The sequence below is a fragment of the Pongo abelii genome, chromosome 15 (genome assembly GCF_028885655.2).
Source record: "Pongo abelii isolate AG06213 chromosome 15, NHGRI_mPonAbe1-v2.0_pri, whole genome shotgun sequence".
NCBI lineage: Eukaryota > Metazoa > Chordata > Mammalia > Primates > Hominidae > Pongo > Pongo abelii.
In genome coordinates, this window is record NC_072000.2 from 101,182,818 (window position 1) to 101,326,996 (window position 144,179).

A 144,179-nucleotide genomic window follows, 5' to 3' on the forward strand; every position below is an offset into this window, starting at 1 on the left:
AACAAAACAACTAATGTGGTGTTGTTGCTTGGCTCCTGGAACTGTATTAAATTTTCATTAATGAATGAAGCCCATCTACTAATGAGGTTCTCCATATTTATGGCCATGTTCCTTCTCAAGGGACACTGCCCCCAGTGCTTCAGAATTGTGGCTATGAAGTGACACATGCTAGGGCAGAGGACATGCTAAGATTGTGCTGTGAAATAGGAAATGTGTCTGAGAAGTATGTGGGCACGTGCATGTGTGTGTGTGCATGTGTGCGTGTGTGCATGTGTGTGTGTGTGTGCATGCATACGCACTACTCCCAATCTTTTCACAAGACCGAGAAATTTTTAATTGTGTAAAATACACATAGCATAAAATTTCCCATCCTAACCATTTTTAAATTCCCACAGTTCAGTGGCATTAAGCATATTCCCACTGTTGTGAAACCATCAGTACCATCCATCTTCAGAATTCTTCATTTTCCAAATGGAGACTCTGTAGCTATCAAACAGTAACTTCTATTCACAGGATGGTTTCACCAGATGAACTTCAACTTGAATTTGTCCAGTATCATGTTTATCTCTTGCAGTGTAACAAACCACCCCAAAAGTTAGTGGCATAAAACAATAACCCCATTGTATTATATGCACAATTTTGTTGGTTAGGAATTGGGGCAAGGCATGCAAGATAGCTTGTCTCTGATTCACAATGGCTCCACCTCAGCTAGGATGACCTAAACAATAAGAGATGACTGGGGGACCTGCTGGAGCTGTGTTACTGGGGCCATGGTTCTGGCTGCTGGCTGAACTCTTTAATTTGTCTCCATGTTGTGTTTTCTAGGGCTGGATTACCCAAGATGGCATTTGCACTGACATGTCTGATGATTTGACTGGGACAGCTAGCACAGTGGGTCTCTTTGAATATGCACCTCTCCATGTGGCTAGCTTTGGCTACCCTTAGAGCAATGTGGTCTTTCCTAGGGGGATTGGACAGCTGACTCTCTCTAGGGCATGGGTGCCAAACTTTTGGCTTCCCTGGGCCACACTGGAAGAATTGTCTTGGGCCACACATGAAATACACTAACACTAATGACAGCTGATGAGCTAAAAAAAAAAAGGTCCATGACTAATTTTTGTGATATCCACCACTACAAAATGTCCTCGCATTCAAAGGGTTGGACACTACTGCTCTAGAGTGAGTATTCCAAGAAGCCTAGGTAGAAACTGCAAGGATTCTTATGACTAGGCTTGGAAGTCCCTTCTCCCATATTCTATTGGCCAAGCAAGCCACTAAGTCCAGCCCAGATGAAAGGGGAGGGGAAATAAACTTCATCTTTCAGTCAGGAGATGGACAAGGAATTTGCAGCCATCTTTAACCTTTTAAGCACATCCTGCCTATCAGCCATTATCAAATGTTCTGGGTGGTTTCTCCAAGCCCACCTCCATAGGGTTTTAGGACTGTTGGTAACCACAAATCTAACCATGTCACCTCACCTCCACACTAAAAAATATTTGACTATTCCATTGCCTTTGGAGGATACTTAAGGATACCCTTGGCATGCACGGCTCAGTACATTCTTCATGGCCTGGCCTCTACTTACCTTTCCACTCCTCTCCTCTTATCCCTGGCTCTCTATCCTGATTTAATTCCTTGTAATTCCAGAAATCCCCTCTGCCATCTTCCTTCTGGGCCTTTGCATGCGTTGCCTGTGCTGCATCCTGCCTTCCTTGACTCTTTCCTAGGGGCAGCAACTCATCCTTCAAACAAGACTTCTCCCCAAACCCTCCGCACTTCTACCACACACATTTATCTTATGAGCCTTTTCACTCTTGTTTGGTCATGTGTCTACCTTCGTTTTAGCCAGGAGCCATATTTTTGCAGGTGTTCTCTTTGCCTAGGAGAGTACATGGGAAGTGGAGTGCATTTTGTCAATGTGACTACATGCGCAGATCAATGAATGCTTTGAGAACAGTCAATGGTGTGGCCAAAGAATAGCTTGGCATTGGAATACCCAAATGGAAGCACTGAAGTGTCGGCAGGAATACCCAATGTAGGAAATAGTTTAAAAATTCCACTTGAGCTTCTGGAATCTTGGAGCCCGGCTCCCTCAAGTGTGCTCTGCCCTCCATCAGTGCTGTGAAATGGTGCTTGGGAAAAGGTGTTCCATGGTGAAATATGTTTGAGAAGTCTAAGATTAAACAAGATTATTTTCCCCCTCTGACCGTAGAAATTAAACACAATGAGGGGCATTGGAAATCTTGCAGAAAGTGCTGGACGCAGTATTTCCTATACTTATTTCACTTTGGAACTCTGATAGGGCCACTGGTCCACGGTGCACTCTCTGGGAAATCCTCTATTACTCCGGCTCTCATTGCCTCTCTGCCCACAGCCCCTTCATGGGATACTCCTGCCTACAGCCCTTGCTAACTTGGCAGTGGACCAAATTTCCCTGGTCCCCAGCTATTGGTAAAGGGTGAGTCAATGACTAGGAAGTGCTGATCATATTCCCTTTTCCATGGCAGGCAACTGAGCTGAAAGGTCATGTGGAATTGAGGTTGGAGGCAGCCATATTGGTCCATACGCAACATGAGTGACAATGACAGTTCTGTGACATATTAAAACGCCCCTTTATAATGAGGAAATGGAGGCTTAGAGAAGTGAATGAACTGCTCAGGGTAAAGCTAGAATGTCAGGGGTCTCCCTGCTCTAAGTGTGGGTTTTTTCCACCACATCACTGTTCTCTGTGGGACCTGAATCCCTCAGTTATGAAGGAAGGACACCAACCAGGAACAGGGAAACTGCATTCACCAAGCACCAATATGGATCAGGTTTCTTAGAAACTGTAACTGACTGATGCCTACAGGAACACTGGATACTGGTTTTATTGTTAATAATAATAATTTTTGAGACAGAATCTTGCTGTGTCACCCAGGCTGGAGTGCAACTTTGTTTCCCAAGCTCAAGCCATTCACATGCCTCAGCCTCCCAAGTAGCTGGGACCACAGGCATATGCCACCGCACCCAGCTGATTTTTTTATTTTCTTTTTAGTCGAGACGGGGTTTCGCCATATTGGCTTGCCTGGTCTAGAACTCCTGGCCTCAAGTGATCCACGCCCCCATCAAGCTCCCACAGTGCTGGAATTACAAGCATGAGCCACCACACCCGGCCTGGATACTAGTATTATTGAACCTAGTTTAAAATGAAGTGACCTAATGGAGGAAACACACTGAGATTAATGAGGGGAGTTAAACTCAGACTTCATGGCCTTTCTGGATGGCTCAAATGTCTTTGCTTGGAGTGATGTGCTTAAAGCATTTTGCTGCAGTCCATCCAGAATGCTTTGGTATCTGCATATGGGCACGCAGAAAGCACAGCCCTCTGAAATATGTCAGGAGACCCAACCCTGCCATGGGATTTGCTACTGCAACAGCTGCTTCCAAAAGCAGTCTTCAGGGGAAAAGGATCAATGGCAAAATTGGTAGATCTAGCAAGGCTTTTGCAATAAAAGCTTTTTATGCTTCTTGTTCAAAGCATTTAAGTGCCTTTTAGATCACAGATTGAACCATCGACATTATAAAGTAGAATCTTTTAATACCAAAATACACTTCCAGAGTAAAATTCCATTATGGGAAAAAGCATTTCACGGCACCAGACTAGGTAATAATTCTCTCATGTGTAATAGGAGATATGTGAAATGTTTGATGATAAACAGAGTTTCTCAGTATTGTAATAAGACAACTCACACTGCAATGTGAGTGTGTGTGTATGTGTGTGTTGTATACACATAACAAGCCACTTCTCATTTCTGGACACCAGTTTCTTTATCTGTAAATAGTGGGAATTGGACTTGACGGGCTTCAAGGTGCTTTCTGCTGTCAGATTTTATGGAAAAGCTACTTTTTCATTCTGGGTTTCCATTTTCTCATCCTTAAAATGAGGGTTTTTTGGTATCAATCAGGAAACTTTTAGTTGCAAGTGATAAAGTGGCTTAAGCAAAAAAAGAAAAAAGTAGGAATATAATTACTCTGGCTTATGTAACTAAAACTAGAGCTTGGGCAAGAGTGTTTGGAGCATGAGTGTTTGGAGCTCAGGCAAGGTTACATCTAGACGCTCCAGCAATGTCAGTGTTACCAGAACTCGGTTTACCATACTCAAGCTCCCCTTCACACTGACCTCCCTGGCTCACGTAGTGGGATTCTCACTGCTTGGCAATGCCAGCAGACAGAGAACTTCTTTCTCCCTGTATTTTCAACAAAAGCCTCTGGACTGAATCTCATTGGCTCAGATTGGATGGATATCTATTCCTGAACCAATCACTAGCTTCAGGGTACAAACTTCTCTGATTGGTTAGGCCTAAGTCACATGCTCACTACAGAGTCGAAGTGGTCAGCTCTTTTCAACTGCAAGGTAAAAGTTATAGATGATGGTTCCCCACTGGAATGGTGAAGTGCAGGTAATAGAGGAAGGGGGAAACAGTGTCAGGCAATGGAAACAACCAATGTCTATTTGGGGTTTGAACTAGCTCTAGTGGGCACTGAGGCTTTCCCAAGCTCTAGGAGCTTCGGAATAATACATATTTAGTGCTAGAGGCACTTTTGAGATGATTAAAGCCACGTTTTTGCTGAAAGTTGAGGAAACTGCCGCTCAGAGGGGAGAAGTGGCTACTCAAACTACTGAAGCTCAGGTCTCTAACACTCATTCCATGCAAAAACTCTCCTATCTGAACTGTTTGGTTATGCAGGCCTCCCGGAAAGGGCTGACCATGGGGAATCTGGCTGGGACTTTGCTGTTTAAACTTGATTCCATTGATAGCAATCCTTCAACACAGCCAGTTTAGGATCTTTCAATTGACTGATGACTTCCAAGTTTTCTGTTGCAGAATCAGGATTCCCAGGTCTGATTTCTGATTTGCTATGTACTCCTGCTCCAGTCACTTAACCTCTCTGGGCATCAGTTTCTCAATGTGTGAGTTTACCCTCATACCAAAGCTCCATCTTAGTGTCTCTCCCTACGTGTGTGCCCCTGAGGTTTCTCAGGTTCTAGAAGAAGATGATCTAATATAATCTTCCACAATCTGGGTTTCTAGCAAGGCTTGGGTAACCTCTCTCAGGAAGTGTCTGTATTTTAACAAATGAGTTTTGAGAATACAGTGGCTCTTTAATAGAAGTGTTTCAGGCAGTGTGGGACGGCCATATCCCTGGCTTTGGAGAAGACACCCCTGAATTCAAACTTTGGACCTCCATATATGTGACCCTGAGCAGCTGATTTAACCTCTTTCGGTATGTATTTCCTTCTCTGGAAAGTGGGGACCTTGCAGAGTACTTGTGAGAATAAAACGACACCCAGTACTGGGCTTGGGACAGAGCAGGCTCCATTTTGGAGAGATATGTAGCCGTGGAGACATGCCCAGTGACACCCGGGGGCAGGGGAAGTTGACTGTCAGGGCAGTCTCCACTCTTTTTTTTTTTGTTTGTTTGGTTATTTTCTACAAAAATTTAACCAAATAGTCATAATTATGACATAAAATATACCAAGACATATCAACATTTTAGGAATCATATAATTTTGGAACACCTGTTAATAATATGCATATATAAGATAACTCAAAGAAGATTAAATATCATTTCTTTACTACTACAGTTTTTGCTTCCTATTAATACTACACAAACATCTTTTTCAAAAGAGAAAACCAAATTTTACACGTTTGTGTATTCATACTAAACCTAATTTTAATAAAACCTTATAAACAAATTTATCCAATCTCAGTAAGCTGTGACCACACAAGATTTCCATAAATCTTTTATAACCTCTTATATTTTTCTATTCTTTTTGTATCTGTTTAGTTTTATCCATATCAGTTTTTTATTCCTTCAATTTAGTCTCCACTCTACCTCCGTTAAAGGGAATTACGGAGCAACATCCGCTGCAGTGGGTTGAATTGTGTCCCCCAAAACGGTACATCCACGTTCTAACTCTGGGTACCTGTGAACGTGATCTCATTTGGAAACAAAGTCTTTAATTTAAGGTTGTGGAGATGAGATCATCCTGGATTCAGAGCAGGCCCTAAATCCAGTGACTGGTTTAATTAAAAGAGGAATGAAAGAGAGATCTGAGACATATAGGGGAGAAGGCCATGTGCAGACAGGGGCGGGGATTGGAGAGATGCAGGCAGTAGCCAAGGAAAGCCAGAAGCCACCAGTAGCTGCAAGAGGCATGGAGGGATTCTCTCCTAGAGGCTTTGGAGGCAGCACAGCTCTGTAGGCACCTTGCTTTAGGACTTTGGCCTCCAGAACCGTGCACTTCTGTTATAGGTCTCCACGTTGGTGGTCATTTGTTGCAGCAGTCCCAGGAAATTAATACAGCTGCCAGCCTAATACACAATGAAACAGAAACTTTAATGGCCTGGCGTGGTGGCTCATGCCTGTAATCCCAGCACTTTGGGAGGCCAAGATGGGTGGATCACCTGAGGTCAGGAGTTCGAGACCAGCCTGGCCAACATGGTGAAACCTTGTCTCTACTAAAAATAAAAACAATCATCTGGGCATGATAATGCATGCCTGTAGTCCCAGCTACCTGGGAGGCTGAGGCAGGAAAATTGCTTGAACCTGAGAGGTGGCGGTTGCAGTGAGCCAAGATCGTGCCATTGCACTCCGGGCTGGGCAACAAAAGCCAAATGCCGTCTAAAAAAAAAAAAGAAACTTTACATGTTCAGTGGCACTGACTCAAACTGCTTTTCTGGCTACAAAAGAATTCTTGCCTCTGTCCTTCTCTCTCCCTCTTTTCCCTCCCTTCATTCATTCTCAGCATGTGCCCTATCTTTATGTTCAGTCTGATTACCCATAGAAATTTTCCCTAATGAGCTGATTAATCAAAATACCGAGCCATTCATACTATGCTTAGGAATTCCTGATCACGCTTAAAAATAGTAACAGATATGTACAAATAAACCCAGCTATAAACGAGAGTGATTATTGGTGATTTAATTCACTCCAGGATCACAAGGGGGTGAAATCATATGGCATGGATGCGTTTTCAATGATACATTTTTGCTACCAGGAGAGATATTAATACATTATACACGCTCAGGCATTGGTAAATCAGCCATACCAAATGATTCATTTATTCATTCAACAAATATTTTGTGGGTGTGCCAGGGGCTAGGTAAGCTCTCTGCCTAGGAATCTTCACCTAGTGCAGAAGACAAACCACCGAATACGCAATTGCATTTGGATATTGAATTTGGTGATGGGTGCTTTAAAGGAAAAACGCAGGGCACAGAGAGAGAGGCAGTGGAGGGCAGTGGCAAGGGCATGGGCTATAGGGTCTGTCATCCCAAATCACAACCAGAGGGAGGCTTGCTAAAAGAAAAGCAGTTTATTTGGGAACAGAGCACTGGAATGGGGAAATGCATGCTCTGGTAAACTACGTGCATACTCAGGAAGGTAAAGGAAGACAAAGGTTTTTAAAGAAGAAAAATGAGGACGATTACACAATTGTTTGGAAATAATTATCCTTGGCTACAAAGATCAATAACAAGGGTGATGCCAGTCTGAGGTTAGACAGGCAATTGCTGGGAAGATGTCCTTGCAGAAGGATTTTTTCTGCGATGGCCTTTGTGCAAGATTGTGGTTTTTGCAGTCTTTCGTGATAGCTTTTAGTCAAAGACATACAAGCATGAGGAACTTTTCTTTATGGCCTTCCCCAGCTGTCTTTGTTAGGATTTCCTTAACATCCCTGACTTCATTTTGATTCTGACAACTTCGACAAGCCCGACCAGGTGGGTTTGAATCCCAGCCCTAAACTCATTAACTATGTGCCTAAAACGACTACTTGACATCACTGCATCTCTGTTTCTTAGTTCCTTAGAACTTGGGCATAGCCTTTCATCTTCAGTCATGGTCTTTTTGCAGGGTTTCAACGGACAGCCTCAAATGTTTATTAAGCTCCTCTAACTTGGCAGGACTCAAACCCCAAACTTGGTCTCCCCCACAGTGGGCAGTTGCTGAAATCTGCACTGTTCTTTCAGCCTTCCAATTATTATTTCCCCCTTGGTCATGCATGTGCAATTCCCCAATCAGCCTGTGATTTCAGGGTGTATATATGGGGGTTTTAGGGCTGCCCCTCGTGGCTACCGCCATTCTGGGACGTCTGCCTTCCCTCAGTTTCCAATTGCTCTAGCAGTTCAGAACCACATCTTCTGACTCCTCAGGGTAATAAAACCGTGGTTTTCCTAATTTTTTTTTTTTTTTTTTGAGATGGAGCCTCGCCCTGTCGCCCAGGCTGGAGTGCAATGGCGTGATCTCAGCTCACTGCAACCTCTGCCTCCTGGTTCAAGCTATTCTCTTGCCTTGGCCTCCGGAGTAGCTGGGATTACAGGCTCGCACCACCATGCTCGGCTAATTTTTTGTATCTTTAGTAGAGATGGGGTTTCACCCTGTTGGCCAGGCTGGTCTCGAATTCCTGACCTCATGATCCGCCCTCCTCAGCCTCCCAAAGTGCTGGCATTACAGGCGTGAGCCACCGCACCCAGCCGGTTTTCTTCTTGAGTTCTAGCCACCCTATGGCATGCAGAGTGGGAAGTGTCCTCAGTAGAAAAGTCAAATAAACAAGGCGGTCCCCCAGTGTGGCTCCTTCTTTCAAGGGTCAAATCCCCTTTGGTTTCTGCCTGCTTTTGGCTGCTGTCCAGTGGGAAGTTAGTATGATGGAAGCTACTTCACCATCACCACTGACTCTGATTTTTTTTTTTTTTTTTTTTTTTTGGAGATGGAGTCTCGCTCTGTCGCCCAGGCTGGAGTGCAGTGGCACAATCTCGGCTCACTGCAAGCTCCGCCTCCCGGGTTCATGCCATTCTCCTGCCTCAGCCTCCTGAATAGCTGGGACTACAGGCGCCCGCCACCACGCCCAGCTAATTTTTTGTATTTTTAGTAGAGTTGGGGTTTCACCGTGTTAGCCAGGATGGTCTCAACCTCCTGACCTGGTGATCCACCCTCCTCGGCCTCCCAAAGTGCTGGGATTACAGGCATGAGCCACCGCACCCAGCCTGATTTTTTTTTTTTTTAACCTACACTCACTTCTTAGGGTAGCTCATCCATCCTCATGAATGATCCACTCCCATCTCCAGCAACTAGATGTTAATAATGCCCAAGTTTTCATCTCCACCCCCTGATATCCATGTAGATTTGAACATAAAGATCCAGACATAAGTTGGGTGCAGTGGCTGACACCTGTCTTCTCAGTTATTTGGGAGGCAGAGGCAGGACGATCACTTGAGCCTAGCAGTTCAAGACCAGCCTGGGCAATAGAACAAGATTCCATCTCTTTAAAAAAATTCTAACATAAAGATAGAGAAAAGGGCCTTGAAGACTTAGAAATTGGAGCCAAAGAAGAAATGTTAGCATAAGGAGTTTTCAAAGAGAAAAACAGAAATCAGGACAAAGCAGTGTTACAGAAGCCAAGAGAAGAAAGTACTTGAAGAGAATGGTCAATTGTAGTGAATGTTGAAAGAGCCCTGGTGAGATAAAAACTGAACAATGGTAATTGTAATTAGTACCATGTGGTCGTGGATGGCCTTAGCAAGAATGCTTTTGGTGGTGTGAAGGAGGTAGATGCTGCATTAGAGAGGGTTAACGTATGGCTGGAGATGAGGAAATGAAGACAGAGATCCATCCAAAGAAAGAGGCTGGAGCTAAGCAGGTGCAGTCCTTGGAGAATCAAGAGATGAGGGTAGCAATTTCTCAAATGCACTGAGCCTCTTTCATATTTCCATGCCTTTGCATATGCCCTTCTCCCTGCCAGGAATGCCCTTCCTGTCCCTATTTGCTTGAGTCACATCTACTCCTTTTTCAGAACCTCACTCAGGGGTCCAGCCTTACCCACCAGCCCCTTCCCTCCACTGGGTTGGCTATTTCTCCTCTTTGCTCATTCATTTCCTCCCTCTCACCACTGTCATAACTACTGGTGATTAAACAACATTCTTTCTTTCCCTCTGAGTTTGGAAATAAATGGAAGTATAGGCATAGAACCACACAGATGATATCAAAATGCTAGCCTTATTATAGGTAAAGCTTGATTGGAGAATATGGGTTGACCTGTGGCCAATTGAGCTTCCTTAGACTTTGGCTCCAGATCTAAATTTTGGGGCAACTCTGCCGAGGCCAGCCATTCACAGCCAAATGCAGAGTCCCTGCCCCACACCTGTGAGCCTCCAGAGAGCGATTTGTCCTTCCAGATCTAGTTAGGAAGGCAGGTCTTGGGCCTGACCCAGGCTTTCTTACACCTTGGAGGCAGGGGCAGGCAAGCAGATAAAGAGAGACAGTGAGAGAGTGGGTGGGTCAGGGGAACTCAGCCTCATGTTGGATGCTTTCTCCAAGTCTTACTAATCTGGCAAGTCACTTCTCTTACTCGGGAGGAGTGAGTGGGAGAGAGGCTACAATTTCTTTCCAAGAGTACATCTCCTGGGATGTGGAATCGAACTTTCCTCATGAAAACTGGACGGTGGGAGCAGAAATTCCACTTCATAATGCCACCACCCCCTTGTCCTATCACCATAAGTTTGTGTCCATCTGCCCCCTTAGAGTGTGGCCACTTGAGGACAGCAATCTTTTCTTGTTCATTCCTATCCTGAGAACCTAGCACAGTGCTTGGGACACACTAGGTGCTCAGTCTTTATTTGCTGAATGGTAAATGAATAAACATCAGATTAAACCAACGGAGGCGTCCAAAGGCCCTGCAGTATGTCCTGACTCCTCTTAAAGCCGCTTAATAGATTTGTAAAACACCTGAGGCTTATCTCTGTGTTAAGCTGAGACCAATGACAGTGACGGGAAAGAATGATCAAGTTCACAAATTATCCTTTGGTTTATATTTTAATTCCCAAAGATAAATGGTACTTCAGTTAGATCATGCTTTCTATCTCTTTTGCAGGTGTTAGCTTATGAAAATATTGGCTGAGCTCAGCTCCCTGGTGTGAAATGCAAGTCCTGGGAAATTGAAACATACTTGTGTGTGGTAGCCTAGTTTCTTTTATTAATGGCCACTAATGGTCAGCAATCAAGCCACACCTGTGAGAGACAAAAAACAATTGGCTTGTTTGCTTGAAGTGAGTATAATTTATGAACTTGCTGATTATTCATTCTCTCTCTTGAAGTATTAGCTAGAGACATTTGTGCAGAAAGAGAGAGAGAGGAAAATGCCCACTTATCTAATTTTAGTAGGCAGTATGGAGTTATCATGGCTTTGGAGTCAGATAGCCTCGGCTATAAAACCCCACTGTCACTAACTAGCCATAATTACAGCTAAAGATCCATTTCTCATCTGTTAGGTCGTGGTAATCATACCTGTCTTTCAGAGTTGACAGTGAAGGTTAAACAACTCAGCATTGTCCGCAGGCCTCCCATAATAGGAGTGTAACACAATTCCTTTCTTATTATTATTATTTTCTTATTCGGAATTCAATGTGGAATTTTTTTCTTTATTTATTATTTAATATTTTTTTCTTTTTAGGAATTCAGTGTTGGACATTGTTTCATTCCTGTGCCATTCTGCTATGTTCCTAGGTGTTCTATCAATCTATTTAACATTTAAAAGTAGTTGCATCAACATCTCTCTCTCTCTCTCTCTCTCTCTCTCTCGATTCATGCTTTGGCCTCTTAGAAGTTTCCCTCTAATCTGAGTGACAGAAGAAAAAAGGACTCCTGATGGGGCTCACACACAGGTGGCTGCAAGATGCTGGTGCAAGATAGAGATGGAGCACTGAGCCCAGAGCCACAGCCCAGACCTCAGGAGGGGCAGGGGGAGCCAGCCTCTAGAGTGTGGGGGTTGGCCCAGATCAGAGCTGCACAGCTCTGCAGCTCTAACATCATGTGTTAGTCCACTAGGGCAGTCATAACAAAATACCAGACAATGAGTGACTTGAACAAGAGAAGCTTATTTTCTCACAGTTTACTTCTGTTCTCACGGTCCAAGATCAAGGTGTTAGTAGAGTTGGTTTCTCCTGAGGCTTCTCACAGCGTGTGGATGGCCGTCTTCTCCTTGTGTCTTCAGAGTCTTCCCTCTGCATGTCTCTGGGTCTAAATTTCCTCTTTGTATAAGGACACCAGTGAGACTGGATGAAGGCCCACCCCAATGACCTCATTTTTAAGTGATCACGTCTTTATAGGCCCTGTCTCCAAATACAGTCACATTCTGACGTTTTAGGGGTTAGGACTTCAGCACAGGAATGAGAGGGGATGGAGTTTAGCCTGTAACACCACAGAACCAGTGCCTGAGGGAGAGAGTCCAGGACACAGGTGAGACCTGATGCTCTGAGACCCATCAAATGCATCCCATGTGAGATTCTATCTCCTCCACTGTCTGGGATTTGGTCTTGGGGAAAGCTACAGAGCGGGTCCTTCTCAAAGACACCTTGGCAATGACACTCTTTCTCCCTTCCTTCTTCTCTCTGTTCCTCATTCTAGGAAACATATCCACTGTTACACTGGAAAAAGGTCTTCTGAAACTTCTTCTATGCTCTGGCCTTTCCTCCAAGGCCTTGACATTTGATACTCCAAAGCATACATTTCTGAAACTCTGAAAATCTTCTCTGAAATACATTGCTTCTACCATGAGTTTCAAGATTGTATTTTAAAATTTGGAATCCAAGAATTGCCATCATCTTTGTTCCCTTTCTCGTGGCATTCTTTGAGGCATGGGGCTGGAAAGCCCTTGTTGACTGAACTAGGAGGAAACCACGAGGTCAGAGAAATTGGTCAGGGAGCAGGGCAGGGGACATGGTAATTCACATAAACAGAGTATAGCCTCTGAACTCTGTCTTCTCGAAAACCCTGGGTCACTAAGATTTCTGTGACACCTCAACTGCTGGGACAGCTACTAGTGTGCCAGTCACTTGACATTTATCTTGATAATCAGATTACAGATTTCTGAGGATCAGGGACATGTACCCATCTTTGCTGTGCAATCCCATATTCCCTTTGACATAGAGGAAGAACATAATCATTGACATCATACAGCTGCATTCAAATTCTGACTCTGCCACTTTTTAGCTATTTGCTTAGGCAACTTTGAGCAAGTTGCCTAAGTTCTCCAAGGCTTAATTTCCTCACCTGTCAAATGTGCTAATAATGATACCTACCTCTGGGAAGAGCTGCTGGAGGACCGAATGAGATACAAGATATAAAGTACTTAGGACCATGCTTGGCACATGTAACTGCCAAAAGATGTTAGTCATTATTATTTAAAATATTCGTAGATAGATTAATTGATAGGGTGTGGGTTTAGCTACAGCACAGTGGTGGCAATGGTGATGACATGGGGAAAAAAGGAAAAACGCATTTTCCATGCAGTAACTATACTTGGCAACAAGTCTTTCCAATTCTCTGTAATAAAAGGATTTTGTTTTGCTCAGATCCCCCTTTGAGTCTCATAATAATGCTTATATATAGTGCCTTTTGTCCCAGAATCTTGGAGCAGCCCTGAAATCAAAACACGACAAGAGTCGGATGGTTGCAAAAATAAAAGCAACAATTTGCTTTTGTTTTTGACACAACTCTCCTTCCTTTCCCAGTTTGCAAGTTGGCGACTGGATATGAACATGTATGTATATTTGACATGAGTCTATGTCTAGCCACGGACAATAAATGATAACAGCTGCTTGCAGCTTGGCTCTGGGACATGGAGTGATGTGAGAGGCAGACCTCATGATGTTCAGAAGGAGAGTAATAAGAGAAGGATGAGCAGAAGGAGTTGGGAGAGCCTTTACTGAGTGCCTACTAGGGCCAAGAATTGTATAGAGGCTATCTCATTTAATCCCAACAGCCACTGTCATTTATAGATGAGAAGGAGGCTCAGCAAGATTAATAATTTATACAAGGTCACATAGCAATTAAGTGGTAGAGGAAGGTTTCAGATTCAGGCCTCTCTCAATCACGAAACCCATGTCCTATTGCATTAACACATTGCTTCTCTCTTTCTCTAACAGTATTTGTCTTCACTTTCAAAGAGCGTAAAGTGAAAGAAAGGAGGAAGTCCACACCCTTGGGTTTGGGGGCATCGGATCCAGTGTGCAATGTGAGAAGTAAAATGAAGAGGAGAAATGATCTGGAGAGAGTTTCTGATGAAGCAAACACCAAGTATCCTAGAATTTCAGCAAATCTAAGACTCCATCAAGTGTTAGATGCCCCATTATTTTATGTATTATTAATAAAGAAAAAAACACTGCCAATTATAATTGGCATTGATTGAAAGATACATCCAGATTTCAGAGGTATTCAAGTAGGAAAAGCATGCATCTTAGAATTGATGATAGATTGCATTTATTGGTGTCTCTCTTCTCTTCTGTATTAGTCAATGTTTAACACGGGACACAGTTAACTGTGTCCTGTTAACCTGTTAACCTGCTAGATGTTTAAAGCACAAAGGGATTTAATATAGGGATTAAAAAGCACTAGCTCAAGCATTGCAGAACTGCCTTGTCAGGGGAGCCACCAGCTCTGCAACAATCTAAAGGGGAAGAATGAGGAGGCTGCCATTGGAGCTAGAGAGTTTAAGAACTCTGCAAGAGTGTTAGCCAACTGTACAGTTGGAGAGAACATAGCCCGTAAGACTTCCCTCACTTCTGAAATTAATTGCAAAATCTGAGGGGCTCCCTAAACCTTTTTCAATTTGGATAATTTGCTAGAAAGATTCCTAGAACTCATTAAAAGCTGTAATACTCATGGGTATGGTTTATTACAGGGAAAGGTTACAGGTTAAAATCAGCCAAGAGAAGAAGCAGAGGCTAGAGAGGGTTTCAAATTCACAGTTGCGTGGTCTTCTTTTCATGGAGTTAGGATGGTGTTTCTTCCCAGTATCACTTTGTGAAAATACACATGGAGTGCTGTGGACCAGGAAGGCACATCCAAGCCTTGGTGTCCAGAGTTTTTACTAGGGCTCTGTCCAAAGGTATGGTTGCCCATATGGCTGATCTCAGTCTCTGGTCCCTATGGACCACACTGATACAGTGTGACCCAAAGCACTCACCCTAAATTGCATTGCTGGTATTTCTGGCATGAGCAACCAGCATCCTAAGACCATCTGATATGACCAGCCCCCACCCTACATTATATTTAGACTATCTGATGACCCAAGGCCCCCAGGCAAACAAAGACACTTCTATCAAGCATGATATTCCAAGGGCTTCCAATTGCAGAGAATGAAGGCTAGACCTCTCTTTGGGCAAGTTCCATATCTTTACTACATAAACTCACAACTATATCAGGAAGCTGATACTGCTACCAACCCAACACATGAGTGTCTTCTGACAGTCATGACATTAGGGACAAGGCAGTGGAACACGGCTGTGGAAAAATCCCAAGACAACACCATGACCGTGTTGCCACCTCACCCTGCCCTCCAAATCTTCTTTGAGGACTTTAACTGGTGGAACTTTTTGCATCCAGAGCCCTAAGTACTAGGGTTTCTGGGAAGCGCAATTTTTAGTTTTGCAGTCTGTGCCATAGGAAGGTACAGAAGAAGGCAGTAGAAATGGATGCTGAGTGTCGACAGATCATATCGAGCACACCTCCCAACAGGAAGGCAGAAAGCAACCCACCTGCAGGCAGCTTACATCATCCTCAGCTCAGAGAATTTCACCAGGGCACTGGGAAATAATTCAGTCATTCTGGGAGGCCCACACATTAAATTTCCCTCTGTTATTAATCCCTCAGGATTTCAGGAAGATAAAATAGCCATGGCATTTTGAAAACCAGCTCAGAAGATATAAGCATATGAAATGGTGAGTGTTTGATGAACCGCACGGTAGAGTGGTTAAGCATTTGGTCTTCTGAGTCAGTCGAAACTTTGGCTTAAGGCCCAACTGCATCATTTACTAGCTGTGTGACCTTCAGCAAGTGACTTACCTTCTCTGAGCTCCAATATCCTTATCTCTATACTGGGGGTAAAGTTATCAACCTCCTAAAATATTGTGAAGATTTCTGGAAATGGTGTTTATAAAGTATTAGTGCAGTTCTTGGCAAATGCTTCAAACTCAATAAATGGAAGCTGCCATCGTCAGTGTCATCATCATCATCGTTACCATCATCACCACCACTGATGTCATTATCAGGAGGAAGAAAAGAAGAAGGAAACATTTTCTAGGCTTTTAAAACTTCTTTCATCCACTTCTGACCTCAGAATAATTACAATAATCTATTATTGTGTCATAATATCTAAAAGAAACTATCTCTATCATTGTGGGAGGAACCATATTAGCTCAGCAGAGTAACTGGGTTCATGCTGCCTTCTCTACCTCCTCAGGCTTCTCTGTGAGGCCTGGTAGAACAATTTACTCTTCTTCCTGCATTCTTACTGTGTGGAGTCTGTGTACCTCCAGTTAGCTCTTGCCTCATTACCCTTTCCTATGTCAGCAGCTGTGATTGATATCAGGCTGGATTCGAAGTGAGGCAGCTCTACTGGCCACTAGCAGTGTGACCTTGAGCAAATCAGTTCATTTCACTGGGGCTTTGTCTCTTTGTCTGGACGCTGGGGTCATATCACCCACCTCACAAGGTTACATGAGATGGTTTTCCCAGCATGTAATAGGTTCTCATAAACATCATAGTTACTAGAATTAGTGGACGTATCTGGTTTTCCCACTGTGTTGTAAATGTGTTAAGGACTATATTAGTCTGCTCTCACACTGCTAATAAAGTCATACCTGAGACTGGGTAATTTATAAAGGAAGGAGGTTTAATTGACTCACAGTTCAGAATGGCTGCGGAGGCCTCATGAAACTTACAGTCATGGCAGAAGGTGAAGCAAACACGTCCTTCTTCACAGAGCGGCATCAAGGAGAAGTAAGAGTGAGGTGGGGGGATAGCCCCTTATAAAACGATCAGATCTCAGGAGAACTCACTCCTACCCATGACACGTGGGGATTATGGGAACTATAATTCAAGATGAGATTTGGGTGGGGACGCAGCCAGTCCATATCAGACACTCTGCCTGACACATGGTAAATCCTCAAAAGTCCTTGCTGAAAGGGAAATAAGGGTTCTGGGCACTTGGGATGAGATAAAGCATCAAGCGCGAGTGGGGGAGTACAAACCAGGGTCAGGGTACTCAGAAGACCCTGATCACATTCTGCCCCTCACTCCTCTCTCCTTTCCTTTCTCCCAGGAAGTAATATTTTCTTGGGCTTTTCTTAGGCCACTTACACTGAGTAAGGACACCCTAGCGACTTTGTTCTGGATAGATCAAAGCCCTTCTCAAACATTACCTCATCTGCCTCCCATCAGCCTGGGGTGGCAGAGAGCTGGTTGGCCCAGAATGATTGTTCCCACTCTACAGATGAAAACAACAAGGACAAGGATGCATAAACTGACTCACGGGTTGAATCAGTGCCTCCTGGGCAGCCCGCCAGGACAGTGTTGCTTCCTAATGACTATGGCGTTTGTTTGAAGTTTATAGATTGAGTTTCTGCCACGGTGGAGCCAACATCAACCTCCTCACACTTACCCAAAGTGCCTGGATTATTTTTATTTCCATAGGCTCCCATAGATGAAAAAAAAAAAAAGGAACTCTGGAGTCTGACTACGCAGCAAGTCAATACAGATCCCATGTATCAATTTTTAGTTGGTTTGCCTTTACTGGGAAGCTGGAAAATTTTTATTCACTAGGTCACCCTGCTTCATCCATGATGACCCCTTAACCAGGAATCTCAGTACTAGGCTATGACAGCATTCTGTACAAGTCTCCACCACTGTGCTAAAATTATTTCTTTGTAAGAATTGTCCTCATGTATTGAGGCTGGGCATAAAGGGGCAGTAAAAACAACATTTGGAAGTAGATTCAGGGGACCAAGAATCACTGTCTAAATTCTTTGAGATTTTTTCCCCTCTAAGAATTGGGGACATAATATGTGTGAAAAATCACAGTGCCTGACAAATAGTGGGGCCTCCTTAAACATTAAACCAGAATCCCTGGAATTTGGCTCAATCCCTGGCTCACAGTAAGTGCTCTGTAAACATTTGTTTGGACTGTATAGATATTTTGAATATATGGCAGGATTATTTTATGAACCTTTCCTGCCTAGTTCAATTCTTAATTTCTTCTTCTTTTTTTTCTTTTTCTTTTTTTTTGAGATGGTGTCTCACTCTGTTGCCACGCTGGAGTGCAGTGGCATGATCTCGGCTCACTGCAACCTCCGCCTCCCAGGTTCAAGCAATTCTCCTGCTTCAGCCTCCTGAGTAGCTGGGATAACAGGTGCCTGCCACCACACCCATCTAATTTTTTGTATCTTTAGTAGAGATGGGATTTCACTATGTTGGCCAGGCTGGTCTCAAACTCCTGACCTCGTGATCTGTCAGCCTTGGCGTCCCAAAGTGCTGGGATTACAGGCGTGAGCCATCAATTCTTAATTTCTAAAGCCCACCAACAGCAAGTCCTCACTGGTCAATCTTATGTATGACCCTGATCTTGATACCAAGCTATCAACTCATAAAAACATGTCGAGGGTCTCCTAGCTTCGAGAGTTGTATCCCCATCTATAGCATTTCAGACGTGTTGTCTCTGTGACAGCAGCTTGGACTGGTGTCCTGCCATGCTCTGCACTGGGAAGACATCTCAGCATGTGTGGATGATGTTGTAGGTGCTGGCACCTGCCTTGGAACAGGGCTGCACATAAGGAGTGTTTAACAGTGAGCCATCAGACCAAGGGTGCCAGGGCCAAGAGCTCCAGAATAAATACATTCCATTCTCACCTTACACTGTTGCTGATTTAATTGTGCTTTAAGGTCAGCCAATTGTCAACCCAGTGTGGAAACAGGGACATTTCTTCACATGTCTATTGTGAGGTTAGGGGAACATGGTCACACTGTGACAGATAAGTCCTGTTCCAAGTTTTCTTAGCATATGTGTGTATGTGTGTGGGTGTGGGTGTGTGTGTCTTTCTCTCAGTGGATGCTGGCCACAGAGTCTTGCTGGGGGATTCCACACCCATGAGATGTGTGAATCTTGAGACTTTTTTGCTGACAAATTTTATCAAGTGCTCACCTTGCCCATGTTCTGTTAGGGTCTCAACAGGAAGCAGATGACATAATTCGAAATAGGATAATTTGAGGAAGGTTATTTGCAATGAGACTATTTACAATGGTGTTGGGGGTAGGAACCACGAGGGAGGAAGCAGTAACTTGTGGGTCAGCATCAGCCGTGATGTCATCACTTCCAGACCTGAGGCACAAAGGGAAGGGCTATTACCGCAAACTGGAGGGAGGGCCAGGGAGCAGTGACCTTCAGCTGAGGGACCTGCCAACTAGAGGTGACCTTGCCAGTCAGGATCCAGGGGCTTAACCTACTCTAACCAACCTTTCTTTTTCCTCCAATCTTCTGTGGGGTTCTCCACTGGGCACGCCCCAAAGCCAGGGGGCACAGGGAGCGCGAAGTAATTTGTAGAGGTCAGCCTCCTGGGGCAGAGGGCAGGCAGGAGAAGTATTTGGAGCAGATGAGGGTATCTGGAGGGGAAAATATAAGACATCAGGCACTATATTGCCCTGTCTAATGGACAGAGTGATTCCAGGTTTTGTAGGCACTGAAGCTCACATAATTTTGGGGGATTTACTTTAAGAAAAATCAGCTGGGTGTGGTGGCTCACGCCTGTAATTCTAGCACTTTGGGAGGCTGAGGCGGGGTGGATTGCTTGGGCTCAGGAGTTCAAGACCAGCCTGGGGAACATGGTCAAACTCTGTCTCTACAAAAAATACAAAAATTAGCCATGAGTGGTGGCCTGTGCCTGTAATCCCAGCTACTCGGGGGGTTGAGGGGGGAGGATTGCTTGAGCCCAGGAGGTCGTGGCTGCAGTGAACCGAGATCGCGCCAATGCATTGCAGCCTGGGTGACAAAGTGAGACTATATCTTTAAAAAAAAGAAAAAGAAAAAGAAAAGTAAAATCGACAAATAAACCCCCAAAGCTACGTAAACTCATTGAGGGACCTGCGCAAGTGAGGTCCTGAAGCTTACGCTTAATTGGCTTCATTGTTAATCTCCCTCTGCCTGTGACTTCAGTGATTTTGACCTAGAACAATGACCCAGTGCCCAATAAGCTCTCAGTCTCATGGGTGATGGAGACCTAGCTGATTATAATAACACAACGCCGCCGGGCGCCGTTGCTCACGCCTGTAAACCCAGCACTTTGGGAGGCCGAGGCGGGCGGATCACAAGGTCAGGAGATCGATACCATCCTGGCTAACACAGTGAAACCCTGTCTCTACTAAAAACAGAAAAAAATTAGCCGGGCGTGATGGCGAGCGCCTGTAGTCCCAGCTACTCGGGAGGCTGAGGCAGGAGAATGGTGTTAACCCAGGAGTCGGAGCTTGCAGTGAGGCGAGATCGTGCCACTGCACTCCAGCCTGGGCGACAGAGCGAGACTCCGTCTCAAAAAAATAAATAAATAAAAATAAATAATAAACACAACGCAAACTGTGGCATACGTTGATTACAGATGAAACACTATAGATGATTAGGTAGACATTGAGATATGCTTTGAAATAGGCTTCGAAAAACAGGTAGGATTTAGACACATATCAATGAGTGGGCAGAATAATACTATCTGCTATTTATTGAGCACCAACTAAGTTTAAAGTACTGCCTATAGATTATTTCATTTAATCCTAACAGAAACAGGAAACTTATTTTACACCCAACTCTCTGCCAATACACTTAATAAATCAAGCTACTACGAACAAGGCTGTAAACCATATTTCCTAGAAGACTAGGGAGCAAAAGGACGGGGATCTCCCTTTGCCGCTAAGAGACTCCAACTCCCAGGATGCCTTGGGAGCGCTGGACCACAGCTCCCGGCATTCCCCGGGAGGCGCGGGGCCAGCGTAGCCTCCGCCCGGCGCCCCGCGTTACCACTCGTCCCGCCCCTCCTCTTCGCCTCCGAGCCAATGGGAAGGCTCCATACTGCAGGGTGTGAAGGGGCCGGCGCCGCTGCCGAGTTGCGAGTCGGCGAAAGCGGCGGGAAGTTCGTACTGGGCAGAAGGCGACGGGTCTGCGGCTTAGGGTAGGGAGGCCGCAGGCGACACGGCTCGAGGACTCGCGCGCCGAGCCGGGGGCGCGGAGGCGGGCGGCCGGGGGCTGGGGCCGGCACTGGGCCTTCCGGGCGGCCTGTGGGTCCGCTGGGGTGCGGGAGTCGCCGTCAACCCCGGACGCCCCGCGGGACCGCGCTCCGCCGCGTGGCTTCCGCCTGCGCGGGCGTCCGCTCCTTCCTTGTCTCGTTCAGGCCCCGCAGGCGCCCCCGGGGATGCCTGGACTGGCCAGGCCGGCCCCCATCTGAGCTCCACGTTCTGGACTCGCGTGGTGTCGCGGCCGAGCTCGCAACCCCGCCTCGGGCCTTACCGGGATGTCGGGTCTGTCAGGCGGGGCTCCGGGTGAACAGCGCAGGCGAGGCCCCTGCCCCGCGGAGCTCACTCTCTAGAAGGGAAACAACACACGCAGCTGCGATATTTTGCGGATACGGAAATGCTTTCTTAGAAACGGGACAGGCAATTGCGGGCTAGAGGAATGGGGGCGAGGCTCTTTAGGTTAGGTGATCCGGGAGGGCATCTCGGAGGATGTGACCTTTGACTTGAAACCTGAGGGGGGAGGCTGACTCCTGAGGATAGCAGCCAGGCCTGGGGACCGCGAGGCCGCCCGTTATTTCCCTGTCACGTCTCGGGGAGGCCCCGTGGTCTTGTACTTGAGGGTCTGTCTGGTGCAAGGCAGTTAGAGCCACTTGTGTGTTTTGCAAGGGGCTTTCATACCCGTTTGACAGTTCCTCCTCAGTTCTGTCCTTACCTGGCAGGGTGGCATCCTTTACTATTGCAGCTCCATTCAGGGGCAACGCATAGTTTTTCCTGCCACCGAAATAGTATTGTGGTTCTCGTCTCAAAACTCTTAGGTGGCAGAATTAAATTCGACAGACAGCAGCAGAGTCAGACACTATAAGTTCCTGTTGAGGCCACCCATTTTTCTGATGTCCTGTCTTTCAAGTCACTCGTTTTTGTTTTCCTTTGTATAGACCCTTCCCTTCCCTTTCCTGTGTCCCTTTCTTGGAACAACTTGGAAATACAATTTGCTATTGGGAGGATGTTGGTTTTAGGGAACTGTTGAAGAACTTCATTAATTATTGTGTGTGTGTTTTTCTTTTCTTCTTCTTTTTTTTTTTTTTTTTTTTAACTGGAATTGCCCATCTGTTGAGACTGAAATTCAAAAGAGTAAAAAAAATGTAGGGCAGCATTTATTTTTAAGAGTTGACAATAAAGGCACCTTTCTTTATGACATGCTGAGCGTGATACTTTGGGGGAGAATTTAATCTAGAATTTTGAAGCATTTTCAGAAGGAAGCAAGGGTTCTTTATATAGTCATTTTATGTAGGTTACGTTTATGTTCTTCAAAATGGCATGTAGTGATTGGAATTAAATTTCTGGGTAGATAAGATTATGTTCATCTGTTACCTATAGAAGGGAATGTAACTTAAGTAGTCACTTAATAATAGCTTTCTCTGTTGATGCTACCACAGATGGTATTCTCTACATCTCAACATTGCTGATCAGATTCTGTGTTAATACAGTAACACAACTTGAATTTAATAACAATAAACTTGTGTTAGGCGTTACTGTCAATTTAGTTCTAGTATCCAGTACAAATACCAGTTTTATAGTGCAATGTCTTCTTGTTATGCTCAGTGCTGCAAAAATTATGAGAGGATATTTGTTAAACAAATGAGATAATGGAGTAATGTGTTAAGCATAGAGCCTGGCATATAGTAAGTTAGTAAGTGCCCAGGAAATGGTTATATGGAAAGCTTATGCTAAGTTTTATTCCAGTATGCAAGTATATATTTTAAAAATAACAGTAATGCATTCAAAATGTTGACAGACCCTAAAATTAAATTTCTTAAAGGAAATAGGCCAGCTTTTTTTTTAACTTTGAGAACTAATGTGAAATAATAATAAATATATAAGTGAAATGTCCCAGATGTCTAGAAATGAAAAAACAAGATTTTAATTTTGACAGCTACATTTTTTTTCTTAAAAGCATCCCTAATAAGATATAATGTACTATGATTAGGATTATGATTTGAAAAATAAAACTTTAAAAATATTTTTGATTTGAAAAATAAAACTTATTTGGAAATGAAGCGAAGCTTTAAGATTTACCTTATATCAAATGAAGGATGTCTTCTGAATTTATGCAAATGTGCAAATGCTTATATCTCCATAGATCAGGCAGTGAGCCTAATGGGAATTAAATGCTGCCTCTTTGTGCGTGTGAGTGAGGCTTTCATGAAAATTGCTCTTGATGGGTTCTGAGAATGGATTGGTAGCTGAATAGGACTGGAGAATATTTTTCAGACTGGTAGGATATTTTATATGCTTGCCAGGGTTATTTTTCGGAGTAAGGAGAAATGGACTCATTTAGTCAGCAGAGATCACGTGCCCCCTATTTGCAAGGAATTGTGCTAGGTGCAAAGTCTATTCTTGCTATTGTGGTGTTTTGCTGAAGCAAGTTTTCTTTGTTTTAAATTAATGTACGTCTTTTTTTTTTTTTTTTTTTTTAACTTTATCTAGCATCCAGCACAGAATAATCCAATAAATGTGTAGGGCACTTTTGAAAAACTGCACTATTAATGTTAAAATGTAGAAAATGTTTAATAAAGGTACAAGAGTAATTTAAAAGGGTGATAGAACCCTAATAAAACATTTAGGTAGGTTTTGTAACCAAGATGTATTTTTACTCTAGGATAAGCTTGGCTCTTTTGATCAAAATTCCTGTGAATATATTTCTACTTGCTATTATAAAGATGCAGAGGGCTGTGTCCTTTGAATTTTTTCCCTTTGGTGCTTGAGTGATATTTAAGCACCCAGCATTCTGAAGTTGCTATTTTGAAGTAATTTCATGCACTTTCCCAATTACTCCTGCTCCATCTCTCCCAATGTTGTCTTAAATCTTTGCACTCAAATTCAAGCACATCCTACTCCTCTTGTTCTGAGTGACATATGGGCAACACTTTAAAAAAGAAAAGCTCTCTAGAAAATCTAGAGAGGTACGAGCAATGGCCCTTCTCCCATATTAGGAGTTAGATTTTTAGTATTCATCAATAAATACTAATGAGAAGAAACTGCTCTACTTTTACCAACATTCTTCAGGAAATTTATTAAGAATTTTATTAGCCACAGTATCTTTGTCAGCTTGGAAACATATATGTTTGTGAATCACATTTATTTAGTCTTTAGGTAAGTATATGGATTTTGATGATTCTTTGCAGTTACTCCTATCTCTCTACGGGTCTCTTGCCCATAGGATGGGAACCAGTGCTGTAGGATTTGAAAATTAAGGTAGATACTGTTCACACTGGCAAATATTTAAGATGAATATTAAACGTGTATACTAAAATGTTTATTGGTAAGTCTTATCCATTAAGTGGGAAGATATACTAGATGAAGTAAATAATTAAATTGCAAGCACAAGCAAATTAAATTTGAGATTTGGGAATGTTCTGTCATATACTTTTAAAGCAAATATCATACTGATAATGGAAGGACACGTGTCTTGTGGAGCTCAGTATCAGGAACAATATAGTTGGTCCTGCAGGGGACTAAACATGAGAACTGAAAGTCATTAGGAACACGAGCAGCCTCATTCCACTGTTCCAGGGACCTTATAATTTCTTTCTGTGTATTTATTTTATTTTCTTTTTGAGGACCGTCTGTCTGGCTGTTCGTATGTCGGCAGATATGTCTGCTCTAGACTTAGATACTTGCTTTAAGAATCCAAAAGAGATTGCATTATCTAATTGTCATTTATATCTAAAATTAAACAAACCATGAAGTTAGACATAGCTAAGATAACCACAGCTTTATTTAAGGTTAATTGCTTTTCTTAGATTGTTTTTATCAAGTGACAGCTAAAGAAAAGTCATCATTTGATGACACTAAGTATTAATGCATTGTGATTGCGTTTCACAATATTAAGTGTTAGAAAGAACTGTTAGACCTTAAGTCTTTATAGAATGTGTCTGGAAGATATACGGAGAGAAACTTTTAATGTTTCTACTGTAGTCTTTAGAGTTGCTTTTTTCACATCTTACTGCAGTTTACTATGTAATTTGGCAACAGCTATCAACATAGAGATTATATGTAATTACAGTGTACCGTTGAACAACTCGGGTCGGGAGTGCTGACCCCCAATTTTGCAGTTGAAAATCCATGTGTAAGCTTTGACTCCTCAAAAGCTTAACCACTGTTGACCAGAAGCCCTACCAATAGCATAAAAAATTGATTAACACATATTTGTATGTTATATGTAGTATATGCTATATTCTTACAATACAATAAGCTAGAGAAAAGAAAATGTTATTAAGAAAACCCTAAGAAAGAGAAAATATATTTATTGTTCATGAAGCGGAAGTGGGCCATCTTAAAGGTCTTCATCCTCGTCTTGGTGTTGAGTAGGCTCAGGAGGAGGAACAAGAGGAGAGGTTGGTCTTGCTGTCTTGGAGTGGCAGAGGCAGAAGAAAATCTGTGTATAAGTGGACCTGCACAGTTCACACTCATGTTGTTCAAGGGTCAGCTGTATACATTTTTTTCTTAGAGGTAATCTGTTATTTGGGAATCAGGAAAAAAGTTTTAAAATTCATTTTTTAAAAATAAGTTCAGATTATAACATTTAAGAAGTTTAATCTTGTTTTTTCAGACTTGCAGAAAATACTTTAGAAATGCTGACTCTAAAATTTATCTTTCATATGTTGCTGGTAGGAATGTAAAATGATATAACCACTCTGGAAATTAGTTTGGCAATTTCTCGAAAAGTTAAACATACATTTGACACACAGTCCAGCAATTGCACTCCTGAGCCTTTATCCTAGAGAAATAAAAACGTTCACAAAAAAACCTGTACATGAATGCTCGTAGCAGCCTTGTTTATAATAGCTAAAAACCAGAAACAACTCAACATGTCCTTCAGTGGGTGAACGGTTAAATAAAATGTGATAGTCTTGCGGTAGAACACCATCATCAAAAAAAGAAACGAACTGTTGGTACATGCAGCAACTTGGTTGGAGTTTCAGGGCATTGTATTGAGTGAAAAAAGCCAGTCTCAGAGGTTGTATGATTCCATTTATATAGCATTCTCAAAAATGACAAAATTATAGAAATGCAGAACAGACCAGTTTTGCTGTGGTTAGGGCTGACTTTCTTTGAGATCATAGAACAGTTCAGTGTCTTGTTTATGGTGATGGTTACATGAATCTGTACACATGACACAGTGTCCTAGAATTAGACACACAAAAGAATGTAAAAACTGACATTCAATAAGTAGTTCAGTGATGAATATTGTATTAGTGTCACTTTCCTGCTTTTGATAATTGCACAGTGCTTGTCCATTTTATGGCTGTATCACATTTAACCATTTACCCATGGAAGGCCATGTGGGTTGTTTCTGGTTTTTGGTGATTGCAGGTAAAGCTGCTATGAACATTAATGTACAGGTTCTTTTGTGACTGTTTTAATTGTTGTAGAATAAATATCTAGAAGTTCAACTGTTGGGTCATATAGTGATGAAATCTTGAGCCCTCTTATTCTGTCCCAGGTGGAGTGTAAATCATCCCTTTGTCCAGCATATCCACACTGTATACACTACTCACCAGCTAGTTAGTCACTCTTGGTTATCAGATTGACTGTCTGGTATCTTGGTGCTTGTGTTTGAGAATCCCTTATTGTACTTAGTAATGACCCCAAGTACAAGACTAGTGATGCTGGCATTTTTTTTTTTTTTGAGGCAAGTCTCTATCTTGTCCCCCAGGCTGGAGTGCGATGGTGTGATCTCAGCTCACTACAACCTCTGCCTCCAGGGTCAAGCGATTCTCTTGCCTCAGCCTCCCTAGTAGCTGGGATCACAGGCGCCTGCTGCCACGCCCCGCAAATTTTTGCATTTTAAGTAGAGACAGGGTTTCACCATGTTGGCCAGGCTGGTCTCGAACTCCTGACTTCAGGTGATCCGCTTGCCTCGGCCTCCCAAAGTGCTGGGACTGCAGGAGTGAGCCACTGCGTCCGGCCGCTGACATATTGTTATAATTACTCTATCTTAGTATTGTTGTTAATCTCTTAACTGGCTCTAATTTATAAATTAAGCTTCATTGTAAGTATGTCTATCTAATGTATGTATAGGAAAAAACATATTTATGTAGGGTTCGATACTCTCCATACTCTCCACCATTTAAGGTATCCACTGAGGGCTTTGGAATGTATCCCTCACAGATGAAGGGGGTGCTGCTATATTTGAGAGATACAGTTTCTCCACATCCTCACTACCATTTGGTATTGGTGATATTTTTTGTGTGTACTGGTATCTTGTCATGGCTTTAATTTGCATCCTAATGGCTGATGATTTCATGTGCTTATTTGCCATTCATATTTTTTTTTGGTGATTTGTCTGTTCAAGTCTTTTACCCGTTTTGTGATTGGTTTGTTTTCTTACTGATTTTAGAGCATTCTTTATATGTTGTGTATACAAAATCCTTTGCCAAATATATGATTTGTAAATATATTCTCTCAGTCTCTGGCTTGTCTTTTCATTCTCTTACAGTGTCTTTAGCAGCAAAAAAGTTTTAAATTTTGTTAAAGTCCAACTTCTCAATATATGGATCGTGTTTTTAGTGCCTATCTTAGAACTCTCTGCCTAACTCTAGGTCAGGAGGATGTTCTCATTTTTTCTTCTAAGTGTTTTACCCTTATATGTCTTACATTTAGATCCGTGATCCTTTTTGGTTTCATTTTTGCACAGGATGTGAGCTTTAGATCTTGGTACATTTTTCTTTTCCTTTTGTCCATGGATGTCCAGTTGTTCCAAAACCATTTGTTGAAAAGTCTACCCTTTCTCCATTCAGTAAGTTTTAAAAATCAAAAATCAGTTGGCCATATACTGTAAATTAGGTATCGAAACAAAGACAGGAAGAAATGAATGAGCAACTAAGTATTAATAAATACAGGTTTATTGAAGGTATAACATGGCTGGAGTCTGGAAAAAGTGGGAAAACATTTTAGAAAATAACATGGGCAAAGATCTGTTCTGGAGAAAATAAGTAAGAACTGGCTGTTTTGGGGAGTCATGCAAGTGAAGGGAAGTAGAGAAGTAAAGGAAGGATCATTGGTTCATGAAAAAGAAAGAGTATATAAACTTCTGGCTAGATTGAAGCATTTGTAATCAGTTTCATTGGCTATTAGGAAGGTGTTGTATATTCTTAATCAGGAAAATGGTATGATAGAAATGGTATTAAAGAGAAGTTGTTTTAGGACCATTTGTGGCAGTGATAGGTTGGTAGAAAGAACAGGATATAATCATGACCCTTGACTTACTACTTTGTTTTACAAATATCTGCCAGAAAGCTAAAAAAGTGGTGTTACTTCAGAATGTTATAAATTCCTAGTATTTTCTAGAAGGCAGTGGTAGATTTCAAACTTTTGCTACTGTCCTCAGTGATGGATATGGAGAAGTCAGCAGGACTTCCAAACTGTTTCGTATTTATGCTACTGTTATTAAGTTGTACATGTGGGAAAAAGAGTAGTCTCCATTGGCTCATTGTTGATGTGGGTGACATTTCTTACCAGGCCTGAAAAGAGTCCAAGAGTTGAGCAGCTGAAATGATAAAAACATAAAGAGTTCATAAATCGGTCCAATGAGGAAAAGTTAATGGCATCAGATTTATTTATCATGGCAAAGAGGAGACTCAGGGGTTATTTAATCAGTATGTCCTGATACTTGTATGTGAAGAACTATACAGAGAATGATGATGACCAGCTGTTCTTCAAAAATCCTGAGGACTGCATAAGAACAAATGGCTCAAATTGCAGCTTTAAGGTTTTGGTCTTAGGGAAGAATTTCCAGACAGTAAAGACATATATTTCATGTGAGATATTAAAGGATACACTAGAAACCTAGATGTAGTATAGGAACATTTTGCTTGTAGTCAGGGGGATGTGAAAGATAACAGATCTATGTTTTTGCCCTCGAGTCCTATTAAATTCATGAGCAAAAGTACTCACTTTCCATTTTGTTAGCGCCTACTTCAGTTGTTAGTTTCTTTCTCCATGCAAATTATACCCTTCCCCTCCCCCGCCATTCATCTGTGGGGATCTCTTTGATTTCTGCTTTCTTTTGTGCATTTAAAAGATTATCATGGCTGTAGATTAGACTTGAGTCATTTAAAAAGAATCAGTCAACAAATAGAACCTGTATAGTGTCGAACTACTAGAAATCAATGCATTTCTGTTCCTATTTAGAACATGGAAAAATGTATCATTCCATTAAGAAAAAAATCAGTGATGACTTGTTGAGGCAAGGATTTTACAGTGTAAGAGGTTACCATTGACACATGTTAATGAAAGAAGGGCAGTGTTAAAAGCTTTCATGCAACAACTCACATGTTTTTAAAGTACCTGTTCTGTTTGATTTAACTTCCTTATTCTGATTCTTTTCTACTTGTCTAGATCTTTTTTTCCACTGAAATGTTGAGATTGACCAAGAATATTTCACTTGTGATTGCAGCCCTTCAGTATTATCACAGAGAATTTTTCTTTTCTTTTTTTTTTTTCTGCGGAAGAGCAAGCTCTTATAGTTCTATGCAAGCTGCCCATTTAAAACTATCATTGCTTGGCACCTATGCCCTAGTGACAGTTTGACCAACATGTGAGCAGGCATACTGCCATCCCGACAGATGGGCGTGAGTATAGGCAGCCAAGAAACCATGTATCTGCATCTAGTGTATTTGTTAAGGGCAGGATTCCCAGTCGGGGATGTTCAAACGTCTGTCCATCCTGAGCTTTCACGCCTATGGATAAAGGGATGTCATCATTAATCCCAGCTTCCATGGGTATATAAGAGCTTCTTGGCTCTTACAGAAGTAGGCAATTGGGGACAATCAGGATAATTGTTCTCTTCTTCATCACAGGACTACTTCAAATAATCCTTTCCTCTTTCTCCTAGCCAGCTAGGTTTACAGTGAGTACAAACCTGTTCAGACATTGTCCTGATACTTGTGGAATATGTGCTTGTTCATTTCTTTTCCAGAGTGTGAAAGCTTTGAAAGTCATTTGATGTTTATGCTTTGGACAGTGACATATAAAATTGGATCAGGTAGATCTAGTTCAAATATTGACTGCTGTGTGACATTAGAGCAATTCAATTTAGCATCAAATCAAGGTAAAATAATACCTATCTTAGAGTTGTTGAAAGAATTAACTGCAAACTGTATACATGAGTCATTTGGTGTAATGTCTGGCCCACAGTAAGTGTTCAGTAAATGTTTGTCATCATCATCATTTTCACTTTGATATACCTGAAGGTATTTTTCTCTGGAGAGGTATCTAAAACAAAACTTTTTTTCAATTCACTCTCACTTCCCATCATTCCCCTCCCTCCCTCCCTCCCTCCTTCCTTCCCTCCCTCCCTTCCCTCCTTCCCTCCTTCCCTCCTTCCCTCCTTCCCTCCTTCCCTCCTTCCCTCCTTCCCTCCTTCCCTCCTTCCCTCCTTCCCTCCTTCCTTTTGTCTCGCTCTGTTAACCAGGCTGGAGTGCAGTGGTGTGATCATAGCTCACTGCCACCTTGATTTCCTGGGAACAAATGATCCTCCTCCTGAGTAGCTGGAATGACAAGCCACCATTCCTGGCCCACCATTCTTGTGACATCATCCCATGGTCTGGTCTATGATGAAATACCTCCAACGACAGAGAACTCACTATCTCTAGGGCAGAATTTCTCAACCATGGGACTGTTGACATTTTACATGGGTCGTTGTTTGTTCTCTACACTGTGGGATGTTTAGTAGCATCTCTGGCTACAGAGACAAAATCATCTCTGGTTGAGAACCACTGCTCTAGAGACAGCCTATCCTATTTTTATTAAAGTTTTGACCATTAGAAAGTTCTTTCTTACATTGAGTGGAAGTCTACTTAATTTCTTCTACTCACTTCTGCCTTTTGGAGAAATGTGGAACAGGCTGAATCCCTCTTCCACGTAACATCCTTTCAAATATGTGAAAATAGTCATCAAGTATTCTCAGTCTTTTTGATTTGAAACATCTCCAGTTCATTAGCTATTCCTTACATGGCATGGTTTCATGTCAGTTTACCACATTGGTGGCTTTCCTCTTTTAAAAAAAATTTCATTTTAAACTGTAGTGCTTTGAATTGAATTCTGTGCTCCAGACATGGCTTGATAGGTGAGAAATAGAGTTGTATCTCTTGTTCTAGATATAACACTTTTCTTCTGTGAGTTAAGGGAAGAATATCACCTTCCTTCTTCTACATAATATATTTTTATTAATATTAGCTATATCCTTTTGTGACCACATCTTACATTGAACATAAAGTTGAATAAAATCCCTGCATCTATCTAAGCTATGTCTTTTCATCCTGTTTGTATGCATTAGTTTTGGGGTCCAACCATGGGAGCTTATGTTTGTCTTGTTAAATTTCTTTTTATTGAATTTAGCTATCTGCAACTTTTAAAGATATTTTGGAATCCTAATTCTTGGTTTAATTGGAAGTTTCTAGCCTAAAAGAACATGTATGTGATGATGCTATGCACTGAGATTGGAAATACAAGAGAAAGAAGTCACTCTCTCTCTCTGTCTCTCTCTGTGTCTGTCTCTCTCTCTCCCTCGCTCTCTCCCTCTCTCTGTCTCTCTCTCTCCCTCTGTGTGTGTGTGTGTGTGTGTGTGTGTGTGTGTGTGCGCCTGTGATTGAAAAGAGATTGAGTATGGAAGCCTGGGTAATACCAATATTAAGAGGCAGCTGGGCAGAAAGGAAGTAAGAAAGGAGACCAAGAAGTGGTGGTCAAAAAGTTAGGATGAAAATAATAGGAGTATCTTGTAATGCTGGGGTGACTCTGTGTTAAGTACTGTGGTAGATACTTGAATAAAAAATGAATAGGACATGGTCCCTGCTTTCTGCCCCATTTTTAATTGTTCAGTTTATGTAACTGCCTAGTCAGTCATTCCTGAAGACTTGGAAGTCATCCTTTATTTCTCCTTCATACCCTTGCCTCTTTGGGTTACCAAGTTCCATTGATTAAAAAAATTTTTGTGAAGTGTAACAAAAAGGTGCACAAGCATCAAGCTCAATTATTTTTAAAGTTTTAAATCACCACTACCCAGATCAAGATACTCATTTTCTAGCACTCCAGAAGCCCAGATTGTGTGGGGATATCTTGCAGACAGTAGTTACTCCTACCCAAGGTAACCACAATTCTGAGTCACGTAACTATAGTTTTACCTGGTTGTGAACTCATGTGTAAATGGAATAATGCCCTCTGGACTTTTTTTTTTTTTTTGCTTGACTTCTTTTACTCTTTGTGTCTGAGATTCATTCATGTTGTTGCATGTAGTTTGTTATTTTTAAAAATAGCTCTGTAGTTGTGGTTATCTATCCCTGCATAACACACTAGTTTTGATTATTGGTTATTGCATAACACACCACTCCAAACTTAGTGGTGTAAAATAACAACCATTTTATTATGCTCATGGATTCTGTGGATTGGGAATTTGGTGGTTATGGCTTATCACTGCCCTACAATGGTTGGGGTCTAGAATCATTTAGAGGCTTCTCCACTTTTGTGTATGGTACCTTGACTAGAACGTCTAGAAGGCTGGGCTCATCTGATACTATTGACCAAACCTACGTGTGGGGTCAGGAGGTTTTGGCTTTTCACAGCATGTTGGCTGAGTGTCCAGAGGAAGCTTCCTGAGAGTGGCTTATCTTCAGAAGTCATATAATCTCACCTCCACCAAACTCTGTTGGTTGACAAAGACACAGCCTGCCTGGATTGAAGGGGAGGGGACATAGACCTCATGTCTTCATGAGAGGTGTGTCAAAGAATTTGTAGTCATTTTTTAAAACTACCACAAATTACATAGCAAAATTCATTTATTCATTCCATTTTAGGTATTTGAATAGTTTCTATTTTGAGGCAATTATGAACAGTGTTGCTATAATCATATTCATATGTATATGTATGTATCTTTTGGCGTACTTTTATATTCATTTTGGTTGGGTATATATGTAGGAGTAGAATTCCTGGTCAAAATGTATATGCATCTAGCTTGCTTGCTTTCTTTTTTTTTTTTTTTTTTTTTTTTCTGAAACGAAGTCTCCCTTTGTCACCCAGGCTGGAGTGCAGTGGTATGATCTTGGCTTACAGCAACCTCTGCCTCCCAGGTTCAAGTGATTCTCCTGCCTCAGTCTCACAAATGGCTGGGATTATAGGCGCCTGCCACCACGCCTGGCTCATTTTTGTATTTTTAGTAGAGACAGGGTTTCTCCTTGTTGGCCAGACTGGTCTCCAACTCCTGACCTCAAGTGATCTACCTGCTTCGGCCTCCCTAAGTGCTGGGGTTACAGGTGTAAGCCACTGTACCCAGCCAGTGTCTAGTTTTAATAGACACTGCCAAACTGTTTTTCATCCTTGTTGTACCTATTTATACTTTTACCAACATATGAAAGTTCCGGTTACTCTGCAGCTTTGCTTCTCTTGATATTGTCAGTTAAATATTACAAAAAATTAATCACTAGTGGCTGTATAGAAGATCTCAGTGTGGTTTTCATGGGCATTTCTCTAATGACTGATAATTTGAGCACTTTTTCATATGCTTGTTGGCCATTTGGATACCCTCGGTTATAAAGTTCCTGTTCAAGTCTTTTGTCCATTTTAAAGATTGGATTGTCTTTTTTCTTATTGAAATGTGGTTTTATAAGATATCTGGATATGAAACCTTTGTCGAATATGTGAATTATAAAAATATCTTCCTGTCTTACAGCTTGTCATTTCACTCTCATAAAGTGTTTTTGATGAACTGAAATTCTAAATTTTAACCAATTCCAATGTATCCATCTTTTCCTTTATGGGTAGTGTTTTTTTGTGTTTAAGAAGTTTTTGCTACTCCAGGGTGATGAAGCTATTTTCTTATGTTATCTTCTAGAAGCTTTAGTATTTTGCCTTTCAGATTTAGGTCAAAGTCCCCAGGAATTTGTTTGTGTGTTGTGAGGTAGGGATCAAGACTTCTTTTACTTTTTTCATATAGTTATCTATACAAGTAGTAGCAGGTGGCATTGGGTCTGGTGGACACAAGCCTGGGAGTTAGGATTCCAGTATTCTCCACCTTAGATTACCTTTAATGAGCCTTCTGCACTTGGGCATATTCTTAAATCCCTCTTGACTCAGCTTCATTTGTGAAATGAAGAATTTGAATGGAATGTTTTCTGATTTTCATTCTGACTGTGGTTGCTAGATCTCTACCTACTTTTGTAGTTGTATTGAGGCTTGTTAGAATCTTCTTATATCTGGATTGTGTTATCTAAAATATTCATAACCTCTCCCAGCTTTATGTTGTTCCCAGTTTGAATGTGCCATCTAGAACTTAGCTGCTGATGAAAGATAGTTTTATTGATCACGTTGGCAAGTCCAAGATCGCCTGTTCTTCTGATTTTTTTTTTTAATTTTTTTTGAGATGGAGTCTCACTCTGTCGATAGTGCAGTGGTGCTGTCTCAGCTCACTGCAACCTCCGCCTCCTGGGTTCAAGTGGTTCTCCCACCTCAGCCTCCCAAGTAGCTGGGATACAGGCGCACGCCACCACGCCCAGCTAATTTTTTGAATTTTTAGTGGAGACGGGATCTCACCATGTTGGCCAGGCTGGTCTTGAACTCCTGACCTCAAGTGATCCACCCACCTTGGCCTCCCAAATGCTGGGATTACAGGTGTGAGCCACTGCGCCCAGCCTCTGATCTTACTAATATACTGTGTCCCTTGCCAGGAGCTCATCATGCTTTCTTTAGTAAGTCATGGTACAAGACACCAATTCCATTAAAAAAAAAATTAGCTATCTGCTACAGAAAGGAGCAAATTCCATTTTTGAAAGTCATCTGCACATACTATTCATCTTACTTGTCCCTACCTTCAGTTTCATACTTGAACTTTTAAGAATCAGATACACAGCATAGAGTTTCATGAATCAGCAGAAGTCACATACACAGCATAGAGTTTCATGAATCAGCAGAAGTCATTCAAGATCAGTGAGTTGTAATCTTGGCGAATTCTGTCTTCCATCTTGGAAAGTGGCATACGTTCCAAATTACTGTATAATATGTTTGTGTCTCTAAGAAGAGTGAGTCAGGAACTACCCTGGATGACGGAACAGAAAATCTACCATTTGCTGGTTTCTTTGTGTTCTTAGTGGCCTGCTTTGAGGTGCTTGTAACCCTTCTTTGAGAAGATTTAGTTTAGTTTCCACAGAACGCTATAATCCAGTGTAGCTATTTTTCTTTGTTATCTTGCTATCACATTTTCCCTTTCATTAACCTTTTTTTTTTTAAAGCAAACAGCTTTAGTGAGATATAATTACATACCATACAATTCATTCATTAAAAGGTATAATTCAGTAGCTTTTAGTGTATGCACAGGACTGTAACCATCACCATAATCTAATTTTAGAATGCTTTCATCGGTACTAAAAGAAACCCCCTACTCATTAACAGTCATTTTCCATTCCCTACCTGATCCCTAAGAAACCACGAATAGTTTTGTCTATAAATTTATCAATTCTGGAAATTTTACATAATTGGAATCATACAATATGTAGTCTTTTGTGACCGGTTTCTTAACATGTGTTCAGGGTTCATCCCTGTTGTACATGTGTTAATACTTTATTTCTTTTTATTGCTGAATAATATTCCATTGTATAGATGTACCAAATTTGATTTATCCATTCATCAGTTGAAGGACTTTGGGGTTGCTTTTACTTTTTGACTATTATGATTAGTGCTGCTATGGACATTTATGTACAAGTTGTTGTGTGGGTATGTGTTTTCATTTCTCTTGAGTATACCTAGGTAATTCTTTAAGTTTTTTAGGGACTACCAAACTTTCCCAAAGTGGCTGTATTGTTTTATATTCTTACTAACAATATGTAAGGATTCAGATCTCTCTAGATCCTACCAAAACTTGTTACTGTCTTTTTGTTTATATACGTCCTAGTGGGTAGGAAGTGGTATCTCGTTGTGGTCTTGACTTTCATTTCCCTAACAACTAAAGACACTGAGCATCTTTTTGTTTGCTTGTTGGCCATTTGTTTATCTGTTTTGGAGAAATGTCTGTCCAAATCCTTTACCCATTTTTAAATTGGCTTAGTTGTCTTTTTGAGTTCATTAACCTTTTAATGTTCACTCTGATTTACTTTTAACTCAAAATGTTTTTTCTTTTCCTTCCATTTTGTTCAGAGACTGTTCGTTCTGTATTAAGCAGGATGGTTAAGAGGGTTTTCAAGCCCTTTTACATTTTCTTGGCAACAGGTTCCATTAGCAACATACATACACGTGGATTACCTTGGATTGGAAAATGTACATCTACTGGTTATTGGAATAGATCATTTGTGGTTCAGACTGGTTATATTAATAAAATGAACTCTGCTCCTTTCCCTACAAACCAGTAGGTAAAATGCTTGGCTTTGACTTTAATCCTAGCCTTTCATTTTACAGGTAAGGAAAAAAGACCTGGAGAAGTTGGGTCTTGTCTTAAGTTCACAACAGGTAGACCTGGACCATGACTTTAATTCAGCCCATTCTTAAGAACTATCAGTTGGTTTCACATCATGTGGCAAATATGTTAGACTGAAGGGATACCAGGGTAAGACAGGGTCCCTGATTTGGAGATCCTCACAAACTGTGTCACAAGAGGTTGACATATACGTAACTAATAGTAATACAGTATCACAATTGCTGTGAATTGTGAACAAGGATGTGTAGTCAGTCAAGTGCTCTTAACACTGCTCGGTGCTGACTGGGATTTTCACCTTACTTTCTTTTGCATATAGGCAGAATTAGATTCTTGAGTAGTTGATTTTGTTTGGGTCATTTAGTAAGAAACGATAACACAAATGCCATCATTCAAACCCTGAGATTACAGAAGAAACAGACTTTAGAATCTTCAGGGTTTTGGACTAGAATCTAGAAGATAGTCTCATTAAGTGCATATTTTATATGTATTATTTTCTTAGCTTTTTTCATATATTCTTCAGTGGCTTATACGTCATGTTTTTTTCAGCTGAATTTGTGTTAGTATATTAAAAAAACTAAAAACTTTTCGGAAGACGTTTTATTTACATCAGTGATTTATTTCATTACTACTTTTGTCCTTTGGATTTTGGGAAGTCATATTTCTTTTCATTTGACAGAGTTAGGCCATGGGATATGTATTTATAGTAACGTGCGTGTGTTTAGGTTTGATCTTTTATACTATTTTTATGGCATTTATATTTATGGCTGTGTTATTAGTCATTAAAGCAAATATTTTTCCACCTTAAGACTTCTTGTTTTGCACATGATTTATTCTGCAGTATGTGCTCTCTTTTAATTAGCAAAAAGGCATTTTTACAAAAATTACACTTTCCTTGCAACTTACTGGTTGTAAGGCCATGGACAAATTATTTAATTTCCCTTATCCTTGGTTTCCTTATATAATGATATAGTCAGTATCATTATACCTTTGTTTTATGGTTATCCTAAGAATTAGAGATAATGTGTTTAAATTACCCAGCATATAGCTTGCCATATAGATGCTTGAATATTGATGGTATTAATTGTAATATATTAGTTCATTTATACATAAGAGCTATAAATTCTAGTTAATGGTTAATAGATTCTTCGTGGTATAGATTACTCATTTAGGATTAATTGAGCAAAAATAAGTGATCATATTAATGTGAGAACTTGATATCAGTATTCATTTTCAGTTACTTGTCTTTTAGAGACTGTAGTACTTTAAAGACTAGAGACTATTGCTCTTTAAAGACTGACCTCATCTTTATCTTCAAAACATGAAGGTATGATTCTGTCTGCAGATTAAGGTATTGAGAGTTATTTTTCTATGTTGTCAGTTGCAGTGTTTTAACTTGTGGCAGTTGATAGGGCTGACTGTGTTGATCCTGATGCTTTAGAAGCACTGGTAAATTCTAGACTAATATTGGAAAGAATTACTTGGCATTTTATCTACTAAAGTTCTTTTTGTTATTCATGAAGAATTCTTAAAAAATACCTCAATTGAAAAATTAATACATGCACACAATAATAAACAATATAAAAGAGCAAAGAATGAAAATTAAGCTTCCCACTCTTAAGGCATCCTCTGCTACTAATTGATTATATAGCCTCCTAGTAATGTGCTATATGTACACGTGTGGGGATACATTGTTGCACAGCTCCCAGGGGTGCGGTCATACATACTTAAGCATATGCAGCATATGTATAATGGTCCTTTTATAGGAATAGGAATGTTCTAATACAAGGTTCTTTCCTTGTATTTTTCACTTAATGATATATCTTGGCAAATATTCCATGCCAATGTATGTAGATCTACCTTATTTTTAAAACTGCGTAATATTCCATTCTGTGGATATACCATACTTCATTTAATATTATGTTGGTGCAAAAGTAATTGCGGTCCAACCTAAAAGTCCCCTCTTGATGGTAATTAAGGATCTTTCTAGTCTTTTATTGTATATAATGCTGCAGTAACTATCCATGTATTTTTGACAGTATGTGAGTATCCTTACATGATAAATTACTGGAAGTACACTTTGTGAGCAAAAGGGGGTATGCATTTAAAATTTTGATAATACCAAATTGTTATGCCTTTTTCCTCATACTCTTACCAACCCAGTGCATTTTCTTATTTTTTGAATATGACTAATGTGATAACTAAAAAGTGTCATTTTAATTGTAAATTAAGTCTCATTGTAATTTTAATTTGCATTTTATTAATGAAGCTGAGTCTATTTGTTGTTGATTTCCAGGATATATTGTTAGTGAAAGAAATCATGGTGAAGAACAAGGTGTATAATATTTTATCTCTCATCTAGGAAATGAGGGATGCAGATAAATGTATTTTATTTGTTATTTAAAAAGAGAAAACAGGAAGGATAACCCCAAAACTAATGAAAGCCGTTATTTGAGGGGAAAAACCATAAAGATGGAGGGGTAGAATCTAGAATTCTCTGAAGATACCTTATATTGTTTGGGCTTTGGAAATGTAAATGTTTTATACATTTTTAAAACTTAAAAAGAGGAAAATATATCAGTTAAATATTTAGGTTGACATTGTTAGGAACCAAGGTTTTTAACAAATGAGAAAAAATCTGGGTGTGCTGGTTCGTGCCTGTAATCCCAACACTTTGGGAGGCTGAGGTGGGAGGATCACTTGAGCTCAGGAGTTTGAGACCAACCTGGGCAACATAGCCAGACTTCACTCTACTAAAAAAAAAAAAAACAGAACAAAACAAATTCTTGGGCATGGTGGCACTGGTCTGTAGTCCCAGCTGTTTGGAAGGTTGAGGTGGGAGGATTGCTTAGGGCCGAGGCTGCAGTGAGCCAAGATTCTGCTATTGCACTCAGCCTGGGTGACAGATGGAGACCCTGTCTGGAAAAAAAAACCTTCTTGCTCTGTCCACTCAAAAAACCTAGAAATAATATTTTAGGGCCCAGATTTTGGTCTCTGAGTACCACTTTCAACTAAAAGGAAATAGGGCCCCTTGTAGAAGTGGCTGATTGTAGGCTTGAGACAGGAAAATGTACAGAAGGAACCTGGAACATTTTGTACTAGGAAAGCAAGGAAAAGCTCCAAGACTAGTAGGGTTGTATCAGGAAACAGTAGCCAAATTGAAGGGGCCCCCGTTGTCCAGTGGGAAAGAAAAAAGAAATGAGCAGCCCCTGACGTTCAGAAGCCTCACCGCTAGGCCATGTACTCCTGCTAAACATAAGTGATCTCGCAGCATACCGTCAACAGAGTTTCTCAGAGATCATGATAAAATGAGGCAAAGCATAGACAAAAACCAAGACCACTGTGCCACCTACAAAATACTTAGCCAAAATGAATGACTACTGCTGCTTTACCCATTACAGTTTTATCTTCATTCTCATCTCCCCTTCCTTAGGTAAGATTTATTGAGATACATAACCACAGAATTACCCTACTTCCTGACAGCATCCAATGTAGAGAAACTCCTCCTTCTTTAGACCCTCCCCCAAATTACCAAACTGAGGCCCAAATTGTGTAATTGATTTTAACATCCTCTTACTGAGATGCCCCATGGTGCCCTGTGGTGTGTGTTCTCCCTCACTGCAATGAGTAATAAGCCTGTCTTGTTTAATTATTGGTGGTCTTGGCTGAAGGACATTGATAACAGGTAGAGTAATTTGAGGAACAATATCAGTAACAAAAAATACAGGGAACAAATTAAGTGACAGTGTAGGGTCACAATCAGCAAAATTCAAAATGGGAAATTTTACAGGACAAATGACAAGAAGAAGGACAAAAAAGAGAACAGTGGCACTCAAAGAGACTCAAAGACACATCAGCCACATGCATTGACTAGTATTTGGGTCCTGAGTCAAAGTCAACTGTGAGAAGGCATTCTTTGAGAAAACTGGATAAATTTGAACACTTCTTATTAGATGACATTAAGGAATTACTGTTAATTTTGTTAGGTGTGGCAATAATATATGGTGGCTTTACTTTTAAAAAGTACCTGTTAAAAGTATTTACATATGAAATGATGTGTTGTCTGAGGTTTGCTTTAAAATAATCTTGGAAGGGGTTAGTAGAAACAAACAAATTGGCGATGTGTTGTTGATAGTTGTTGAAACTAGCTGATGTTTAGGTGGGCACTCATTATATCACTTCTCTACTTTGTATGTATTTGAAAATTCTTCTAAGGAGAAGTTTTTTTCTTTAAAGCCATATTTATTTCTTTTTCTGTGAGTGTGCCTCTTCATATTCTTCCATTTTTCTGTTGGGCTTTAGTCTTATAATTTAAAGGGTTCTTTAAATACTAAGAAAATTTGCCTTTAGTCATATGTTTTGCAGGTATTTTTAATTTGTCTTTTGAATTTGTTTATGGCTTTTTTTTTAATCTGTGGAGAATTTCTATTTTTATTTTGTTAAATTTATCAGTTTTCTTTATGGCTTGCGTGTTTTGTGTGTTTAGAAAAATCTTCTTGTCTCTGAGATTCTGAAAAGTTCTTTCATGTTTTCATGATTTTTTTTAATGACCACAGTACACTTCTGTTATACTTTATTTAGTCACCTTAATTTCCTCTTAGAATGTTTGGAAATATTCTCCCATAGAGCCCTGCCCCAAGACTATATAGGGAAAAAAGTTGTTCAGTAGATGTTCTATCAGATCTATTGATAGATTATTATATAGTGAACATCCAGAGAATTAATTGTAAAAGTTTGCTCACTAATTTTGCTCCCTAAATAGAATGAATGAGAAATCTATTTACCAGATTTTGAAAATATGCTAAGTGTTATGTAAAAGTATTAGCTATATAGTTCACAGTTTCTAATTTTAGAAAAGTTTCAGTGTTTGCTTTATATAAAGAAGCATTCCTTTGAGCTCTTCTCATGGGCCATAAGGTCAAGGAGCCAGGTGTCACCCCTCTTTGAAGTTGACATCTTTTGGCTTGCTCCTTTCCTAGGTCTGACTCTCTTGGATAGGCACGACAGTGATTCTGTTTTCTATTCTCTGTAGGAATGGATGTTACTGTAGTGTCTTCATCACTTTTGTTTCTGGGAGACCTGTTGAGACCCAGGAATGGATCCTTCTACCTACTATCTCAAAAGTCAGAAACGGAAATAGTTAAGGCTTCAGGGAATCCTTCCCTTGTAGGGGAAAGTGATAGGTGTCTTGGGCTTGTGTTTGCAAATGTACCACACTCTGCATTCTCAGTTGAAAACTAACTCTGCAGTTAGTGTTTCTCTTTTAGAACTTTTAGAACTTTTAGAAGTTTTTTAAGGAATAAAAGTTGAGAAAGTACATTTGATACTATTAAGCATTTTACTCACTATACCAAAACATTTTATAACCTAACATTAATCACTTTTCTAATACAAGTAAAAAAATTTCTGACTAGGAAGAAATTTTTTCTTTTCTGAAGATAGCCACTTTTGGAGTTAGAAACGTGAGTCTTCACCTAGTTCTTTCCAGCTTAGGTGTGAAAACATGACTAGTGTGACAATTGCTGCTAAAGATTGTATCACAGTTTGAGTTTAGCTTAATGTTTTTCAGGGATAAATCTATGAATTTATGGGATCATTATCTCTGGAGGTTCACTTCTATATTCTCATGGTTTGTTGTGTTATATTTTGACACTTTTTTTTTAATGTTATAAAGGTACCATATAGCCATGAATTTTTTTTATACTTTTATTGATATGCATAATTCTCCTCTGAGTGAAATCTGGGGACAGATTGGGTGTTCCTAACAGGAACCTGGCGGCAGTTTCCTTAGGTTTTTTATGTTTAGTGATTTTGGTCATAAGTGAATTTTAATATCTAATGAATATCCTTACAGTTCTGTCTCAATCATAGGATTTGTGGGATCAAAATGAAGAAAATATATGAGGACCCTCTGTGTCACTGGGAAGTGGCTTTATAAACTCAAGATTCTGTATTTTATTTTTCAGATGATTTCTTAGCACTAATCAAATGCATTAATCAACTTCTGATTAGCTGGCTCATTTATAAGAGGATTGTCTTTAGATGTATTGCTTTCAAATTGTTCCTGATGTAATTTAGCAAAGGAGGTGATGGAGTTCTTTGTTGACTATCTTTCGTTTGATTTTATTCTGACTTACTGTAGTTTGGCAGGAGGCCAGTTATACCAAAATATGTAATTACTTCTTAATCCCAAATAAGTTTGAAATATAAATGAGTCATTTTGTCTTAGGGATATGATGGGATGGGAAAAAAGTGGTGTTTTTGGCTCCTCCTGAATCACTTATGAATTTATTTTTTACCCGACTTCTAAAATGAACTGGAAAGGTCTTTTATTAAAATCCTCAAATATGGTAGACTTGTATGTAATAGAGCAATTAAAGTGAAAATGAATGACTTAATGAAGAAAGTAAGATGTACCAGAATATCTAGGTCAGTGGGTCAGTCTGTGCATCACAGTACCCCGTGTAGCATGAAAATATAAAGATGCTGGGGCTGTTGCGAAGTAGGGCCTTTACTGTTCCAAAGTTCCACTGATAATTAGGTTGGTGCAGAAATAATTGTGATTTTGGACTGTGAATTTTAAATCATTATAACTAGGCTCAAACACATCTTTATCAAAATAGGAGCCATTGCAGTCAACACATTTTTGCCAATGAGAAATAAGTTAGTTTATTCCTGTAGTGTAAAAATCCGTGTTTTGGGATTCGATGAACTCTTGGAAAGCATTTTCTGCATCCTGCTGGTTGTGCAAGCGTTTTCCCTGCAAAAAGTTGTTGATATGCTTGAAGAAGTGGTAGTTGGCTGGTGAGAGGTCAGGTGAATATGGCGGATGAGAAAAAACTTTGTAGCCCAATTCATTAAACTTTTGGAGTGTTGGTTGTGCGACGTGCGTCGGGCGTTACCCTGGAGAAGAATTGGGCCCTTTCTGTTGATGAATGCTGGCTCCAGGTGTCGCAGTTTTTGGTGCATCTCATCGATTTGCTGAGTGTACTTCTCAGATGTAATGGTTTCGCCAGGATTCACAAAGCTGTACTAGGTTAGACTGGCAGCACACCATCAAACAGTGACCATGACCTTTTGTTGGTGCAAGTTTGGCTTTGGAAAGTGCTTTGGAGCTTCTCAGTCCAACCACTAAGCTTGTTGTCACCGATGTATAAAATTCACTTTTCATCACTATCCGATCGAGAAATGGTTCATTGTTGTAGTGTAGAATAAGACAAGATGACACTTCAAAATGATGATTTTTTTTAATTTTTGCTCAGCTTATGAGGCATCCACTTTTGGAGCTTTTTCACCTTCCCAATTTGCTTCAAATGCTGAATGACTGTAGAATGGTCAACGTTGAGTTCTTTGGCAGCTTCTCTGTAGTTGTAAGAGGATCAGCGTCGATGATTGCTCTCAATTTGATCGTTGTCAACTTCCAGTGGCCAGCCTCTACCCTCCTCATCTTCACGCCTCTCATTTCCTTTGAAAAACTTCTTGAACCACACCACACTGTATGTTCGTTAGCAGTTCCTGGGCCAAATGCGTTATTGATGTTGTGAGTTGTCTCTGCTGCTTTACAACCCATTTTGAACTCGAATAAGAAAATCGCTCAAATTTGCTTTTTGTCTAACATCATTTCCATAGTCTAAAATAAACAAAATAAACAGCAAACAATAAGTCATTAGCCAAAAAACATAAAGTGAGAAATGCCCGTTAAAATGATGTATAACATAACCATATTTATTTAAGAATGTATTCTAATATCAAACAGCAAATTCCAACAATGCAAAAACCACAATTATTTTTGCACTAACCTAATAATTTTAATGTATAGTTAAGATAGATGTTACTGCCTTAGATGATGGATCATTAGGCATTTGGTTTTATAATTTTGTTCTGAATTTCCTGGCATTCACTGCAAAAGAGGTAACGAGAGTTTCATAGCTCTTGATATCTTAAACACTTGCATCATTGGAAGAGACACTTTTTCCCCCACCATGAACCCTAGAGGGTTTGATTTTGTAGATGTCCACAACTGTTCACTATCTTTAATAAATACTTCTATTAAAGGCTTCAGAAACATTCTTTCCCTGGGAAGTTTTTTATTGATCCTTGTTTGAAGCTGATACATAATATTATATCATAACTGTGTGATGCTGTTTCTGCATATAGCTGAATGCAGCTTTTTGAGACTAAAGGTTGCATTTCCTTCATCTGTGAATTTCCAGCCCCTAGCACAGTTCCTGGCACATATTTTGTAGGTATTTTATAAATGCCTTTGGAAAAAAGGAGTTCAAGTGTTCAATTTCCTGGCAAACTAAATTGCTATAAAGAGAGAGCTTAGAAAGTCTAGAGTAAGAGATGATTAGCATGCTTCCTAGACCATCTGTCACTAATACCAATTGTTTCTACTTGGCACTGCAGACTTGTTTTTTGAGGGGGAGGGCAGCTTGTGTAAAGTTAAAAAAAAAAAACAAAAACAAAATACCAGAACTCTTAGGTTATTCTGTACCCCTCTGTTTAGTGGCTAAAAAGTCATTGCTGTTTTCTAAAAAACATTGACATTCTTATTCAGTAAAGATAAGTGCAATTATTGCTTTTTCCAATAGCAATACAGTTGTAATAACTGGTAGCTGTTTCTGCCTTGCCCCCTTACAATCTATTCTTGATGCGTCAACCAGAGTGATCCATTCAAAGTGCAAGTCAGAACATGTACACTCCTCTGCTCAAGGCCTTCAAGATTTCCCCATTCAGAGTTAACGTCGAAGTTCTTACAATAGCCTGAGTGTTGGACATGTTCTCCACCTCTGTGCTCCTTTACATCTGACCCCAGCCATTGCTTTCCCCTGGCTAATTCTTCTCAGCTGCACCAGTCCCCTTGCTGTTTCTAGAACAAGCTGGGCATGTTCTTGCCTTAACACCTTTGTAGTCGCTCCTCCCTCAATGTGGGATGCTCTTCCTCTAGAGCATCTGTGTGGCTAGATTCTCTCACTTTTTTTTTTTTTTTTTAACAAGTTTTTGCTTAAATGTCACTTTCTTGTGAGGCTTTACCAGACCATCTTTTAAAATTTCATTCCCTCCCGCCCCCAACTCCCTGTCCTTGCCTTTTTTTTTTTCCTTAGCCCTTATACCATTGGACATATGACATGTTTTAATTTTTAGAAAATTATTTTTCTCTACTGAATAAAATATAAGCTCCATGAAGGCAGGAGTTTTTGTCTGCTTTGTTCACTCTTTATTCTTGTCTTGTAGAACAGTTTCTGCACAGAGTATGCTGTCAATAAATACTTGTTGAGTAAACAAATTAATTAAGCAGGCAGTATGTATTGTAATAATATAGAATTCCAATGGGACTCAGTATTGTTTTTATTTTAAATTTTAAGAGGGGTGTAGCATGGTAAAAGTTTTTGTATTTCTTGTCAAAAAGTTGCAGACCATTCACTTTAATAGCACTACTAAATTATTGATATTTACATTAAAGGGAGAATAGGGTCTAGTCCTATTCTCTACCTTTTAGGAACAGAATTTGATTCACTGCAAAACCATTCCTATCGTGAGGTGACTTGTGACAGAAGCACTACAGAAGCATTTAACATTTTGGATTTGTATCAAGCTTATAGTTTATAGATGGAATGTATTTTTAGAATGGACTAATACATTAGCAAAAAATATAACATGTAAAATCTTTGGTGAGAATTAAGTCAGCAGGAGAATTTTTCTTGACTCAGGTGTTCAGCGTGTGGTTTTCAATTTGATTGAAGTGTTGTGAACTACAATGCAAGTATACAGCAAGTTCCAAACCTTGTAGAAATGCGTTTACCCTGTGGTGAAATTCAGAGTCCTGACAGTGGCCTTCAAGGCCCTACTTGATCTCTTGCTCCTGTGCTAACCTTTGGGACTTGATCTCCTGCCTCCCCCTTGCTCACGCCACACCAGCCACACTGGCATTCTTACTCTTTGGTTGCCAGGTGTGCTCCTACCTTAGGGTCTTTGTACAACTCGTCCCTCTGCCTATACTCTCTGCCCAGATACTCACGTGGTCCTCTCCCTCAACTCCTTCAAGTCCTTGTTCCGATGAGCAAAGTCCTTTCAGAGGAGGCTGACCATGACCACTCTGTTTCACTGCAAGCTTTCCCCTTCTGCCTTCTACTCCCTATCCTCTATCTCCCTTTACCTGCTTTATGTTTTCAAAACATGACTGGATTTTCTGAAATATTAGGTAACATATGCATTATTTGTTCTTTTTATCTGTCTCTTCCTGCCAGAACGTGTCAAAAGAGAAGGACCTTTGTTTTGTTCCTTGAGGTATAGCAAGTGCCTAGAACAGTGCTTGGCACATTGTATATCATCAGTGACTATTTGTAGAGTGAGTGAATGAACAGACTATGTCATTACCCTTCATGAATTTACATAGTCCACAGTTAACATTTATTTATTGCTGTGATAACTAGTAGATTTATGTAATTAGCATCTATAAGAATAATCTCTGAAAAAAATACCAATTGTAATGCTTTTCCAATTGTGTGTGTATGGGGGCAGGAATGACTCTGTAGTCACCAGGAACATGTTGGTATTATCTTGATTCAACTTAATTTCTGCCTTTTTTATCTGCTGCATCTAGAAACTTTTCTTTTTTAAAAAATTGTGATAAGAAACATAGAAGATTTCCCATCTTAACCATTTTTAAATTAAGTGTACACAGTAGCGTTAAGTGTATTCATATTGTTGCAAAGCAGATCTCCAGAACTTAATTTGCAAATTCGAAACTCTATATGCCACTAAACAACAACTCTCTTTTCTCCCTCCCTCCAGCCTCTGGCTTATTTCACTTAGCATAACTGTCCTCAAGATTCATCTGTGGTGTAGTGTGTGTCAGAATTTACTTCTATTTTTCAAGGCTGAATAATATTCCATTGTATATACATGCCACATTTATTCATTCATCTGTTAATGGACACTCAGGTTGCTTCCACCTCTTGCTATTATTGTGGATAGTGCTGCTGTGCACAAGGGTGTACAGATACCTCTTTGAGACTACAAACTTTTTCCTAGAGATCTGTTAACTTAAAGGAATAAACATCAATTATTTTTTCAAATAAATGTCCTGAATTTCCAAAGATCTTAATTTTATTTAGTAGCACATTTTTAAATATATAATTTATTTTCACATAATAAAATTTGTATTTTGGTGTAAGCTGTGGAAGTGTAGGTGGTCTGCTTTTTTAACATGATAAAACTCTGGAAAACTGTATATGATAAAATGGAACAAGCTCCCTGAATGAAAAAGCTCATTTCATCTTGAAAGAAGAATTTACTGTATTCCTCAAATTGCCTAGGACTGTGAGTAGCCTAAATGGTAGACTGGAATCCAGGATACTACTGTATTTTGAAAGCAAAAGGAAGAGAATGTTTCAAGAAAGAAAGAATGAACAGTGTTGAGTGCTTCTGGGCAGGCAGATGAGATGATTCAGTGTCAGCTAGATTTCATAGCATGGAAGTCACTGTTGACCTCAGCAAGGGTTGTTAGAGAGGAATCATGAAGGCGGATCTCGGAGTGAGTTGGGTAAGTAGGTGAAAGGAAATATTGGCAAGTACAGACGATTATTGAAACATTTGGCATTGAAAGGGAAAAGAAAGGATGATAGCAGAGGGGGATTAAAAACATTAATTTTTTTTTTTTTTTTGAGATGGAGTCTCGCTCTGTCGCCCAGGCTGGAGTGCAGTGGCACGATCTCGCCTCACTGCAAGCTCCGCCTCCTGGGTTCACACCATTCTCCTGCCTCAGCCTCCCGAGTAGCGGGGACTACAGGCGTCCGCCACCACGCCCGGCTTATTTTTTGTATTTTTAGTAGAGACGGGATTTCACCGTGTAAGCCAGGATGGTCTCAATCTCCTGACCTCGTGATCCACCTGCCTCAGCCTCCCGAAGTGCTGAGATTACAGGTGTGAGCCCCCGCACCCGCCAAAAACATTAATTTTTTAAAATGGCAGAGCCATAAGCATTTTTAAAAGCTGATGGGAAGGATCTAGTTGAGGGAGACATTGAATATATGAGAGAAGGATTAATTAATAGTTTAAGTCTTGAGAAGCGGGGGATGGGATCCAAAGCGAAGGTGAAGGACTTGATGTTTGATAGGAGGAGGATAGTTTCTTTCAATATGATAGGAGAGAAGGAAGCTAGGATTGGCTTGAAGTGGGTGCAGGTGGTTTGTAGGTGTGGCTCTTAGAAAGATGGGGAATTCCCATCTGAAGTTTCTGTTTTCTCTCTAAACTATAATAGGTCATCTGTTGATAATTATGGCTTAGGAAGGGGAATTAGAGTTTTGAGGAAGAATAAACAGTTTGACATAGTCATTGTAGAGGGTGGTTGCTGGACTTTTAAGGAATGACACTCCTTTGCAGTTGGGTGATGTATATTAAGCATAAAGTTAGACATCCGGTAGTTGGGGAAAAATACTAACTTAACTTTTTTGCTGTTTAATTTTATGAATTTACTGAATTCCTACTAACTACAATGTATTGTGACTAAGACATTTCTCATGTACGAGGAGCTTATAAGCTTATAGGAAAAGTTATTTATCACATGCAATAAGAGGTACAAACAGTACTGAAACTTCAGGTCATATCTGACTTCAGAAGAGATAGGTCTTTAGGTATGGGGAAAATGTCAATCAGTGTATAAGGAGAGGTTATATGAGAGAACAGGTTTTGTGCTGGGAAGAATGGAGATAAAAATATGTTGGTTCCATGTTAATGGAATGGTAGAGTCCAGTTTGTCCAGAATTATCCTTGAATCAGAGTGTCTCTATACAATGTAAAACATATCAGAGAAGTTTATGACTTTAAAGAAAATTTCATAAAAATATATGACCCAATAAAGGAGTTTACATGCGTAACTATTTTGGGGAAAATTTATGAGTAGTCATTCAGTGTATAACGAGCTTTATTCAGCATTGTAATTTTCCAGTTTGTGTATGATGAATTCATAGAGCTCATTAAGTGTAAGTGTCATTGTTGTGATTCATTCAAGCCTTTTTCCTCTCTTCAGCAGAAGGTTAAAAAAAAATTCCAAATTTGAATCCAGGACTTCAAGAATGCCAGTTGTCTAAATACAGTACCATATTGTGATAAATATAGCTATTGAAATTTTTAAAAATCTATTCACAAAACTTTATTTTAATATTCATAGCAGAACTTTTTTTGGAATGTTATCTGAAAAACAGAGGACCATTTTATCATCAGAGCTGACTATTAATTAGGGTATTGTTGCAGATATAAAAGTTGATCTGCCACTGAAATTCTATTTGAATATGTATAGTTCCAAGCTTGCTTTGTGTATTTAATAACTTTAGTACCATAATTACTCTGTTTACAATTAAATTTTGGTGAATATGCTAATATGGAATATACCAATGAGTGATTTCAGCAAAGGGCAGTATTGATTTGCATCTTGATGTGCTTTTCAGTTGCATCTGCATTTCATTTAATATCAAAGGAAAAGAATTGGTCAGATTATGTAATGCTAAACTTTTTTTTTCTTTGAAACCTCTCTGTTGCATTGGCTACTATAAAAGTAGATTTGCATAGAGTCAGAGGGGCTGAAATTATGTGGAAAGATTTAATTTTGTTAAAGTTTGTGCCTTTCAGTATATTCATTAATAGAAACCTTAATGCAAGCATCGGTTTCATTATTAGAAGAAACCTATAATGTACTAAAGTGATTGTTTAATTCTAATTAGTATTTTAAGTTCTTCAGAAAGCTCACTAACTTACTGAAGCAAATACTTGTGATTATTTTATTTGTTTGAGCAGGGACTTTGGTTTTAAATAATTCCTCTTTTAAGAAATTGCCTGAAAAGCAACAAGGAGATTGAGAAACAGTGATTTCATATTCTCAGAAACTGAGAAGCTTCTGTAGCCCTGAACTAGAAAATAAGGAGCTGCCAAATGCAGTGAAGGTCAAATAGGGTATGGGAGGATGCTGAAAGGGAACCTGAGACAGAGATGTCAGAAAAGCTGGCAGAATTGTGTTCTCTAAAGAAAGTGGCACACCCTGAGAGGCACATTAATAAGCCTTTGTCTGGGAGAACAGGAATAGGTGTTGGCAGGCAGGGGCACTAGGGAACTTTATGGTGTGATGAAAATGTTCTCTGTCTGATGGTCACACAAGTGTATGTACGTTTGTAAAATTTTGTCAGTTTACACTTGTGCAAGTTAGTAATTTATTGCCTCTCAACTCCAAATTCACCACTTTTTGCTCTGTTTATAAACTTGAGCCAGACCTTTTAAATATTTTTTCTTTTCCTGGACAGTGTTAGATTTTGTCAGTAGAAGGTGAGGAAGGGATACTGCAAGACTTAGCAGAGAAAGTGCTTCTCTTGTTGCCATGTGCTTGTTTTTTTGTTCGTTTGTTTGTTTTTCTTACTCTCTTAAGGTGTGGCTGTCAGCTCTGCTTACTCTCCTGTAAGCTTCATTAGCACCCTGGTAGGCAGCTTCTTGCTCCCACCAGTATCTCGTGGGCAGCAGATTCCTGTGGATAAGCTCTAGCTCACTGGCCCTACAGAGAACTACCCTACCGCCCAGTGGGTCACTGCCACAGTCTGTCCAGTGAAGTGTTCCTTTCTTGGGCACTCTCCCTTAGCCTTGGAGACAATAACTGCTCCCTACATTTGCTAGTTCCATATTCCTTCAAGTTGTCTTTTACATCTATTAGCACTTGACAACTTTTTACAAATTAATAATTTTTTATTTATGTTACATTTTCTTGTTTTAATTGATTGTGTGTTTTCTAGCTCCTGAATGGACACTGACTGTTATCACACACTTGTGATTTGTGTACCTTACTTACTGTGTTAATTTTACATAAATAAACAGGATGAAATAATAAGTATACTTCTTGATTACTTTCTATAACATGAACCAATTGTTTAAACACCAAGACTGGGATATAGAATGCTACCAGATCCCTAGGAACCATCCACCTCCAGCCATTTCTTCCGACCCTTAGTCCCCAAAGTGATATCTGCTGTTTGACTTGTATCACCATTGATTTATTATTGAAATTCATGTAAATGGAATATAGTATGTACTCTTCTGTCTGGTGCTGCTTTTTCTTAACACAGTGTTTGGTATGTCCATCCATCTTACTATATTCATTTTCCTGTTGATGGACATACAGGTTTCCAGTTTGTGGCTGTTGTGAATAAAGCTGTTATCATTCTTGTACATGTCTTTGGGTGGACATGTACATGCATAGAAGTTGAATTGCTGGGTCGGTTAGCAGGTACTGCCAAATGAATTTTCAAAATGATCGAAACAGTATACAGTGTAGGAGAATTCTGTTTGTTCCAACTCCTTACCAACACTTTGTAGTGTCAGACTTTTGCAGTTGAAGTCTTCAAAACCTTAAGGAATAGATCAAATGCTGCTTAAACTCCTTAGATTGTGGTAAAGGAAGAAAAGCTTCCACAATCTTGTTATGAAGTGAGCATAATATTGATACTTAAACAGATAAATGTAGCAAAAAAATAAACTACAGACCATTCTTATGACTATCAGTCTTGTCTATGGCTATACCACCCTAAGTGCGCCCATCTCGTCTGAATATCAGTCTTGTTCCTAAATAAAATATTAACAAATAGAATTCAGCAGCACACTAAAAAAATTATAACTGCCACCAAGTATAATTTTTTTTTTTCTAGGAAGGTTGTGTTAAATAGCTCTATATGAGTATGTGGTATACCAGCTGTATTTAAGTCTTTTGTGTTTCTCAAGATGTTAAAAGATAAGTATTGAACAAATATTTATTAGTACACTACCATTGGCCCTGCTTATGCCTGGCTGAAGCAGCCCCTAAGGACTGACAGGGCCTTTGGTTGCCTGAGGCCACCTGAGATTATAGGGGCCAGCAAGAGCAAGAGGGAATCCTCCACATCTTTTTCCATTAGAAGCCACAGGAGGGAGTTTCATTTAGATACATTTTAAAGAAATGTTTCTGTCATAGTGGCCTCTTGCAGAGCAGCTGAGTATATTTCAGTGACTTCTTAACGTTTATGCGCAAGACACAGAGCTACTCTGTTTAATATACAACATATAAGATGTGCCTGGAAATAAAAAGCAAGACTAATAATTCAAGAGAAAAATGAGCAGAGGTTACTAATAGTTTATAGGAAATCAAATACAGATTTTGCTTAGGAGTGTTTTGTTTTAATTTTTTTTTTTTTTTTTGAGAGGGAAGTGGGAATGGACTGGGCATGCTCATTGAGTATGACAGGATTTCCAGTTTTGATCCCTTGGTGAATATTAATTATAGGAGCAATAATCATTTTGTTAAGGAACCTGGTTTCTTTTCATGGGAAGTGGTATTTGAAGACTACAGTTTGTTTGCTAGGGATGCTCTTTGCTGCTGGGTTGATTATTGTTTCTAAGCTTTTTAGTGAATGGGGCTAGGAAATACAAAGATGTGTTTCTATGTATGTGTTTATTTTAAAGATACATTCTGAACTAAAAATATTTCCAAGTACAGCATTTTTAACTTTACCTCTTCTATCTTTTATCTCTGTCTCTTTATTCCATATCTGAATCCTGATGTTTAGGGACACAAGGGAATGATAGAATAATAATATCACATAATTACTCATTTGCATCATTCCACATGTATGCACACAACAGTCTTAGTTAACAAAACCAAGTATCACAATATGATTTCTGGAAAGTTGCCTTTTTTGCATATGTTATCCCATTTTCTGATAGTTGTACTATATCTACAGTGTCAGTACATTTGCCCATTATGTACTCTTTTCTCTCTTGTATAACCCTTGTTGAGTCTCAGTTCTACAAGTATGTATTTACTGCTCACTGATACTGACATTTCTTTAGTCATTTTGGATATTGCTATGGGAGTGGTAGACCCCTTCTACTGGACTTCTTCTCTAGTAGATTCTTATTGCTGTTTTCTATGTTGATAACACTTAGCAGTCTTTATACTCGAAATTTAGCTGGGTATAAAATCTTTGGTTCATGTTTTCTTTCCTAGAGTCTTAAATATGTTACTTTTTTCCCCCTGGCATAAAATGTTGCTGTTAAAGTGATGACAGTTTGATTTTATTTTCCTTATAAAATATCTGCAGATGCTTAAAAAGTATTTTCATTTACTATTAACTAAATTATATCTTGGTGATGGTCATTCTGGGTCGATTTTTCAAATGTATGTGATATGACCTTTCAAAATGTAGTTTTGTGTTTAAATGAAGTTCAGGAAGGTTTTCTTGAATTACATGATTTTTAATATTCTGTTCCCTTGCTTTGATTTTTTTGGTTATATGTATGTTGGTTTTTTTGTGTTATGCTTTCTTAAACTTTTTTTTGTCCTTTTTGATTTTTTTGTTTTTTTCCTTTTCACTTTCTATTTCTCTTGTCATTAAAAAGTTTTATTTACTCTTATGTTCCTTCTAATGTAGTTTTTATTTCTGAACTGATTTTTGTCTTTCATTTTCAATTATTCTGTCATTTGATTTCTGAATTTTTCTAATTCTGATTGATGTTAGTCTGTATATAAAGTGTTTTTTAGCTTGTTTTGAAATACTAATTTATAGCTATCAACCTTTTGGGAGGCATGTTTTCTTATGTACTTTTCTAAAGGGATTTTTTTTCTCTTTAAAAATACCAACTTAGTGTGGCACTAGGCTTTGATCCATTTTTGTTGCTGAGTTTCGTATGCAGCCAGTTTTCCCTTATATGCAATTAGTTTTAGATAGTCTGGTTCAGGGCGAGTGTATGTCATTCTCTAGATCCCACTCTTCACTTGTTTTTGTGTAGTATTCCAAAATACTGAGGCTAACTTATAGATACACTTCCGTTTGAACTTTTCTTTTTCCTTTCTTTGTATTATCCTTGTGATGTTCACTTTGGCTTCATCCCTAGCAGTTTCTCCTCAGCCTGAGGCTTTGACCTAGAAGGGGCTTTGGCTGGTTAGTTTTGAGAGCTGTAGAGGCAACAGGCTTCAGCCTCTTGAGACCTCACCAAGGACCCCTTGCACTTCCTGGCTGTGGGAGTGGCAGAGCCCTTCTTGTTTCAGTTGCTTTTCTCACAGTGTCTTGTGTGCTTCTAAGAAGTAGCTCCTGATAATTTTTGGATTCTAAGATTTATCAGAGGCATCACATTTTCTTCTGCTTCCTTCTCTACAGTTGCTGATACCACACAGATCTTATTGCTGTTTGTCTGTCTTCACCTGCTCAAATTTTGTAGAGATAAAGGGATACTGTCCCTCCGTTTGGTTGGAGAGGTTATCCATAGGTGTTGAGTTTTGCTATCCAGTTGTCCTGTCCAGTTTTATGGGGGAATTCAGGGAGATGAAACAGCTGTGCTGCTGCCTCCACCATGTCCAGCGTTAACCTTCAGGAGCTGTGATTTAGAAGCATATTGAAGAGACTGACAGCGATGACGCTGTTCTGTGGGACTATTTTTAGGAAAGAAAGTCATTCCAAGCCTTAATTAATTATTACAATTAGTTTCAATTAGTTGGCCACAGAAATAAAACTAAAAATAAAAGCAAACAGCTTTATTTGGAGGAAAATCACTTTTTATTGATCACAATTTACATTGAATGGATGCTGAGCCAGAATATTTCATTTAAAATATGATATTTTTGTCACTTCTGGAAAGGAATTTCAGAAAAACACAAAAGATTGTCCAGTCACTATTTTGAGATATATAAAGATAAAAAACATGTTGTCCACTCATTTTAAACTATTTTTATTACTATAAGGAATCAGTCAAATAAGAGATTACTCTGATGATTTGATAAAGTGGGTTAAAATTCAGAAGGGCATCTGTTTTAATATTTGGAAGTACTATGTGTTTTAGTTGTTTATTTGGTTTACTACCATAGGTGTAAAAGTAACCTTTCTTGGTGTTTTGAGTCTAGGCTAGCTTGGTTGGCACTGAAATTCCATTTTGCAAGATTTTACCATGACTAAAAACACATTAATGAAGAGAACTAATTGACATGAAGAAATAACAGACACTTTTATTTATTTTGAAGATGTTTTTGTTAACTTAGAGAAGATTTAGACAGCGAAGATGCATTAGTATTCTATAGGAAAAAATTCAATTTAAAAGTCCCCAATAAATTAATAAGGAACATTTGCAGATAAGGAGTTTGTGTATTTGGAGTGATAGTGGGTGAGTTGCTGAAAAATTCCAGTTGAATGTAGTGTGTATGTATGTAGCATATCTAGGCTCAAAACTGAGCTCAAAACTGAGCTACAGACTTCTTTCATCTGAATAGCCATTTCAAGTGTTGCATACTGTCTTAATGATTCTTATTAACCTTCTTTCTTTTCTATATCTCCAGTATGTTTTTAGGGAACTGTGGAACCTAACAAATACTTATTTTAAATCTTTTTTGATTAATATTTATAGAACCGAGAGTTTGAAATCACACAACACACACAAGTTCACATGCATACTAGTACAAATTGAGTTCCTTCAGTCAACGAAGTGAGTTACACCTGAGGGCACTTGAAGCACAGTGTGAAGTGACTTGATCAAGATTACCCAACGAGCTGGTGTCATACCTGCAGTCCAGGTCTTTTGATTCCAGTCAGTGCTCTTTTCACAATAAAACACTGCTTTCTCTGAATGTTATGTTAAACTTATGTGTCAGTGAGAAAAATGAATCAAGATTCATCTCCTAAAGGATAGTTAATGAGAAAGGAAGCTTAGGAATTCTGGGTGTCACCAGCCTTGCCCAGATGATTAAGCCATAGTTTCTCCTGTCACTCTTGAAAGTTGTGCTCCTTCCTTACAGTGACTTCCATAATTGTGGAGCATGTTGGTGAGGTCTTGGAGCCAGGTAGTCACCGGTGCAATTTTCTGTTGTTCCACCACTTACCAGCTTGCTGAGCCTTAATTTCCTCGAAATGGAGATGATAATGTAATCTTCACAGAGTCATGAGGATGGATGGGAACCTGTGTAAAGCATTTACTAGCATGTCCCAGGAACCTTTGCCCTTTCCCCTTGTGCTCAGTTGCCTTATGTTTTCAATCTCTGCACTGTGTTCTATCATATCGATATTGACCTTATAATAAACTCTTCATTTTGTTCCTATAAAATGTGCATTCTAATTGGATGCACCTTTCCCTTTCAGCTTCATAGAGCAATTCTTTGTTGTTGTTAAATAGCATTTTTAGTTGTAGTTGATCATTATGCCATTGGACTTAAACCTAATTATTTCCTTGAAAATAATTGCATATATGATTTTATTGTTTCTTCTCCAAAGTTAAGAGATAATCAAATAGGATTTGAGCCATTATAAGTCAGAATTAACAGATATCCTTTAAGTTTTGGAGTAAGTAGGAATTTGAACAGCATCTCTGTACGGAAGTTTTCCTGAGGGAAAAATGTTTTGAACACTTCTAAGATTAGAACTCTGACCGTTTCTTTGTTTTATGTTATAGTGAAAATGCCTCGTGTAAAAGCAGCTCAAGCTGGAAGACAGAGCTCTGCAAAGAGACATCTTGCAGAACAGTTTGCAGTTGGAGAGATAATAACTGACATGGCAAAAAAGGAATGGAAAGTAGGATTACCCATTGGCCAAGGAGGCTTTGGCTGTATATATCTTGGTAAGTGTGTGACTGCTTCTGATGATCAATCCAAAGATTTATATGCTTGCTTATGAAAATGGTTTCTCAATTATGAGCTGTTATAGGATGTTCCTAATAATCTGCAGTCAACTTAATAGTTTCTGATTAAGCAAAAATGCATCTCTGACGTAGGAGTGGAAATTGTTAATACAGTCACAACAGAAAAGGAGGAAAAAATAGCTGTAATACTATAATTAGTGAGCAGTAGGACTTTAGATTTTTAAGATACCTTATATAATCTTAATCTCTTTTGAGACCCAAAGAAACCCATGTACGTATCTTTCCCCTCCCACCTCCACCTATGTGGGATTTATTCCCTCCGTGTTTGTCTGATTTGGAGGTTTGCAAATCTTTTACAAGTGTGAGTTTCTTTTTTCTTTCTGTGCAACCCTCTTAGCCATCATACTGGAACTAGCGGAATTACCTAGAAACTGCATATTAGGCCTGATTAAATGTGCAGATAACTAGCATACTTACTCTGAAATTTTTGGGGACCCATTGTGGAATCCTGAAATTCTGTTAGGTTAACTAAATTATGGACTTAAAAAATATTTTACCTGATTGCTTCTAAAGCTGTCTGCTTCACCAATAAATATATTTGCTTCTGATTTTTCTAACTTTTCCATTCTATGTTCTCACTCTACTTCTAATCTCAGATTAATTAATTAATTTCTGCCATGGAGGTTTATAAAATTTTATTTTTAGCAATATCTTACTCGGAATACTAATAATACAACATAGATTAGTGTCACTTGGGAACTTGTTAGACCTGCAGATTTTTGAGCCTTACCTCAGACTACGAATCAGAAACTGCAGGGAGAGGGCCCAGCAGTGTTTGTTCAAGGTGATTCTGATGCATGCTAAAGTTTGAGAACCACTGGTAGGTAAAAGATCACTGGTCTTACTCAAGAGGAGTCCCACTTCACCTGCTCCAGGAGCAGTGGGCTGCCCTTGGTCAGTTGCAGTTTCTGGAGCTATCTTTATGAAACATAGCTTGAAATCTAATGCTTTATCATATTTTATGCATATGATTCCTGTCGGCCAGTGGCACCCTTTTGTGAAATATATGTTGATTCTCTGGTTTTGTTTAGAGCCAAACCCATTCCAGTGAACTAGGCTGTATCTCTGATTTATGGCAAAAATCCTTGTAAACCATTAAAGAGTAGTGGCTGTATTAGCCAGGTATATATTTTTGATCTTGTGATTGAGGAGAGATGGTAGATTAGATAAGCTGTCTTTACTACAGGATATGTGGACTTATGCCATCCGGTATTAATAGAAACCTGTCTCTAAAAAAATAGGTTCTTCATTTTACATTAATTTACTTTTGTAACCTTTTGCAAAGTTAAAACTTGCCTCGTGTGTGTCTCATCTGTTTTATCTGTATTTATCATCAAAAGGTGCCATCTAATAGTATTTTTAATAGGCAATGATTTGACCTCTGTAATAAAACTTTACTTTTGTAAGGTTGGGATGACTAATCTGTAAAAGGAGGCACTTGCTTGAGTATTGTCGCCTCCAGTCTCTGTCTCTGTGATACACTGAAACAGCCAGATTCAAGATCATCAGCAGTTTGTTAATGAATTAAAAAGATTGCTTTTGAATTTTCTTTGCATTTTCTTTTCTGTAGCATTTGATACTGTTTATCTTTGTTTCTCATAACTATTGCTTCCATTATCTTTTATGATAGCATACCTTTTCCCTAGTTTTCTTTCTGCCTTTCTGGCTGTACTTGGTCACCTTTATAGGCACTTCTGTGTGCTCCAGCTTTTCTTCTTAGGTTCACTTTTTATTCTGTATATTCTTTCTGAGTGATATCAGGCTTCTCCCACTGTCTCTTTACCGTTGATTTCCCTGTCTTTTATCTGTAGCCTAGGACTTGATTTCCTGAGTCCAGGCCCGTAGCCACTGGCCTGTAAGGGATCTCTACTTAGATGTTCCACAGGCATTTCTAAAACTTGTATCATCATCTTTTGTCTCCTGATCCTGTCATGAGGATTGTCTCAATGAATGACAGCCTTGAAGCCAGAAACTGGGAAGGCATTCTTGAGCATTCCTTCACTAATATCGTAGTTCCTTTTCTAGTCCTATTGCTTTACCTGGGTGACTTCTCAGATCCATTCATTTCTCTCCATCTTTGCAGCCACTGTCCTGGTCAGGTCATTATCATGTCTTGTCTGGACTCTGACTGTAGCACTGAATCTTCTCTGTCCCAGTCTTGCTGCCTTGCACACCGTTTTTTTCAGTATGGCTTTTATGACCAAGTATACTGATCAGATAAATCTGATCATCCTGTTTAAACCTCTCTGATGACTCCCCAGTGTCCTCCAAATAAGGTGCCAGACTTTTAAAGAGTGACATACAAGTCCCTTCTTATACAACGTTTATCTTCATCCCTTTTATCTCCTCAAAGTCTGTGCTTCAGCCGTCTTGCTGCCCTTTGGCTCTTGATCTTTGTAAATGATGCTTTAAAAATTTTTTTAATATATTTTATTTTACATTGTTTTTGTACCAAGCCTTTGAAAAATTTTTAGTAGCTTTACTGAGGTATAATCCATATACTTAGACTATTGGTATAGCCTCTTAACTGATCTGCCTGCTTCTGCCCCTTGCCCCTATACTCCATTCTCCACAAAGCAGCCCAAAGAAGTCTTTATTACCACAGTCTGATTTTGCTAACCCTCTTCCAGTGGCTCCCCATCTCATTCATAGTGACAGCCAAAACCTTTATGTTACCTGTTAAGCCCATCGTGTTTGTTCCCTGCTGCTTTCTGATCTGTCTCTCCTCTTCCGCCTCACGTAGTTTCCGCCAGCTACTTTTGCCTCCTTGTTTTCCAAACATGTCAAGCACACTCCTACATCAGGGTCTTTTTTGTTTTTTTTTTTTTTGAGATGGAGTCTCGCTCTGTTGCCCAGACTGGAGTGCAGTGGCGTGATCTTGGCTCACTGCTACTTCTGCCTTTCAGGTTCAAGTGATTCTCCCACCTCAGCCTCCCGAGTAGCTGGGACTACAGGTGCGTGCCACCACCATGCCCAGCTAATTTTTGTATTTTAAGTAGAGATGGGGTTTCACCTTGTTGGCCAGGCTGGTCTCGGAACCCCTGACCTCAGGTGATCCACCTGCCTTGGCCTCCCAAAGTGCTGGGATTACAAGTGTGAGCCACTGTGCTCAGTCCACATCAGGGTCTTGGTGCTGTTCTCCCTGGGGTGCTCTTCACTAAGATACATACATGGCTTATTCCCTCCCTGCTCTCAGGCCACTGCTCAAGTAACACCTTGTCAGTAAGGTTTAGATCCCTCTTACCGTGTGGCCACACTGCTTACGTTTCTTTCCTGCTTAATTTGTCCTCTATAGCACTTCACACTGTCAAATGTACTTCGTATTTTATTTCTGGTCTGCGTCTTACCACTGAAGTGGTGGCTTTGTAGGAGTAAGGATTTTTTCCTGTTCATTGCTAAATCTCTATTTCCTAGAAACTGACATTTAGTATGTACTTGGTAAATATCTGTTTAATGAATATGGGCAACCTTATATTTCTAACTCAGTATTCTGGGGCAACTGTACTTCTTTATTTGCATGAAATAAAATGATAGCCACATTAAAATTATTCTGATGGTAGTTGAAAGTTCTAGTGCCAACATCCTGAACTATTGGTCCAGATGAGTTTTTCCTAAACTAGTGCTTTTTAGAACTTAAGCCCCCTCATTTCTTACTCTTTAGATGCTCCTCTCCTCTTAAAAGAATTTCATAGTTCATTAAATTTAAGAAATGTATTACTTATCCTCTGGGGAATTCATAATATCCATTAGCATATCAAAGGCCATTAGTACTTTTGAATTAAAGAAATCTTTAACTTATTTAACTCAGTTTCCCATATGTAATTGATAATCGTATAGAAGAAACCAGAAATTGTAAGATGCATTCTAAATTCAGATATGTTAAAACGTGAATAAAAATCTTAAAATTTATGAAATGTACTGTAATGATATCCTGAAACACATACTTGGGAACTGAAGTGTATTCTATCAAGGGGTTACAGATATACAAACCTAAATATTAATATATTTATAATATTACTTGTTCTGATATTAAATATTTTATTTTTTAAACAGCTGATATGAATTCTTCAGAGTCAGTTGGCAGTGATGCACCTTGTGTTGTAAAAGTGGTAAGAAATATTTTAGCTAATTTGTTTGTTTTCTGTTGATTTGGTGTAGTATTTTGTAAAATGCCTTTTTTGATTAACTAGAATTAATTAAACCATAAGATACTACATTTTTAATAACTTAAAAAATATTTAATAAGACACAAAAGTAGGTTTATAGTTTTAAATCATTTGAGTGTGAAAAGTTCCTCTCTTGAAATAAAGTGACACTGGTATTCGGGGGTAAATGAATGAAAGCATAGAGGCATGCAGATGTGGAATAAAAATATTCAGCTCATTTAAGAAATTTCATCTACTTTTACGGATACTTTTTATATTTATATCCTATAAGACTATACTAATTTAATATAATTTTATTGTATTTTATTTTGCATTTGCTTCTGGACTTCTACTTGGTCAATTTTTTCTGTTTATTCCCAATTTTCTTTTCTTGCATTTTAGTAAATTAAATTATTTATTTTATTGTGATCGTTGGGCCTTTTTTGCTATAATAATGTTGAAATTAGTTTGTAATGCGTGAAGATTGGCAACATCCTATCTGACATAAGCATACTTCTAACAGCCAGATCCATTTATATGTTGGCGAACTAGAAGACATTTTACTATTTTTTAAGTCAATTATGTACCTTTTTGCTTACCAACATTTGTTACTCTCCTTCTTCAAAGTTACTTGATACATGTGAAGAATATGTTTTGGTTAAATAGAAGAACCAACAGGATGTATTATCTGGGCAAATTAACATATAACTCCTCCCTTACTTTTTCTCCTACGGGATACATGTATTAGGGTTCTCTAGAGGGACAGAACTAATGGGATAGATGTACATATGAAGGGGATGCCCCCCATGATTTAATTACCTCCCACCAGGTCCCGCCCACGACACATGGGGATTATGGGAGCTACAATCCAAGATGAGATTTGGGTAGGGACACAGCCAAACCATATCAACCAGAACTCAGGAATTAGAATTACTCTGAAGGTTTTCATTTTGTTTCGTTTTACTATTTTATCTCTTAGGAGTTAGGAGTCAGCTTTTTTGGATGTTTTTAGTGATTTTTAAACTTTTTTAAAAAAATTGAGGCATAATTTTTACGGGGAAATACATAGATATAAAATGAACAGTTTGAAGACTTTTGACAAGCACATATACCTGTGTAATCCTCACCTCTTAAAATGTAGAACATTTCCATCATACTAAAAAGATTCCTTATGTTCTTATTCAGTCAAAACCCTATTCCCTTGCACCCTTGGAGGCAACCACTTGTCTTGAGTTTTCTTTTTTTTTTTTTTTGCCGTGAATGAGTTATTCCTGTTCCAGAAGGTTATGTAAATGGTATTAAACAGTATATATTGTTTTGTAACTTCTTATGCTCAGCATAATGTTTTAATGGTTCGTCCATATTGTTGGTGTATCAATCATTTGTTTCATTTTATTGCTCTCTTGATAGACATTGGGGTTGTTTCCAGTTTTTGGTATTATGAGTAAAGCGTCTATAAACATTCTTGTACAAGTGTTTTTATGGAGACAGGTTTTTATTTTTCTTGGATAAATACTTAGAGTTGCTGGTTTATAGGGAAGATGTCTGTTTAAACTTATAAGAAAGTACTAGGCAGATTTCCAAAATGGTTGTGCCCTTTTACACATTGGCCAATAATATATGACAGTTCTGTTTGTGGCCTCTTCAACATTTGGCATTGTCAGGTGTGTGTATTTGTTTTTTAGCCATTACAGATAATATGCAGATGTGACTTATAGTTTCAGTTTGCACGTGCTTGATGCCTAATGATTTTGGGCAGTTTTTTGTCATGCTTATTGGCCATTCATGTATTTTCCTTTGTGGAGTGCCTCTTCTGTCCTTTTTGCCCCTTTCCTCTTATTTTTATCTTTTAAAAATAACTGGGTTGTTTTGCTTTTTATAATTGAATAGTAAGAGTTTTTTTCTGGATGCAGTTCCTTTTTCAGATACATGTTTTAAACATTTTCTACTAGTTTATAGTTTGCCTATTCATTTTTTGAATGCTTTTTCTACATCTGAGATGAATCACAGGATTTTTCTCCTTTACTCTGTTAATGTGGCAATTACATTGATTGATATTTGAGTGTTGACTGAACTTTGTATTCTTAACATACACCCCACTTAGTCGTGGTGTATTATAGTTTTTACATAATGCTAGAATTGATTTGTGAATACTTTGTTAAGGATTCTTGTGTCTTTGTTCGTGAAGGATATTGGTGTCTCGTTTTTTTCCCCACTGTTTCTCAATTTAAAATTTCCAATCTCATTGTTGATTTTGGTAGCAGAGTTCTGTACCTGGCACTCTGTTTGGTCTTCCCCCTTTTGCCCTGTAGGCTTAAGTCTCCTCCATTTTACTCCTAGGATCTCTAGGGGAAAAAAGCCAGGGCTGCCATGGACTCACTTTGTTTTCTGTCTCTTAGGGGTCACAGTCCTCCTGTCCTGTCCATTGTCTAATTTCTGAAAATAGAAATTTTCTTTTTTTAAGTCCATTTTTATCTTTGTTTGCAGTGGGAGGGCTAACTGGGTCCCAGCTATTCCCTTGGGCAGGGCAGCGGAAGCAAAGCGATGCCTTTCAAGTTGTGTCAGTACTTTATTTCTCCTGCCTCTTTTCATGATGGCCTTTCATTGTGGATTTTTCTTCTTTTTCATTTATGGAATAACATTCTTTTTGGAATATTCAGCCTGTTGCTGAATCAGAGGAACTAAAGTTCTTAGTATTAAATTGGGTCATTTGTATTTAATTGCAGAATATTGTGTGCATTTGTTTTTGATAATACAAATTAAAATATTAAAATCTGTGGGTAAGATGAGTTTCTTCTTAGGCTCATTGAGAGTTCTGTTGTGAGAAGAAAGCAAGTCTCCTTCTGACGTCTCATAACATTGAGGTTCAAATGATATGGTTACCTCTGACCCCTTGCAGTTAGTTGGCATAGCCGTTTCTGTGTCTTGGAAGGAAAGTGTGCCAGTGTCATATCTTATAGGTGGAACAGTGTATAATCATGTCTTTTTTGTTCTGTATAACTTGAACTTTTTTTTTTTTTTTTTTGAGACAGGGTCTCGTCCTGTTGCCTGGGCTGGAGTGCATTGGTGCAATTATAGCTCATTGCAGCCTTGATCTCCTGGGTTCAAGTGATCCTCTCACCTCAGCCTCTCTAGTAGCTGGGACTAAAGGCACGCACCACCATGCCCGACTAATTTTTTTGATTTTTTAGTAGAGATGAGGTCTTGCTTTGTTGCCCAGGCTGGTGTCAAACTCTTAAGCTCAAGTGATCCTTCCCTCTCAGCCTCCTAAAGTGATGGGGTTACAGGCATGAGCCATGGCACAATGGCCTCTGAACTTAAGTTGTATTTTATCTTAGAATGATGTGCTTCCTTATTGTAATTAGAAATATTTCTGTTGTTCTTCTTTATTGTGAGTAATTAGAAGTATTTCTGTTGTTAGTCAGTGTAACTTTACTTTTACTGCCTTTTTAACTTATATGGTTAAGAAAAAACATGGCCAGGAACAGTATTTTCTATATGCTTAAGGTAATGAATTATATTTTTAAGTGTAAGACCAAGTACCTAGTTCAGGACTGTGTATCTCCTGTCTCCTAATTTAGTTCTGTTTCCATTATGCTTTATTACTTCTTCTCTTTGTAGTTAGGACAGTGATACTCAGTTGATTTCTCTTTTGCATTTAATATTTTAGTAACTTTTTGGATGTTACAGTTATCGTAGAAGAATGTCATAAAACAATACTACTGACCAGGCGCGGTGGCTTACGGTTGTAATCTCAACACTTTGAGAGGCTGAGGCGGGTGGATCGCATGAGGTCAGGAGTTCAAGACCAGCCTGGCCAACATGGTGAAACCCCTAGCCAGGTGTGGTGGTGCCTGCCTGTAATCCCAGCTACTCGGGAGGCTGAGGCAGGAGAATCACTTGAAACTGGGAGGCAGAGGTTGCAGTGAGCTGAGATGGCATCATTGCACTGCAGCTTGGGCTACAGAGTGAGACTCTATCTCAAAAAAAAAAAAAAAAAAACAAAAAAACCAAAAATAAAACAAAACAGTAATATTACTGACTTTCTCCTTCCCTTTGAAGGGGAAATTTGTAACTTCTATTTGCTTCTTTTACCCTAGCACTCTCTCCTGAATAAACACCTACAGCATTCATTGTATTAACATTTATTTTACAGTTTCGTTCTTCTTATGCCACTAGTTGTTTTTAGTTTTTTTAATGTGTTTATTCTGTCTCTCTAACTGAATTTTAAGTTATCTGATAAGGACCTTGTCAATAAAGTTTGTTTTCCCTATGCAGTCTTTAGATGCTTATTTTATTTATTCTTTTGAATACTTTTTAGCCATTAATTGTTCATTGCCTTTATGCTGCTCTTTTCATTTACTCTCAACTTCCTCATGTCGTTCACTTTCCTGTCTTGTCTGTACCATAGAGAGCAGGCCCACTCATAATTTGCCTTCTTACAACTTTATAATATTAATAGTTGAAATGTTTCACCAAATAACAAACATGTAAAATGAGTATCAGTTCTTTCTGGTATTAAAATCAGAACAGTTTATGAACATTTGTCATTTAAAACATTATGGGCTATTAAAGATCATGTTTTCAAAGAACATATACTACTCTTTGGGGAAGTTTTATAATTATTTCTAAAAAAGCAGGATACAAAGTTCTATATATAGTATGAAGGTTGTCTTATAAAATGGCTATTTATGAAGAAAATACATCAAAATGTTTCCATATTTTCTGAAATGAGCATTATTTTATGATTAGAGAAAAAACTTGCAAGTGTTACGAAATAAAGGCAAATTGATTTTCTAATGTGAAGTTTTACTTAATAATGTAATAGCATATCACACAGTGGTTCTCAATCCTGGTTGTAGAGTATAATCAGAATCTGGGTGTAGGGCCTGGTTATTGGTATTTTTAGTAAAGCTTCCGAGGTGATTCTTTTGTGCATCAAGATTGAGAGCCACTGGTAGAATCTGGCACACAGAGCACCTTAATTATTTTAAATGGAATCATGTGGCTGGCACATTTTTATCCTTGTTTTCAGTAGGGGTTTGCAAGTACCCTGTGCTGCTGGTAAGGGTTTCTAACTTGATGTGGACGCTTTGTCAAAAAGTTGGTTATTGCTGATAGTACATGTATCTGCCTTATGAAACAGCTCCAGATAGTTAACCCACAAATTTCTTATTTGGCATTGGAGTGAAGTTAAGACGTACCCATTCAAGGTAGATGTTAGGCACATATTAAAAATGTTCTCACATGTACCAAATGATGGTCTCTGGTTTTGTTTGGGGCCTTAATCCTTGACCTACAGGACAAACACTATATTTTATTTTTGAAAGTAACTGTGCAGAGAGAAATGTTGGATAATGCAAGGAGAAAGAAATTTTCTTTTGTGTTTTCTTGCTGACAGGCTTAATACGAAATTAGTAGTTCTTTGAATTGCACTTACCCTTAGTCATGTCAGTAGCAGAACTAGAGGCACAGGTCAGGCTTTTAGATGGTATCCTAACAGGTCATAGTACTGTGGTCCTTTTCAGATGTGAACTGATACGAATCTGTATTTCACAGTTCCTTGGAAAGAAGTTTGCAGACTGATGTTTGATTTTCCTCACTGATGTTATGAGAAGTGACCTGAATTTTTAATTCATATATCATAATTTTTTGGTAGGAAGGAGAAATTTTGTACAGCTTCATTTTTAAATGGCAGCCAGTTGCTTTTAGCTGGTGCCATTGAAATATATCACATTTTAATTTTTTTTCTGTTGTCATCTTCATTTTGACACTTAGAAGTCTTAAAGAAACGTTTAGTGATATTCTAGTTAAAATGTCAGTCCCAATTTCTTTTCTAAATCTTGGCTATTATAGAGTTGGCAAAGTATTTTAGATTTGAAATATGTTAATAAAATTTTAGTTATGAGTTAAGGTATTTTCTTCAACAGGAATAGCTAGCTTTGGCTAGAGTGCAATGCCAAGGAAGTAGCTCCTTTATTTTGTGATAATGAAAGTTTATTGGATTAGAAGAAGTATGAAATGAGCTCAGAGAGCCTTCCTTGTAGTGGGCTTTCATTATAATAGCCTGATTTATATGGTTGATTCTCATTATTATAAGTTTAATAAATTATTGCCTGAAGGAAAACTTGAAAGTTAAAGTTGATATGACATAGGTTGAAACTGAATAAATCAGAATTTTATACTGATTTGTGTTAGGAAAACCTCTTTCAAACCTGAATTATATAAATGAGCTATTCCAAAGGTAAGCTTTGGAGAGGAACTTTACCAGAATTTCTCCTTTTGAATTTCTTTTTCTTACGCTGATTCTGTGATTCCTACCGAAGACCTATTCTTAGCCATTGGCTGGAAACATTGCAAGTGTCTCTTGCAAATGCTTGCAAGTGTCAAGCTATTATTGCTGCTAGGAAAGGAGCCATAGGTTATAGAGAAACTTGGGTACTGAGTCCATAAGTTAAGGAATCAGCACTCATACTTTCAGTATGTTGGTTAGTTCCTACTTCTTAAGGAGTTGATGCATGCCAAGCCATGATACTACTGTCTTCCAAGGGTGAAAAGTATACTTACCTATAACAAATAAGGCAAGCTTGTTTTCAGGTTGTGATCCAAGTGTTAACGTGTGTTGCCCATTTACTGTTAAATGCTCATTCATAACTGCCTGACTCTGCAGATTGGCTAATCCGTTTTCCTCTAAGTACTTTATTTTTATTTTTGAGACAGAATCTTGCTTTGTTGCCCAGGGTGGAGTGCAGTGGCACGATCTCAGCTTACTGCATCCTCTGCCTCCTGGGTTCAAGTGATTCTCCTCCCTCAGCCTCCTAAGTAGCTGGGATTACAGGTACTCGCCACCATGCTCAGATAATTTTTGTATTTTTAGTAGAGATGGGGTTTCACCATGTTGGCCAGGCTGGTCTTGAACTCCTGTCCTCAAGTGATCCGCCCGTCTTGGCCTCCCAAAGTGCTGGGATGACAGGACAGGCATGAGCCACCATGCCCGGCCTTCCTCTAAGTACTTTAATTGGGGATTCCTATTTTCTGAATTATAAGAAATCTGAGATAATTAGAGCAGAGAGTATGGAGTGGTTTTTTACAGTTGAGGGTATCTTGAGTGAAGAAAAGGTGAACATATTTTAAGTGCTTGCAAAAGTCATCTCTAGTAACCCAAAACTATAAGTTGTCACTCATTTAAGGTAGTAGGCCTTATTACTCACTTCCCCCAATGCTCTATTTAACTTTGAACTCCAGTTAACCAAGATATTCTGCCCAAAATAATTTTTTTCTCGTACCTCCTAAAAAGAAAAGCAACCCTAAAATTAGTTTAGAAATGTTAGCTTCCTCATTTGAAGTTTTCACTGCTTTAAAAACTTTTTTTTGATTCCCAATAAATAATGACCAACACAAAATCCCAGACATTAAATAAATACTAATTTTAATCAGATGAAATTTACTATTTAAAAAGTCCACAGAATTATAAGATCTTTTCCACTCTTACATATTTATTTAACAAGGCAAAACTGCTGACAGGCTGTTATTTCTTGTTTGTGCAAATGCGTTTTTGTGAATGTACGTCTCTTTAGTAATAATTTTAATTGTTAATATCTCTAAAAATATAAAATGAATGTAGTCAATAACATTGGTAGAAAACAGTTGTTAATGAGCCCCATGTTTGGTTTGACAAATGTAGGAATCTGTGTCAGAAAGGAAGGATGCAGGTTAGTGGACAGTGCATGCTTGTTCAGGAGATGCATAATATGGGCTCTTCTTTGTGGTAAGGCCTGTTTTTGCCAGTCCTGATAAAGTAGATATAAGTGTAATGAAAACAGGAAAGGAATGGGATTTTGGTATTAATTGGTTAAATTAGGTATTGAAATTTTATTAAATCTGAGAAATATCTTGTAGCCCCTTGGTGATACAGTTAAGATGGTTGCTCATCTTTGCTTAAGGGAAAGCTTAATAAAGATGAAAATTAGTTTAAACATTTTTCTTAAACTTCTGCAGACTGAGCTATATATCTGATTTTGTGTAATTTATCACTTATAGAAATGGAACTTGAGCAATATAAGAAATATAGACTAATATTTCTCTGAACATTTCTAAGGAGTTTGACTTAATCTTAACATAGTTATAAACTTAAGTATCAAAATTACATTGGACAGAAAAATAGATTTGTTGGTCTTTTTTGAAGGTTCATTGAAAATATCTCAGTAATTTTAACTACTGCTAGTACTAATTAACTCTTATATTTTAAGGAACCCAGTGACAATGGACCTCTTTTTACTGAATTAAAGTTCTACCAACGAGCTGCAAAACCAGAGCAAAGTAAGAAATACAGTACACATACATTTACACTTTTAAAATGACCAGTTTTTTGTTTTAAGCCAAGACCTAGAGCATTGTATCTTATTTTATGACTCTTTGTTATTTTTTTGCTTTATAAATTCTACTTACATGGGATTTGTATGAAAGAATTCTGGTCTTTTAATGGGTTTGTTGCATCAAGATTTTATCTATATAGATATATAGAATGAAGTTAATAATAAATGACCTATGATTTAGGAAATATTGTTAAACATTGAGAATTATTGATGAAATAGAACAGGATATCAAGGTAGAGAGCCAGAACCTCTCCTAGTCACTTTGGTCCCTTCTGTCCTTCTTCCATGTCTCTTAGATCTTGATTTCCTGGTTGAGGACTTTTATATTGAGGAAGAAAAACCTTTTAGATTGGTATGAAAAATAGGTCTTCCTGTAGAAGCAAGTAAACATTACATAATTAGAGAGAGAAACTGAAACTTCAGGTTAGTCCACCCCCGTATTCTCAGATTCCACATCCTCAGACTCAACCAACCAAGGATAAAAAATATTCCAGGAAAAAAAAAAAAGCTACAATAAAAAATAACAATTCAATAATAAAAAATAATACAAATAAAAAACTAGTACAGTATAACTATTGACATAGCATTTACATTGTATTACATATTATAAGTAATCTAGAGATGAGATAAAGTATATAAGAGGATGTGTGGAGGTTATATGCAGATATTACACCATTTTATATGAGGGACTTGAGCATCTGGATTTTGGTGTCTTGAGTGGTGGGGGTTCCTGGAACCAAGCCCCTAGAACAAAGGAATGACTGTACTGTAGTTTTGATTAAAAAAAAATGCTTTTTGTAGATTTTTCATTTTATAGACAATTTTAAGGGCAGGATAACAATTTTGTAGGTTAATAAAAATGTTTTCATCGTAAAATGCTTTTCATTATTTGTTATACTGTATTCTTCATTTTCTTTTTTATGAATACAGGTGAATTCTTATTGCATGTTTAAATACATTTTGTTCTTAATGATTTTTTAAAAAATTATCATTTATGTATAACAATTGAAATCACAAAGATCTGTTTTAATTTGTAGTTCAGAAATGGATTCGTACCCATAAGCTGAAGTACCTGGGTGTTCCTAAGTACTGGGGGTCTGGTCTACATGACAAAAATGGAAAAAGGTAAAAATATGTGTGATTTGTCTTTCTCCTTCCCTTTTGCAACATTCACTATTTAGTTGGTTTAGTCAGTAATTATTTACTGATCACTTAAAATATTACTAGGCCTCCCTCTGGACTATGTGGAGTGTATGTGACAGAGAGGAATAAGATGTTATCTCTGTCCTCTGCTTTCCATAGCAGCAGGCTATGATGCCTTATTAGAATAGGAGTGCCTCTCTAGTCAGGGGGCTTCTGCAGAGCAGTATCAACTGACTGGCACCTAACTGACAAGGAGGAACAAAGCCAAACACCCTGCCTTTTTTCCTCCTTGCCCTTAGAAATAAACAAACAAAAACACCTCTGTTCTTTATGCAAAAGGGAGCCCCTTCAGGATTCCATTTGGTATTTCATGTTGGTTACATAATCTGCCCACACAAGATTAGGCTCACCCTTTATGAGGGTTTTAGTCTAGCTGGTGAGTGGAAACAAAAATGTATGAAACAATTGGAGAACAATTAAGTGCTAAGTTGTATAATACTGACTGACGTGTCTTAGGAGTTCAGAGAATGGAGAGAATGAATTCTTTGGGATAGTTTATTTGGAGATAACCTCTAATACTTTGGTTCATAAGCAGCACTTGATACATATTTGAATGAATGAATGGAACTTCATGGAGTAAGGCTTTGGTAGCTGAGACTTGACGGGCAGATTTAGTTTGGAACTGGGGATATATTGCTTAGGATGATTTCAGCTGCAAGTAAAGGAAAACTTTGACTCAGGCAGTCATCAAGGGCCCAGGGTCCTTATCTTGCACCTTTGCCCTCCTCATCTTGGTTTTGTTTTCTGTTAGTTCTCCATTGTGTGGTCGCCAGGTGGCTGCTCCATTTCTAGGCTTCACATGCAGGCACAGTACCCAAGGGCAGAAAATGGTATCTATCGTGTGTTGTGAGTTTCACCTTCCTGGCAAAGAAAGCTTTCCCAGGAGCCCTGTGGCAGACTTCCTCTCATGTTTTCTTGGTCAGAATTTTATCAATACTTAAACCATTGACTGGCAAAGACAAAGTGATCACAGTGATCCATGTGGAAAAGGATGGAATGCCGGAACCAAATTGGTGCTCCGTTAGAAAAGATTGAGAGGAGGGGTAAGTAGTTGGGTAGGCAGCCAGTGTTGTTTACTTGGGATCCATGCCTCTCTTAGGGAGTGTGGGGATCCCTGAAGTCACTTTTAACATTTTATTTTATATGGTTTTGCTGGGATAGCAAAATATATTATAGTTTTTATAATATTTTCTGGAGACATACTATAGAACAAGGATTAGTTAAGTTAGTTAAGAGCAAGGATTCTAGAGCTAGACTGCCTAGTTTTAAAACCTTGTTTTGCCCCTTAAAATGTGTGTGACTTTGGGCAATTTTTTGCTTCAATTTCCTCATCTGTGAAATGGAGTAACAGCTACCCACTTAATGATGTTTGAGTATAAAGCTACAGGAGTATATGTAAAACATAGATGTTAGCTTTTGCTCTCAAAGGGGTCTTTAATCGCTTAAATGTTAAAACCTACTGGTTCAGAAAATCATTGAGGAGGCAGAATAGCATCTTAAGTGGGAGATTAATGTGAGCACAGGCAGGATAGACTTTTATTCTACTGTATGACCCAATGGCCTTCTTCCTCTAGCAGAGGAAGAGGGCATGCGTGTAAGAGAGAAGGAAATAAACTTGGAGAAGGAGTCGGTGGCAGATAATGAAGACCCATAGAGGAAAGAACAGTTTGGAACCAATGTATAGTAGGTATTCAGAAGCTATCACTTGCTCTTGAGCAAGGGATGAGGTGACATGGTGGTGAAAGTGGCATTTGGGAAATGGTTTACATGGTGAATTAAAGACTGTCTAAAGGGGAGTAAGACAAGAAAAACCCTTAGGGATGACTTGCTAGGAAGCAAATCTGTTTGACTGTGTGCTCCAGTATACAATAGTTATATTCCTAAGGAGCAGTACATTATGAAAACCACATTTCATAGAGATGATTGGAAGAAAAGTGTGCCTGGGGCTAGAGCATTTTTAGACTTGGAATAACAGCCTTTTCCTCTTTCCATAATTTCATTATAAACGTCTTAAAAAAAAAAAAACAAAAAACCAAGCACAGTATATTGCAGCAAAACCTAAACACCAAACAAATCTAGCACTAGATTGATTGTACTTGACTCCATCAGGTGTGGTCATGGGCTAGTTAACTTTCTGTCTCTCTCGTTTCCCTATGTGTGAGTTGAGGATAATAGTACTTACTTTATGATTTACTGTGAAGATGAATTGAAAGCATGTAAATTGTAAGGGGCACAGAGTAAGTACTGAGGAAATGTTTCTTGCAGTCATCATCACTGTGATTATTATAATTGGTTTCATTTGTTTGTCTACGATTTTTGTTTGTCAGTGGTGGTATTTTGCTTGGGAATGATGGTCTTTTTAAAAGTAGCCCACACTGTCATATCACATTTTACCATATACATTCTTATCACCCATTTTATGGTAAAGTTCAGAACTAGTTAAACAGGGCTTTTGTTTGTGTGACTCCTGTGAGGTGACCAGGGACTAAGTGGGTCCAAGGTTGACTCTGTAAGCTGACTGACGAGGGCACTGCTGGGAAGAACTTCCCTGGTGTGGATCAGAAGTGCCTTAGAGTGTGGTGACAAATGAGAACACAGTCTGAGTCTCAACTCACCACTTAGTAGTGATGACTTTACCTCCCAGCCCATTTCTTCTATAAAATGAGGTTGCTAGAAATGTCTCCTTTAAAAAGATGGCATTAGTCATATATCAGGCATTGATTTACTTTTTAGGTTGAAGCTCTTAGAAAGAATCATTATAGGTCTTAGAAAGTAAAGAAATAGAAAGTAGATTATTCTTCCAGCTCCCTTCCGTGCCAGACATGCTTAGTTTTCCTTGTAACTCATTTGAATTAATATGTATGTAGGGCTTAGAACAAAGTTAGCTGCTATCATTATTAAATTATTTTACACTGATTTATATTTTTCTTTTACTTGCACATTTTATCCAAGTCTCCAGAAAAGTATACATCAAAGGTTTTACTTTAGAGGAGTTACTTAGAAATAGCTTTCATTTTACTACTCAATAGTAGAGCCGTCTTTCCAGAAGAATGTGGTAATGGTTTCTGTGAAATTTGTGGAATCATGTTTCAGTTGATGTTTATGATTTAGGTATGGTGACAAGATTAAGGGCTTATTAAGAGTGGTGGTAGGGTGATTTGTGAATAAAAACAAAGACCTATGTAACAGAATTTATTAATAGACCCCATGTTGAATTAAGCAGTTGTGTTTTAGCCACCTTTCAGGCTGTTATAGAGGTTGTATTTTTGTTACCTGTGTATTACAGGTTAAGTATCCCTTATCTGAAATGTTGGCACCAGAAGTATTTTAGATTTGGGATTTCTTAAGGATTTTGGAATATTTGCATTAATACCTACTGGTTGAGCATCCCAAATCTGAAAATGGGAAATCCAAAATGCTCCAGTGAGCATTTCCTTTGAACATCTTGTTGGCACTAAAAAAAACTTTCTAATTTTGGAGCACTTCTGATTTCAGATTTTCAGATTTGAGATGCTCATCCTATGTTATAATCATTACACATCAGCTATTTAGTAAAAGCCAACATGTATATGTGCCCTGGTCTCGTCTCTCAACCTTGCAAAACCTTTTATACAAAGGAAACCAGGAAGTCAAAGTTACCATTTTCACTTTATTATCTTACAAGCCAAGGTGCTAGGAAATCTTACATGAATGAATATATTTTGTCACTAATTTTTTTTTTTTAAATTGAGATGGAGTTTGCTCTTGTTGCGCAGCTGGAGTGCAGTGGCTCAGTCTTGGCTCACTGCAATCTCCGCCTCCCAGGTTCAAGCAATTCTCCTGCCTTAGCCTCCCGAGTTGCTGGAATTACAGGTTCCTGCCACCGTGCCTGGCTAATTTTTGTGTTTTTAGTAGAGATGGGGTTTCACCATGTTGGCCAGGTTGGTCTCGAACTGCTGACCTTAGGTGATCCACCAGCCTCGGCCTCTCGAAGTGCTGAGATTACTGGCGTGAACTACCATGCCCGGCCACCACTGACTAATTTTATAACCTTGGACAAATCACTTTACCTCCAAAGACCTTAGTTATTTTATTTATTAAAAGATGTTTAGACAAGATGATTTTCTAATTTTCTTCCAGTTCAAAAATGAATAGAATTCTGAGTTACTTGTTTAACATCTTGTCTTTTAATGTTAGTCAACTCTTCCTTCCCTATTGAACTTGTCATATTGTTATCGTAGAAGCCTATAACATATAAATGGGATTTTTGTATCCTACTGACATTTATTTCAGTTAATATGTAGTGCAGTGGTTAAAAGCATGATTTTGCCACAAACTAGAGGACAAATTATCAGTTTTCTTCTGCTGTAAAATGGGTATGATAGGAGTTACCTACCTTATAGAGTGATGTGAGGTTTAAATGCGTTACTAACATTTTAAGTACTTATAGTAGTGCTGTGTGCATACCAGGTGTTCAGTAAGTGCTAGATGTTATGGTGTTGATGATTCATAATCTTCCTCATTGGAGATGTCCTGATACATTCTGAGTGTGGTTTTGATTTTTATTGATTTACTGAATGATTTCACCAGACAAGTTAGAATCTGGAAAACTATTGAAGATAAAAGTGGTCCTCAGAGCAGAAGCTAAGCAGTGTTATTGCAAGTAGGTGATGCTTTTCTGTACATACTGAAATATAACATGATTATTGAATCTGAGTTTTGGGTGTTGGAAGTGACCTTAGAAAGGGTGAGTCCCTACTCTCTCATTTTACTTCTGTGGAAATTGAGGCCCAGGAAGTAATGTGACTCAACCAAGGTAACATAGCTGCTTTATGCAAAGCCAGTTAATCTTCATGTTTTTCCAGGATAGTTGTTTTTCCCCAAATCTTGGCCATTGAGTGTTTAATGTACAATCCTTTTACGCCATTTAAACAATGGTATTGAATCTGGCTCTTGTTAAAGCATCTCATGAGAATCTTGATTTTAGCAGAATGTTGTTACTGCTGAAATATACCTTAAAAATAAGGAGAAACAGTCACAGGAAGGAAGCTGATATCCAGAAAAATGAATTAATTTTAACTATGAGAAAAATCAATGCTGTCATTTTTATTCAGCTTGTTTTATTTTTACTGTGAATAAACTTCTTGGGTTCTCTCTGTGAGCGTTATCTTAAATTGAATAGTCTCCTGAAACTAGCTGCGACCAGGAAGAGGCCCTCCAGGTAAAAAGCAGGACCTGAAAGCACTCTGAACTCTTTGAGATTTCTAGTTGGGAGAAATTGTTGCAAATGTTTGTATTTCTTTTTTAAAGAATACTTCTTTACTAAACATTGTCTTAAAAAAATTACTTTGAGAGTACTCATTGCAAAGTTGGTTTTCTTGAATTGTATTTTGTTCATTGGCTTTTCATATTTGTCTTCAGTTACAGGTTTATGATAATGGATCGCTTTGGGAGTGACCTTCAGAAAATATATGAAGCAAATGCCAAAAGGTTTTCTCGGAAAACTGTCTTGCAGCTAAGCTTAAGAATTGTATGTGAGCTACGTTCTTCTTGTTTTTAAAAAATTGTTTTGAGTACAGTAAAGGCTAGTTTATGTTGAAGCTTGGTCCTCTGCTGGCTGGTGTTAGGTACTGCATTAACTTATTCTGTATGATACTTTCATAGCTGGATATTCTGGAATATATTCACGAGCATGAGTATGTGCATGGAGATATCAAGGCCTCAAATCTTCTTCTGAACTACAAGAATCCTGACCAGGTAGTTTTATAACTTTAATTTCTACTATTTAAAGCGTGTTGTTTGAAAATAAATATGGTTGCTTTGAACTTTTGAACCTGTGTAGAAGTTTTACTTTTTGAAGTAGATATGGTAATAATATTTCTTCTTGACACTTTGATCTAGTTAACATTCTACATTTTTGATGTGATTTGTTGGCACTTTATCAAGTTGGCTATTTTGCCCTAAATAATATTCAGAAGAAGTGCTTGTGATACAAAATGAATTTCAAATAGCTATTTGGGGGTGGAAGCTTAAAATTATATAGTACACCAATGAATTATGTTTGCCTGTCTGCTTTGTCACTTTTTTTATTCCTTTGTTCAAGAAATCCATCAAATGTAAGTGTTCTATTACTTGGAAAATTTGGTCTTTAACATGTTGATTATTCAAATCAATTGGTTTACAGAAATATCTTAGCTGTCTAAATTTGTATACTCTTAGTGTTTGGAATTCAAATGTGCATTTTTTTTTAGCTTATTACATTCCCTTTGTAATTTTTACTTTCTAAGGAAAGGAGAAAAGCTAATGTTATTATACCTTTATTTAGGTCAGTTTAGTTGAAGTAGAGGGAGCTATACAATTTTCCTGTATAACTGTTTCTGTGATTTCGGTGAAAGTAAGGTTTAGTTGACATTCATACTTAATGTATGTTCTCACTTCTTACTTGATCTTATATAAAAAGGAAGATTTAAACATTTTAAATGTGTTTGGGTACTTTGATTATTGTAATTATTTGTCAGTACTCTGTACTTCATTCTTTCTCTCAAATGTACCTTTAACTACCTTTGCTTAGTTTTTCCTTTTTCCTTTGGCTCCCTTTTCTTTTTCTGTCGTCTCGTATTTGCTTCCCTTCCTCCAATGTCAGTTATGGTGGATATAAGGGAATCTATATAAGTATAAAAGAAGAAAGTTACTATACTATTAAGATAGTGTGCTAATGGAGAAATCTTAAAAAGGCAATCATCAAATTCATCCCTGCTCTTTCTAGCCATTTCTTTTTAGATATTTCTAGGCTAAGAACAAAGAAAACGCAGCTAACAACCTGAACAATAAGGGTTCCATTAATTCAAATAGGCTGGACTTGTACAGTATAATAAAATACAACTTATATCACTTTGCAGGTGACTAAAACATGCTGCCTTTGTTTATATGGAAATATTTTTGCAGCTCTGTTATCCTTCAGACATATGCTTTGGATGGGATTATTTTTCCAGTGTTAGATGTATGTGCTAGATCTAGCCACATATTTTTACTTCAGTTTCCTCTTGTGCCCAGATGCATGCATTTGTGACATTTACTCAGAATTAGAGATGTAATGTGTGGCTATGGAATGGAAGAAAGCCAAGTTTATTAGGTTTGTATGCTAATCAGACCCACATGTATATGCCCACAAATAAGTATGTATGTAATATTAAAATTTACTTTTAATCATGAGGACTTGGCTTTAGAATATAGTATTTAGATATAGATAAAAGCCTGATCTAACAGTTCTTTAGGTCATTATTATGATGTATGAAATATTTTTATAAAGTAAATTGAAATTTGATTATTTTACAAGTGAAGAAACAGAGGAATAGAAGGTAATTAACATATCATGTGTCAGCATCATTAGCAGTCTTCTACTGGGTGTGCTTTTCTGTGTGGAAAGTAGCAGTTGTATTGCAACAAGTATTGACGGTTTGCTCTGTGCTCAATTTTAGAGTCTGTAAGATAAAGTATAAAATGTATAATTTTCGTTCAAATTGAGACAAGATTAATTACAAGTATAACATATACTTATCTTAAAAAAGTATATAAAGTCAAGTGATTATACTATAGCGATGTGGTCATTTAACATTTTTATTAAAAATAAAAAGCCTTTCAGAATTAAGTATTTGCTGTTGTTTGCATTTTGGATCTAAGTTGTTTGGAGTGTTATGGAATGACCTTGTAGATGAACCCACCTTCAGATGCCAGTATTTTGTTTCTGTGCTTTAAAGGGGTATATGCAGTGATTTTGACTTTAGTTTGTCTTGGTGCTTGGAAATTTGTAGGTGTACTTGGTAGATTATGGCCTTGCTTATCGGTACTGCCCAGAAGGAGTTCATAAAGAATACAAAGAAGACCCCAAAAGATGTCACGATGGCACTATTGAATTCACGAGCATAGATGCACACAATGGCGTGGGTATGTCAGTAGTACTGGAGTGAGAAATAGACTGCTAATATTTTCACCCAGATTCCTACATAGTTCTTAATTATGCATAAATAAATAAATAGATAAATAAAAAAGAATTGAAAAGGCACAGTGGCATGAGGAAAGAAGGCCGAGGTGAGACTCCTGCAATTGTATTCCAGGACCATCTGTGTTCTTCTCTCCTGCCTTTTCCTCGCAGCCTTCAAAGATAACCAAGAAGGTGGTAGTGGTTCATTCAGCTGCCATGAGGATTTCTTTTTGGTTTTATGTAGTTTAATTGGAATGTTTGTTTTTGTGTTTTTCCTCAAGTTTCTTATTTATCTACAACTTTATAACAGCTAACTTTTATTTTGTTACCTGTTAAGTTAGTTTATTTCTTCAGCAGTCGTTTCTTCTGTGCTCAAGGCTGTGGAAGAACTCAAATACCCAGTTCTCTGGGCCTCTTAATAGCATATAAAAATTTTAAGAATATCTTCAAGTTTTCCAAAGGAAAACTTGTTTTATTTCCAGACTAACAGTCTCCGCTTGAAACCCTAAAATTTACCAGTTTGGGTTTTAAAGTAGATTATTAGTTGGAAGTTAATTGGGAGGTAAGCTATTTCTTTTATATTGTCCAATGTTCAGTACCTAGGTGAAATGCAGTCAAAATTTTATGATGAAAAACAGACTGTGGAGTTGACTTGTTTTATGTTATTACTTTATATATACTTTAAAATATACATTAAAAATTATTTCAGTCTACCTAATGTTCTTCTCTTGCATTTGTAGCCCCATCAAGACGTGGTGATTTGGAAATACTTGGTTATTGCATGATCCAATGGCTTACTGGCCATCTTCCTTGGGAGGATAATTTGAAAGATCCTAAATATGTTAGAGATTCCAAAATTAGGTAAAGGAAAACTTAAGTTATTTCTAGCAAAATCATGATAAGCCAAATGTTTTTAGTCACAATTTCTTGATAGGAACTATAGTTTCAACTGATACTGATATAGAAATAAGAAAGTACTTGTTAAACAGTAAGATTCCTTGGTCTTTTGTTTATTTTAGAAAAATGTCTGTAAGCATATTTAGGATGTAGCACAATATAGCTTAATGTGCTATATATTTTTATTTCATATTAACATATGACATCAAGCTTCAAACAATGACTCATTCTTTAATTTTTAACAGATATAGAGAAAATATTGCAAGTTTGATGGACAAATGTTTTCCTGAGAAAAACAAACCAGGTAGGAAATGACTTCTTCAGTGTTAATAGGGATTTTGTTTTCTGGGGATAAAAAGGCATGATATCCATGGAATAGCCCTTAATGTAAGATGTTAGGTGGCGGCCAGGTGTGGTGGCTCACACCTGTAATCCCAGCACTTTGGGAGGCTGAGGTGGGTGGATCACGAGGTCAGGAGATCAAGACCATCCTGGCTAACACGGTGAAACCTCATCTCTACTAAAAATACAAAAAATTAGCCAGGCGTGGTGGTGCACGCCTGTGGTCCCAGCTACTTGGGAGGCTGAGGCAGGAGAATCGCTTGAACCCGGGAGGTGGAGGTTGCAGTGAGCTGAGATTGTGCCACTGCACACCAGCCTGGGTGACAGAGCGAGACTCCATCTCAAAAAAAAAAAAAATGTTAGATGGTTTGTTAAATGAATACTTGAACCTCATTCAATTATTATTCAGTGCTTTTAGCAAAGGAAGCAAATTTCATTCATCCATTAAGTTAGTAAATATTGAGGCTTTATTGTTTGCCAGGGACTGGGGGTGTATCAGTGAACAAAACAAATATCCCTGCCCTCATGAAGCTAGCATTGTAGTTGGAGGATTTTAGATAGTAAACACATGAGCAAAATTTATATGTTCCCCTGGTTAGTACTGTGGAACTAGAAGAAAACAGGGAATAGAATTAGGGGGATGGGGATGGGGTGGGTAGTAAAGTAGTGAGGAGGACTGTAATTTTAAGTTACAGGGACATCCTCACTTGGGAGGTGACATTAGAGCAGTTGTAGGAAGGAGGTGAGGGAGGGAGTGAGCTGTGTAGAAGTCTGGGGAAGAGAGTTCTAGGCAGAAGGGACACCAGTGCCCAGGAGATGCGAGGACTGTGTCTTCGTAGGTAAACATGAGGGCTTTGGCTTTTACTTCAAGGAAGACTGTGAGGTTTGTAGTAGAAGAGTTACATGAACTGCTTATCCTGAGGGGAAGGGTCTCCTGCTTCTGGCATGGGGATGGACTGCTGAAGGAGCAAGGATGGGCCTAGGCAGAAAGCAGGTTAAGAGGCCACTGCAGTAACCCATGCAAGAGAAGTAGCAGCCAAAGAGTGAGAATTGGTCAGTTTGGATATGTTCAGAAGTCTTTCTAAGCCTTTTGCTCAGTTGTCTCCTTTCCAGGGAGGTCTATCCTGACCTTATGCTATTTAAAATTGCAACCTACTCCCCATATCAATAAATACAATGCGGGTTTCTCAGAATTATCCCATGGACCTCATAGCAATCAGTATCCTCTCCCTCCTGGCCAAATGAGTCACTTACCTTAATTTCCAATACCAAATATTTGTGTTTAAAATTTATAGAAATGGAGTAATACAGTGAATGAAATAGGTAAAAATTCCTGTCCTCATGAAATTATTGTTTACTTCTGTTAGTGTCCTTTTCTTTCACTCAGTAATGTATTTGTGAAATTCATCCCCATTATTGCATGTTTTTTTTTTGTTATTGTTGTTTTGTTTTTTGAGACAGGGTCTCGCTCTGTTGCCCAGGCTGGAGTGCAGTGGCACAGTCACAGCTCACTGCAGCCTTGACCTCCTGAGCTCAAGAGATCTTCCCACCTCAGTCTCTGAAGTAGCTGGGACTACAGGCACACACCACCACACCTGGCTAATTAAAAATTTTTTTTTGTGGACATGTGGTCTCACTATGTTGCCCAGGCTAGTCTTGAACTCCTGGGCTCAAGCAGTCCTCCTACCTCAGCCTCCCAAAGTGTTGGGATTGTAGGCGTCAGCCACTGCCCTAGGCCCTATTATTGTATGTTTAACAGTAGTTTCCTCATTGTCATTTCTATATGGTATTCTATCGTAGTTACATACTATTATTTATTTATTCTGCTCTTAGGTTGTCTCCAATTTTTGGCAGTTGCAGCTTGCCAATTATACATACAGATGTATAGTCTACCTGCAGTTGGTTTTTGGGTATTATTTGAGGAGGGGTCATGTATTTTTCCTATCCCCATATTTATATCTAATTGACCCAGCAGCCTTTCTTGAAAAGACCATTCTTTTCCTTTGTTGTCATGTTTGTCATCAAGTGTGGATCTGTGGATCTGTGCATCTGTTTCTGGACTCTCTTTTTTCAGTTGTCCTTTTTGCCTATTCTTGGACCACACTGTCTTAGTTACTGTAGCTGTATTTTAAGCTTGATATCTGGTAGTTGAAATTCTTTGGCACTGCTTTTCTTTAACTGGACTTTGCTACTTTGCTATTCTTTGCCCTTTGCATTTCTATTTAAATTTTAGAATCACCTTGTCAGTTACACACACACTCACCCACCTCCAAGTTTGCTGGAACCTTGGGATTGAATTTGACTCTGTAGACCAATTTGGGGAGCACTGACATCTTTATACTGTTGAGTCTTCCAGTCCACTTGTATGGTATATATTTTATTAAATTTGGTCTGTCTTAATTTCTCTCAACTGTGTTTTATAGTCTTCTCTAGGAAAATCTTGCTCATCTTTCATTGTATTTGTTGCAAAGTATTTAATGCTATTTTAAGTATTTTTTAATAGTTTATTTTCCAATTGCTTTTTGCTAGTATATAGAAATAAGATAGATTTTTATATATTTACCTTGCATTTTACGACCTTGTTAAATTTATCTACTAGTTCTAGTAGTTTTTTGTAGATTCTGTAGGATTTTCCACATGTAGTATTATGTTGTTTGTGACTAAAGACTGGTTTACATCTTCTGTTCCACTCTTTATGCCTTCTATTTATTTTCTTATTGTACTAGCTAAAAGTACACATAACTATTCTATTATACTGAAGGGATATGGCAAAAGTGGACATTTTTCTCTCCCAGGGGAGCATTTTCAATGTTTTATCGTACATGGTGATATTTGTTTTAGGTTTGTTGTACATCTCCTTTATCAGATGAAGAAATTGGAAGTTAGGGATTGTTGTCCGTTTTTTTCTTGGTATATTCCAAGTATTTAGGAATAGTGCCTGGCACATAGGAAGTGCTTAATAAATATTTGAGTTAATGAATGTGTGTATATATGCACACGCGTGTGTGTGTGTAGAACTGATAAGATCTCTTGAATGACTGGTGTGAGAAGAAATGATTCAAGGGTGACTAACTCAGATTTTGGCTTGAGGAGCTAGAAGGATGAAAATCTCAGTAACTGAGACAGAGAAAACCTCAAGTTTTAGGGATAGGTCAAGAGTTTAGATGTGGGTTTGTTGGAATTAATGGTGATATTTACACATCCAAGGACCAGTATATGAAATGATGGATATACAAGTCTGGAGGTCTGGGGAAAGGTCTGTGTGTGAGTCATTAGCTCAAAAATGAATTTTTAATGTTGAGAAGTGTTGATCTTGACTAGTAGGATTTCTTTTTTATGGTGTGGTTCTGTCTAAGTGTACAGTAAACTTTTATCATTTGGAAGCTGATTTTTCTCTTTTATAGGAAAGCCAGACCTTATTTCTTTCTTCTTTCTTTGACCTCTTTTTGGTATGTTTTATTTCTCATTTACACAAAGAATATAGCTATCTGCTATAGAGCTAATGGCTTTGATGGCAAAAACAAATTGGCTATGATATTCATTGTATTTAAGGACATTTTACTTTCTAATCTTTATTCTAGATCCCTTTGTATTTTTTAATAACTTTAATACTATAATAGTTATTTTTATGAATATTTACATTTTAAGTTCTGTCTTGTTTCTCACAATTACAAAAGTGTGTTTTACATTGTATCTCAAAATACTTTTTTAATTTCAGTTATCTGACAATTCCTGAGTTCAAAAGCATACTTTTCATTGAAGTGATTGAAAAAAATAGGTATCTTAACAAGGTGTGTGTTTGCATTCTAACTTTACTATAACCATGAATTATTTTTTTTAGAGGTAAGAGAGAAATATATTGAAAGTTATAAAATGATTGTGTTATTCTTTTAGGTGAAATTGCCAAATACATGGAAACAGTGAAATTACTAGACTACACTGAAAAACCTCTTTATGAAAATTTACGTGACATTCTTTTGCAAGGACTAAAAGCTATAGGAAGTAAGGATGATGGCAAATTGGACCTCAGTGTTGTGGAGAATGGAGGTTTGAAAGCAAAAACAATAACAAAGGTGAATTTTGTTATTAAATTATTCTTTGGTCTTCTTGTGTTTATAATTGCAACAAATACTATAAGAAAGTATAGCAGTAGTTCAATGAAGAAAAATAACATTGCACGGCAATTAAGGTAAACTTTTTTATAATACAGAACAATGTGTAGAGGGTTGTAGAAAAATAAATATTTATATATTTCTTATGTTTGGTAGCAAGTTACTAAATTCCTGAAATGATTTTAACTTGGAATACTGATATCTGACAGGGAAATTTTGATGGTGCACTGAATTCATAATTTATATGTTCTTTTCTCCCAAGTCACCTTTTAGGGTTCATCTTGTCTCGGTTGTTTCTTATTTGTGGATATGGTCAGAGTAGTTACCAGTTGAAAACGGGCATTTGAAAAATTACCATTTGAAAATTTCCTTGTTTGTTGGTGTGGTGCATTTTACCATTTGAACATTATTTTGCTCTGTGAAGAAATATTATATAAAGCTATATATCAGCATATAAGGGGATTAATTGTTTGGAGAGAAATGTTAAATAATGAACTTTATGGTAAAAGTATTATACAAGCATGTAAAGAACTTCTGGCATCACTTTAGATTTTACAGGTATGCATTAACTTACTGATTTGCTATTGATTATTTTTGATAATTAGCTTATTGATAAACTTACTGATTTCCCTTATAATCTGAAATTATTTAATACAATGTGTTAGCTATTTTTATATGAGGAAGGAAAACAACTTTCAGAAGAAAAATTTTTTTTACATTATTAACCATTTTTACTGTCATTAACTTTGCAAATTCTAATAGATTTATTTGGAAATCTCATACTCCAAACTGAGAAAAAGCGTTAAAACAAATTTTTCTCTCTTTAAAATCAGAAGCAGCATATTTAAAAGTTTTTATCTTTTCAATTAACAAAGGAGATAGAAATTTTGAAATTGGACCAAAAATTTGACTTACTTTGCCAAATAGCAGGTCTCTGTAATTTCATCATAGAATCTGAAATTATATACATGCATCTACATATACTTTTTTTCTTTGATAAGTTTTATCTTAATTGCATCTGCTCCAGTTTTGTGGTCAACAAGTGTGCTGAAAACTATATCTGTTTGAAATGAAGAGGGTAAAATGGAAGCCTGAGTGGAATTTTTTAGTAAGGTATTATAGTAAACTTACTCTTTGCATACATGCATAAACAAGCAGCATGTTTCTTATTGCCCAGGATAGATTTCTCTGCGTTAATATTTATAGGTAGCTCGTATAGTGTTTTTCTCTAAAATTTTGTTGATTGAGAAGTAAAGATCTCTGCTGCTATGTGAGAACTTGTCCAGAGCAACCACCTCCCCCTCGCCCAACCCCCATCCCCCTGCCCCCGCCCCTACCTTCCTTTGCAAATCCCTGTTGTTTGGACCTACATGCTGGAGAAAATGTAGTTTCTGCAGGTTGGCTGACTTTACAGCTGAGTAGGTCAGTCTGCTGCAGAGCTAACATCTGTGACCTTACAATTCTGTGGTGTCCTTGGATAGTTCAGAAGGCTGGAAATTTCCTGTTGGATCATCCCTGACATGTTAGCTTCATCTAGGGGAAAAAAATGAATACTAAGTTGAACAAGTTGAACTATTAGGCGATTTACTTTATTAGTTTACTGCTTTTTGTACACTCATTGCTGACACAGGGTTATTCTTTGTATTAAAAAGAAATTAATAAAAGTTAAGGTTAGGTAAGATCATGAGCTGCTTGATAGCCATGTAACTGAAGTGAGCTATTAATTTTGTTAGCTTTTTTTTTTTGTAAAGTGAAAGAATTGGACCAGACCAGTTTTTTTAAGCTTTTCTTTTAAACTGCAGAACATTTTCTTCATATAAATTGTAAATGCTCTCATTGAAAACAGATAAAAGCAGAGCTCTGCTGGATGAGAAGTTGGGGGCTCCCTGCGATGAAAAGCTTTCTCCTTTGAGAAACTAGCTTGCTGCCTCTGTTTTTCAGCAAGATCTATAACCCAGATGTCTTTTTTTGCTCTGGATGTCAGGAGGCTCAAAACTAAATATGATGCTTAGTTCTAGAAATTTTGTTAATTTTTATAATTAGTACATTTGTTTCCTCTCTTTTCATTTGTCATACTTTTTAAAAGTGTAAAGTATGTTTTCTGTGTCTATATCAGACTCAGATCTCTTTTGGAAAGGGGTAGGTTTAATCAGTTTAATATATGTTTGTTTTTAGGTTCCTAAGAAATATTCTTTTTGGTAAAAACCTACAGGAATTGATCAACAGTGGAATGAAGCAAGGTTTCTTGTCTATTTTTTTGCAGCCATGCTTGATTATGGTGCAGTATATTTGGAAACTAGAGTGAAACATGAATTTACCCACTTAGAAATGTTTTCTGCTTAATAATCAAGGAGCTTTATTTAAAGCATAGAATTTTGGGATGGCATAAGGCTGAAGGAGAACAGAGAGATCAAGTATATATCTGCCCTTAAAAAGTACAAAGTCAAATATTTTTATTGTTGATTAGAACTAAACATTTTCAGTTTTTAGAATCTGGCAGTACCTCGCAACAGTTATTGGATTCAGTGTATACTCATAAATTAACATTCAACAATTACGTAAAAGGTCTAGTTTATGTACCTGATCTAGACTAGGTCTCTAGGGCTACTAAGATCAATGACATGTGGTCCCATTCTTAAAGAATTTCTTCCTGTTCCATCTGGATTAAGAACAGCTTAATTTACTGGAAAGAGCTCAGCAAGTTAAAAGGACATTAACACTTCCATGCTATTTTAGGGTTTTAAGTTGCCTACCTAAGTCAACAAAAAGGGTTGTTGACTGGAATCTCATCCCTGGAAAGTCGTTGAATAAGGTCTAGATCATGGCCTTGCAGTTTGTATTTTATTTTTTCATTTTCAGACAGCCTATATTGTTGCTCCCTATGAATGATTATTCACATACCTTTCTTTCCTTCTCTATTTTACCTCCTAATTTTAAAATTTTAAAATTTTATTTTTCTGGCTGTATTATGCTAATTGGTCTTTCTAGAGTTTCTCTTATTTAACCATTGTTAAATAAACCCTTGCTGGCACTTAGCCTGGAACAGGGTACAAAGAATTGAATAAGTGCAAAGCCCTTCCATTGCAAATCAGTAGCCTGCAGCTGCTCTGGTGGACAGCTTTCTTCCTTTCTTTCTGAAGGGATTGCACCTCGTACAGCCTTTATACCATTGTAGCCTATAGTTTCAGTCGGGTTGCCCTGAATGTACTCTAAATTTGGTGAAAATCTATCTAGCTGTTTTAGCCTGATACAGTAATAAAGATAAACTGTATTTTAATTATATAAATTTAATTGTTGAAGTACATTTCTGTTTTCTAATGGTTTGATCATAGTACTGTAGTTAAGTCGAGTCAGCATTTGCTAACAATTTTTTTCTTTAGGTCTGTTATTGAATTCTTTATTTTGAACTTCTTATTTGGCTGAATTTTGTCAAGTGGACTTTTTTGCCCTAATTAAGTGAAGTTGTTACATATGTATAGAAAAGTGCATGAATAAGTACACTTTTACACAATACTCATTTAAACATCACCCAGATCAAGATATAGATCATTGCCAGAATTAGTTTTGCCATTTTTGGGGAAATTTATAGTAATGGTATCATATATTACATACTCTTTTGTTTCTTTCATTTAATTGTATCTCTGAATTTCCATGCTGTTGCATATAACAAAAATTTGTTGTTTTTCATTGCTATGTAGTATCCCATATGACTATACTGTAATTTATTGATGGACATTCAAATTATTCCAGTTTCTAGCAGTTCTGATAATGCTGTTAAGAACATTATTTTAATTTTTTGGGGGAAACGTACATTTATTTCAGATTGGGTCTGTACGTACTGGGGTTGCTGCAGCCTAGGGCTTACTTATGTTGAGGGTTTGTAGATATTGCCAGTTTTCCAAAGCTGCTCTCTCAGCTTACGTTCTTATCGGTAGCATGGGGGAGTTCCCGTTGCTCACTGACACTAGCTCTTGCATTATATTTAATTTCTCCTATTTTGGCGGATGTGCACTGATTTGTTTATGGTTTTAATTTAATCTCCTTGAAAAATATTGATTTGAAACATTTTTGTATGCCTGCCAGCCTTGATAATCCTTTTTTTTTTTGGTGAAATACATTTCAAATCTTTTGCCTATTTAAAAAAAAAAAAATTGGGGTTGTTAGCTTTCTTTTGATTTGCCAGAGTTGAATACTTTGTATGTAAACAATGTATGTGTTGCACATATCATCTTCCAGTTGGTGTTTAATCTTTTCACTCTTAATATGGTATCTTTTAATGAATAGAATCTCTTCATTTTCATGAAGCTCAGTTTATCAGTCTTTTTGTTAATGGTTAGTGCTTTTTATATTCTATTTGGGAATATTTTGTCTACTTAGGATCATGAAGATATGTTATTTTCAAGAAAGTTTATCTTATCCATCACATTTAAGTCTACAGTTTAACAGAAATTGATTTTGTGCATGGTGTGAGTCAATATTTGTTTTCCTTCTTTTGGATATCTAGTTGATCTCAACCATTTGTGGAAAAGACGATCCTGTCCTTACAGCATTGCAGTGGTAACCATAGGTGTTTGAGTCTCTTTCTAGATAACCTATTCTGTACCATTGGCCTGCTTGTCCATCTTTGTGCCAGTGCCACACTGTTTGAACTATTGTCTTCATAATGATATCTGATAGCATATATTCTCCAACTTTTATTTCTTTAGCATTGTCTTTGCTATTCTTGGCTCTTTGAATTTACATACAAATTTTAGAATTGGCTTATTAGCTTCCTCAAAAATACTTCTGAGATTTTGACTAAAGTTGCCTTTACTCTATAGAGCAATTCGGAAAGAACTGACATCTTCCCTTCCATAGCCATAGTAGGCCCCTATAGTTACTTAGATGTTCTTCCGTTTATCTCAGTCGTGTTTGTAGTCTTCTGTGTCTGTAGAGATAATACACAACATCCATGTCTATTTTCTTATAACTGCTTAATTCTTATTCTGTTTTTTTTTTTGTGGATTATCTGTGATTATACAAAGTCTTTCCTTTATGTTATCTGGTTGTCAGATATGTTTGCTCTGTTTTTTAATATTCCTAATATATATAAGTTCTATAATGATTGTTTTGTTTAGCTATGCGGTTTCCTTGTTATCCTTTTGTCTTTTAAAAAATAATTTCCTCTATTTTTTAAAAAATAAGTATTTTTAAATCTATTTTTTTAAGCCTCTGATGCATTTTATAAAACTTTCTTCCCTGGGGGAGGACTGTTTTCTTTCAGAGGTGGAGTCTTCAGCTATCTTTTGCATGCTGTGAGGTTCTTTTTCAGTTTATTTTCTTGTCTCCTGGTATTCTTTGTTGGCGTGCTTATTCTGTCTTATTCATATTGGGTAAGGATAGCTTTATGTGAATTTACTAGATTATTGTATTTGTGAATCTTTGACTTTCCCATCTTTGAGAATTTTATTCTTTATAGTTTGGATTTTAGGGCTTGTTATATTGTTAATTCATTTTCTTTGCCTATGAATACATATTTGGGTGTGGATCTGGTGAGCCATAGGCCGAATTATCAGTCATTTTCCAGTGTTTGCTTCTGTTCTCTGCCTACCCAGAAGAAGCAAAAATGTGAGTTTATTAATTTGGGATGTTCTTAGTGAATCCACAGTGAAAGAAAGACTGTCTTGGCGATCTCTTCTCCATGGCTTTAGTTCTTTATGTGTTTCTTATTTATGTTCTCTTTTCTCACCTGTTGTGGCAGTTCCCTGTTTACTGTTGAGGATAATTAGTGATTTTGATTATTCTGCCATCTTTCTCCAGGTTTCTTCCCAGCCAGGGAAGAAACAAAATTACAGATCCTGCTTTTGGGGAGTCACTGGGGAGTAGGGAGGGTTTCCTCTTTTCAACAGGCTTAAGTCTTTTCTCCTCCAAGCTGCCTGACTTAATGTCTTCTAAATTGGGGGCCACTGGTGAAAAATTTCACAATGGTGTTTGCTCACATTCTTGAAGTGTCTGACAAACTTCATGGTCATCACTTTTCAAAGGTTATGCTGCGAAGCTATGATACTTCTGTTTGCTGCTGAAATATTTCTTAATTGTTATTTTGGGTTCATTACTTCAGATTTTAGGTGGAGGGAAGTTGTGAAGTCTTAACCTCCAAAATGTCGCCACTCATTTTTTAACACATTTTAATTTGTTTATGTGTGTGAACATTTAGAGTTAATTAGAATTTATATTCTTTTCTCACATGAGTAAACAGAGCTTGTTTTTACTTTTACCCTCTGAGCCCTCCACAAACCATCTCTCATACTACAATCATCTGGAATTTTTAGTTCTAGTTTTTTGTGTCATTTGTATACTATGTATTATTTTTTAGAGTTAATCGTGAGTCTTAACATATTTTGTGTTTTTTGTTTGTTTGTTATCCATGTCCTTTCTCTTGGCTTTGTGTTTCAGAGTATATGCTCAATCTTTTTTTAAAGAAAGCTTCTGAATGGTAAACTTGTAAATCTTGGGAAGTCCAAAAATGTCTGTTTTTTCCCCAGTTGAAAACTAATGTGGCTATATAGTTTTTAATCGAAGACATTGCTTTGTTGCCTTCTAACATCTAATTTTCCTAATTTTTGTTTTTTACTAGATTTCTATTTTTTCCACTCTTGCTTTGAAGCTTCTTGCCTTTCTCTTTGTCCTGGCATTCTGCAGATATCTGTGCACAAGTGTGTGTGTGTGTTCTAGTTTGTTTTTACACTTTAATTAGTTATCTTTCTTGGTACTTGGTGGACCTTTTTCATCTAAAGGCTTAATGTCTGTCTTATACGCTTGAAAAATTTATTTTCTGTGTATGTGAGGATTTCCTTTCCTTTCCTTCTCTATTCTGTCCCTCCAGAACTCCTACCACATGAATCTGGGAACTCTAGAAACTAGCTTCTTTTCTCCGTGTCTCCTAACTCTTTGACCACATGTTCATTTTCTGTCCTTAACACTGTTTTGTATAGATCTGTGTGCTTCTTCTTGCTCATTTGTTACATCTTTTTTGTTTTTTAGTCATATTTTAAGGGTACTAGTTCTTTTTTTAATATGTCAGCATATTCTTGTTTTATTGGTAAGATAGCCTCTTAAATCCTTTGAGAATAGTAATTATGAGACTTTTATATTAACTGTTTTGGCAGAGGGATTGTTCTTTTTGAGTTTAATGTCTTTCTGTTTTGGTTCTGTGATATTGCTTAGATTTTTTTCAATGTTTATTATCTAGTCATGTTTTTTGTTGTTTGGCTAATTTTAAAAGTGTGTACCTCAGTCCAAGTTGGAATACCTGTTTTCCTGTTAGTTTAATATAATTTTCATTACAGAGATCTACTTCCAGTGATTTCAGAAATGAGTGAAATTTGTGGCCAGATAGCTTGTTTTTTAGGTGCCAGGACTCCCTGCTTCTCCAGTTTCTTTTTCTGGTCTTGGAGGGTCCATTAACACACAGATACCTCAGATCATTTTAATGAGAGGTGCTTGGGAGGCTGTGGGTGGCATCCTTAGTTGCATATTATAATAGATTCACCTGGGAGCTTTTAAGTATCCCACTATCTGTGCTGCACCCTAGACCAAGTAAATCAAAAGCCATAAGGATGGGACCGTCGGGATTTTTAAAAAACTTCCTAGGTGATTTCATTGTGCAGACATAGTTAAGAACCACTGCATATTAAAATTTGAGTGTCTGAATAGCTTCTGTGCAGAAAACAGCCCTTTTGCGAATAGACATAACAAATATAGGGCATTTTAGACTTTACATTGTAGCATTTATCAGCCCCATGACCAGCTTTTGCATGTGGGCAGTGATGCACACATACTATTTTTTGATCTCTGTATATATAAGTACCTTACTATTAAGTGATACAGGAGGAAATTTGGTATCATATAAATGTCTTAAATGGTGCCCAGCAGAATTTCTTGAAGTAATGAAAGGACATGCTTATAAGAAGTACTCAAAATTGAGATCTCAAAGGATATTATTAGATTTATTTTCCTGATATAATGGCCAGTTCTTTGGAAATGTTAAGCATTTCTGTGCATTTTTTTTTTTTTTTTTTTTTTTTTTTTTTGGAGACAGAGTTCTGCTCTTGTTGCCCAGGCTGGAGTGCAATGGGACGATCTCGACTCACCGCAACCTCTGGGTTCAAGCGATTCTCCAGCCTCAGCCTCCCAAGTAGCTGGGATTACAGGCATGCGCCACCACACCTGGCTAATTTTGTATTTTTAGTAGAGATGGGGTTTCTCCGTCTTGGTCAGGCTGGTCTCAAACTCCTGATCTCAGATGATCCGCCCGCCTCAGCCTCCCTAAGTGCTGGGATTACAGGCGTGAGCCACCACACCTGGCCTCTGTGTATTTCTTTTTAAAAATGGATGAATTTTTAAAAAAAGTTCTTTCGGTTGAAATAAGAATGTTATCTGTCTTGCTTATAACATTGTTATGAGGAATAAAAGATATAAAGTGCTTAGAACAGTGGCAGGCACATAGCAAGTGACCAGTAAATGTTAACTGCAATATTATTGTTATGCTGTTATTTAATCCACTATTTAACTTTTCCCATCTTTCTAGTTTCTTGATGATATGAAAATAACATGGAATGTTTTCATTTGAATCTGTTTTCATTTGAACCTTCTAATAAACTACGATCTTACATCTTTAAAAGTTCAGTTTATGAAATGGTATTAGGCACATGTGAATGAAGACTGGGTTATATTTTACTTAGTGAGTATGTGTGTTAAAATAGGTTGCTTTGAATGGTAAACGATTATGAATTGGTAAAAGTTGATTTTTGCAGTGAAAGACAAGATGTTAATTACTGTGAAATAAAGACTAAAATGTAGCTCCATCTTGTTAAGGCAGAATATAAACAGATTTTTTAACTAAGTAAAATATAGCTCCATAACTTTTACGAACATATAAGTCAAATTAATGAGTTTGTAGTTACCCCTTTTTTTCTTAAGCTAAATAATTGATACAAAAGGATGATAGGTACTTGACATAAAGCAGAGGAGTCCTGACCACCAGAGAATTCTGTGTCTGCGATTTTCTGCCTGCGTGTTTAGGAATTAGGTGTTTTGTGGGCATAAGTTTATTGAGGGAAGATCAGGTAGTATGTTTTTAATAGTAACTCTAATGTAGCCCAATTTGTTCTGTAATACACTTGTTCATGTGTTGCCTTGAGATTAGTTAACTCCCCACCAGTATATATATAGGTTTTGGTTTTCATTGATGTATTTATAAAGATTAGCCTCCTTAGTTTATAGTATTATATTAAATAGTTTTCAAAATCTTACATTTTTAATTCTTGAGCATTCCTCAGAAGACTTGATTGTGCTCAGTACAGGTAATAGGATAATGACCCTTTAAACTTTAGGTTATCACTGAGCATTTATGTAGTTTCTATATTCTTTCAGGACCTTTAAATTGGTTTTTATAACTTTTGCAGCATGCCTGTGAAATGCATTTGTTCATAAATGATGGGACTAAAACTCAGAAGAGGCCAGGTGACTTGTTCAGGGCCATGAAATCATTATTATTATGCATTTATATAGAAAGTTCCAGGCATCCTAGTGATTTTAGGCATAAAATATTAAAGACAATTAAAGCATGACCCGGCCACTCATTTGCCTTTTCCCATAAATTGTACTTGAAACATCTTAACTTTGCCAAAAGTTTTTGACCTTAATGGTGCATGTCATGGAACCCTCAGAGGAAAATATGAGGGAAGAGATGTCACATTGACTTTAATCTAGAATAGAATACACTGACATATTAGTCTTCTAGACCATAGTTCATTGAATCTCTGGAAACAGCTTTCATCTTGTTAACTGACTATACGTTTGATCATATCAAAGTTTCATGATCTCCTTGTAACGTGAATGATGTTAGAATCATGAAAAGCCATTGCCACCAACAAGTTGGAAGTTGAATTTATGGTTTTCAAAAGTGTCATTAGGAGATTTTTCTAGGTTTTGCTTGCTATTATTGTATGACATTTTGATGAAAGTTCTTAAGCATGTAGTACTCCTGTAGATCATGTAATCAAGGGTTAGCTTGTTTCACAGCTTATCTGCTCGTTAGCTGAATGTTTTTTCTAGGAGAATGGATGACAGTAGAGCTTGAAGGCAGCTTTCCCTAGTTCCTTAGTAAGCCAAGCTGAAGGGACATACATGTGCTCTAAAATAAGTGAATAGACAAATTATGCTGACTTTATGAAAGCAGTGCTTTTGCTGAAAAAAATGTGTTGCGCATGGAGCAATCAACCCTGATAGCCAACCAGATAGTTTTTTTCCCCCATTTGTTCTGACAAAGTCTACCATTGTATTAGTATTTTTTGGCACATTCATATAAGTTACCTGTAATTTTTGGTGCACTATTTTTTGATAGTTACAGTAAATTCTTAAATTTTCATGGTATTGTAAGGGTGAGTTACCTTGAACTAGTGAAGAACATAGATACTCCAAACTTTGTGTGCCATATATTTAATCATTTTATTTTGCTAACTTTGTTCCTTTAGACCTGTTAATTAGCAAAATTGCTTGAGTTGTACTTCCTTTCTATCTCCAGAGTAGATACCTAAAAATGTTGACAGGAGAGAGATCTAAATTTAAAAAAGTAGACAACAACAACAAAATCAAGGGTGGACTGTGATGTAACGTGTATGGATTGATACTTCATAGAATGAATTTCCATGTTAGTGGGATTACACTGGACACTTATGTAAGAACACTCATTTATGGAACCCTAAAAGGATTTCTTATAGTGCTTATATCAAAACAAATAGTTGCAGAAATTAAACGTGTGTGTATTTAATGTTTTTATAAAAGATGAAGTTTCTCTTTTGCTTTAACTATTATATAGTGTCTGTTTTTCAGCTTGAAAATGACAGTGCCAGGCAGACAGTAGATGCTTAGTAAGTACATGGTGGTGATCTTCACCTCTGTTCAGATGGTGGTCAATGCTGTTGTGGAAGGAAATTGCAATAGTCATTATTTTTATTACAGTCTTCATCACTGAAACTCATTGAAAATAGTTATTTTTATTTTTATTTTTTTTGAGACGGAGTCTCGCTCTGTCACCCAGGCTGGAGTTCATTGGTGCGATCTTGCCTCACTGCAACCTCTGCCTCCTGGGTTCAAGCAATTCTTCTGCCTCAGCTGGGACTGGTGTGTGCCACCACACCCGGCTAATTTTTGTATTTTTAGTAGAGACAGGATTTCGCCATGTGGCCAACCTGGTCTCAAACTCCTGACCTCAAGTGATCCGCCCACCTAGGCCTCCCAAAGTGCTGGGATTGTAGGCATGAGCTACTGCACCGGGCCTCTAGCAGGATATTTTTAGATTATTCCTCAAATTTGTCTGTCTCTTTTCAAGTCATTCATTCATTTCCTAACTCTCCATCTTTTTATTTCTTCTCCCTGTAATTATGTTTGATCTTTTTCTGCATTTTCTTAAAACATATCTGTAATTAATGTCCATTCAAATATTACAGTTTTTGAGAGACTTAGAGGAAGATATGAAATTACCTCTTTATTACAAGAATAGTTCAATAGTTACTCTACAGGTGCACATCCGTATATGTGCAAAACACTGTGCCAAGCTCATTAAGGGTTAGAAAAATGAGGAAAACCATAGTCCTTGCCCTCAGGGAACATACATAGTAGAAGAGAAGTAGAGGAGGTTATGAAAATAGTTTACATGAAATACACAAATGTGTGTACTATAATATAACTCTAGAAAAAAATACATTAAGAACACAGCAACTAGAAACTGCTGTTTCCTACTGAAAGCTCACATAGGAGACCGCATAGTGCTGTGGAAAGGAAATTGCAATAAGAATAAAGAGCTCTGAGTTCTAGTCTTTTCATCACCATCAGCTGAGAAATACTGAGCACATTCTCTGGCTTTTTGCTGTCCCTAGCTTCAGTTTTTTCTGTGTATATAGTAGATTTTAACTAAATCTATTAGTTTCATAAATATGGTGGTATAAGAACATGTTTGCTGTAACTTTCATAGAAGATGTGTCCTTTTTCTTTTAGTTACTACTAATATTCTATTTTCAACCACTGTTATGGAATGTAATAATTTAATCAAATAAATAAAATAAGATTAACTCATTAATGTAGTCACATGGACTGATTAGTGCAGCGTTTAAAGTTCTTTGTTCTGTGACATAGGTGCTATATGAAGCATTTTAAAACTTTTAGGCTGTATATTTTAAGTTTCTAAAGTAGACATGTAGACTTTTGTCATAAGGGATGGGCAAAACCCAAATAACACTGCCCGAGTACTCATGTCTTAGAGACAGCCATGAATCTGATTGGCTTTTCTTTGAAGCTGTTGAAAGCATCTAGAGGTGATCTTTTGATGCTTGACTTGGGAAGCAAAGAATTGGTCTTTGGTTTTTGCTTCTGAAGATTTTTTTTCTCTTTTACTATATTAAAACAGCTTTAAGTCTACAGCAGGTCTCCGATCGGTGTTTAGACTATTAGTAAATTATCAGTTCAAATGTGTCTAGCCTATTTGTCTTCCTGTTTCTAAGTTGGAAGTGAGAAGCTGCTAATTAACTAAACTTTAGCATATCTGAACACTTCAAAAATATAATGTGTAATATATATGCTGGTGCCCTTTGAAATCTAATTTTTGAAGATATTTTAGCTGTGCTGAATTAAAGGAATACTCAAGTTTATTTTATAAGTTATTTTAGTATATCATACAATATTTTGGTTTCATATTAAACGCAAAGGCACCTGTGAGACCTGATACAGAATGTGACAAAAATCAGAGATTAGCATAGTCACTTTGTGAAGCCATTTTTCTGTTCAAAAGGAACCAAAATATGCACTACCTGAAGCCTAAGGATGTTGACAGATAACAAAATGAAGCATTTGGAAAGACTCAGAAGGAAGAAGCCGGCAGCAGATTGCTTAGACTTTTACTCATTGCCTTATAAAATTGATAACATACTTAGGTACTACTAAACTTGAAGGATTTTATTTTGGTTTTTTAATTGGTCTGTAGACCACTGGCCCTTTCTATGCAGACTACGTACATTGTTAGAAAAGTTGGGCAGGAGTTACCTGGCTGAAGTGTGGATTAATGCAGTAGAGTGCTTTACCTAATGCATATTGCTTAAAGCACAGGTGTTTCTTTTGTTGGCTGAATACTGTCTGATTTTCCTTCCTATGTAATTTACCTGCATGGAGATTAAGAAAGCCCCCTTTTATTAAATAAGCTTGAAAACTAGATGAATGCACTTAGGTTCTTGGGTAGAATGTATTGGATAGCTAGCTTCCTTTATAATGAGCATTTAAAAATCTGCTCTCCGAAAACTGGAAAATGCATTCTCTGCTGTATGGAAAGCAATATAGTACTGAAATATTCCTCCTTAATTTTGGTCTGAACGAACAAAAGTGTCTGTGTTTATTCCTGCCTAATGCATCACAAATCTGCTGACATGCTAACCTTGGAGTCTTGGCTGGCGTTAATCAGGCCTGTGCACCGGCAGGAAAGATGTACCTAATGCACTCCATCAGTGCAGTTTGCATATGGAAGTTCTCACAGGGGAGCTGCCCTGTGCCAGCTGAGGGTTACCTGCCCACTGCAGTTATTGTACGTAATTATCGAACCAATCTGTTCAGCCCAGCAGGGTTTAGACGGTAATCATGAAGCAACACTTTGGAAAAGAACGATGTAAGGCATTCTCCCCTTTTCTTATCAGTTATATGAAGTTATAGCCACTCTTACAGCTATTTTTGAGAGGCAATACCCCCATATACAAATCTGCTAAATGAATGCCTTTGAAAGTTTCTCAAGGTTCAGTCAAGTTGTTGTTTTTGTATATGTGAAGCATTTTCTTTAGGAACATGGTGGGTATCTCTGAGATCTAATTTTCCACAGCCACCTTAAGAATGTTTTGAAACAGTGGGATTAATTGTAATACATAGATAATAACAGTTCTGACCATTTGGAGGTTTTAAGGTAATGTGGCTTGAATAGAGTTCAGCTTTCCCATGTAGTTCTCTCTGGAACAGAACCCATGGTTGCCATTAGGAAAAGGAACAATGTGCTGTCAGCAGGCATTATCCTCTTTTCTAGCTGTACACAAAATGGCCTGCAGCAAGGAACATTCTCAGATGAAGTTTAACTTATTGTTAATTGTTAGAAAATATAAATGAGGACATTCTGTTGCGTTGTGAACCTGTGAGATTTGGGGCGTATCAGATGGTTTTCTAAATGATAGAGACTTATTTTAGGCAACCAAGAGAAGCTTTGGATTAAAATTTGTATTTTAATCTGTTTAAATTTGAAACTACACAAGATAAAGTTATATAAAAAACTCAAAGTTTTATATTTATTACTAATGCCCCTCTGTAATTTTACCTATGTATAGAGATGTTAGAGAATTTCGAAACTTAACACAGGACTGGACCTGTTAGAAAATGTTGTAGTGGTAGAAAGACATAAAATGAAATTGAAGGAACATTTGGGAAGAATGGATGGTGACAGAATATGAGCACTGATTCCTAAATAACACTTCACTAGAAAAATAGGACAGGCCCAAGAGAATGTGAGAAATCCAGACGGTTTTTGAGATTTTCAGAGAGCTTTGTACTTTTAAGACTATTCATGTACAGTAAGGTTTATGGCCCTCTTAAACTTTTAATAAAAAGTATGCTAAAAGAGAAACATTTATTACAAGTTTTTCATTATTGATTCATAAATAGAATTTTACCACCAGTGTTATGTGGTACAAACACTGATGTCATAAATGGGGCAAGACATACATTTTTTCCATTTATCAAATAGATTATCCTCTCTCCACCCCACCCACGTTGTACAATGTGGCGAGTATCTTTGGCCTGAGTGGTGATCGTGAGTTTGTAAAACATTTTGTTTTAAAAGAGCTTCTGTATGATTAGTCCTGATGGCTAAATCACAGCTTTGAATAATGAAGTATATAAAGCATGAAAAGTTAGAGGTGGATATAACAAATATATCTACCATCTGGGTTAACTGTCTAGTTGAAAGTTCTCGTACTCCCCCTTTCTTCCATCCCTCATCCATTCCTTTAGGTAACCACTATCCTGAAGTTGAGAATATTCTTCCTGTGTGTTTTGACACACCCACACCTATATACATTTATATACACACACAGACAAATAACGTGATGAGTTTGTAGTTTACTTGACTGTCAGATCTGTCTCTCTCTCTTTAATTTTTATATGTAAGAAGCGAAAGAAAGAAATTGAAGAAAGCAAGGAACCTGGTGTTGAAGATATGGAATGGTCAAACACACAGATAGAGGAGGCCATACAGACCCGTAAGTTGAACAGTTTTGCCTAGCTGCTTCCATACGTAAACACAAATTTCATTTCCTCCTATTAGATGAGGGGTCAACTATTTGGGTCATGACCTTTTGATTTTATAATAAAATACCACAAGATTTTTATATAGTATGTATTGCGGTGTCTTTTATACACGTTAGATTATTTTCTCTCCACAATAATTATAAAGTTGAGACTGGGAAGCTTCCTTCATTTTGCAGATTTGGAACCTGAGACACTGTATGATTAAATGGCAGGTGTGGTGACTGACATGTGCCTGTAGTCTCAGCTACTCAGGAGGCTGAGGCAGGAGGATCACTTGAGCCCAGGAGTTTGAGTCCAGTATGGGCAACATAGAAACCCCATCTCTAAAATAAATAAAATAAATGACTGAGCTGTTGTGAAAGGCTTAGTGATAGAGACCAGAACTCTTAACTGTCAGGCCAATGTCTTTCCACTTCCTCACACTGATCCCACATAACTCTGGATATGATAGTGAGTGTCAGGGGTCAGACGTGGGTCTGTTGCAACTGAGCTGCCTGATTGTTCCTTATAAAGTTTGTCAACCTCTTCTTTTTTTTGAACAAGTTAAGAGGAAAGGAATCAAAGCTTTATGGATGATCACTTTTCAAAGTTCTTGAAGCAAAAAAAAAAAAAAGGTATGAAGTCATTTCTGAGATGGCTTATAAACTGGCACTGAAGGCACTTCCAATAGTTCCAGAAATGACATTAGCAAAGGCAGCATCTGCAAAGGGCAGAACTAGGTTGGACTTTGGTCTGATATATTTAATAAACTGCCAGCCAATGTGTTCCAGGATTTGTATGATATGATGATGTACTTGACTCAATAAAGAGAGCTATTCAGTGCGGCCCACAATACATTTTTTTAAAAAGATTTTTCCCGTCTGCCTTTTTTTTTGAATTATTATTTTGTTTGTCCTGAAATATTTCTTGGTTTCTAACGGAAAAGGCTTATTTTTGGTTAAAAAAAAATTTTAAAGCATAGGTGCCATATTGAATAATGCCACCAATTTATTTTACCTTCCTTTTGCTAGTGGCATCAGTGCATGTTTGTGGAAAGCACAGTATTCAACTTTCAAAGAGAATCATTTTTGCCCTGATTTTATTACTATGTTCTTCATTACATATTATGGTTAGAACATCCTTTGGTTTAATCTGTTTTAACCCAAAGAATACTTGAGATACCTGAAGATGGAATATATAACTTCACACTGAAGGCGAGAGGTTTTGAAGTAGTCCCTCTCTTTTTCCCGCTGCTGTCTTCCTTTCGCTACTGTCTTTTTTTCCCCTTTTCCCCTTTTCCCCTGTCTTGTTCATTTTGTTATTAGGAAGTGAGGAGTCCCAAGGAGCAATACATCGAAGCATGTCTCAGCCAGAGGCTAGCAGCAGCAGCTATGACAGTGAGTGGGAACAAAATTAAGGAGTATTTATAAATATACAGCAATATTCTTAGAAAACAATCCCTTAAATTTTAGAACTGGCAATTTTAGTTTCGGAAAGATCCTGCATTGTTCTAGTGAGATTGACACTCATTAAGTCTAAGGCAGAATCTCAGCTGCGCATCAGGAAGACTTATCCCTCTCTTGACTGCCTGGACATCATTTGTTACCTGAACTTTGCTTAATAAGCATCAAGCGTTTTTGTTTTGATAGATAAATGCTTTTAAATTCTAGTATAATTATGAAATTTTTTTTAACCTAAGTTTTTAGTGTAAGGTCTTCTACTGATGCTTTTTCCCATGAGAAAATATATTAGTATTTTTGTTATTTTATTAATGACAAAAGAGTATAGTAAAGTCATAAATAATTTAAGGAGAACAATTCAGTTTTTTTGACATAACTTTTTCAGAAGATAAAGAATAATCAGATTCGCCCTTATTCATATAAACTCAAAATTGCTGTTCTTAAAATGCTGTTTATTTCCCCCATTACAGTTCACTTTTTTCCCCTAAAGTACAAGGCGAGTTAAGGTATTTTACTATCAAAAGAATCATAAGTGAGAGAAATATTATCTGATGGTAAAATGTTATTGTGTCCAGCAAAAAGAAAAAGCCAAGAGTTGATGTAAATGTGTATTTTTAAATTTATCAGTTTAAAAGTAACTTGAAGGAAAAGACACATTATTACATTTGATTTTTTTAATTTTTAAGATATATAGTACAATTCAGTGAACACTGGTTTTAGGGCTTTAAGATTTTGTGTCATAAACATGTTTCAAGAATGGTTACCTCTAACAGCAGCTTTAGAAATGTCAGTTTCTTCATTAACAATTTTATTTTCAAACACAATTTATGATTTACAGTATGGTAAGAGATTTTTCTCACTGTGTGATCTTTCAGAATGCTGTGCCTAGCAAAATGGGAGCAACTTTCCTTTAATATCTGTTTAGACCATTTAAAAACATGTATAATTTTCTTGATACACCTAAACTCATTTTGAATAGTTGGGGGTCTTTTGTGTAAGAACACATTCTGAAAGCTTTCAAAATGTGTATTGTGTAGGTTTTCTCAAATAAATAGAGGAGGTGATGGGATGGTTTTCAAGAAGAACAGAGGCCTCTAATCCTTTTATTTTTATGCAAGGCATAATTTTTACCAGTTGAGAAAATTTGGTTATTTGCTGCAAGTAATTTTTCCCCTCACAAAATGATGAGCCTTTAAAAATCATGCATATTTTGGCATTTCAAAATCATGCCAGTATTTCAGAATTGTGCTAAAAATTAGCTAATATAGCCATGATATTTATGGTTGGTGTACTTCCCCCCCCGGTTCATAAAATGGAGGCTACTTTTGTTGGTATTATTTTTAAGAACCTTGGATTTTGGACCATTCCTGAGGACTCTTTGGAGAAAGCATGACTAGTCAAAAAGTAGATATTTTTAAGGGAACCCTACAAAGAAATTTCCTACTTTTTTTTTCCTACTGCATTATAAAATCATAGAAAAGCATCCCAAACTTATATGTTATTTTCCAAATATCAAATTATATACATTAGTCTTCTGATTGGACCCTTTGCCAGTAGTGTATATTATGAAAATGGTTATATATTTAAGAGATAAGAAGGTAGTTTTTTTTGTAACAATCAGAATTGATTATTAGGGAAAATATTGAATTGATTTATGCAGCAAAGTCAACAAGGTGTGTAGGACTGATTATGTAATAAATTCCAGGCAGTAGTAGCCCTTTCAGTTGCAGTGAGAAACTTTGGATTGAAGGAGATGAGCAGCAGTGATATTTAATTTCAGAGTAAAATGGCAAATTAAGACATTAATGAGAATAATGCTATTTGAATATAACTTTATAGTTGTTAATTTAGTGTTCTTTGTAGTGTGGTTAAAGGTTTAAAATGTATTGAAAGGGAGATATAATATTGATTATTGACCTTGATTTTGTAATACCCTTTATGCCAATCTCACTATCGCAGCATTTTCAGTTTTCTGTGCAGAATTAATTTCAAATTTCTTGAAATAGGCCGGGCGCAGTGGCTCATGCTTGTAATCCCAGCAGTTTGGGAGGCTGAGGCGGGTGGATCATTTGAGGTCAGGAGTTCGACACCAGACTGACCAACATGGTGAAAGTCTAAGTCCTACTAAAATACAAAAATTACCTGGGCGTGGTGACAGGCACCTGTAATCTCAGCTACTCTGGAGGCTGAGGCAGGAGAATCACTTGAACCCAGGAGGCGGAGGTTGCAGTGGGTCAAGATGATGTCACTGCACTCTAGCCTGGCAACAAAGCGAGACTCCCTCTCAAAAAAAAAAAAAAAAATAATAATAATACAAATAAAATTTCTTGAAATAAAAACCTAAAAATCTACTGTGGGATATTTTTAATAGATGGCCATGTTACAGAAATTTAAGAAAAAAACTCAAATTTTAGAATCAATCATAGTGCAGTATATAGGGTATGTATTATGAGTGGCAGAAAAAAGGATATTCATATAAGCTTGAAATTTGCTTTCATTGAACTGTATGGTGATTGAATAGAAACTATAACTTGGAAAAATTAAAAATGCTAGTTTTGAAACTGACCTTCATGTTAAGTAACTGAAACCCATGATCAGAAAACCTTTAGGTACATATGGTAGAATTTTGTTCCACATTCAAAGAATGTTTTGTCCTTTTCAGAAAAGAAGTATTGATCTTTTGTTTTTTTTGTGCAGTCATTGATTGATTATGAGCACCATGCTGTCCCTGACGCTGGTGCCCCTGCTCTTTCCTGGCAGAGCGTAGCATGCGGCAGTGGGAAAGAAATGGCCCTGCTTCTCTCACCAGCACTAGGCAGCTGTGATCAGGCTAACTGCTGCACCCAGAGGTGGAGTCGGAGTAGTAGGTGGGGTGAAATGTCTTGGTGAGGCAGAATTCCCATGCCCCCAGTAGAGAGTCACTGATTTATTCCAAACCAAGAATAGTTAGATAGGTACTGTCATAGGGGACTTAGACCAGTATCACATACGATCCTTTTCTAGGAGGCTACTCATTTGGGACCTGTGTAATTCCTAGCGGAAAAGACTTTCCATTTCAGTATATCCCAGTGCTCTCCTGCCTAAAGGGTGTAGGTAATAGGCTTTAAAAAGCAACTCATTCCTTTGCTTTTCATAACATGCGTGACCTCATCGCTTCCCCCTAAGGAATGAATGCTTATCTATATTGCTAAGGTTTATATTTGGAGATAATGTTTTAAATTTTACAACAAATTTAAATTTTGGAGAGAAATATTTCAGTATTAGTAAAAATTAGATACGTTTTATCAGTCAAGGTATTTTTATATGGCTTAAGAGAAGGTAGGTTTTGTCAGCATATTTTTTGACATATTAAAAAATGACCCAATTTTCTAAGATTTTCAGGGTATTAGCAGTCATACCTTTGTATGTCAGTTTTATCTTTGCAAATCACCAGAGTCAATTTGATTTTAAAATGTTAATAACTATATTTAGGGATATTTATATTTCTGTTCTTTTGCTTTTGTAAATTATTGATTAATGATTTCAGTTTCTTTGATTTTTCTTCAAGGTTCAAGAACCAGAAAGAGAGTCCAGAAGTAATTCAGATGCTGTGAACCAGCTTTCCTTTTCTTTGTTTTCTTTTGACTTTTTTTCTCCTTTTCTATTTGAACTGTTTTATTTTCATGTGAGTCTTGCGAGGTGGAAGTAATAATTAAATACCCATGTGTTCAGAAAACATAAACTTTTTTTATAAAAATATTTTGTACAATTCATTAAAGGCTAATTTATGAAATTTGAAAATCTTCAGGTTATACTCAAGTTATTCCAAAGCCGTGTGTTTGTGATGTTTTGGAGTACATATATATGAAAATTATTATGACATGCACTTTTCTAATCATTGTACATTTCTCAGAGTGGATAAAAATGTTTGACAAAATCCTCACTTTTAAGAAAATGCAGAGCTTAAAATAAAAATCTCTTTTGTTTGATACAAACGCACAATATGTTGTGGCTGTAAGGTTTGGTTTGTATTGATTTTGTTCTGTTCCAAAATCTTTTATTAAGCACATGCTCTATGAGACAGGAGGTACAAAGACAGGAAAGGAATATGAAATAAAAAGTGGAGGAAGCGTATCCATGAGAGATAAAATCTACATATATGAAAGATTACATAAGAATTATGTCAATATGCAAGCTGTATGACAAGAAAACAAGTGACAGATGATCAAGTGGTGGTGTGATTAAAGATTGTGTAAAGACTGGCTTCATCTACGGAAGTCCTATGAACTAGATATTAATAGATAGAGCCTATTGTTCATTCACAGGAGTTTATTTTTCTTAAAAGTTTCACTTTCATAGCATGTAATATTTATACAGTAAACTAAGCACTTCAGAGTTTCAGTGATCAGAAAGTTTAAGATCTGAAATGTTTTTAGTTGCCTTGGGAACAAAAGCTTGTAATTTTAACACATTTATGAACAATTTCATGATTCATTCCTCAGAGTTTTCTTGGTCAGAGAAATTGGGATTGGACTATATTTTCTGATGGATGGCATGCCTTACCACTTAATAACATGCACAGTGTGTTTAGAAGGTATATGGACATAGTTTCACTTAAATATTTAAGTATATTAATATGTATTCAAAATACAGCTAGCACATTAAACTGGTGATTTGTCTACTACTTAGGACAAGCCTAAAGTAGGTATTTCAATTTTTAAAAGCAAGTCGATTTGAGGAAAAAATAAGTAAATGTACAGGTGGGATATGGACATACCAGAAATTGTGAAGGTTGTACGAAGTTTGAGAAACTATGAACCAGTACAAAGACTATAAGTTTTGGCTCTCTTATGTGGATATTTAGTTGTCATGTGAAGCATTTATCACTGAAATGGTTAGATACTGAAAAATGCAAAACATCTGCAGACTTTCCTTTGAAGATTAACCTTTTAATGCCTCCTGAAGTTCTAGAGCAACGTATCTTTACAGATTAGAAAATTTGACTTTGGGCAGAGGCTCCTCCTGCTTTCTGTAGAATGTTAGGTTTTAGTACTCATCAGTGTTAATCCCTCAAGTTTATTTGTAACACCTAAATCAACTCTCAAGTTCTGTTTTAAACACATTAATGCTTAAAATAGAGTAAACTGTGTGTGATATGTTTTTCTGTATATGCCATAGCCTCCTTATTTTTCAAAACATAAAACATGGAAAACTTGGTTAAATATTAAGAAAACAAATATTTCCTCACATTATTGTTTTAAATAAGTGCTGGCATTTTCTTGAATGTTACTGTATTGGCAGGGCTACAGTAATTAATGAAAAACTACTAGCCATAGTAGCCAGTTTGATTCGTTAGCTACATCCCTTGTTTGGCTGTTTTATTCCCTACCTTGTATTGTTTTATTCTACTCCCCTTTTAAGAAATGGTTAAGTAACCTCGTCATTCAGAGTTATTTTTTTTTTCTTGTTCTTTTCAGTTCTATGTTTAGTATTTTTCTCTTGCATTGTTTTTATTTTCTTTCCAATCCTTGAATGGAGTGGATTTGCCATTTCTTGTTCTTTCACAATCCAGCTTCCATATTTTAATATGTTCTTGGTTCCATTTTCTCTTGCCTTCTCTGCCATTTTCCTTAGGTCCTTATTGAGCTGAGGTTTTCTAGTCTGTTGAGGATCAACAGCACTGCCAGGCTCTTGTCCTTCACACAACAGGATGTGTATGTGCTCTACATTTTCTAGAAAGCAACTGATAAGTCTTTGGTAACTAACTAAGCCCTGAAGTAAAATAGCTTCTAGGTGTTCTTCAATAGTGATCTAAGACAAATCAAACACTAATAAGCCAGTTATAAAACCCTGATTATTGCTTTGAATTACTAAATTAAGTGTGCATATAAAGACCCAAGTTGCATAGCAATAAAGTAGTGGTGGAAATATAAACAATTTATTTATATTTGTGTGGGGAGATACATATGTTTACAGTTGAACATTATATGTTTGTTAATTCTTTAAAATTCTGTTCTAATGCTCTATATTCTTCGGATTATAAGGGTGTATTAATAATACATGGCCATTTTATATAATTTAGAACATACAGAAAAGTGTCAACAGACAAACCAGCGATAATACTACCACCCACAGGCAACCACTGTTAATGTTTTGACACATTTTCTTCAGTCATTTGTATGCATTTTTATTTTTAAATAGTTATGCTTCGTATACAGCTTTGTATTCTTCTTTTTAAAGTTAACATTAAATACTTTTTATGTTATTATAAATACTTCATGAATATAACTTCTTTGTTTTCTTAACTTTTTAAAATGAATTTATGATACTTTCATGACCATTTTCGTATATATTGGGCATGTAAGTTGTTTTCAGTATTGGGATATTATGAACAATATTTTTGAACAAAATTGGGCAGAAATCTTCTTTGACATATGAATATCCTTAGATTTTTAAAAGGGAGCCAGTGGGTCAAAGACTATGAAATGAAAAGTTGTGGATACTTATCAAATTGCTTTGCAAAAATCTATCAGTTAACACTTTGCCCAGTAGATCTGAGTGCCCAACCTACATTTTTGTCATCCTTGAGGGTTATAGACCGAAAGTTTGTGTCCCCCGCATTGTTCCTGTGTTTAAGCCTAACCCCTAAGATGATGGTCTTTGGAGGTGGACCTTTGGGAGGTGATTAGGTCATGAGGGTGAAGCCTTCATGATTAATGGGATTAATGCCTTTATAAGAGACAGGAGAGAGATGATGTCTGTCTCTGTCATGTGACCATCTGCAAACTGGGAAGATGGGCCTCGCCAGGAATAGAATCTGCCAGAACTTCTATTTCTCAGCCTCCAGAACTGTGGGAAATAAATGTTTGCTATTTAAGCCATCCAGACTAACACATTAAATTTTATTTTTATAATTTGATAAGGTAAATTTTTTTTTTATTGCTAGTGCACACAAACCTTTATTTGTAAACTAATCACTCTCTTTGGTGTGTTGGTAAGTACCGTTTATACAGTAATGACCTTAACTCTTTGCCATTTTTGTTGCTGACTTTTTCCTGTTTATTTTTTGTGTATGATATATTTTTAATTTTTATGAAGTTCAGCTTTTATCGCTTTAATCTATTGATCTTTCATCGTAATTTCTGTCACTTTTAAAATATTTTTCATCCAGAAATTAGAAATATTTACCATGACTTTTTCTAGGCTTTTTTGTTTCAATGCTTCTAAATTTTCCATCCATATGGGATTTATTTTGGTAAATGTGTGCCATGAGGTGAGGATCACAAAGATTTTTTTCTAAGCAGCTAGCCAGTAGCTTCAGTACCATTTGTTAAATAAATGATCTCCTCCACCCTTCCTCCACCCTGGTTTGTGATGCCTGCTTTATTACATACTCTTGTTTCTAGACTATCTGTTCGATTTCATTGATCTGTCTGTTCTTATGCCAGCACCACACTGACTTAATTAATGCCATTTTACTTATTCTAATTTATTGCCCAAACCACATTAACAGAAATCAAAATTCACTTATGATCCTCCCACCACTATAGAAATCTAACTCTTGTCCTTTGGCTGTATTATTCTTAGTCCTATTTCATGCCTGCTTAATTTTTTAGTTATAACAGTTGCATGGATAAAATTTTGTAGTTTTTTTAAAAGTTCCACAGGTTATTCTGTAGTCTTCTAACTTACTAAGTTCTACTGATAAAGTACAAGTCACATTAAAGAATTAATATTATAAAAGGGTCTTGATATGCAGATAGCCTCATACACTACATTAGTAATTGTATGCAGTCTACTGCTGACCAGATGGTTTAGACAATTCTTTATCACATGCGTGTTACACAAATAAAATGCTTAACCATTTCCACTGGGGATGCGTTTGTACATACAATGGTGAGTTTATGATGGCACAGCATTTTGTAACTTATGAATAGCATTCTTGAATTTTTGTAGTTCGTCTTGTCATGAATTCAGTTCCCTGTAAAACTTCGGCATTGAGAAAATTGAGTTTCATTTGTAAACCACTGCAGATCTTCAAAAAACCGTCTTTTTAGTTAAGTCCAATGTTGGAACGTTGTTCTGAGATGTCAGCCATGTGAGTGGAGATGATAATATAATCTTTGTGCCTGGGATGCAACAGGGAGGAGTGAATCCAGAGTTTGGGGAGAGGGTGGGACAGTCGGCTGAATGCTATTTCTGCTTTCCTGTGTGTTGGCTTTCTGCTTCTGATATCCTATAGAAGCCAGTGAAAAGCCATCACAATTACTTAAAATGAACACCTACAATACCTGGGCAACAGTTTCTTTAAAAGTGGGAAAATTGCTGTATTCAATATTCTCTCTGGCCTTGACACAAAAATCATAGTTCAGAAGTTCATGGTGGTGGTCCTTGGTATAATTCTCAGATGTGAGAAAGGTCCCTACACACTTTATTTGTAGACTTTCCCCATAAGGGACCAATATGTGTTAGTACTTAAAAGTGAAAGTAGAGCCACTGAAGGGTCTGGTCAGCTAAACCTGAGGACTGGAAAGTTCTAGGACAGTGTATTGCAGGGAAAGTTACAATTGGGAAGTGATTCTATTAGATTGTCTGGTGAAGAGAGAAAAGAGTACATTTACTTCTTGAACTTTTCTAGGTGGAGAAATGTGCCTCCAAGGTTCTTAGGAAGACCTTTGATGTGGATATATTAGTTCTTCCCTACTCCTTCCCCTGCCCCAACACAAACATCCTCACGTCTTCATTTACTTCATTAACTATTATGGAACATTTTGGTGCAAACGCGAATCAGTTTAACTGGAGAAGTAATATGTACATCCCAGTCTGCTTGACGTTGTAATTGCAGAAGTATATGATCTAGTCCCTGTGTACCTCCCTACCCCAAGTTTCTAGTCCAGAAATCCTTGACAGATAATTAAACAGTTATGGCAAAGTATTAGATTGATGCAAAAGTAATTGTAGTGTTTGCCATTTTTTTAATATTGTGCCTTAGCATTCATAATTTTAAGTAGGGTCATTTAGACATTTCTTAAGATATGCGTACAGTTGCAATGGGGTTTTTTCCTTTTTTTAAGTTTCTAACTAGACTTTCGAAAGAGAACCCGTCTGTATTCCAGGTGCTGCAGTCCCAAAATAAGTGTCTGATATGTCATGCAAAGTGTTCAGAAAGCAAAGGTGGTTGAAATTACATCAAAATGGTTTCCAAGGCCCTGTCTGTTCTTGTAGAGGTCAGAGAAACCACAGCCTGCAAAAACACAATTTGAGGTCAAGAATCTAAAACACCTGCTGTTCCCAATGAACTGTGTGATGCACATAGAAACTGTTTGTAAGGGAGGGTCAAGCTAAGTGAACAGTCATGATAATACCTGGTTGGTCTTGTAGCAGCAAAATTGAGGGGAAATATGAAAGTTTTTAAAATGGATTTTTTTAATGTTGTTGTTGATATCCCTATTTGAATGTATAGTCCCTAACACAAAGAAGCAAGCTTCCTTTAGACTGCATTTACTGCTCTTGATGACTCCAGTTGTGTGTAAATATTAGAAAACAGCAGGGTCCTGCATTCCAAGAATCACTTGAGCAGTGCCACGAAGACAAGTGTCCTTACTGGTATTGTAGTCATACTCGCAAGCTCTCCTGCTGTTTCTAATCTGTGCGCACAGCCGTGAAAAAACTGGACTGACATTTACAGGCACAGCAGGGAGACACTTGACTAGGGAATGTTAAAGACTACAGTACCTCCAATTCAAAGTGGCCACCACACATGATAAATCTTCACAGGAGAGCCAGTCTGCACTTCAGCTGATGCCATAATGAGGGTATCTGTAATGAAGCAAAAAGCAGAACATTTTTCTCCTCTAAACTCAACTTTTTAGCAGTCAGATGTTTATTGTTGCCCTTTTTAAGACCTAAATATCTAAAGGAAAAATCTAATTCTGCATAGGTGTCGGATCTATTTCTTTGAAACTGTTTTTTGGAAGGTCTGTTTCCTTACTGCTCAGTCCTTACTAGGGTTTTACAGGAATGTTCCTTAGTAAAAAAGCATTTACTCATCAACTCTGAATAGAAATAACATTTCCTGGAATATTCTCTGTAATGTAAAAGAGGGTCAGTCGCTTTCTGCCTCGAGTTCGGCAGATTTTATTCCCTGTTTTGTCCCAGGGAGCTGCCAGATTCGTATGCCATAATACCAGTAATGCAATTAGGTTTGCTGCACATTGTCTGGTTGACTTCTCAGTTAAGAGTTTCTTTCCCTATGGGAATAAGACTAGACAGACTGTCATTTGCTGTTACTAATTCTGCTTAGCATTATCACTGGAGCTTTTTTTGTAATTAGCTATCTTAGTTGGCTCTTAAATTTTAATAGCCAGTTGAAGCTACGTTTTAGCCAAGTTCCATATCTAAATTGCATTCAGTCCATTAACAAAGTTGGTTAAAAGGCAATTAAAACAAAAGCCAATATATGGTGGTTCACACTTACATCTTTGCGGCAGTAGCAATGCTGGCTTCCTCCGAGTTCTCTAAAGGAACTTACTCTCCTCAAAGTTACACATAAACTGGACACAACTTCTGAGCAGCAAGAAATTAATGACAAGATTTTTAGCATGCTAACATATTTCAAAAATGTCACTGCCTACCCCCTTTACCTTTTGGTGAGGGTTCTTCCAGGGTTTGGTTTCATTTGGTTGATGACGATGAAGGAAGGAAGAAAGAGACATTTAATATTGTAACTTAAAATTGATGGTTTTTGAAAAGTGAATAATTGAAATGATGTTTTTCTCCATTTTAGCTTATCAAAGTTATTAGCAAAACCATCTGAGGCACCTTCTGGTAGAATTGTAGTCTCGCTGGGTTTAGTTTGTAAAACATTCTGCCAGACATTTAAAAAAAAAAAATTGTAGTGGGGCCAGCACATGGGCTCAGAGCACTCTTTGCCTAATTGATACTCCTCGTTATTATTATGGTTAAAATCAGAAGACCATTTCTAACACTCCCCCACCCTTAGCAAATTAGTTTACCATGATTTTAATTTCTACATTGAGTCCCCCTTCCTCCAAATTGGAACATTAGTTCAGTTTTCCATTTTCAAAGATAACTTAATTTCAAAAATTTTTATAATTTGTAATGCAGGCTGTCAAAAGAAATTAGACTGGTACAGGGTGCGTTCAGCGTGCATTCATCTCTGAATCGTTAGTACCCTGGGAATGAAGACGAGAGAAACTAGTGGGCAAATACATCCTGTCACCTTGACTCAGTCCAGTGCAACTGAAACAGCTCCCCACCTCCACCCTGCCCCATTTTGCCAATGTCCTATTTTGAAAAGAATAGTTTTTCAAAAATCTACAGATTTTTTAAGACTCCAAATGATGGCTTTTTCTATTGCCCCATTCAGAAGCTGTTAGAAATTGTATTTAATCTTACGTTTTTCAAAGTCACAAGAGGGTCAAATACTTTCCATCTCCCTCTATTTGACCATTCTTCCATAGCTAGCTTTCTCTATCACCCCCAGAACTGTGATCAAGCTTTGTCTTTGATGATGCTATCTTCCCTACTGAAAGCCACGTGGCAGACAAAATCTGGGTAGAGGTAATTCTACTAAAATTACATTTCCATTTTAGGAGTCCATATTCACATGGGATTTTTCATACAGGTTTACTTTTTCAGTCTTTGGCTAGATGGCTGAGGCAACATCAATGAAAGTATAAGAGCTTCACGTGTCTTAGCAAAGCAACAGCAATGCTGGATGGTCTCTGATGATTTTTGTTCTATACCAGAAGCTGATAGAAAAGGACAAGAGAGGCCATTTTATCCATGTTAAGATTATAATGCAGTAAAATTAATATGTTATTGTCTATGTAACTAATTAGGCTTTAATAAAAATAAAACTGGCTTGAAAATGATGTCACAAACTCTCTAAGAGATGAGTTTGATGGCTTTTCCTACGGAAGACAAAGCAGGAACAGCCTGCTGTGTGTTTTTGTTTTGTTTTTTGAGATGGAGTCTCTGTCGCCCAGGCTGGAGTGCAGTGGTGTGATCTCAGCTCACTGCAACCTCTGCCTCCTGTGTGATTTTTAAGAGGACCCCTCTAGCTGTCTGTTCGTATATGAGTTAGCCACTAAACAGGTGATTGGGAGTTCCAAGAGTGTGCATGTGTGGTGGGGTGGGGCTTTTGAGCTGTCTTTTTTTTTTTTTTTTTTAACTTCTCAGGTGGGCCATTTTTAGAAGGACTTCATCTCTTCACCTGGGATCTTCAGAGAGCTGAGCCTGAGACAAAGGCTTACATGCAGTTAGTTTATTTGTGAATGTGATCCTGGGGAGGAGAAATGAAGGACAAAGGAGTAAGAAGGGAGAGCCAAAACGGGGAAGCATCATGAAGTCAGCTGAGCGACTGCAATCCTGCAGGACCTTCCGAGGAGCCTGTGAAATGCATCTCACAACCTGCTTTTGGGTGCTAACTTTCCCGTGCTCCTGAATTGCACATGTGGAATGCAATGTTCCTGGCAGGCATCGCATACAACCCCTAGAGAAGGAAAGGAGAGGGGCCTTCAGTAACCTGGTAGAAGCCTGGGCAGAGTTGGCTGACGTCACTTGGTCTGGAATGAGTGAGGATTTGACACTGCATACAGTACAGGAGGCACCTCATGTGCTACCATATGATTCCCTTAAGGTCTTTTCTCTTGGACTGGTCTATTTCCCTAGAAGAAGGTTTATCTGTTGCCCAGAGGGCTGAATTTTGAAGACCATAGTTAAGAGAGCACCATCCAATTCATCAGCTTTGCCTTTTAGGGATTATGTTTTTGGTGTCTGGTCTAAGAATTTGGCCTAGCCCTAGATTCTGAAGATTTTTCAATTTTCCCTAAAAGTTCTATGGTTTTATGTTCTACATCTAAGGCTTTGATCTATTTTGAGGGTATTTTTTATTATATATATAAGCTGTGAGTTTTGAGTCAAGATTCTGCTTTTTGCCTATGGATGTCCAGTTGTTTCAGAACAATTCTATTATTACTATTATTTTATTTTTTCTGAGTCCGAGTCTTGCTCTGTCGCCCAGGCTGGAGTGCAGTGGCACAATGTCAGCCCACTGCAACCTCCACCTCCTGGGTTCAAGCAGTTCTGCCTCAGCCTCTCAAGTAGCTGGGATTACAGTCATGCGCCACTAGGCCCGGCTAATTTTTGTATTTTTAGTAGAGACAGCGTTTCACCATGTTGGCCAGGCTGGTCTCAAACTCCTGACCTTGTGATCCACCTGCCTTGACCTCCCAAAGTGCTGGGATTACAGGAGTGAGCCACCATGCCTCAGAACAATTTTTTGAAGAGACTTTTCTTCCTCTTTTGAATTGATTTTGCACCATCGCAAAAAATTAGTTAGACATATTTGTAAATGAGTCTATTTGTGGATTTTCTATTCAGCTAGCTCTATGTCCACTGATCTGCCAGTATCACACTGTTTTGATTGCTATAGCTATATAGTGAGCTTTGGTATTAGATTCCTCCCACTTGGGCATTTTTAAAGATTGGTTTAGCTATTCGAGAACTTTTGCCTTTCTATACAAATTTTAGAATGAAATTTAGGTCACAAAAATGGTATTAAACTATAGACATTTTGGGGAGAACTGACATCTTTATTGTGTTAAATCTTTCGATCTATGAACACAATACTTTTTTGTTGTTGTTTTTTAGGTCTTTGAGTTTCAATATACCAGTCCTGTACTTAAGTTTGTTAAGTGTATACCTAAGTATTTCACTTTTTTTCTGAAGCAGTTGTAAATGGCTTTGTGTGTGTGTGTGTGTGTGTGTTTTTTTTTTTTTTTTGAGATAGAGTCTTGCTCTTTGTCCAGGCTGGAGTGCAGTGGTGTGATATCAGCTCACTGCCACCTCCACCTCCCAGGTTCAAGCAATTCTCCTGCCTCAGCCTCCTGAGTTGCTGGGATTATAGGCGCCACCATGCCTGGCTAATTTTTGTATTTTTGGTAGAGATGGGGTTTCACCATGTTGGCCAGGCTGGTCTCGAACTCCTGACCTCAGGTGATCTGTCTTGGCCTCCCAAAGTGCTGGGATTACATGTGTGAGCCACCATGCCCGGCAGGTATTGTTTTTAATTTCAGTTTCCACAGATTCATTGTTAGTGTAAAGAAATACAATTTTTGAGTTTTGTGTTTTGAACTTGCATGCTGTCACATTGACAAATTTACTGTTTATCAATTTTAAAACTTAAGTATTGAGTTCTTATTATGGTAGATGAGATCTTAGCTCTCTTGTACTCTTCCCCCTCCCCTATCCTTTCGTACAATTATGTATTTTTAGATAAATTGGTAGTCAGTGTTTACATTGTTTCGACTAGGTAGATATTACTTATTTCAGTGTATTGTGATAACATTTCCTTTTTTGGTAAAACTTTTTGCTTCTCTTGGAATTAAAAATTGCCTCATTAATGTTTTTCTAAGTTTTTTACATATTTTTAACTATTTACAGTTATTCTGTCAGATCTATTATAACACCCGCCAGTAGCTTTTTTATTTCACATGTTCAATCATATCAGAAAATTTATCAGTTTCTTTTTAAATTGGATGCCTCCCTTCTGGAGTGTTTCTTTTTGTTCCACGTGATTTCAAGTTGTCTTTGGGATCCTATGCAGAGCTTCACCTAAAGCTTCTCCTCACCATAATTTTGGACTTCTCTTTACCACTTTGCTGTATTGTATCTCCCGTTGCTGATTTCTGTAGCTTCTTTCCTGATTTTGTCTCTTGCTCTGCACTAGTACATCCTGCAGAAGCTTCTTTAAAAAGATATATGGGAGGCTATTATTTTTAATCCTTGCATGTCGGAAAATATCTGAGTTACCTTCACATCTGTTAGATAGTTTGGCTAGGTATAGCAGCCTGGTCTGAAAATTATTTTCCTTCAGATTTTTAAAAGATGTTGCACCGCTCATTGTGTTTTAGCATTTAATGTTGCCTAGGGGGAAGCTTAGTGCATCCTGATGCCCTTTCCACTTTGAAACTCTTAGGATCTTCTCTTTTTCCTTCTGTTGTAACATTTCATGGCCATGCACTTTCCTGAGGCTTCCTGTCATTTGTTGTATCGGTAACTCAATTATTTGTCAAATATTGAATGCTTACTTCAGCACTACTCTGAACTCCAGAGATACTGCAGTGAATAAGACAAGGTTTTCACCTTGTGGAGCTTATAATCTGGTAGGGGAAAAAAGATAAGAAATATATAAATACAGTAATTTCAGTCAGTGACAAATACGATGAATATAAAACAGAAAAGGGAAACTGAGGAATGTTTTTTGGACTGTAGGTGCTATGTTAGAGTGACCAGGGAAGATCTCTCTGAGGAGGCGATGTGGGTGCTGAGGCCTAGAGACGAGAAAGAAGAAGCTCCTGGGGAAGATAGAGAATGGAGGCAGAAGCAGGTGGAAAGGACCTGTGGTTGGCATGCAGGAGGAACAGAGAGCACCGTGTGCCTGGAGTGGGTGAGGAAGGAGTGCCAGGCAGGGAGTCTGAGAGTCCAGCAGAAGCCATATCACGCGGGGCTACCAAAAGGAGTTTGGATTTTATCCTATTTGAAATGAAAAGCCCTTGGAAAGTGACACTCAGAGGGGTGAGAGGCTCTGCTTGACATGGACAGACTGGAGAGGAATACAAGTTGTAGCAGGGTGACCACAGAGGAGGCTGTTTCAGACTTTCCTGTGGTGGGTTTTGACTCAGTGGCCCTTTCAGACCAGCGTACTGTGCTTTTCAGTCCTGGGAAATATTCTTGTATTACTTCTTTGATGATTTCCTCCCCTCCAGCTTCTCTGTTCTGTGTTCCTAGAACTCTCAGCAATTATTTGTTGCACTTCTCTCCTGTTTTTTTCTCTTTGTTTCATTCTTTTTTTTTTCTTTGAGATGTTTTCGTTTTATCCTTCAGCATTTTTAGAGATGTTTTAATAAGATTTTGGAGGGTTAGGCCTTGCTGAGTGGGGAAGGAAGGCTAGGATCCAAGTGAGCTCCCTTATTTTCAACTCTGTGCTCTGTCCCCAGCTCCCAGAGGAATCTGGAGGGCCATGTCACTCAGGAGAGCCCTCCAAGGGCTGCTTGTGCTCTGTTAGGTCAGTTACTCCTCTTCCATCCTCTCCTCTTCTCAAAAATATATTTATTTAACGTATTTACTTATCGATCACAATGCACTTATCTAACGTATTTATTGGGTTTTCACACTCTGCCAGGCACTGAGTTAACGTTGCTAGATGAAAAGACCGGCAGAACTATTTGCCTGCTAATTTGTTTCTGTTTTCTTAAAAGGAAAATACTTCCTTCCTCTTGAGCTTTGAGCATGTCAGGAGGATAGTTACACAGTTCAAAAGAACCCAAGTGTCCAAGCATTGGCCTGTTGCACACTAGGGATAGCTAGAGTGTGCTGGTGTGTGATGGCCGAAACACAGGTAGGGATTTCTGAGTAATCACGGAAAATGTAAACAATGTCAAAGAACTGAAATGGGAAAATATTCTACTTGTTTTCAAGCATCAATGCCCTATAATATTCTGGGTTTACATATTTAAATATATGATGCTAACCTAAATCTTTCCTCCTCCTTCTCTGTTTTTTTAAGTTTTCTGTCTGTCTTCCTCATTCCTTCTCTCCCTTAGGAGAGAATAAAAAGAGTGAAAGTTTATTTACTTTGCTAGTACTTAGGAGGAATAAAAGGAGTGAAAGTTTATTTTTAACAAGACCAAGGGGCTTGGAAAAAGTGCAGAATCTTGGCGTGGTAGCCTCAGGCAGAGTTGTAGCTAGGACACAGTCATCCAGAGGAGTCACCGCTCTGCTGTGGGCACTCAGTCCTTGTTTCCACACTTTCGTCACATTTCTATGTGAAGACACCTGCATTAGTCTGTTCTCATGCTGCTGATAAAGTTATACCCAAGACTGGAGTGGGTAATGAGGTTTAATGGACTCACAGTTCCATGTGGCTGGGGAGGCCTCACAATCATGGAGGAAGGCAAAAGACACATCTTACATGGCTCAGACAACAGAGAATGAGAACCAAGTGAGAGGGGTTTCCCCTTGTAAAACCATCAGATCTCATGGGAGTTATTCACTACCACAAGAGCAGTACAGGGGAAACCGCCCCCATGATTCAATTATCTCCCATTGGGTCCCTCCCACAACACGTGGGAATTATGGGAGCTACAATTCCAGATGAGATTTGGGTGGGGACACAGATAGACCACCATATCAACATTGAAGTCAGGCTCATCGTGCTTGCAGATGAAATGGTCTGTACTTTGCATGAAATCAAGAGTCAGGAGATTCTGGAGGATGTTTCTGTTTCCAAATCAGTCTCTCTCAGCAGCCTGTGAACCTCTTGTCTCTTGATCTTTTTAGCCTCTACCAAGCACAGTGTCTGGTTCCTACATGTGGTTGTGCAGGAGAAATATTTGTTGAATAAATGAATGACTGGTTGGGAGATGAGGAAAACTAGAAAATGAAATCAATCTGCCAAACATTTATATTAAGAAAAAAGAATAGCAATTACCCAAGAATAGGCTGAAGGAGACGTAGCCTAGCAGCAGATCGCATGGGAAAGAGCAGGAGGGTTGTGTTGATCGCCGCCTCCTAGGCTGGGTGGAGGCTGCTTAGCCCACGTGATCGCTGCCTCCCAGGCTGAGTGGAAGCTGCTTAGCCCATGCGCTCTCTCTGCACCCAGTGGACCTCATCTTGGTGCCCTCATTTGTATGGACCTGGAAGAATTGAGGTGGCTCCATATGAGGGCAGGCAGCATGGAGAATGGTTAACCTGTTACACAAGGAAATGGAAAAACGGGGACATCTAGAGAGGCACACAGAAATGGTCATGGGGAATGTGGTGGAGAAGGCCAGTGTCTACAGATATTCAAAAGTTTTTCATGGGAGAGAAGAGTACGACTCTTCAGAGTCACTGGAGAAGGCAGAACTAGGCCCAGTGAGGTGCAAGTTAATGGGAGATGTCACGGTACGGAGGTGTCACTGATAGGTATTTAAGTTCAAGTGGAACCAGAAGACCTAAGATGCTGTGAACTAACCTTTGGAAACTTCAAGCAGAGATTGCTGAATATATTACTGTGGGGATTCTTATATTAGAACCTCCATCTTTTAATAGTCAAATTATCAAGCACTAATATTAATTATCTTTTATGGGGAGCTTGCTATATGTTCCAGGCAATGTGCTATTTTATACACATTGTGTCATTTAATCTCCATTAGCAACCCTGTGACAGGAGTGCTGGGATTTTCTAGGAATCTGATGCTTAAAGAGGTCACGTGACTTGCCTGAAGTCATAGCTAGTAAGTTGTACAGTAGCATCTGAGCCCAAACTCATATGGCTCCAGAGCCACCCTCTTCACAGTTATACCTGTGGCCATAATCTCCAGCTTGATACCATGTACAGCCATTGCAGTGTGGCCCTTGTAACCCCAAAATATTTTCCACCCTGATTGTATTAGTGTGAGCTAAGTCCTACTGCAATAACAAACAATTCCAAAATCTGTGGCTTAAAAATCACAAGGCTGATACTATCATGAAGAATACATGTCATTATACACTTGTCCAAACCCATCAAAATGTGCAGTGCTGACAGTGAACCCTAATGTATACTGTGGACCTTGAATGATAATGATGTGTCAGTGAGGTTTGTCAGTTGTAACAAATGCACCACTGTGATAGGGGAAGTGGATAACAGTGGGGGACGGGGAGGCTACGCACATGTGGGGGCAGGAGGCAAGGGGCAGGCACCTGTCTCTTAATTTTGCTGTGAACGTAAAACTGCCCTAAAAGAAAAAATAACATCTTCGGGGATAAAAATCACAAGGATTTGTCTCTTTTCCATGTCCCATGGCCTAGGCTGCTCTGTTCCCAGAGCAGATATACGTGGTGACCAACATGAGTGGCTTTCACACCTATGCAATAAGAAGTTCAAGTAATAAGTTATTGGTGTCAGATCATGGCCTAAATGGCATGCATGTTAAGTAATAAGATTTGAATTCCCTTGTGGCTCATGGAAAGATATCTTCTTGTTTTATAATTACCCATGGACTTTCTCATTTTGTAGCTCCCTTGGGTATAATAAGCCTTGGTGGTAGAAGGGTGAGCTATGCTATCACTGCTGCCACAGTCAACTGAGATACAGGAACTTTGGGGTGCACTACATGCCTCTCTTCTGGCATCTGGCATTTGGTATAGGAACATTGGCGGGCATCCATCAAGCATTTTCTGTCTATAGCAGAGGGGATAAGTCCTGTGTCTGCACAGTTTCAGCTTCTCTCTCTTTCCCTTCCTCCACTCTTACTCATAACACAATTCTCCGTCCTTGTTTGGAAAGTTAGGCACCAAATTCAGAAATAAACCAATGTGTAAAAGGGCAGAGGTTCTTACCTTGACTGATAGATCCCTGCCATTTTCAGAACATAGATATGGTGGATAAAGTGGCAGGAACTACTGATGGGGCAGTAATTGAGGTCAGTTAGAAGACATTCCAGATGGCAGAAGTTGTGTTCTATGTATGTGAAGCTTAGGGGGACTTTTTTCTCCACTTTTTTTCCTACTACAGGATATAGGAATACCTCTGAAATTCATGATGTTTCAAAGGTAGGAAGTTGTAATTTCAAGTCAGTAAAATGTTGCCGTCGTTCATCTCTTGTATATGCCCCTCCCCACCAGCCGGAAGGATTAGAGTTGGCAAAGGTGCATGATTGACAGTGATGCCCGTCCCTCCGAACACAAAATAAGGAACATGGCCAGAGCTGCTTCAAGTGGAACCTCACAAATTTCTCTTACTCTTTGATTTCTTGAATTTTGCTAAAGTTAGGGTTGCCAAATAAAATACAAAACATTATCTTAGTTGATTTCTGCTGCAAAATACCTTACACTGGGTAGCTTATAAATAATAGAAATTTATTTCTCACAGTGATGGAGACTGGGAAGTTCAAGACCAAGGTGCCAGCAGATTTGGTGTCTGGTGAGGACTCATCCTCTGCTTCCGAGATGGTGCCTCCTCCCTGGTGTGCTCACATGGCAGGGGGCAAATGTGTTGTCCTCACATGGCAGAAGGGCAAAAGGGCCAGGCAGCTCTTGAAAGCCTCTTTATAAGGGCATGTAATTCCATTCACAAGAGCTCTGCCCTCTTGTCTCAATCACTTCCCAAAAGGCCCCTCCTCTTGATACCGCTGCAATGGGGATTAAGTTTCAACATGAATTTTGGAGGGGACGCAAACATTCAAACCATAGCAGATGCCTGGCTAAATCTGAATTTCAGATAAACAACGAAGAATTTTTTAGTATAAATATGTCCCCAGTATTGCCTAGGACATCCTTATACTAAAACCAGTGTTCATTATTCATCCGAAATTCAGATTTAACTGGGCGTCTTATTATTTCTGCTTGCCAAGCCCCACCTAAAATGCAACTGCTTCTAATTATCAAATGATAGGAGACAGAGCTCAGGAAAGTGCATGCCAAACAGCTACACGGTTGCAATGTCTCAGATTGCATTCCCAAACACGTAATTTGGGAATCAGTAAGGTGCACAACAGAATGCTAAAGACAAATGCCTTTCATCTGCTTCCAAGAAAGGCATGATTCTGCATCTTGGGTTACTAGAAATCCTCTTCATTACCCTCCACAAGGAAAGAACTGCAGCAGCAAACACACTCCAAGGTAACAATTAGCCCTCAACTGTAGCTGGATGGAGGCAGATAGGGGTAAGACTAATCTGCTCCGTGAAGCAAGAGACTGATGCCAAAACCCAAGGCAGAGCCTTTTCTGTGCACGAGCCAGTAGCCTAACCATGGGAGGTAAAACAGAATGCTTCCAAAGAGGTGGTTTCACTCAACTCTTTGGCCATTAAAAGCTTGTCCTTGTGTTTATGGGGGCAACAGAGAAAAAATGGGAATGAAAATTGTACGTTTGAATTGGTTGGTCATCATTTCTCTCCGCACTGTGTTCTGCTATGCAAAAAGACAGACCTGGACTGTTTCATTGAATCATTTGACACATTTTTGAGCCACTGGGTTCTGGGTGAGTAATGAATCCTCCCCTCTTGGGACCACAGTCTGGGAGCATTTGATGTATCACAGTATCTTGCATTCATTTGTAGAGAGGGTTTACTGGGCTAGGCACTGAAGTAGGAGCTTTTTGTTCCCGGGTCTCATTTACTCCTCAGAGCCACCTGAGAGGTTTATCCTGTTTGATAGATGTGGCCTCTAATGCTTACTTCTCAGGCCACATGGAGATTCGTTATCCTTTCCACGAACTTAGAGATGCCCTGAGCACTCAGCATCCACTTAGCACAGCCCCCAAACACATAGATCCAGGCCCCATCTCTCACTTTGAGATGAGAAAACTGAGGCTCATTGAGATTAGGTGAAATATCCAAAGTCACAGTGGATGTGATGACATTGATTTGCAGATACATCTCACCTAAGGTCATCTGGTGTCTTAAGTTGCGTCCCCAGGAAATAGACCCTGAAATAGGAAGGGCTCTCGTGTTGAAGTTTGCTGAGGAGTGCCTTGAGATTCACAGCTGTAGACAGCCGTGTGCTGCTGAATGAGTAACAGTCCTCTGGCGTGGGGGTTGGGGGATCTTGATTTGTGGAGTTCGCCAATTTTAGTGTAAATTCTCCCACCGTGGCCTATTTCTAAGCTACCAACTTGATGTCACTGAATGTGGCGTTGGGAAGAGGTGCACGGAATCGGCTCTTACCAGCTGGTGCCATCAGTACCAGCACACCACTGCCTGTTGTGGGGGTGAGGGAAGCTGGGCTGTGCAGAGGGAGAAATTAAATCATAGGGCAGTCACAAGAAAGGCCTCGGCCAATCCCAGGAAGCTTGAACTGGGATGGTCCTTCAGCAAAGTCCCAAATTGAGGCACAGGGTAGAACCTTTATGCCCCCTTTCCCCATATGGACTGTTACTAGATAATGGGTTGCCCCAAAGTAAAGCAGCTCTCTTCCACCAAGGGCAGTTCTTGAGCAACTCTGAGCAGTCAGTGCCCATATTCCCAACAGCTGCAGGAAGACACTTCAGTCCTGCAGGGGCATCGGGTTGATGCATCACTGCATCTTGGTCTCCTGGCAAGCCAACAGTAGGTCTGGAATCCAACCAGGTCCTTCTGAGCGAGTCCAAGACTGCTCTTCTCACTACACACGCAGTTCCCATAGATGTTCGAGTCATTGCCAGGCATGTCATGGACGTCTCCAGTGTGAAGCTGCCATAGGACCATGTATGCCTAGATCGGGGACTGGTAAGATTCCAGGATTTCTCCTGAGAATCAGGGGTCTCTGCAGTTCCTCCCTGTCCTTCAAGGTTTGGAAGGAATACTTAACCCACATAACATCTACCCTGTTTAAAGTGAGGGTGGGTGGTGCTCTCCTTCCTCTAAATTCCCATAGCACCATACATGCAGCCTTCTGAAGTGCCAATCTAACATTGCAGTCATGTCTCCACTTCTTACTCTCCCTAAGCAAGAAACACTTTGCTTCTGTTTCACCTTTGTATTCCCCATGATTTTTTGGCACCTAGAAGGCACTTGGTAAACATTGGGAGAGAGAGGGAGATGGATGAACCAGTGATTAAATAAATGCTCAATAAAGATCTGGTGACTAGATCTCCAGTTCAGTTCATACAGTTCAGGCTTTTGGATGCTTTCTGTTGTGTGCTGTTATTTCCTTTGTGAAATCTCATTTTCCCACCTGGGACCGAGGGTTCATTTGCATGGGGCCCATGCCTTCCATTTCTTCTGTGATCACAAGGCAGCTAGCCTAGCTCACTCATTTTTAAGAGAGACTGGTTGAGTGTGGAACTAGTGTGTTGGCATAATCAATGAATTTGATAAGGAATTTCCCTTTGGTAATTGACTTTTTGGAAGAGTTTGGAAGAGTTCCAGTTGTTATATTTCCCTTTTCTTTGGGGAAATGGAAATACTGGAAATCTAGAAATCAAGAAAACGATGCAGTTACTACAGATTTAGAAATTCCAGGGCCAGGCATGGTGGCTCACACCTGTAATCCCAGCACTTTGGGAGGCCGAGGCAGGTGGATTGCCTGAGCTCAGGATTTCGAGACCAGCCTGGGCAACATGGTGAAACCCCTTCTCTACTAAAATACAAAAAATTAGCTGGGTGTGGCAGCATGCGCCTGTAATCCCAGCTACTCAGGAGGCTGAGGCAGGAGAATTGCTTGAACCCAGGAGGCGGAGGTTGCAGTGAGCCGAGATTGTGCCACTGCACTCCAGCCTAGGCGACAGAGCAAGACTCTGTCTCAAAAAAAAAAAGAGAAAAAAAAGAAATTCCAGTGAATGGAAAGTGCTAGATGATAGTTGCATTACACATTATGTGGGTGGGCACCACAAAGAAGCAACACTTCTGGAAGACCTCAAGAGGGCAAAGTCACTCCTCTCCCCCATAGTTACAGACACTTCCTCTCCTGAGGGAGCAGGTGGAATCGTGGGGATGCCCTTGTTTCTGTGACCAGCATCCTGGCAATGCCTGTGATGTAGACAACTCAGCCTCCAGTCTGCAATTACTCCTTTTTGATGAAGTGGCCCTTATTCCTGGGCTTTCTTCCCAGGCCATGCAACAACTGTCACTGGTCTAGTCAGCCCTCTGCCTGCGTAAATGACCCAAGAGCCTCCCGCAATGTCCCATAGTTGTGTGTGTTTGCAGACACACAAACACGCATTCAGGGAGATGGGACTGTAGAATTCAAGCCCTCTGATGGATTTTGCATCTACCATTTTTTCTGTGATAGTCAGAGTCACTTCCTATGGCCTTTGATCCTTCTTTTGCCAGGTTCTTCCAGGAGCTTCTCTGCTCCCAGAAGTCCTTTAACTCCCATTCATCTCTCTAGAAGCCTCTGTTACCCTGGCATAGGTGTTCTTTCTAATATTGCCTATCTTCAAAACAAAGATATAATAAACTTAGCGACATTGATTCACACACATACCTTAAGGGGAAAAAGGAGGAAAATTCAAGAAGGTCCTCTATTTATTGCACAGAAAACCAACTAGAAATAAGGGACTTGCCACTCACAGTTCATATCGATGTGATGCATCTGAAAGACATGACTTGCGATTTTCAAATGAGCTGCTCTCTCTATCAAGCCTTGCACGTGGCACAATCTCTGCCCCCAAATCCCTTTCTCCTCTTTTCCATTTAACTAATTCTTACTAATTCCTTAAGAGTCTGGTATCACTTCCTCTGGGAAGCCTTAACCAATCCTGTCACTCTGGGTGAGGAGTCTCTCCTATCTGCTCCCTCTTTTACAACTGTTTTTATAATGATATATGTTATATTGCCCCGACAAACTCATGGAAATACTGGAACAATAATTGTCTGCTGGCTTAGTCTTTGATGCTCAATGGCTAGAACACAGTGGACACTCAACAAATGATTTTTTTTTTGGGGGGGGTACAAATGAATTACAAAATGATTTTAAAAGAACTGTACCACTTCAAAATGGATTTGATCTTTGAATGATAAAGCATCCATATTTGCAGAGTTGGGGTGGCATAGATTAGATACCAAGCAAAAGAACAAGAGACAATGGAGGAAGTGATTTTCACTCACCTTATTTCAAAATCTGACTGAACAGACAGAAGTCAACAAAATTTAATTCATTCAAATAGCATACTATGTATGCTTCCAAACCTAATGGATGAAATTTGTATCTTTTCTATCTTCGTAATGAAAACTCAAGGACAAAGGGTAAAAAAACAATGATTAGTCACATTATTTAAGTATGAAATGAATACAAAGATTCAAGTTTATATGACGTTTTCATGCTGTTTTCACAGATTGCTTCATATGTAGTCATGTGATGGGGGTGGGGGCATAAAGAATTTTGGTATTTTCTCTGCAACTAGAGGAGGCCTGAGGTCTGATGTATTTGAGCTGCTCTGAGAGGTGCCCCGCTTCCTATCCAGCCCCGAGGGTTAGCCGCTCTGAGGAGTAATGTACGCTTTTTCATATCTCCCCAGTAATTAGGCAATTTTTATGTACGAGATGGTTTATAGCACACACACCTACATCATTCTGACCTTTCTTCCGTTTACCTGCAGCGTGTGGTATTTTGGGAAGTGACTTTTCTTGGTGAGTGATAGTGTCACACTGCTCGCTGGCTCCCGTGGAAAGCAGGGCAGCCAGCCACCCTGGTTGCCCTCGGGAGCAGGAACTGTAGACCTCACCAAGGCGCCTCAATCTGCAGTCCCCAGCTTGGAAATGCCAGTCTTTCTCTGTGATGCTCTGTGTGGTTCTGGGGTTTTGTTTTCAATAGTTCACAGCATGTAATTTTGAGAGCTGAAGTGGACATTGTAGAACTATCATTTCCTCCTTGAGGTGAGGGTTCTGGACTGGGGGCTTACATACCAGTATTAGAGAGGTGGCATGCGGGTGGGGGCGGCGTCTCTGTACATGAAGGCAGGTGCTCAATGCATCGAAGGAGGAGAAGCTTGTGACTAGTATGCTGGTTTAGAAATGGGCTCTTGGTCCCCATTGTCTATCTAGGTTCAGAATCTTGCTCCCTTCTTAAAAAGGATTTTGCAAACGTTTTTAATGGAAAGTGCTTTGTTCCTTTCCCTGGCACTGACCATATACAAGGTATGGCTTTTAATGAATGATCAGACTTTTAAAAACAAACATTCCACATTGCTTGCATCTTAATCAATATGTGGTCTGTCAAAGTAAACAGAGTCTCCTATTGCTCCCTCACTCCCATTCCAAACCGTGGGATGTTTTAGGCTCCTCTGGCAGGCCTTGTGCTACAAGAATCTGAAGTGAAAATGAGCATGTTGAGATGAGAGTGAATAAGTTGGCTGAGTCCTCAAGGTAGAGGTGGTGACAGAATCAGCTTAATAATCTCAGTGAATGGAGGGCAAGTGCCACCCACAGACATAGTCCTCGGTCTTCCAGCACCAGGCACCCTGCCCAGAGTAGCTGAAGATGGAGGTTCCTTTCCCCTGGGCAGAGGTGAGGAAGGGGGCAGACTGAGATGTACCCTCTTCCTAAAAGAGCACATTTCTTTGAACACCCTCAGTGCAGTGGCCATCATCAACTTTGAGGGTACGTTTAATGTTGGAAATGCTTCCAAATTCTTTAGAGCCAAATTAGGAACAAAATGGATAGTTGCGCCAAGGAATATAGCACCTGGGATAAAAACAATGTATTCCTGTAAAAACAAAAGCATTATATGGCTTACAAATGGACTCCAGTGGCAATTCTAAAATAAGAATCCAAATGAGGTTGGAGCAATGACAGCCAATTTCCCAAGAGGATATCATGAAAGCTTCCATGGAAGCATGGAAGTGAACGTATTTGGCAAACAATTGGACAGCACACAGGCATGAAAACTATGGATGCCGAGTCAAGGCTGGGGACTTGAGGTTAGTCCATACTCTACTATATACCCTTGGCACATGGGTCCTGGAAAACCTCTTCCTTTTCTGCAGTAGGCAGCATTTGTTTACTGCTCTAACTGGAATGTCTTAGCCTCCTCTTCACCAGGTTGACTTCTAGGCATCCTTCAGGACTCAACTTGACTTTCACTTCCTCAATCCCCAGAGAGTTACTCTCCTCTGTGCTCCATCTTGCATGTGTATAAATCTTTATAATGTTGACTTTCCTGCTGCATTATTATAATTTTTTGCTTTTTGGTTTTCCCCATCCATGCCCCCATGTTGTGAACATCTTGAAGGCAGGTGTTGCCATATTCATGTCTGTATTTCCAATGCTTGGCATATAGTAGATGTGCAGTAACATGCTTCGTGATCCATTTTTGATGAATCTAGTGTCCTCATTTGTTTCTTGTCCTTTTAAACTCACAGGGTCATGAAAAATGAGAGAAAAGCTGTGAGAATTCTGTAATCATCTGCATGGTTGCTGCATGCACACACAAATGATGCTGCGATATCTGTACACTGATAACTGTGTGGACGTATCTCATGGGTCATGTTTCTTGAACATTAGTGTGTGGCTGGCACTGTGGGAGTGCCTCAGATCTGTAGAGCTGGTTCCCTTAATGAAATCCACTTCTAGATCCATTGTATAGCTCAACCCTGCCAGAAATACTCCTGTTTAAGTATGATATGTAACAAGTATTATTTGAAAGTCAATTATCAAAAGGACACCACTGCAGAATAAAAAGGAACTAACTGTGGAAAATTAGAAAGCTACTCAGAGCAGTCTTTAGTCTCAATTAGCCATATTTTCCTGTCTTCTAGCAGCTGAACTCAGAGTGTCATTTGAGTAGGATCTTGGGCCTGGCAGCTCACGGCACTCTGTTGCTTCTGAGGTCCCCAATTATGCAATAATGGTAATCACTGATGGAGGGCTTGGTTGAGAAATGCCTGTTTCCTCATGTCTAGAGCTCAGTAATCATAGGGGAGGAGTATGTCAGCACAGGATTCGTTGATTTCAAATTATTGTTTGAGAAGGAGCTAAGTGAGATCAGGCTTTTACAGACTGGATTGCGGAGGCTAAGGCTTGGGGATGCCACCCTCAGAGGGTGCTACAGGCGGACAGCTCTGACCACTCTCTGAAAGATCTGCTCTAAGCCTGCACTCCGTTCTCCATCCCCAAAAGCTCAAGGGCCATTTGAGACAGAGCAGAATCCTACTTCTGGCATAGCCCACTTGCCACTCAAAATAACTAGTTCTTATCACAGAGGGCTGGAAAGTAAGGATATGGAATGGGACAGGCTGGTTTCCCATTTCTCACACCCAGTAGGGCTTCCAGTCTTTCGTCAAATCTGGTCATTAGCAGAGGCCTCCTGAGTTCTCTTTAGATGCCTTCGCTATTTCTGAAATAGCAAGGGCAGTCATAGACTGCAAAAATGGCCACAAATTCTTCCCCTCCTATTAAGGGGTGGAGCCTGTTTCTCTACTCCTTGAAGCTGGGTTGGCCATGTGATATGTTTTGGCCAATGGGAGATATTTGCAAAATGATACAAGCAGAAGCTTGAATAGTGGTTGTACACTGGGGTTTGCTTTATCTTTTTGCACTTGAAAACACTGCAACTGCCACCACATGAACAAGCTTGAATTGATCTGCTGGACATTGAGAGAGACACATAGCCCAGGTACCCTGTAACCCCAGCTACAGCCAGATAACCATACAACATGCGAGTGAGGTCATTGATTGCCAACTTGAGCAGGAGTGAGCCCAGCCAAGACCAGCAGAAGAACCTCATAGTTGATCAAGATGAACCCAAATTCCCAAACTACAGAGTCATGAGTTAAATAAAAGATTGCTGTTTTAAGTCACTAATTTTGGTGGGCTTGTTATGCAGCAAAAACTGATACATGACTATTATGTTACCATCATGCCAGGTACTGTCCTAAACACCACACGTATGAACTCATTTCATCCTCTCAAAACCTTATGAAGGAAGTACCATTTTCATCCCCATTTTGCAGATGAGGAAGCTGAGACTGAGTGACTTGCACAAGGTTACAAGGCTTGTGTGGGGACAGGGGCCACACCTGGGCAGCCTGGCTATGAAGTCTACACTCCTAACCATTGCACCCACTGCTGCTGTCAGGCAGGTCTGAGAATGTCTCGGCTCTACCCAGACCCTCCAGTGGCCACCCCAGTGCCTCAGGAAGCAAGCTACACTCCTTGGCATGGGATATAAGGCCTTTCATGATTTCATTTATTCAACAAAGCTTTTACTGAGGTCTACTATGTGCAGGCACTGGGGATGTGGCAAAGGAGAAAGCACACAAAAATCCCTGCCCTCATGGATTTTACAGTCTTTGGGGGCAGAAAGAGACAACAAGTAAATAAGCAAAATAGATCAGTTTGTCAGGAGGGTGGCTGGAAGGAAGGGCAGATGGACAGTGGCTTGGGGACAGAAGCTCTGTGCCTTGCCTAGAGGTCAGACAGAATGGGGGTGTGGCAGAGATGCCTGTGATGGTCTGTCCAGCAAGCCTGCCCCTGTGCTGAGCTCAGCCATGCCTGCTCGTCCACACATTTACCCCCAGCCAGTGAGGCCACCTGACTGCCATGTAGCTTCATGGCATGAGATGGGATTTCCCCCCTCCCCACTGGTTGGTGCACCCCCTCCCATGTTCTCCCAATATACAGAGCCTCTCTACTTCTTGCAGGCATGGCAGAGCCTCTCTACTTCTTGCAGGTATGGCCCTGGGTTCCAGTTCCTTGGGATTTCTTCTGCCTCCCTTTTCTGGCCTGAATCTTTGATAGGTACATGGAGAAAAAGGCACATCATGGAGAGACCATAAGTTTTGGAGCCTCACACCTGGGCTCAAATCTCAGCTGGTTCTTATAAGCTGTGGGTCCCCAGGCAAGAGAGTTCCCCTTTCTGAACCTTAGTGTCTGCCCTTGTAAAGTGAGGGCAGTCTCTGCCTTGGCAGTGTTGTGAGGCTAAGCGTATCATGAGGCTAATCCGGTACACAGTAGGTGCTCATAAATGGGAGGTCTCTCTCTCCTGGACTTGATTCCCTATTCCACTCTCTCAGATCCTTGGTTTCCCCATCTCTGCACTGCAGATGGTAGGAGTTGTGAGTATTAAATGAGCGTAACATGTGACCTCTCAACTTTTGCAAGACCCCTTTCTTGTTTTTGTCATTGTCGTTCTTGTTAATTACTTATGTAGTTACTCCACTTTCTCTCCACTCTCTTCTCCTTTTATCCTCCCTCCCTATGAGCAACTGTTTCAGTAAGTTTTGTGGAAATTACCGTTTTGATTTACATGAACAGTTGTGTGTGTGTGCTCTCTGTCCAGTGCTTCTAGCTGCTACACAGAGCTCCATGGCGTGTCTCCACTTCATTTTCCCCATCTATGTTAGTCTGTTCTCACACTGCTGTAAAGAAATACCTGAGACTGGGTAATTTATAAATAAAAGGGGTTTAATTGGTTCATGGTTCTACAGGCTGTACAGGAAGCATGGGGGCTGGGGAAGCTTCAAGAAATTTACAATCATGGTGGGAGGTAAAGGGGAAGGAGGCATGTCTTCACATGGCTGGAGCAGGAGGAAGAGGAAGAGCAAGGGGGAGGTGCCACACACTTTTAAACAACCAAATCTCATGAGAACTCCATCACCACAACAGCACAAAAGGGAGAAAACCACCCCTGTTTTAGTCCGTTCTCACACTGTTATAAGGTCATACCCGAGACTGCGTAATTTATGAAGGAAAGAGGTTCAGTTGACTCACAGTTCCACAGGGCTGGAGAGGCCTCAGGAAACTTACAATTATGGTGGAAGGGGAAGCAAAGATGTCCTTCTTCACATGGTGGCTGGCAAGAGAACCTGTGCAGGGGAACTGCCCTTTATAAAACCATCAGATCTGGTGAGACTTATTCACTCTCATGAGAACAGCATGGGAAAACCTGCCCCCATGATTCAGTTACTTCCTACCAAGTCCCTTCAATGACATGTGGAGATTATGGCAGCTACAATTCAAGATGAGATTTGGGTAGGGACACAGCCAAACCATATCAGCCCTCATGATTCAGTCATCTCCCACAGGGCCCCACTTCCAACATTGCATTACAATTCAACATGAGATTTGGGTGGGGACACAAATCAAAACTATATCACTGTCATTCCCAGATGGCTACCAAATCCACAAACACCATGTCTTAGAGATTCGAAGATGCACATTGTTGATTATTTTAACATCTCACACTGGGTGGCTTCTTGTGCTTGCTATCTTCAGTTGTGACAGCTGCTACTGCCTGCCCTGCACAAACATTATCAGTATTAATGTTGGAACTGGCTCAAGGGGCGACTGTACCCTGGAAGCATATCAGGAGGTGATAGTGGAGCATGCTGAAGGAATGCTTCATGATCACACTCTTGAAGGCAGTGCTGTGTGGGTAAAGATGGACACTGACAACTTCTGGGTCAGAAAGTGGTTCAGAGAGCTGGGCTTGGGATGTGAGGGGGAGCTAAAAGACTCACTCAATTTGTTTTACTTCTATTTTTCTTTCTATATATGCCTAAGGGTGAAAAATGATTTGAAAAAAAAAACATATCAATAAGGTTAAAAGATTCAAAATAGGCATTTTTGAATTCCAATTGTATAAAAGTCTCTGATGGGAGAGCATTTTTTCATTGTTTTTCCTTTCTTAGTGTTACGTAAAATACTGGTGTGTCCCACAATGGAATGAGCCTTGGTTTGAAGGGAATACAGTGATCCTGCAGAATGACCTTCTAAGTCACCATGTAGGCCACTGTGGGAATTCCTGTGGACTGTAAACCTGGAAGTGGAATTGTTTGTGGCACAGGATGTCTAGTTTGGCTAAGTTGTGCCATGTCATATCTTCACCAGCACTTGGCACAACTCATCTTTCTAATTTTTGTGAGTGTAATACGTGTACAGTGATCTTTGTTTTAAATAGCATTTCTCTAATTGCTAATACTTTTGAGTGTCTCTTCATGTACTTGCTGGTTCTTTTGTTTTCTTCCTCTGTAAGTTGCCTGTTCTTTTCTTTTGCCCATTTTCCCATTAGGCCTGCTTTTTCTTATCTATTTGCAGGAGTTTCTTGCACATTCTAGATGTAATCCATTGCTGGCTTAGATGTTTCAAATATGTTTTTCTTTTCTATCCCCCAGAGCTCTTTGGAAACTGCCATGTGCCTTCTGGGCACTGGTTAATTACAGGTTCTCAGTGTGACGTGGATATGGGAAGATTTAGCTTTGCCAAAAGAGCACCCTGCCATGACCTGGCCCCTCAGTGTGCTGCGCCTTCCCCTAAAGCAGTTCCTGAAGGAGCTGCATTTTGAAAGAGTGCTCATGCCACTCAGGAGACCCACTTTCAGCTCTGCAGTTGCCATGCAGCAGACTGGCTAGTTAAACTTTGCATTGTTGTTTAGAAACAGCTCCCTGTGTCGGTGCCCCAGGTGTCTCCATCAAGCCAGTTAGTATTTTCTGAGCACAGAGTTGCTTTTAGGCTCCAGGCTTCCAGAGATGACTGGGGGAAGCCCACATATAGCAGAGGCACTCAGACTAGCACAAAGTGTAATGTGAAAGGGGCAACAGGGAGCAGCTTGCCAGGTGCTGCCCAGGCACAGAGCAGGTATGGAGGGACAAGGAAGGCTTCCTGGAGGAGGCAGCATGAGACCCAGGTGCTGCCTGGGCACAGAGCAGGTATGGAGGGACAAGGAAGGCTTCCTGGAGGAGGCACCATGAGACCAGGGCCTTGCGGATGAGAAGGATTTCTGGCCTTCCTTCCCAAACTGTAAGGTCCTGAGAGCAGCGATCAAGTTGGGGGACTCTGCTTCTCTTGAACAACAACCACAGCTCCCATGTAGAGAGTCCTTCAGAGTTGGGCAAGCATACTGACAAGGAGAGACTGCAGCTCTCACCCAAGCCTGCAGGGTGATTTCACTCTGCAGAGATAGGCACTAGGGCTCACCCAGGATCTCTGAGGCTCTGTGACTTTTCCAAGGTCACCCACTCTAAAAATGGCAGCCTGCATCTAGAGCCTGACCGCATGTGTTCCTCAAGCTTGTAACCAGTCACGTGGCAGGAGCGGGGGTGATACTTGGTGCTGCTGTCCAGAGTTACAGACTCTTCTCCATCCCAGACCCCAGCACCCAAAGCTTGGGATGCCCACACAGATCTACCCTGCCCTCTTGAGCCTGTGGAATTTCATTCTCATTAGGCAGGTGAGGGTGGGAAAGAGTGGAGAAGGTCGGGCTTCTGCAAGTCCTAGGGATGGACCCAGGGAAAAGAGAGTTAATTCAATTCTCTTTTGCTTTTTCTTTCCCAAGAAGTCAAAGACACTCGAGTTTAGCATGCCTGTTGTCTACTCACATAATATCTGTGGTAGAGAGAAATTCATTCATGTTAAAAAAAAAAGAGTTATAAAAGATACACATTGATAGAAAACATATTGCTGGAAATAAAAAAGTAATGAATAACATTCCACATAATAGTGACTAAAAGCAAAATAGTCTTTGGCTGTGGTTACAAGTTGAGTTCAAATTGAAGGTGCTTTGTAATACTGATAAAACAGCTGTCCTTTCCAGGAAAAAATATTGTACTATATTTTACCAAGTGGCAAAAGGAGGGGAAATGAACTAGGAAGAAAATTGCTCCGGGTGGATATTGTGGGTGGGTGATTGGCACCGCAGCCTTCCTGCCTCAGTCAATGTGCTGCTGACTTCAGAGAGGACCACAAGCATTGCAAAAAATGCAGGGCTTGATCAAAGGAGTGATTGTTATTCACAGCCAAGTGTTCTATCTCTGTCCTTGCACTTCTGTTGCACTTCTGTTGAAGGGGAAGCAGCTGTGACCTATGACGTTTGCCTCATGGGCTGTTTCCAGAACTTCCCCCCTTACTTCTCATGGAGTAGGACTTATGGGAACTGGATTGAGGATGCTAGACTGGGCCATGAGAGACTTCAGCACAGGCTGCCTCTCCCCTAGTTAATTAGGGAAACTTGGGCAGACCATGCCAACTCTGGCCTTGCCTGGCCCCTCTCACAGGCTGGCCTTTACGCCTCCACTGTGCAGGCTCTGCAGTGCTCCACTTCTGAGACTGCTTAAGCAAGGCTGTTGGCAAACCTTACTAGTTGCCTAGGTAGCATCCCTTCCAAACTCACCTCAACCTCACCTACCTTCTAGTCTAGAGGCCCAAAGACCCTAACATACCCTTTCCCAGGCTCCCTTGAAACTAAGGGTGGTCATGTGTGCTGGGTTTGGATGATGAAACTCATAGAAAAGCTGGGAAGGATTTCCTTCTCTGATGAGAAGAGAGAGGTGGATATGGGGAGTGCCCCTTCTTGCCTCTTGCATTGGGGGCTGCAGTGTGATGTTATTCTTGGAGTCATGGCAGCCATCTTGCAACCATGGGGAGAATCATGAAAACAAGAGCAACCTCACTGAGGATGGTGGCTTTTAGTTTTGTGGTAGACATGCTTCCCAAATGGGCCCAGATTCAAGAGCTGGAAAAGGAAGGTCTACATTTCATGATGGGGCTGGGGCAGAGTGAACAGGGAAGGGGGATGGAGAGGAGAGGAAATGAGGTCTAAGAGAACATGGGTTGTGACCCCTGGGTCACTTCGAAGACGCTGGCCTGGGTGAGATGTGTCGCTAATGGGCAGTTTTGGCATAGACCAGATCTCCAGTTCCGTTTTGAGAGGATTATTCAAGCTGCTGTGACGAGAAAGGGCTGGAGGAGGAGCAGGTAGTAGCTGCAAGCCCAGTGAAGAGGCAACCATGATTACCCAGGTGAGAGATGATGGATGGTGACGTGGACCAGAGTGATGGAGAAGAGGCCAGGGTCTGGAGATGCCAGGACAGAGCCAGAGGGATTTGCTAATGGATTTGCTGTAGGGTATAAAGCTTGAAGAGTTCAGGATGAGTCCAGGGGTGGACTGGACCACTGGCAGAGTGGTCTCTGTGGGCAGATGGGGGGAAAGGGAGAGAGCCCAGGCACTTGAGGACGTAATGAACCGCTGAGCCTCTGACCTTCCTTCCTATGGGCAGACGCTGGCTAGCTCCTCACCAAGCCCCTTTCCCTTTCTCCTGGGTGTGCCGCCAGACTGTTTCCCAGCCTCTTTTTGTGGTTAGGTGCAGACCTGTGAACGGGTTCTAGACCATAAATTGTAGGTGGAGGTGATGGGCACTTCTTCCCCATCCACAGCCCCCAGCCCATCCTCTGTGCTTTTTCTCTTTCTGCATATTCAATGTAGTTTCCATGGCGACATTGGGAGCCACATATTGAAGATAGAGGAGTCACAAGATGGAAGGAGCCTGGACCTCTCAATCACACCTTGGAGAAGGGACACCTGCTAATAAGAACCCTGCATTGGGTTTCACATGAGTGAGAAATAAATCTCGATTGTGTTTGGAGCTCAGTATTTAATCATCTGTGAGTTTGTTTTTGCTTGCTGCTAGGGATCCTTGAACTAATACAATGTGCCTGGAGTTTACCCCAATTCTAGTCTTGTATTTTTTAGCAAGGAAAACATTTCCTTTGAGAGAAAGGCAGCTCAAGGCAGAGCTTTGGTTTATGGCAGCCCTGCTATGGTCTGAATGTTTGTGCCCCCCCAAATTAATGTGAAACCTAATCCCCCATGTAATGACAATTGGAGGTAGGGCCTTTGGGAGGTGATTGGGTCATGATGGTGACTAGGCCATGAGGCCTCATGAATGGGATTAATGCCCTTATAAAAGATTTCCAAGGCAGCTTGTTTGTCTCTTCAGTCATGTGAGGTTACAGTAGAAAGACGGCTGTCGACGAACCAGGAAGCAGGCCCTCACCAGGCACTGAATCTGCTGGCACCCTTATCCTGGACTTCCCAGCCTCCAGAAGTGTGAGAGATAAATTTCTGTTGTTTATAAGCCACCAAGTTTATGGTATTTTGTTATAGCAAGCTGAAAACCTAAGACAGCAAGAGTGGGCTTTGGCTAGGCAGCCTGGAACAGCTGTCCCTGGTGACAAACAGCAGGTCCCCTCCCTTCAAGCCCCAGCCACCCTGGAGAGATGAGACTTCCTTAATGTGCAGACAGATTCCTAGAATTACCTGGTAAATGTCCCTGTTAAGGCTTCAAGGGCAGTGGTTGTGGGTTTGCTTCGTGCTGGTTTAGGAGTCCTGCCCCCTGGCTGGGGTGAGCCAGGAGCCATACCCATCCCTCCAGCTTCTCTGACCACACGATCCAGCTTCTATTCCTTTCCCAGGTCCAGCCACATCAGAAATCCTTTAGGAGCTTTCTAGGTTGGGGATGGTCAACCTCAGAAAGCTTAGATTGTCTTGGAAGGACCTGGAGGCCTGTGGTTTCCATGAGTGAGAAATAAACCTCTGTTGTGCTTGGAGCCCTAAACATACACTCAACACTTCTGCCCTACTCTTCGAATACACTCCAGAGTTTGTGGCAGATTGTGCTTTGCCAAGATGGGTGGTACAGTAACTCCTGTCCCATGTGCTCTGCTGGAACCCTGCCACTTTCCATCAAGAGGTGGAAATTCCCTTCCCCTTGAATGTGGGTGGGCTCGTACATTAGTTTCCTAGGGCTCTGTAACAAATTAGCACAAACTGGGTGACAAAACAACAGAAATGTATTCTCTCACAGTTCTGGAGGCAGACATCCAAAATCAAGGTGTTGGTTGGGCCAAACTCCCTTTGAAGGCTCTAGGGGAGAGTCCTTTCTAGCCTCTTCCTAGTTCCTGGTGGCTGGCAGCCATCCCTGGCGTTCCTTGTAGCTGCATCGCTTCAATCTGTCTTCCTCTTCACGTGGCCTTTGATATGGTTTGGCTCTGTGTCCCTGCCCAAATCCCCAGTGTTGGAAGAGGGACCAGTGGGAGGCGACTGGATCATGGAAGTGCATTTCCTACTTGGTGCCATTCTCGTGACAGTGAGTGAGGTCTCATGAGATCTGGCTGTTTTAAAAGTGTGCAGCACCTCCCCCGTCTCTCTCAGTCCTGCTCTAGCCATGAGGACTCCTGCTTCTGCTTTGCCTTCTGCCAGGAACAAAAGCTCCCTGAGGCCTCCCCAGAAGCAGATGCTGCCATGCTTCCTGTACAGCCTGCAGAACCACGAGCCAGTTAAACCTCTTTTCTTTATAAATTACCCAGTCTCAGGTTTTTTTTTTAATAGCCATGCAAGAACATAGGAAGGCAGCCTTTGTTCCTGCCTCCTCTGTGATGCCTTTGTGTCAGAACCTCCCTCTCCTTATAAGGACACCGGCCATATTGGATTTAGGGTCCACCCTTGATATGGTTTGTCTCTGTGTCCTCACCCAAATCTCATCTCGAATGGTAATCCCTACGTATCAGGGGAGGGGCCTGGTGGGAGGTGATTGGATCATGGGGACGGTTTCCCTCATGCTGTTCTCTTGATAGTGAGTGAGTTCTCATGGGAGCTGATGGTTTTAAAGTGTTTGGCAGTTCCCCCATTGCTCGCACTCTCTCTCCTGCTGCCATGTAAGATGTGCCTTGCTTCCCCTTTGCCTTCTGCCATGATTGTAAGTTTCCTGAGGCTTCCCCAGCCATGTGGAACTGTGAGTCAATTAAACCTCTTTTGTTTATAGATTACCCAGTCTGAGGTAGCATCTTTACAACAGTGCGAAAATGGACTAATACAGCCCTTCTCCAGTAAGACCTCAGCTTAACTAAGTACGTCTATAATGGCACTGTTTCCGAATAAGGTGGCATTCTGAGGTTCTGGGGGGACATGAATTTTGGGGGCAGTGCTCAGCCGAGCACGGTGTGACTGTAACCAATAGAGGACGCGGAGGTGGTGCTGCAGCATGGCTCTGTACACCTGCCATCTTGCTCGCTGGACCCCCTGGGTCACACACTGTACTGCTGTACAAGCAGACTGACTGCCTGAGGGTCACCATACCATGAGGAAGCCCACACTAAACCACATGGAGAGACCACCTGGAGAAGCCTTGAGACTATGTGAAGAGAGAAATGCTGGGCCAGTCTCCGAGTGCTCCAGCCCCCACCGTTCCATCTCCATTCCCCCATCTGAAAAAGCAATGGCATGAAAGAAATGCTGAGCCCGAACTGTCCAGCTGAGTCTTCTGGAATTCCTGACCCACAGAAACAGTTAGAGGTCATGCTATGGACTGAATTGTGTCTCCCTCAACAACCAACCCACTGCCCAAATTCACATGTTGAGGTTCTAACCCCAGTGCCTTAGAATATGGGTGTACCTGGAAACAAGGCCTTTAAGGAGGTAATTAAGGTCAAACGAGGTCATAAGTGTGGGCCCTAATCCAACAGGATTGATTTCCTTACAAGAAGAGGAAGAGACACCAGGAGTGTGCATGAACAGGGAAGAAACCACGAAGGACACAGCAAGAAGGCAGCCGCCTGCAGCCGAGGAGAGAGGCCTCGGGAAAAACCAACCTGCTGGCACCTTGATTGTGGACTTTTAGCCTCCAGAACCATGAGAAGATAAGTGTCTGTTGTTTAAGCCACCCAGTTTGTGTTTTTTTTTGTTATGGCTTTCTTAACAAACTAATACAGATAATAGAATGACTGTTACTATTTTAAGCCATTATGTTTTGGGGATATTTGCTATGCAGCAAGAGTAATGGATACAAATGAACAGAGAGAGGGGGGTTATGAGGGGAAGCTTAGGGGTCTGGGCTTTACCTCCTCACTCTGCCACTGACTTGCTGGGTGGCCTTGGCCTACCTGTTTCCCTTTCTCTGGGCCTTGTTGTCCCCATCTGTAAAATGGGCAGATCAAATTACTTCCAACAACCCACATAGCTCCATGTTGTGCTAATTTTCTCTATGAGTTTTGGGAAGAGGTTAGCTCAACAGCAATAATTTCAGCCATGTTCCTGGAGACTTCTTGGGTTTAAGAGACATTTGCTGAGAATCTATGTAATCTAATAATAATAATACCTGCTGTTTAAGAAGCTCGTTCCCAATGTCAGATCCCAATGTCAATGATTTACATACATTACCCCCATTAAATTAAATCTTCACAAGAACTCCACAGGGAAGGAGTTATTTTTATAGCTAAGATGCTGGGCAGAGAAAGTACAATGACTGGCTCAAGGTCACAGAGCTAGTGATGAGGAAGCCAGGATCTGAAACACAATACAATTGACTCCCAAGTCCACATCCTTTCCATGTGGCCCTGTAAGCCAACACTTAGAGCAGAGGTGGGTGGGTTACACCTGTCCCACCCCAATTGAAATACTCTGCCTATGAGTCCTTGTATCAGCTCCATCCTCACTGTAAAGTACCCACCCCTACCCCTAACTCTCTCAGGTGGTGTGGTAGATAGGGCAACAGGCAACTGTCCAGCCATCTGTGAGAGGAGCCGGAGAATAAATTGTTTCTTATGTAAGAACGGATAGGGTATGCATGTCACGGCCAAGTGAAGGGAGATTGGATCTGCCCTTTGAGGTCCTCGGAGGATCAGACCCAGGACAGATGGCAAACTGTTGTCACTCGATATGGAATTAGGCCAAGTCGAAGTGCAGGTTGAGAGGCTGTAGTTCAAGTTTCCATTCAGCTGTCAGGCAAATGAGCCCCCTTAATGAATGGCCTCCCCCGGCCACTGAGATCCTCTTTTCCTTTTTGAAAACAGCTTTTGTGTCTGTTGCTCCTTTCTGGTTACAGTGAGACAGTCTAGTTGGGTGATTTATGGTGATCTGGCTGCCCATTCAAAATACTCCTTTGATCTGAGTGCCTGATGTTTGATATAGAAGACAGTCCAGAGAGTGGAAGGGACTAAGGCCTGGGCGCGAATCTTGTCTCTACAACTTTGTATCTGTGTGATCTTGGGCAAATAAATCATTTAATGTTTTCAAGCCTCAATGTCCTCGTCTGTGCATTAGGGGTAAAATACTGAACCCCAAGAGGGCTTGTGATGATTAAATGAGATCATGTGACTGCACCCATACGGCAAGTGCCCATTTAATGATAATTCCTTTTCCACTTACTCCTTCCCTCCAGGGAGTGATATGGTTTATCTCTGTCCCCACCCAAATCTAATCTTGAATTGTAGCTCCCATAATTACCATGTGTAGTGGAAGGGACCTGGTGGGAGGTAATTGAATCATGAGGGCGGGTCTTTACCCTACTGTTCTCATGACAGTGAGTAAGTCTCACAAGGTCTGATGGTTTTATAAAGGGGAGTTCCCCTGCACATGCTCTCTTGCCTGCCACCACGTAAGACGTGACTTTGCTTCTCATTCACCTTCTGCCATGATTGTGAGGGCTCCCCAACCATGTGGAACTGTGAGTCCATTAAACCTCTATTCTTTATAAATTACCCAGTCTTGGGTATGTCTTTATTAGCAGCATGAGAACAGACTAATACATGGAGTGACCTATTATTCCTGTATTTACGTGCTTCTTTGATGGTTATTTATTGAATGCCTGCTGTGTGCTGGGCCCTCATCTGGATGCCATAGCTACGGAAACACACTGGTGAATGAGACCACCAATTCTCCCTTTCTAGTGGGGGAGGCAGGTCATGGACAGGTGAACAAGTAAAGATAATTCCATAAATGTTAAGTGTGGTACAGAAATGTAAAAGGGGGTTGTTAGAGAGTGACTGGGTATGGGGGACCACTTCACTGAAGCTCTCGATCTCTATGCACAGCGTGTTTGAACCTCTGTTGTGCAGGATACGTCCACAACAGAGCCCTTCCCAGGCCTTCCTAGAACAGCTTTCCTATTTTCACAAGAAGGGTTATTGCAGTTTCCTTAACCTCGGTCAGAAAGGCTCTTTATTCCTTTCTACACCTGTTCCAAATTTCAATTACACAAGATATCTTTAGCACAGAGTTCAACCAGATTCCTTAGGAGGAGGAAAAAAAATGGTGCTTTAAGTATTCATAATGTGTTTGCATTATGGAATAATTATACATAATTGCTCTGCCTCGTAAATAGTATAAAACATTTACCAGTCGACGGTGGGAGCAACCGTGAACTTACCTTCTCCCATGGAGGATTCGCTGGTGGGAACAGGCCGTGACATCAGCAGTCTTTTTAACTTGCCAGGTACCTTTGTCTGTTTCCATAGACAAGTACAACTAGTGGTCATTTCTTAGCCTGTGCAAATTATGCCAACTTATTGGTTTGTATTTTATTCCCTCATTGTCTTTCTTACTCACCACTCATGAATTAAACACTCCTGAGGTGCCAGAGACTGGAGATACAGAGACTGTTATTACAGTTACCCTCTGCTGATGGCTCACTGTGTGCTGGCACTGTCCTGGGCATTTCACGTGCATCCTCCCTTTTAATTCTCACAGTCACCCTAGGGGATAGATACTATTATTTTATTCTCATTTTACAGAAGAAGGAACTGAGGTTTGTCGGGTTTTAAAAAATTACATAAGGCCACAGAGCTAGCAAAGAACAAAGCTGGAGATTCAAACCCAGGCAGCATGGCCAAGGGCTGGCCCCCTTGCCAAGACAACCCAATAAAAATCACCCCCAATTTCTCTTTATTCCCCAGCTCCAGCCACAAATGGTTGACTGACTTCTGGAAAGATCTGTGCCCTCTAGTCACTTAGATGTGAGAAAGAGCAGGATCAACATTTTTTGGTCGTTGTTCCAGTTTTATGGGTTGAATTATGTCCCCAAATACCTCAGAATGTGCCTTTATTTGGAGATTGGGTTTTTACAGAGGAAATCATGTTAAAATGAGGTTATTAGAGGGACCTCTAATCCAATATGGCTGTTGTCCTGGTAAAAAGGGGAAATTTGGGCATGGACACACAGAGGGAGGAGGATGTGAAGATATCAAGAGAATTCAGTCATTTATAAGCCAAGGAACACCTGAGGCTACCAGAAGCTAAGAGAGCAGAGTGGAAGATTCTTCCTCAAATTGCTCAAAAGGAACCAACCCTGCCGACACCTTGATTTTAGACATCTGGGCTCCAGAACTGTGAGGCAATACATTTTGGTTGCTTAAGCTGCTCAGCATGTGGTACTGTGTGCCAGCAGCCCTGGCAGACTGATACATCCAGGAAAGTGCCCTTTCTCAATCTCACCCAGGGTAGACGTGTCTTCCCCGTGGTGACTTCGCTCTGAGCAGTCTAAGGTCACCAGACACCCACCACGGCCCTCTGCAGATGGCTGTGCAGGGTCCAACTACTAACTCAGTTGTCAGTGAGGCCACCAGCAAGAGGGCTCCAGATTTCCCAGAGAGAGAAATGACAGACCCACAGCCACACACCAATAGGAAGGTGGAGCTGGGGCTGGAACCCAGCCCAGGGCTCCCCTACCACCTCTCCTTGGCTGCTCTTGTCTGACAAGACTGTGTGTGTGTGTCTGTTACTTCCCCCAAGCACAGCATTGACCTTGGAGAAAATAAGCAAGCCCACACCAAGAGGCCTCTATGACAAGGCCCAGAGCTGCTAATGGTGCAGAGAGATGGCTGGATTCAGTTGGTCGGTCGGCTTGCCCCCAGCAGCTCCCAGGCCACCCTTCCTGGAGGCGGTGGATCTGTGTGTCAGCCAGACCTGTTGCTCCTTCCTTTTGTCAATCAAGAAAAATAACAAGACAAATCTCAATCATTTTAGGAAGTTGATTTGCCAAAGTTAAGGACATGCTCCCAGGAGACAGGTTTATGCCTTTCTCTAAAGATGATTGTGAGTGCTCCAAATTTAAAGGGGAAAGGGCGGGATATTGAGAAGTACACAATTTTTATGTAGGTGGGGGTAGGGGAAAAGAGTCATTCATGCCTTTGTCTGGCTCAGTGAGTCTGCATTTTTACAGAAGGAAACATAGACAAAATGGGGCAGGGGAACAATCAGATATGCATTTGTGTCTGGTGGGCCGGGGTGACTGCACCTGTAAAGATAAGCTATCGATTTACATGGCCATGGTGAAATTTTAACAGAAACACCTTAGGGTTAAGATCTTGGAGCTCACTAGGAATTTCCTTGTGGGCAAAATATGGGGGAGGCATGTAGCTTTATATCTTGTAGTCATCTTATTTAGGAACCAAAAAGGGGAAGCAGGTTTGTGTGACCCAGTTCCCAGCTTAACTTTTCCTTTGGCTTAATGAGTTTGGGGTTCTAAGATTTAATTTCCTTTCACACTCTGCAGTAACCAAATGGGATGCATTAGCTTTCTGGGGCCACCATAACCAATCACCACAGACTGGTGGCTTAAAACAATGGAAATTTGTTCCCCCTCAGTTCTGGAGGCCAGAAGTCTGAGGTGAAATCAACATGTGGGCAGGACCGTGCTCCCTCTGAAGGCTTTGGAGTAGGATCTTCCAGTCTCCTAGTGCCCTTGGCTTGTGGCAGCATCACTCCAGTCTCTGTCTCTGTCTTCACATCATGGCCTCCCCACTAAGCCTCTCTGTGTCTCAAATCCCCTGCTGCCTTTCTCATAAGGGAAAACCAGTCATGGAGCTGGGGCCCACCCTAAACCCAGGGTGACTGCACATAGAGATTCTCAACATAATTATGTCTGTGAATACCTCTAATTCTAAAGAAGGTTCTATTCACAGGTTCCAAGGGTTAGGAGTTAGACAAATCTCTTTTGGGGGACACAATCCAGTTCCCTACTCAGGGTCTGGACCATTTCCTCTGAACTCCATCAGACCTCCAGCCATATTGCTTCTGTATCCTTCTGAAATAGGGACCAGCGTGAATTTAATAGTATCATATAGAGGAATTCTTACAGCCTCCAAAGAAAAAGACTGTGTCTGTTC

The 144,179-nt window shown here is 39.3% G+C and overlaps 1 protein-coding gene across 4 annotated transcripts; it reads left to right on the top strand.

The window, feature by feature from the left end:
• Positions 1-20,813: 20,813 nt before the first annotated feature.
• VRK1 (VRK serine/threonine kinase 1) lies at positions 20,814-105,055 on the top strand. Of its 4 annotated transcripts, XM_002825090.6 has the most exons (14): positions 20,865-21,020; positions 56,984-57,148; positions 61,283-61,338; positions 69,624-69,693; positions 70,787-70,874; positions 76,353-76,461; positions 76,596-76,688; positions 78,743-78,875; positions 79,653-79,773; positions 80,055-80,113; positions 84,046-84,224; positions 99,496-99,586; positions 100,940-101,011; positions 104,622-105,055. In XM_002825090.6, exons 2-14 carry the CDS (start codon positions 56,989-56,991, stop codon positions 104,651-104,653), a joined length of 1,263 nt encoding a protein of 420 aa, XP_002825136.3. In that variant the 5' UTR covers positions 20,865-21,020; positions 56,984-56,988; the 3' UTR covers positions 104,654-105,055. The 4 variants fall into 4 exon arrangements, with proteins under 4 accessions (XP_024087682.1, XP_002825136.3, XP_054386473.1 ...); XM_024231914.3 differs by lacking the exon at positions 100,940-101,011 and having other exon boundaries at positions 20,814-21,020; XM_054530498.2 differs by lacking the exons at positions 100,940-101,011; positions 104,622-105,055 and adding an exon at positions 103,835-103,924.
• The last annotated feature ends 39,124 nt before the right edge of the window (positions 105,056-144,179 follow it).

Coding starts and splice junctions, on each gene's coding strand:
- VRK1 (XM_002825090.6), top strand. CDS start 56,989: ATGCCTCGTGTAAAAGCAGCTCAAGCTGGAAGACAGAGCTCTGCAAAG. Junction 69,694..70,786: donor AGCTGCAAAACCAGAGCAAA/GTAAGAAATACA, acceptor TTTAATTTGTAG/TTCAGAAATGGATTCGTACC. Junction 76,689..78,742: donor ACTACAAGAATCCTGACCAG/GTAGTTTTATAA, acceptor GGAAATTTGTAG/GTGTACTTGGTAGATTATGG.